The 123204-nt window shown below is 40.6% G+C and overlaps 3 protein-coding genes and 1 long non-coding RNA gene across 5 annotated transcripts; 2 read left to right on the forward strand and 2 right to left on the reverse strand.

Moving 5' to 3' along the window:
• Positions 1 to 3665: 3665 nt before the first annotated feature.
• On the reverse strand, positions 3666 to 19428 carry LOC311055953 (extracellular calcium-sensing receptor-like; the record flags this gene model as incomplete). Its single annotated transcript, XM_084072254.1, has 9 exons — positions 3666 to 4579; positions 4660 to 4783; positions 9124 to 9351; positions 15061 to 15336; positions 15789 to 15995; positions 16428 to 16697; positions 16784 to 16870; positions 18095 to 18389; positions 19187 to 19428. The coding sequence occupies 9 exons, from the start codon at positions 19426 to 19428 to the stop codon at positions 3666 to 3668; spliced, it is 2643 nt and encodes an 880-aa protein (XP_083928380.1).
• Positions 19429 to 56165: 36737 nt separating this feature from the next.
• Positions 56166 to 93931, forward strand: dctd (dCMP deaminase). Of its 2 annotated transcripts, none has more exons than XM_084081299.1 (6): positions 56166 to 56269; positions 61676 to 61772; positions 70363 to 70498; positions 79135 to 79251; positions 85140 to 85236; positions 90095 to 93931. In XM_084081299.1, exons 1-6 carry the CDS (start codon positions 56229 to 56231, stop codon positions 90378 to 90380), a joined length of 774 nt encoding a protein of 257 aa, XP_083937425.1. In that variant the 5' UTR covers positions 56166 to 56228; the 3' UTR covers positions 90381 to 93931. The 2 variants fall into 2 exon arrangements, with proteins under 2 accessions (XP_083937425.1, XP_083937426.1); XM_084081300.1 differs by having other exon boundaries at positions 90091 to 90382.
• Positions 64386 to 66281, reverse strand: LOC311065387 (thimet oligopeptidase-like; the record flags this gene model as incomplete). Its single annotated transcript, XM_084085712.1, has 1 exon — positions 64386 to 66281. One exon carries the CDS (start codon positions 66279 to 66281, stop codon positions 64386 to 64388), a length of 1896 nt encoding a protein of 631 aa, XP_083941838.1.
• Positions 93932 to 119700: 25769 nt separating the features above from the next.
• LOC311061600 lies at positions 119701 to 120930 on the forward strand. Its single transcript, XR_014602417.1, has 3 exons — positions 119701 to 119898; positions 120502 to 120606; positions 120844 to 120930. It is a non-coding gene; the product is annotated as an uncharacterized lncRNA (long non-coding RNA).
• The last annotated feature ends 2274 nt before the right edge of the window (positions 120931 to 123204 follow it).

Genomic DNA, 123204 nt, shown 5'->3' on the forward strand with positions numbered 1-123204 from the left:
AGTATTTGGCGTTTGGTGAACCTTCGTTATTAAAACTCTTAGAGTTGATCTGTTTTGACTTCAGTCAACTTGCATTTGTGTCCAACTTCTCACTCATATGACACTGGATTCCTTGGCTCATGACACAGGTCACCTTATGCCTGACCCAGCCATTTCTGCATTTTCTTTTGAACACATTTTTGCTGCTGCTACAACTAGTACTACTACAGATTTTAACATAGCATTTAGATTGTTTGTGATTTGCTTCCAAAGTTTGCATGAGGTGCCCCTTTGGAAAAACAAGCCACACATGATGAACACAGTGTCCCATCCAGTGGTGAGCTGTGGATTTTTGAACTATGGGTACTCTATTTTATGACGTCACGTGCGCGCGCGGGCACGTGCGTGCGCAAGCATGTGCACATAGCCACTCAGCTCAGTGCTAGTTGAAATACTGTATTCAACATGTGATTATTAATGTATTTATATTTCTTCTTTTGTTGCATTGTTAATTTGTTGTTTTTATTTTTGTTTCAATTAATTAATTATTTTATTTTCCTTTTGTTTTATATAAAAGCCCTTTACATAGATTCACCCACACATAAGTACTTAAAATAATCAGTCAACTTGTCTTTACTTTAATTACTTTTTTTAAAGACTTACATTGCTTTCAAAACAGTGTTTTTTAAAACAAGTTAAAAAAAAATACCCTTTTGCTACTCACCAAAACAAAGACGGTTTTATGGAGTTCAAAGCCTACTTTACTAAATGGGAACACTGTGAGCCCCCACCTCATGTCTAAAATACACTTTTTGGCCAGAAAAGAACCGTCTTTGTTTTGGTGAGTACCAAAAGCGTTTTTTTTTTTTTTTTACTACAGACGAGAGGCTGCGCTACCGCGGTACGAGGGGGAAGAATCTAAAGTACCATAGCGTTAAGGAGAACTCCCTTCTAACGCTATGGACCAGAGCTAGATAAGGATACCTTTGTGAGTGTCTGGTAGGCTACCAGCTCTTGTTATGCAAAGCAGCCAGGTCGTTGAGTCCATTGTTTAAGGTGTTAAAAACGGCTCGCCCCTGAAGGTGCGTTGTTGTATTAATGATTGACTTCTCGCGGGCGGCTGACGTGTGTGCTCGCGAGTGCATGTGGAGCTGCTCGTGCATGTGCACGCGCGAGTCCCCAGCCCCCACAGTGTCAGAACTAAGGGTACGCCGTACCCCCCCGTACCCCCTACAGCTCAACCCTGGTCCCATCTGTTCCCAATTTGAATCTCACATTTAAAGGCCTCAAACAACACAAAGCCAACAACTATTACACTTACACCCATAGAGGGCGCCACACATGGTACAAATGTCACTGTTTGGTGCTGAAACGTGAATTATTATTATTTATTTATTTTCCCAATCGAATGATAAAAAAATACACGAAAAAAGTAAATGAAAAAACACGGCCCCTCAAGCATTAGAAGGACAATATCAGTCACGGTTGTTTTCAATGAATCTAACATGGTTAAAATGGAGTTTGAAGTTACAATGGGTTTGTATAGGAAGGGGGCGTGTCTGAGAAAGTGTAAATACTGAATCAAGCAACTTAAAAACTGTGTGGGGTGCTCACAAAAGCCAGAGTAGACATTACAATGACCCCAAACATGTTTGAAAGTGAAATATCCCTTTATTATAACTGATTACCAATTATTGCTGCAACCCCACGCTGACAGGCGCCCTGCCAGTTAGCGACAAGGATGGCGCTGCCTGCCCAGCTTTCATTCAGTGGCGGGCACAGACATTTTGAGGGGCAGGTGCTCAAGTAAATTATACTTTTTTTTGTTTACTTGGTCTGCTCTTTTTTCCCTCTACACCTATACTTCTTTGCCAAAAATAGCCGATCTACAAGCCCACAACGCCTCGCAGCGCGAGGCGTTGTGAGCTTGTAGATCGGCTATTTTTGGCTAAAGTTCTCCTCAGAAAAGGGATGCTAGATTTCGAGTGGTTATGGTAAAAAATCATATCACACAAAGATTTGGCGGACCCCCTGTAGTAACTCTGAGGACCCCCTAGGGGTCCCGGACCCCCTGTTGAAGACCCCTGCTGTAAACTGGGAAAAAAACATTTTTTATTTTTTTTTCAAAAGGGCACTTCTGGTCAAGAGGGCAAAGGGCAGGTGCTCTAGTACCACTAGAGCAGTGATTGTCAACCGCGGTAGATGGTACAGTAAGTGTACCGCGGATACTTGCGAGGTGTACCGTGAGCTTTGAAGAACGTGTGAAACCAGCCCCTCGAGAACAATGGCGCGTCCGTCAATCGATACGGCCATCATCCGTTTCACACACAGCCACGGCCGAGTCCATTCAGTATAGGGACCATCACTCACAGGAATGCAAATATGTTGTCCTGTGCAGCCACTTCTAGGGTTGCCTGCAGCGTGCAGCCTGTGAGAGAGAGTGTGTGTGTGTGTGTGTGTGTGTGTGTGTGTGTGTGTGTGTGTGCGCGCATGCACGCACGCTTGTTGTGCCTCGTAAAAAAAAAAAAATCCAGCAAACAGCCCAAATAAAGTAGTCCATTGAAGTAGATAGGGACAACACTTATTGTCGAGGTAAGCACAACATTTTAGATCCATTTTAGAGAGTTTAAAACTATCAATTCCCGCGGAGTTTCATGCTAGCAGTTAGCGCATAGCAATGACATATGGTACTTTTTTTGCCTTGAATATTCATGAAAGGCAGAGTGACATGGTTTGTTTTTTGCCTTGAAAGCAATGAAAGGCATACAATGTTGCTATACTCAGTGTGCCAAAATAGTATGGCTTTCATTCAGACAGTATATATTTGTAGGCCAAAGATGTATATATTTGTAATGGTCAAGGTTTCTTTATACCTGCCCAATAATCTGTGTGTATATATATATATATATATATATATATATATATATATATATATATATATATATATATATATATATATATATATATATATATATATATATATATATAATATAATATAATATAATATTATATATATATATATATATATATATATATATATATATATATATATATATATATATATATATATTATATAATATATATATATTATATATATATATATATATATATATATATATAATATATATATTATATAATATATATATATACGCACCATATATAGGTGTACCCTGGGATATTTTGGCAAAGCCATGTGTACCTTGGCACCAAAAAGGTTGACAAACACTGCACTAGAGTCTATCTGTGCACGTCCCTGCTTTCATTAGGTCATAGAACACAGGGCACCGAAGAGGACTCAAGTCCTAGGGAGTAGGGACTAGGGGTGGACATGGATATATCCCTGCCCCACCCGAGCGCCACCGAGTTTATTTTTGTTTTATTCGTTTTCTCAAATCTTAATTTGAATAAATTAATGCCTACTTAGATCTCTTTTGAAAGACCACTGAGGGAGCTGATTGACAATGAAACAACTAAAACAGCCATTTTAAAGCTTTAGAATTTCTGATTTGGTAGAATTATGCCTCAAGCATGGTCCTGTACCACGCAGGTACACCAGATCTAACAGGTCAGTAACTGAAGAGTGAACATTTCTTTCTCTTCCTCGCACCCTGGTGCTAGTTTATCCTGTGCTGATAAAATATTTATTAAAATATAGCGTTTTTAAACAATTTATATTATTTCTGCTGCTATGTCTTGGTGGTGTCTCGACCCATCATGAACTTCTTAGTGTTTCTCTCAGGTTTCAGCAGGATGTTATAACACTTTGGGCCAAACAGCGGCACCAAAAGGCCAAAACTAGACGCTAAAATAGCAAATACCTCAACTACATCTGCATATTTGCCCGGAGAGCTGATGTATGCTGGGACGAAGGCTATCCACACGGCACAGAAGATCAACATGCTGAAAGTGATGAACTTGGCTTCATTGAAGTTGTCTGGAAGATTCCTGGCCATGAATGCTAGGAGGAAGCTGAGGAGTGCCAGTAAACCAATATAACCCAGTAACACTGCAAAACCAACTGTTGATCCAACCGCACACTCATAGACTATCTTATCACTTTGGTATTGTGTGTTTTTATGAGGAGTTGGTGAGGCAGACACAAGCCAGGCTGTGCAGATTATTGCCTGGATGAAAGTAAGAACCATAACTATTCCTCTCTGCTGCATGGCACCAAACCACTTCAGAATGTCTGCACCCCCAGGCTTGGAAGCCTTGAACACGGCCAACACCACCATAGTCTTTACCAGGATGCACGAGACACACAGCACAAAGCTGATCCCAAATATTGCATGCCTCAGCTGACAAGTCCAGAGTCTGGGACGACCGATGAACAGGAGTGAACACAAGAAACATAGTTTGAGTGACAACAAGAGAAGGAAGCTGAGTTCTGAGTTGTTGGCGCGCACCATGGGTGTGCTTCGATGATAGATGAAGATTCCCAGGACAAAGGCACAGGTAAATGTGCCGAACAATGAGATGGTGGTCAAGGAGATACCCAGGGCCTCGTGGTAGGAGAGGAACTCCATGCTCTTTGGGACACAGTGGTCACGCTGGGGACTGGACCAGAAGTCCTCTGGACAGCTGGTGCACTCTGTAGAGTCTAACAAAGAGGGAAATATTAAGGGCAGACAGAAGTGCAGTATCCTCCTAAAGATAACCTACTGTACATAGAATACCTACCTGTTTCATTGCTGATCTCTCCCTCAGAACAAGTGATGCAGTCAAAGCAGCAGACAGGTTCTCCTTTCCTTCTGGCCACTCGGGTTCCAGGGGAACAGCTCTCACTGCACACTGACCGAGGTGCCTACAGAGTGAAGTGACAATGATCACTTTCAAACTAGGCAAGTCAAATCCATTAATAAAGCATATTTAGAAACAACTCTAATTGGCCAAAGTGCTGTACACACTAAAAACTCTTGGGTTATTTAGTTAACCCAATTTCTGGGTTGTTTCTGTTGGGTCAAATGTATGGGTTATTTTTCAGATCGTTAACCATTTCCTGGGTTATATGGCTATTGTTTTAACCCAATTCCTGGGTTGTTCAAGTTGGGTAATATTTCTGGGTTACTTTATTGATAGTAACCCATTTTTTGGGTCATAGAGTTGAGTACTTTTATTTTATTTAGCCATGTTTATAAGTTCTTAGATGGGATTATTTTATCATTAATTATCATAACTATATTTTATTATATGGATCCCCCACTGGAATCTCTGCTCCTCTTTCGCTCAATTGAGTCACCACCGCTCGTGGTGTTTGCCATTTCATCTGCTTTTCTACTGCAGAGCTGGATCAAGATTATCTTTGTACATTCAAGGTAAAAGGGTATTTATTTTGTATTATGTTGTGTATAACTGTAACAGTGTTAACAAATACTTTGTTTATAGTTCAATTATGCTGAACTTGGGACACAGCCATGGCTATTTATATTTAATTTAATTTTTAATGTGATGCACTTTATTTTGAAGTTGATGTGTTGCATTGTGGGTAAGCTTCAGCCCAGAGGAATCATACACTGAGGGTAAGATGATCTCCTGTCTGCTGAGACACAAACTAATGAATTAAAATGATCTGTGCTTCATAAAACCCTGTTAGAGTGGTCAAATATCTACTTGTGTTTCATATTTCTTGTCTAGTAACACTCGTTTTTGTATTTCATTGTATGGAATTGCTTATTTCATGTTTAAAAAACGGTTAGCATGCTAAGCTAGCTGCTGTGTTACATAAGGGCCCACTAACATGTAGAAGCATGCTGCTGTCTTTGAACAGGAGGTGACCAAAGACTATTGTTTGTCTAATGAGCTGTGGTTGTGTCTCCAGGTAATGTCTTGTGTGTGTAATATTGTTTATGTGGTTTGCCCAGAGACCATTTTGCACAGTATGCACAATTATTCAGGCCTACCTGCAATTTTGCATTTATTCCAGCAGGGCGGCAGTAAAGTACATGTTTGTTCATTCTGTCAATTGTGATATATAAAAATGGAGCTTTAGAGGGGTTATTCTGCTATCATGTAATGTTGTGTAATGGATTGTCTTATTTGAAGTGACATTGAATTAATGTATTTTATATGGAAATGTTTTTATTTTGTTTCCAGAATAAACCACACGTGTCAGGCCTTGATGAGACAGCAGACAGGACAGAATAGGAGAGGTCACATAACCCAGGTACATAATTGTGATTAAAATGTGTTATATTACCCTTAACAATAAATAAAAGTTTAAAAAGTCCTCCAGTGACATATTTAATTCAGCCATAAAATGATTGAAGAGAGTATGCCTACTTTATTTTAGTGAGTATTATATCCCCTCACTACATGAAAAGCCCTGAAGTAAATTCATCCAATCATTTCATCATATCAACTTAATTGACAGCAAACATCTAGTCACCTAAACAGTTCTTATGTACTGACTTTAGTTTGACTTGCAAACTAGTGGCTAATGTTGTTTGAATGAAGACCCTGCACTGCTGGCAACTTTAAGATGTTTACTCAATGAAGAGCTGAGTTGCACTAAACAGTGAAACTGTCATTTATTTTATTTGTGAGATGTTAAAAACGTTTTGTTATTATTTTCCTTTGGTCAAGAGAATGTGTTCTCATTGTTATTCCACATTCTGATTGTAGTGTCTGTGCAGATCAGGATTTTTGTTGCTTCAATTTATTTGATTCAGGCCTGCTCTGATCAGCCAAGAATGATGCTAATGATCTAGCCATCTTAATTTTTATACACATTGCTTTCTTTTTTGTTGCAGGCCATTCTTAATGGACAGCTTTGTCACCAACAAACTATCAGAGTGGCAGCTGCCAAAACTCATCGACAAATTTAATGGTGAGTATTTTTACTATGTTGACCATGCCATCCAAAATGTGTCCATGCCGAAGCATTTTTGTAAGTGCCCTAAAGATTTTGTGAAAGCCACAACTCATTAGACAGTAGAGCATGCATATCTGTTTAACTTATATTTAAAAAAAATGTAATAGGCCAGATATTCATCTTTTGAATCATTTTCATTACAGCCGTAGATTCAAGATGGAAGTGGCAGACACAGATGCTGTATGGACCAGACTAAAGGAGGAGCTGATGAGAAGGAACAGGACCTCACAGGTGCTTATTGCTATTTTGGTCATGTTTTACTCTTCCATTGTAGATTGACCATACTGTATATATGGATATACTGTATTGGTGACTCCCATAATCTGCTGAATACAGACTGAAGGTGAAATGACCCAGGCCCGGAACAGGAGGCAGCTAGTGACCGTGATGAAGACTCATCTGATGAAGACTGTGCATCTGCTGCATTAGCAACACTGGTAAATATAGACACCTTGTTTTTCCTGCATCCTTTACAGAAGAAAAGTAACTTCTTTGTATCTACATTGATTGTCTTATTTTCTTTTTTCCTTTTCTTTTTTGTTCAGAAGCTGCGAAGGCTCTCACCCTTGAGGAGCTATTTGCTGTGGAGGACATGGAGGTTGTAGTTGGAACAACAGAGGACACGGTCAGCATTGGAGAGACGGTTCGCAAAGAGTCCAAGCTCTACAAAGCTCTACGATCTATCATGATCTCAGTGTGTTTAGTGACCTGGTGGTGCAACAAGAAGGACACTTTGCCTATGCTTTCTGACTTGGCAGCAAGGTATCTCTGTGTACAAGTATCATCCACACCCTCAGAAAAAGAGAAGTTATAAAATGTGAATCCCTTAGTATGCAACAGTGACTACTAATGTCTTCATTTTGCACTGAAAACCATTTGCACTAATTTTATTTTTTACATTATTTCATGTGTTGGTGCAGTTATACGAGTTGGCATAAGTAAAGCTAAATACTTAGGCTTTGTGCAGTAACTGTAAGTTAAAGCTGCTTTCCAAAAAATAAGACTGTATCACAATTTCAATGTGTAATGTAGTTTTCTTTTTAGAAATGGGAATACAAAAAAAAAGTTAAGGAAGCCCTATAATGAGGCATACTAAAACACAGACCAAGGTTTAAAGGTCCAGTGTATAGGATATAGAGCGCCTAGTTTTAAAAGGTTTTGAAATGCAAGGACTTGTTAAACTTGTTACTGTTCACATTCACATGAAAATATATTTTGTTCTTATTTGAAAGCTAATGTGACTTTTGGCCAATGTTTGGCAGATGTATATATCAAATGAATAAATAAATATTTGTCATAAGTTCCCTAGTAGTTTCTTTTTATAGATTTGAACCCATTTAGACCTGCAAAGCCTATGTTATACCTTTCAATCCAGGAAAGCATCGGTGTCATTTTAGATGGTGTTATGTATATAGGAGGTTTTCTGAAAACTTTGGTTAGGATTTAGAACACGTTTTTAAAACCGTCCTCAGGTCTAAATGGGTTAATGCAATGAATGAATTCTATCTAATTGTAATTGAATGACCACTTCACCTCTTTTCAACGTAGGTCTATGTTCAATATGCTTACTTTTATTTAAATTAATTATAGACATTAAAAACTCAGACCTAGGTTTAAAATTTGTGAAATTGTCCTTTAATATAACCTACCAAAGGTTGGGTTATATTGACTACAATGTTGGATTATTTTGACCCACACAAATCGGTTAATAATTTAACCCAAGATTATGCATCAAAAATAACTAAAGTGCTTTGGTTATTTTGACCCACAAAAATTGGTTATTAATTTAACCCAAGGTTATGTGTCAAAATAACCAACATGCTTTGGTTATTTTGACCCACAGAATTTGGTTATTAATTTAACCCAAGTTAATGGGTCAACTTGAATAACTCATTTTTGTGGGTCAAAATAACGCAAGTGCTAGTTAGTCCCTTTTTGACCCAGGAGTTGGGTCAAAAATAACCCAATTTGGGTTGTTTTTGACTCAGGAGTTTTTAGTGTGTATACAGACCAGGTCACCAGGAGGAAGCTAAAACGCATAAATGCCATTGATAGAAACAAAGATACATACAAATCAGAGGCACAAATAGACAATCAGCAATACACAATCAGCAATACAAACACAAATAAACAATCATCAATAAATACAAAATATACAACTAGCCATGTAGGACAAATTGAACTTAATATCATTCAGTTGTACAATGTCTTTTGGCAGTACATGCACATCATTAGCTCGACATGAGCTATTTAAGAAAGCCAAATTAAGTGACCTTTGTGAATGCAAAGTTCCAGAAGATTTTGTCCTCATCAAGGATGAGTTCTTCATCTCCGGAGGCTGACTTCTGGACCACACCCACATTTTGAACCTTTGTGCCTCCATCCGGGAGCCACGCCCAGTTCATGACATCATAGATTGGTATAGGATCACCATTCTCATCAAATGATACATGATCACCAATTGTTGTGGTGAAGTTGATCTTTTCCAGGTAATACATAAGCTACAGATGTACAGATGTAGAAATTATGATAAGCTGAATTATGAACAGTAAGAGACCTTAAAAAACTTAACAATTCCCTTGTGACAGAGCAGCCTCTTACAGATTAATTTTCTCTATGTTCAGCAGTATACATGCATATTGAAATGTATTGTTATGCTTGTAACATGTATTCCTAGTCCCACAGGAGGTGCAAATTCTGTTTGGACTGGAATCTCTAATATATTACGTTTATCTGCACAGTCAGGAAGATGCTGTTATGAGGGAGCGGCCTGTTGAAGCCAAGCTGTGTAGTTTGTGTGATTGGTGCCTTAAGATTGATTGAGGGGTTCCTATAGCTGATTGATTAGAACATGGAGAGCATCTTGGGTCGATTGCTAGTGTACTCTGGTTGGTTGATTAGAAATCCAAGGGTGGAGTCTGCAGAGTATATAAGGGGAACAACAGCTCAGGCCGTGCCGTGGGGAGAGGCTGACACTTTGCCTCTCCACTTTTGTTTGTTGTATTTTCTTGAGTTGTACATTTTTTCTCCACTTCACTTCACTTTCACTTCACTTTGCAGGTTTTTATTTTTGGTCATTTGAAACAATATGCTCAATTATTCTCAAAACATAGCACATAACACACAATAGTATATGGCATAGTTGTGACCAAAAAAAGGTATAGGCTGAAGCTATATAGCTTATATTGCCTACCCTTTCAACATAAAAATACATCCATGACAATCAAAGAAAAACAAATTAATTTTCACAAAAGTTAAATTAGAAGGAGAAGAAAAAAGAATACAGAAAAAAGAAAAACAGGACAAAGGTTATGGCTTCGTAATACAATACATGTTCACATATATGGTTATACATGTGAATACATGATTTGTTATTTTTACTTTCTCTTTGTATCTATTTTTATATCTTTTTTGTTTTATTCTCTGTTTTAATTTTCATTATTATACAATAATCTTATATAACAATCAAAATAATACATGATCACACTATCTCTTTATACTTGTTTATAATATTTTTTTTATACATTTTTTTAAAGACATAGATCGATCTACACCTCCTCAATTCATTATCGCAGCAGCTCCACAGACTTACTCCTTTTACTGATACACAGTGTTGTTTAGTATTTGTTCTTGCCCATGTTGTTTCAAACATGCCAGTATTTCTAAGTTCATAATGGGTGTTTTTGGTCTCGAACAGCCTCTGAAGACAGTCTGGAAGTAAGTTATTGTAGGCTTTGAACATAATTAACAGGGTTTGGAGAACAACCATATCCCAGAATTTTAATGTGTGTAAATTTATGAATAAGGCGTTGGTAGGCTCACGGTAAGCAGTCCTCTTAATTATTCGTATAACTCTTTTCTGTAGAATAAAAATTGGTTTAACGTTGGTTTTGTAAGTATTTCCCCATAGCTCCACACAGTATGTCATGTAGGGAACTATAAGGGAACAATACAGTAAGTATAATGATTTTTGGTTTAAGATTTCTTTTGATCTATATAATATAGCAATGGTTTTTGACATTTTCCTTTTGACATGATTTATATGAGATTTCCAGCTTAATTTATGATCAATTAACACACCAAGAAATTTATATTCATAAACTCTTTCTATAATAATATCATTAATCCTCAATGTGACTTCATTTTCGATTTTTTTGTTTCCAAATATCATAAGTTTTGTTTTACTTACATTCAAGGATAATTTGTTTATATCAAACCAGGTTTTTAGTATGTTTAGTTCCCTTTCCATTGTCTTCAGAAGCTCTTCCAGATTTTTCCCTTGGCAGAATAAATTTGTGTCGTCCGCGAATAGAACATAATTCAGAAGGTTAGACACACTACAAATATCATTAATAAATAAAATGAAGAGTTTGGGACCCAAAACGGATCCTTGTGGAACTCCGCATTTCACTTTCTGCATATTGGATTTATCGTTATTGATTTGTACATATTGGTGTCTATCTACAAGGTAGCTTTTTAGCCATGAATGTGCAACCCCTCTAATTCCATAATGTTCTAATTTCATAAGTAATATTTCATGGTCAATTGTGTCAAAAGCTTTCTTAAGGTCAATAAACACACCTGCTGTGAATTCCTTGTTGTCAATGGCAGTGGAAATCTGCTCTGTAAGATTCAACACTGCCATTGAGGTGGACCGATTTTCTCTGAAACCATACTGCTGTTCACACAAGAGGTTATATTTCTCAATAAAATTATCTAGTCGGTGCACAAATAATTTCTCTAGTATTTTGGAAAACTGCGGAAGCAGGGAAATGGGTCTGTAGTTGGCAAATAAGTGTCTATCTCCATTTTTAAAAATTGGAATAACTTTAGCTGTTTTCATGCTATTGGGGAATATACCTGTTTGAAAGGATTGATTACATATGAAAGTCAGTGGTTTCACAATACATTGTATGATATCCTTTACAAATGTCATGTCAATACCCATCCAGTCTTTGGACTTTTTGTTTTTGCATTTTTTCACAATGTCAATTATTTCTTTTTCCTCTACGCTACTAATGAAGATGGAGTGGAGATTGTTCTGCATGGTATCTCCAATTTTCATAGTTCCAGTCCCATTTTTCTGCTCCGCAATCTCATTTGCTAAATTGTTACCAACATTTACAAAATAGTCATTAAATTCGTTTACTATATCTATATTTTTATTTATAAGTATATTTTGATCTTTAACAAAATAGTTAGGTATCTCTACTTTACTAGCACCATTTCTTATTATGTTATTTAGTACTTTCCATATACCCTGGGTGTTACTCTTATTTTGCTCCAATAATTTATGGTAATAATCCTTTTTATTTAATCTCATAATACTTGTTAATTTATTTTTATATATCTTATATTTATTTTCAGCTTCCTTGGTTCTTAATTTTAGAAATCTTCTATATAGAACATTTTTCTTTTTGCATGCACTTTCTATACCTCTTGTAATCCATGGTTTGTCCACAGGGTGGTGCTTTCTAGTCTGTTTTTTTAATGGGCAGTGTTTATCATAGGACATCATCACTGTGGATAGAAATACTTCATAAGCTTGGTTGGGGTCACTAGTGTCATAAACCTCATTCCAATTTTGATTAATCAAGTCCAACTCAAGGGCTGCAATGGCTTCCGGCGTTCTATATCTAATAAAATGATAAGTGTTAGTATTTTTTCCCCTCTTTGTCTTAAGGACATTCTGGAATACAGCAAATACAGGAAGGTGGTCACTTATGTCATGTAAGAGTAGTCCTGCTTCAATGTTCATTTCAATTTTATTTGTAAATATATTATCAATCAGTGTGGCAGTTTCTGTTGTGATTCTACTAGGTTTTGTTATTACTGGGAATAGGTTATTGCTGTACATTGTATTAATGAAATCTGTTGTTCTCTTGTTTCCATGTGGATTTAGAAGGTCCACGTTGGTATCGCCACAGATAATTTTGACCTTACTCTCACTAACTGTGTCCCACATAATAGCTATCTGTTCATTAAAGATATCCACAGAGGTTCCTGGTGTTCTATATATGCAGCTAATAATGATATTTGATGTTTTTTCTAGGTTTATTTCAATTGTTATACAATCCAGAATGTTCTCAATAGTTTTTGACATAGATTTTACCTTACTGCATCTTAAAGCAGTGTCAATATATAATGCCACACCGCCTCCAGTTTTACCAACCCTATTTGTTGTGAACAATTCATATCCCTCCAGTTGCATATCTTTAGATTTTTCCTCATCAAGCCAGGTTTCTGATACAGCAATTACATTAAATTTTTTAAATTTAGACAAATAGCGCTTTATTTCTTTTAATTTTGTATATAAACTTCTACTATTTATATGTATTACTGATAAAGCATCATCCATGTCTACATGTTTGTTGAAACCTTCCTCTGTATAGTACTCACATTTTATATTTAAGTTATTGTAAAAATGGTTTTCAGGGTCAATGTCATTTGCTATATCTGATATGTTATACTCATTCATGTGCTCATCGTACCCATTGATCAGTCTCTGCGGGTGATCGTCCGTGCTGCCCCCAGCAGCCACGTCGGTAAAATCCTCTTCATCATCATCGCCTGACTCGTTTCCAAGTGGAAACAGAAAGTTCTCATTGTTTTTAGTCATTATAGTAGTCAATGTTTTGTTTGCCAGACAGATTCAACCCGCGTTTTCCTGCCAGGTAGACCTGACATCCTGAGTTTACCGCTGGAACACTGGTCCGTGTCCCAGGGGAGTCCCGTTCGCTTCGCCACAACGAGTGATCAGATTGTCCATAGTCCGATTCCGACAGTAGCAGAGAAACAAAAAACAAAAACAAAAAACAATAGCTCAATAAAGAGAAAAAACAAAACAAATAGTCCATACAACTCATCTGTATTGATCCAGATCCTTGAGTTCTCGTATCGTGATGATTTTGGCCTCCTCCGGTGTTCCATTTAGCCGTATCATCACTTTGCAGTTGCGTGTCCACGTTCCTTGAATCTTCTCTTGCTTCTTTAACAGGCGTGCATGTCTGGCAATCTCTCCATTCTTTTTGGTGAGATGCTCATTCATGTAGACTCCTGTTCCTTTCAACTTCTTTCCTTGTTTCATCAGCTCCACCTTGTGCTTCCGATTTACAAACCGAATGATTATCGCTGGTTTTGTGCTTTTGTCCCTCCTGGGAAGCGTATGGCAGGCCGCAACGTTGGTGCTCTGTATGGTTATACTCTTTGTTTCTAGAAACTTTATGACTTGCCGCTCCAGCGTTTCCAGCTCCACAGCCGGGGTGTCCTCCGCCGAGTCTCCCCCTCTGACTGTGGATGCATAGGAACGATGCGTTGTTTCCATTCCGGTTATAATCACGTCCTCCAATCTTGTGTATTGTTCCATGTCGTCAATTCTTCTCTCTAGGCCATCAATCTTTGCATCCTTCTCTTCCACCAGTGTCTTCAGTTGCTTTACTTCTTCCACCAGGGCAACCAGCTGGGTCTGCTGATTAGCAATCCTGCTAATCTCCCCTGACATGTGGCTCAGAGATTTTCTTATCTCCTCCAGCTCTACTTCCACTGCGTTACTGGTTTTGTTTTTTGATGCCATTTTTGCTTCTTCGTCTCCGCTTCCTTCCGTATTACTTCTTAATTTCCAAACTTTTGTTTGTCTTTGTTTTGACATGTTTTAATGTCCAGGGTGGCGTCTGCTCTCCACCTGCACTCCACCTGCAGCCGCCATCTTGGAGACCTACGTGGTCTGGTATCTTTTTGTTGTCCTGGCCTGAATCCAATTAACCTATTAAGACCTGAAGCTGATTCTACAAAATATTCTCTTCTAAATCCAAACAGTTTTCTAAAAAGTGTATGTTTCTATATCAGTGATTCTCAAACTTTTTCATAATTGTCAAGGACCCCCAAAATGATATTCAAAGATTTGCACACATTTTCACCATTTTTCAAAAATAGCAGATCTACAAGCTCATAGCGTGGCATTCGGTGCTGCACTATGAGCTTTTAAATCTGCTATTTTTGAATAGCCAAAGTATAAAATAATGCTTTTTAGCTCAAATGAAAAAATGACACCGATGCGTTCCAGGTCTGAATGGGTTAAAAACCCTAGTTTTTTTTTCTGCAAGCCTGCCTCCTTGTCCAATGTTTAACCTGTGCGGGTTTTCACTGACTTTGTGCCGATCTACACTTTGTAACACCCCTTTTAACACTAAAACTGTGAATTAATGTTACACCTGCCATGGCTGTATTGTCTGCAAACTGGCACATCTGTGCCCAGTGAAAGGCCCTCTTCCTGACACACACTGCAACATGTCATGGAGGGCATGGGCCAGAGCATACACAGCCTTGTACACATTATACTCTAGCCTGAGCTCAGACACATCCAACAGGGTAGTTTCTGCTGTTCCGAGGTCCTCTTGTCCGGTGCACACCCGTCCATTAGCATCCACCCACCCTGACGGAAGGGGTGCAAATTTACACCCAAATGTGTTCTCCCAAAACTGCCTCACCTGAAGAAACACAATAAAGACTTACGCATACAGTACATAGAATACCTTGTGAATATTTATCAGACATCAGTTTGAAATTACAGCTTAAGCAGAAGTGCAGACAATTTTTTCCCCCATAATTGGTGCTAGCGATTGATGATGATATGTCTACTATGCAGACATATGGGTCATCTGTTCTTATGTTTCTTAGATTTGTTAATTTCTCCACCATAAATGTTAAGAATTTAATTCAGACAAATGCTAGGTTCATTGTTTACCTAGTAGTTTCAAATGTACATAAGAGTTATTTAGATGTTGTTTGACAGACCCTGGGCTCATTGTTAACTGGTATCCTAGTTTATTTGAGGCACTTGCATGTTTGCTCATGTTTACTCTGCTTATTTTAATCTTGCTCTGCATAAGTGTCTCCTAAATGCCTGAATTGTAAATACTAATTTAAACAAAAGACTCACTATGGTATTCTCATGTCTGTCGTCAGGGTCGTTGTCAGGGTGTATTTTTAACAAGAAGTCCTTGAGACCTGCTATCTCTCCACGACGGACGGCAACACCCAGGGTGCCCGCCAGGTACGGCATGAAGTGAGGAGTCTGGAAATTGGTGTCTGTTGTCCAGCCAACATCCGAAATCCACTGAACACCTGTGACGTCCTGCTTCACCACCTAATCGATTAAAACAATTTGATCAAATTAATAATTGATTAATCAATTACCATTTGTAACTAAGCCCGAAATATGCCCATTTTCTCTGGACATTTTTGTGGGAACAAAAAGATAAATAACACTCTCTCAGCCTACGTAAATTGCGCAGCGTTTTCTCAGAAACAATTATTTATGCTTTCTCCCCATTCAAATAGGGCCAAGCACAGGTTCTCATTTGGATACTTGTATGCCATCAGCCATCAGATATCAGATATCAGGCCCACAACTAGTCCACAGTTTGGGTGGAATTATGGGATGCATGGGGATTTTTGAGTTCACTTCTGAACATAATATTTTTTAATCTATGGGGGAATGTAATCATTTCCATATAACCCATTTCAGATTCCTTATAATTATGAATCTGTAAATTAACATAAATATCACAACCCCGACCTCTTCCAGCAGATTAAACATATGGATCCCGTATACAACTGGAATGACCACGCGAGCCGTGGACGTCTTCATCACGGTGACGATCCTCTGCAGTTCAGCTGGGTCATTGTCCCAGGGCAGAACCTCCACGTAGGCCAGACAGCCCAGACCGGACCGGGCCAGCTCAGACTGGAATGACCTGGCTGCATCGCGGCCATAGGCGTCATCAGTGAACAGCATTCCTGTCCACGTCCATCCAAACCGCTTCATGATCTGGAGCATGGCGCGCACCTGATAATGAGAGGTAAAAGAGGAACATGTTCTCAAGTGTGTTGAAAATGTACGACTTGATACCAACCGTTGTTGTAGAAGTTTACCTGGAAAGCACCGCTTGGGATTGTTCTAAAGAAGGATGGAAACTTATTCCGGTCACTCAGACAAGAGCAGGTGGCGTAGTAACTAACCTGCAGAAAGCACAACACATTTTGTTCTGTCATATAATACTACCTTTCCCCCTGCAAGCAGAGCATGTGATGGAGCTGAGTGGGGAGAAATCCTCACGAGGCTACTTTCTGCTCAAACTGGGTCAAAAGTTATTTAGATTGTCCCCCACTCCACTCACCGCTAAGCAGACAATAATAATCATCAGTATTATGCTGCGTGCACACGCACGCACGCACGCACGCACACACACACACACACACACACACACACACACACAGTGGCAGCCTTTACCATTTGCAGGCCCGTTTCTGAAAACAGTTGGAACACAATGCATTGTTTTGACACGTGCATGTACCCTATAATCACAGTGTACTCTCCATAGACTACCCTATATATATTTATGTATATCCTTAAGCACCATGGACAGTGACACTGTCACCAGTGTTGCTATGCTCATTTGGGAAGTGCTTGCACTGTATTTTGATGACGTGACGCGCACGTCGCTTAACACCTACACTATAGGTCACACAATGGACAATTGATATGCATCTAGGCTAATTCCTATGTTAATGTACCTGAGCGTGAGTCAGGAGCCTTTGTAAACTTTGTTGAAGTGTGAATTTAAAGTAGTTTTAAATCTATGCGTGTGCCTGCGCGTGGTCCTGGTCAAATAGGTTCCGGCACGCCGTGCAAGGCCGTCCAGTGAGCATTGCACCCCTGACTGTCACACATCACTCACCATATAAGAGCTGTGTGACAGCGAAATATGTGAATGTGAATGTACAGTATGTTTACTTATTGTGCAGAGAAGTAATACGTTCAAAGGCAAAAGGAAAAGAAAGTAAAACGTGTAAACACCATTGCTGAACATTTAAGGTTATAGGTATAAGGTCATCAGAGATACTGCACGTAACATTCTGAATATCACATCAGCTTAATCTCAACCCCAATATAGAAATAAAAAGACGTTATATGTGACCATGGGGCCGGGCCAGACACGCGGCCGTAGGAAACCTACTCTCAGATTCAAGAAAAATACAAGTAAATATGTTTTCGCTTTAAAGCTGTAAAAGAAAATACATTATTACATAATACAACAATTATACTATAAACAAAACATTACACAATAAACAATACAATGCATTGTTTATCATATTTTACATTTGTAAATAGCAAAATAAATTATAAATTAAACATCATATCAAATTGGTGATGATAAAAGTGAGTTTATGAAGGAAACTTACCATGGGCACTCTGTACAGACCTAATATACTAGAGATGGCGATGGAATTTGTTGAGGAATCGTCACCCACAATCCCGAGCACTGGAGGAGACCCGACACAGCTCTCATCCAGTGTAAACTGCTCCTCTCTCCCACTGACCATGGACAACGCTGCACGGAACGCCACTCCCAGAGAGTAGCAGTTATCATGGAGACTATAGCCCAGAGTCACGTTGGGCAGCAGGCCGGGGTTTCTGTTGATCTCTGCAATGGCAAAAGCCATGGTCTGGGCCCATCTGAAGCCTTCAATGTTAAAACTAACACACAAAATGCACCTTTAATATGTATCATTGTAGAAATATACTGTATACCCACTCATCCTATGCTAGTACAGCACCGTTTCCCAAACAGTGGGTCAAGACCCATCTTTGGGTCGCGGACCAATTTGTATGGGTCGCAAGTAAATATCCCTTTGTTTTTTATTTCCTAAATTGTGTTATTAATTATTAATATTATTTATTATTATAAAAAACAATCAAATCGACATTTTCATGAGTTGAACATTTTTCAACATTAATTTCATAAATAAATATAAATATAATACAAATAAATTCCCTAAATTAGAAAACAAATAGAAGTAGTGAAAATAAGATCCGCAAGCTCACAAAGTGGAGCGAAGCGAGGCGTTGTGAGCTTGTAGATCTGCTATTTTCACTATAGTTTGGATCCCGGGGTAAACGTTTAGTTTCTCTTTTCGGTCTTGAGCTAAAAAGGTTTGGGAACCACTGTACTAACAGCAGCCTATCACGACGCGTTGTGAGCTTGTAGATCTGCTATTTTCAAATAGCCTATGTATAAAAGAGGGCTAAAGTGGTTAATGTATGTTTTATAATGTAATAATTTATACCTGCAAAGTAACTAGTAACTAAAGTTTTCAAATAATTGTTGTCGAGTAAAAGCACAATATTTGCCTCTGAGACGTAGTGGAGTAGAAGTAAAAGTACATAGACAATTGGAAATGCTCCAGCGAAGTAAAAGTACCTAAAAATGTTACTTAAGCACATTACTTGAGTACATGTACTGTGTTACTTTACACCACTTGACTGATACTCACGTATTGCACGTGGGGTCCAGTGGCTTGGAGGTGAAAGACAGCTCCGGGAACACAGAGGAGAAGTGGATGGTGAACAAGCCACCCAGAATAAAGTCACCGGCCTTGTAGATTCTGTTGAGATTAAACTGTGCCTGTAACTCACAAGAAGAGGAAGGTGAGGAAGACAAAGGAGAGAAGGAGGAGAACAATATCAAGTTCAAGTACATGTATGAAAGCAGGTGTATGTCTAGAGAAGCCCTCATCATGACTGTGTCCTCGTCTGTCCAACCCCCCCTCTCCCCAAGTTGTTTGTCCGGTTGGTAAGTTTTATACACAGTGATGTGTCGTCCCCCTAGTGTCAACAAACACCCATCTGGGCAGAGGAAAAAGTAGGGTAGGGCTTAACATTAATTAACAATCGTTTCATATCAAAAATAATGTTGTGTGTGTGTGTCCTGTAATAACGCGTCAACAACACTATCTCACCAAGGCTTCATTTGCAATACTTAAAGGGGTAGTCACCCCCAAAATGACTTTTTTTTCCTATTGATTAGTCACCCCATGGAGACTTGGATTCATGGATACTTTTTTTTGTTTTTGACGCATTCCTAAGACAATAATTTGATGACTGGCAGTGGTTCCGGTAGGAGACGATGGGCGTGTTCGTATATATGCACCGAGAATGTGCCCAGTTTTCTGAGCGCACTGGCGGTGACATCATAGAGCGCACTTAGTTCTTCTTATTTACGAACGACCAGTAAGGGGCAGCATTAGTAAGTTAGTAAGGGGCATTTCCTCCGCCATTTTTCACCGCCCGGGAGCGCTCAGTGTTCTGAGGGTGCAGCGCACTTGAATTTTCGAACGACACCGCACCAAGTGCACTCAATAAACGAACGCCCAGAGGGAAAACCAGTGCGCTCAGTGCATATATCCGAACGCGCCCAAAATATCTATTCATTCAAGTCTCCATGGGGTGACTAATCGATAGCTTTTTTTTGGGGGGGGGGGTGAACTATCCCTATCCCTACTCAAGAGTTGCGGGTGGGCTCACATGCCTTCCCCTGGCATAATGGAGTAATGTGTATAAATGAAAATCGCTTATTTTAGCACCTCCAAAGTTAGTTTTTTTCCCACTAATCCTCATTATGTGTCAGTACACTGCACAGGAAAACAAATAATTGATAGGCTACCCTTTTTTTGATAAAATACAAATGTTGTATTATTACAACAGCGGGTCTTGCAGGGTTAAATTGAATCAATATATATCTAGAATTGATAGAACAGCTTGTAATACTAGACAGGCCCTCCCTTTTTTCTTCTTTTTTCTGAAAAGTAACAGTTTTGGATACACAAGGTTTCCACCCGTCGGTGACGATATTGGAGCTGTGACATGGTTGGTCTACAAAGCAGTGGTGATATATAAAAGCTTTGTTACCTCCACTAGCTTGCATTCAGAAGTCCCCAGGTGCCAGTTGCACCATCTCATACTAAGTTCAAACTTAGCCTAGTTATAGCTTAACCCATTGAATCCGGGGACGCATCTGTGTCACTTTAGATTTATTTGGCTATTCAAACACCCAGTGCCGCGCTCAAATCTTTGCTTCTGGGGGTCCCTGGACAGAAAAAAAAGTATAAATATATATTTAAAGATTTGCACACATTTTCACGAATCTTCTAAAAATAGCAGATCTACAAGCTCATAGCGCGGCACCTTGTAGATCTGCTATTTTCGAATTGCCAAATACATCTAAAAATGACACAGATACTTTCCTGGTCTAAATGTTTTTTTTTTTTTAAAGCCATTTAAGCTATTCACCTGTTTCCTAGGCTGTGTGTTTTCCACTTCCTGTTGGATTTCATTGGATATCATTGGTCATCTGACCAGTTTCATTGGATTTCATTGGATCAAATCGACAGGAAGTGGAACACACACAGGAAGTGAAAAGCCTAGGAAACAGGTGAATAACTAGGCTAAGTTTGAACTTAGTGTGAGGTGGTGCAACTGGGTCCAGGTGTATTGGTCGTCTGGCAACACGACACTAATACCCAGGTGGGTGTGAATCCAACGTGAGCTGGGCAAGCAAAGGCAGGTACTGTATAGGCTACAGTATGTGTTTTCCCAGTGATGACATCGGCGCCCGGGGCTATGAAACAGCTGCGATGTTGGAAAATAATGAATGTTCAGGTCTAATGAGAGGGTTGAGTCACCGGAGATCGTTTCAAAAACATGCTAACATTAATTAGCAAGGACACAGGAGTGTCTATGTCTACATAGACACACAGCTATGACTATTACAGTACTTTATAACAGAGACAGGGAAACAATACACCAGTGTGGTTAAAGGGATAGTTTACCCAAAAATATATATATTTTTTATATTTTAGTCACCCCATGGAGACTTGAATTCTGGATTTTTTAAATTTTTTGCATTCCTATAAGCCAATTATTTGATGACCGGTAGGCAGTGGTTCCGGTAGGAGACACAAAGGACACTCTTTCTGTCTCCTACCGGAAGCGCTGTCGGTCATCACATTATTGGCTTAGGAATGCAAAAAAAAAACATGAATTCAAGTCTCCATGGGGTGACTAATCGATAGAAAAAACGTCATTTTGAGGGTGAACTATCCCAAAATACCCCAAAATGTGATACTGTATATCTTAATAAAGTACAGCATACAGTTCATTCATGTTGTACCATTTATTGAGGAGAGGTTTGCTGAGCACTAATGAATGCTCTTTTTCAGCAATAGAATAGCTTCACAATCACACAAGACACACAGATATGAAAACCTCAGACCTTGCTCAAGGGCATTTCAACAGTGTTGAGGGGGAGAGGGTGAGTCATTCACTTCCTTCCACCTTTTTTGCCAGTCCTGGGAATCGAACCGGGAACCCTTAAGGTCACCACTGCCCTGCTGTAATGACCAGAGGGTTTTAGATCGAAGGATTAGTCGCGCTGACTTTTTTATAGTATGAATATTTGTGACACAGCACGCCAAACACCAAAACAAGTCACGTGAGAAAATGGTAGTATGGGCAGTGGTGGAAAGTAACTAAGTACATGCACTTAATTAAGTACTGTACAATTATTAGTTACTTTTTTACTTTACTAGTGTATTTCCAATTTGCAGTACTTTTACTTCTACTCCACTACATCTCGGAGGCAAATATTGTACTTTCACTCCACTACAATTATTTGAAAACTTTAGTTACTAGTTACTTTGCAGATACAAATCATTCTATTATAAAACATACATTAACACTACCCTTCCTCTTTGCCTGACTTACTTGTTGTTAACTAGTTGTATGAATGCTTGTTTTATTGTTGTATTGTTTTATTGGATCTTGTTTAGTCAATACACTTATTTGTTTTAGCTCGTGCTCATTTGATTGAGCTATTTTGTCTCTGTTTAAGGAAATAGGTAGCTGATATATTGCACTTTTACCTTAGCGCTAGGTATACTCTTGGTTGCTTGTTTTTGCAGAAAATGCACTTAACTATATAGCTGCCAATGACGTATATATACGTATTTTAATAATCAGCTGTTGCCTGCCAATGACGTATATATACGTCTTTGAAAAAAATTCAAACAAAAAAAAAAAGAAATTCATTTTTTTTTTTTTTTTTTTTTTGTGATTTTTTTTTATAATTTCAACCCTTTTCGAATTTCGAACAGATTAGGAGCTAAAAATGTTCAAAGATTTGCTGCTCCATTCACTTCAATGTTAAAATTCAAACGGACAAACAATTTACATTGTTTTTTGGTTTAAAACTACTGGTTCTGAGCTATATTCAAACATCAAACAACACATGTTAACGAGGTCAAAATGACCTTGTTGACATTTGTGAAACCACACCTGAATCTCATCTGTGATTAGAAACCATCTGGGGAGCAATCATACTGGAGGAAAAAAATCTGTGGCTACGCGAACAGGTACCAAAATCATGGCAAATGGCAGAGGCTACAGACTGTTCTGAAAAAACTCTGGCAGTCAATGTGTTAAGACTTCTGGTGATTAGTAGTTTCGTTCCCTACCTATGTTGAATGCACTTATTGTAAGTCGCTTTGGATAAAAGCGTCTGCTAAATGACTGTAATGTAATGTAATGTAACCACTTTAGCCCTATTTTATACATAGGCTATTTGAAAATAGCAGATCTACAAGCTCACAACGTGACGCATTGCGACACGTTGTGAGCTTGTAGATCTGCTATTTTCAAAACACTAGTACTTTTACTTTTGGTACTTTAAGTATATTTTGATGTGTAAAATCAACCATTACGATGCCATCAAGGCACCGACAAAATGCATTTTAGTCAACTAAATCAACTGTAGATTTAGTCGACAAAACTAGACAAAAACTAAAACATTTCAGATGACTAAAATATGACTAAAGCTAGATGAACATGTATTCAAAGAACAATGACTAAAAACCAAACCTAAATTTGCTGTCAAAATCCACACTGCCCAGCATGATAATCTATAGAATCAGACCTCTATGATGTGTCTTAAAAAACATACAGTATTGTACTACACAGGCTTATGAAACTAGCTCATATTTGGCACTTCTTGTTTTTCTTCGCGCGAGGGCGCTGAAACCGCGCACGCGCGCGAAGCGCGTGCACGGGCTGGTTTTTTTTTTTTTCTTTTCCTTTTTACAATTAAAAAAAAAAAATGTTTTGCTTGGCTTGGCCGCGGCCCCAGACTGCGCGGCCGTTCTGGCATTTGCCAGAAGTGCCAGACCGTCCAATCCGGGCCTGATCTTGGCCCTTTTTGAGGGCACAAAGGTCAAATGCAAGGGCAGCAAAGGGCATCAAATAAAACAATGATTTTCAAGTCCACAGAAATAATAGCTGTAACTTAATGCAAAATCATCAAATATGTCAGAGATTTACTCAGCTCAACACATTGATAGAGGCTCTTCATTGGGTCTTCTTTGTGATGTCACACACTGTCACATGATTACCATCACCTTTCCAACATGAAATCCATAACATTGCTGGATACAAAAAAAGAGCCTCTGTGAATGGTTTTGAGTTAAACACGACGCAATCAATATGAGGCACTCTGGACAAATAATTGCACTTCCTCTTTCCTTCTCATTAGCTTAACCTTTGACCAGAACAGTCAGAGAACAGCACGAGTGCTGTTTAGACATACATGATGTCACACTTGAAGTGAATCAACGAGGAAAGACAAAGGACGCCAACAAGCCCATATACACAGTATGCAATCAATGCTTCAAAGCAGTGCCAACCAAGGCTGCTAACAACAGCAAGATGAGGAGAAAGTCCCAATTTCACAGCCCTGGACTAGACTCAGGGCCGTGTTAATGTCAAAATGCGCCCCAGGCAACGGACAGTTTTCGGACTAGTCTAGTCTAGTCACTGGATTAATTTAAAGACAATATTTGAGTTAAAATGTTGTTTAAATATATATATATATATATTCAAAGATTTGCACAAATGTTCAAGATTGTTTTAAAAACAATAGCAGATCTACAAGCTTGTAGCGCGGCACTCGGTGCAGCGCTACAGGCTTGTAGATCTGCAAAATATTTTAAAAATGGATACAGCTAAAATCTAGAATGACGCAGACGCGTCCACGGATTGAATGGGTCAAATGTGAGGGCAGAGCGTACACCACATAGTGAAAGAGGAAGAGGTTTGGAAATAAATACGAAAGAACACGCTTCTCTTTTCTTCAGTCTGTTCAGTCAAAATTTGGATCTTATTCAAATACCGGCAAGAAGAATTAAAGTCATAAAGATAGAAATGGCTGTGGCTGCTGCTGGGCATTCTGAAAACATTGAGATGCAAGAGGAAGATGATGTCCTAATCTATCAGAATGTTGAGACCAAGACTACAGCTCAGGAGAAAGATCCACAGAAGATACGGCAGTCTGGTAAGCAAGTGGTGGAAAGTAAATAAGTATGTTTACTTAAGCACTGTATTTAGGTAAAATTTGGAGGTATTTTTTAATTTGCTGGAGTATTTCCAATTTGCAATATCTTTACTTCTACTTCTACAATTATTTGAAAACTTTAGTTAATAGTTACTTTGCAGATGTAAATCATTATGTTATAAAACATACATGAACCGCTTTAGCCTTAATTTATATAGTATAGGCTATTTGAAAATAGACGATCTACAAGCTAGATCATCACTTGTTGCTAACTTCTTGCGTAATAATAATAATAATCCATGTTTTGCAGCATGAGATGTTCTCGCAGATTGTGTACTCGAGATTACTCTCTATGACTAAAATCAAAATCACAAACGAAAACGTTCCAACTGTTAACAGATCTCACTCTGTGTGTGTGTGTGTGTGTGTGTGTGTGTGTGTGTGTGTGTGTGTGTGTGTGTGTGTGTGTGTGTGTGTGCGTGTGCGTGCGTGCGTGCGTGCGCGTGCGTGCCTGCGTGTGTGCGTGCGTGTTTTCCAGTCAAAAGACTGTACAGGCTGGTTGGAGTCAGTTTTGGATTGCTTTGTGTCGTTCAAGCTGTTCTCAACATTGGTCTCCGACTCTCTCTATGTAAGTCAATATTCATAATTATTTTATTTTATTTTATTTTATTCTCTCCGCCAGGCCGAAAGGCATGGCGAGAGAGTATGTTTTAGCCCCTGTCCGTCCGTCCGTCCGTCCGTCCGTCCGTCCGTCCGTCCGTGTGTGTGTGTGTGTGTCCTGTCCGTGTGTTACCAGCTAATCTCCGGCACCGTTGGCCCGCTCGCTGCGAAACTGTGCACACACACTCCCTCGATGCCAATTCAGAACCTTTTCACATGGGCCTGTTATAGCGCCACCAGGAGGCCGATTTGTGCAAACCCATTTTTTTGCATTACTCCTGCAGATTTTATCCAAACGTCATTCAAATTGGTACAAAGTGTCTCTATAGTCATGTGATCAACCCGGATCTGTCCGATTTCCCATATTCCATCCTGATTGACTAAGGTTGGCTTCCAAGGTTTGCAGGATTGGTCTGTTTTGAACAAAATGCCTCAAATCATGAACGCAGCTTGCAATTTCCGTAAAATTTCACACGCACATTCCCACTAGGCCGAGGAGGAAATGCCACCCATTTCACATCGGCCTGTTATAGCGCCACCAGCAAGTCTAATTTAGCAAAACACATTTTTGGAACAAAATGCCTCAAATCATGAATGCAGTGTCCGATTGCTGTGAAATGCCTAAGAAGAAATGGCACCCTTTTCACATAGGCCTATTATAGTACCACCAGGAGGCAAAAATAACGTACCTGACCTGGCGGAGACCTGTGCTCCGAGGAGCACTTTTTCTTATTTTATTTTATTTTATTTTATTTTATTTTATTTTATTTTATTTTATTTTATTTTATTTTATTTTATTTTATTTTATTTTATTTTATTTTATATGTATTTTTTATTTATAGTGGCAACAGTAGCATAATTTGTATCTGGACAAACAAAGTACACAGTAGTAGCTGTAGTACAAGAAGTAAACGTTTTAAGCTGAACTCAGCAAGACCTGCCGTGAGGACCGTGAAATTAGAGAAGTGGACTCTGACCACAATCGGGAGCAGGGTTCAACCACATTCTAATCTCTGTCTCACGAGGAACCATAAACGATGACACTTCACATTAAAAGCAAGCCCTGTGACCACCGAATACAGTGGTCCATTCCTTTTTTTCCCCTTCTAAATTCAGAGTAGCCAATCACTATTTATCCACCAAGGTGGATTCAAACCCACAACCTGGTGTTCGGCAGGTACTTTACCAGGTACTACGCCACCCGAGCGCCCCTCACTCTCTCTGTGTGTGTGTGTGTGTGTGTGTGTGTGTGTGTGTGTGTGTGTGTGTGTGTGTGTGTGTGTGTGTGTGTGTGTGTGTGTGTGTGTGTGTGTGTGTGTGTGTGTGTGTGTGTGTGTGTGTGTGTGTGTGCGTGCGTGCGTGCGTGCGTGCGTGCGTGCGTGCGTGCGTGCGTGCGTTCCTTAGATGAAGTACATTGTATTGTATTCCAGTGCTGCTCAAAGTGGGGTCCATGGCTTCCTAGATGGGGATCCGTGGCCAAATACATCAATTTGGGGGTCCTTGACATGAAAACGTTTGAGAACCACTCAACCAATCAACTCTCATGGGTCACATGGTGATGGTGAGAGGAAGGTTGCCAGGTTGGGGGAGAACAGGGGCAAGGTGCATGATAGAGCTGTTATTTTTCCTTATCAACCATATATATAGATACTTTTGCATGGCAGAACATCACATCAGTATGTATATAAGTACCGGTAACTTTCAAAGGCGACAAAGAAAAAACCAGACTCAGGACACAGGCAGCCATTGGATGTAATGAAAGTCTATTATTCAGAGAGAGAGAGTAATGGAAGGTTACAGTATCAGCAGGTTCACGCATCATCGGTCGTCGCCTCTCTCCGCCTTAAACAGAGAAAGCACTGGACTTTAACAGCGTCCAGTAACATAAACATATGACATCATTGAAGATACATCGAGCGTCCATCCGTCAGAGGTGTCGTCCTACTATTGGTGGATAGTGATGATTACGTCGTCGTCAGATGAGGATGATGATGGTAGATGATGAAGATGATGAAGATGGTGTGACAGTTTATCTTTGAACAACAGCGTCCACATGTCTCGGACAACATGTTGGCCTCGGGTCTGACCTGTCACTGGTCAGTGATGACTTCAGTGGCGCTGAAGGAATTGTTAGCAGAGAAGAACATGGAGATACAGTGTTCTCAAAACAACTGATAGCCACAGAAAGGCCTGTAACTGTTTGACCTCGCATAGACAGAGACAGGAGAAAATAGGAGACATGACAGAATTAGGCCAATATGAGCAGCTATTATATTAATTTGACATTTCAAGCAGGTTAAGGGCACTAGACAAATTATGATCAATCAAAATAACTCCATCAGTGCAGAACACCATAGGGCCCTATTTTCGCCGGTGCCCTACCCATTATCCCTAAACTTCTTTGGCATTTTTTACCATTTTTTAAAACATTTTCAAATAGTTCAACTACCCGATCTACATCGACACGTTATGAGCTTGTCGATGAATCCACTGATTAATATGTACACTTTAATGAACACAACATATAACGTTTTATGTAAACGTTTATTTGGGAGGGACAGTACATATTAATGAACACCACACATGCGATGTAATGTAAATATGCCGGATTTACCAAGAATGCTAATTTCCATCCGTAGTCCCCATACACATATAAACGTTACTAAAAGAGTTCAAACAGAAGAGAAAAACGCAACAGTAAAAAAGGCCTAGTTTTGACCTAAAATACCACAGACCAGAGACTTTGTCCTCTATATTTCATCCAGCCTACATTCTATTAGGCGGCCACTGAGCAGCCTCCCAGAGCCAGATCCAGCATCCGAGGCCAGTGCCTTGCTCAAGGGCACAGGCAGGAACATGTCTCTAACATGCAAGTGTTTTGATGTGGGAGGAGAACCCCAATTGAACACAGGGAGGGAGAACACGTAAACTCCACTCAGAAAGGCTCCGGTCGGGTTTGAACCCATGGACCTTCTTGATGTGAGGCCAACAGTCTTAACCACTGATCTAAATGTTTTTTAAATGCAGTTTTCAAGATGATTTATTGTTTACGTATTTAGTTATGACTGATACATATGCTATGAAATATACTTAAAGCTGCACTGTGTAACTTTCCTCTTCTACCCTGGATTTGAAGCTCTACAAGCTCGAAACGCGGCGCGAGCTTGTAGATCTGCTACTTTTGATGCTTTTGAATTTGAATCCCGAAAAGCAACAGTTTTGGACATATGAGGTTTCCTCCAGACAGAGGCGATATAGCACCCTCTTCTTTACACCTGTAAACCTGTGACCTGAGAATAAAGATGATTCTGATCTCCCATTTTGGAAATATTGTTCCCATTTAGACCAGAGCCTGATTCAAGAGCGGGACAAGTTACAGACCAGTTACGACCAGTTGAAGACCAGCTATGACAACCTGACTGAGGAGCGGGACCAGTTGAAGACCAGTTTCACCTGGTTAAAGACCAGATATAACAATGTCACTGAAGACCCAGATTACCTGAAGAGGCTTCGTTGTGGTTCGTGAAACATGTTTTAGTTTTTCCTCATTGTTAAAACATGTTAGTCTCTGCAAATAAAAAAATGCAAATAAAAAACATCATTAATATTAATATTACCCTTATTATTATTATTATTATTATTATTATTATTATTATTATTATATCTTTGTTGTTGTTTTATTTCAGAACCTCATGGATTTACATTTGGTGGTGGTCTGTGTTATTACATATCTACCGAGAGGAAAACCTGGCAGGAGAGCAGACAAGACTGTAGAGACAAACAGTCAGACCTGATGGTCATAAAGAGCAAAGAAAAACAGGTATATGTCTTGTATCTAAAGTCTTTACATTGGTTCTGCAATGCAGTTATTTATTTATTTTTTATTTTTTATTTTATTTCATGAATAGTTTCCAGTTTCCACCTAGTTCAATGCATTTAGATATCACATTGTAATCTGATATGTCTGGCTACGCAGACTAGTACCGGGCCTCTCCATGGAGCACGACCTTGGATTTCTACTACATTACACTATACCACTACACTATACTGTATATTATTTTAACATTCGTATATTATACCATTATATACTGCATACACTTACACATTATTGCTGTACTATATTATATTATCATATACTATCTTACACTATTATATTTGCTACTATTGTTATTGCTACTCTAGTTTTTCGTTGCCACTGTCGCAAAATTGCTTGCTCATGGTGGGACTGTCGGGTCTCTTCTCTACATGTAAAGTGTCTTGAGACAACTTGTTGTGATTTGACACTTGAATAAAATTGAATTGAATTGAATTGAATTACTTCTGTTTTTCTGTCCAGGACTTTTCTGTCGGTTTAAACCTGAACGTGTGGCTGGGTCTGACTGACATAGACCAGGAAGGAATCTGGAAGTGGGTGGATGGAACGCCACTGACCACACCAACGTAAGACTTAATATCTTTTATCATATTACCTTAAAGGAATAGTTCACCCCCAAAATTACTTTTTTTTTCTTCGTCACTCCACGGAGACTTGAATTAATGGATTTTCTTTTGAGTTTGTCTCATTCCTAAGCTAATAATTTGATGAACGACAGCGGTTGTGGTAGGAGACACAAAGAGTCTCCTTTGTGTCTCCTACCGGAACCGCTGCCTACCTGTCCGCTGGTCATCAAATTATTTGCTTAGAAATGCGACAAAAAAAAATTCAAGTCTCCGTGGGGTGATTTTTTTGGGTTAAACTATCCCTTTAATACTTCTCCAGGTACTGGTACCACCCTCAGCCTGATAACGATGGTGCGTGGTACAACACTCTGAATACAGAAGAAGACTGTGCGGAGCTTATTAGTGCGTCTAGATGGAATGATGCACCATGTTCTTCAATTAACCGTTGGATTTGCGAAAGAGTTGTCTAGTGCAATGGTTCCCAGAGTGCATGGGGTCAGGATCCAAAGGGGGTCCCCAAATGATTTTGAGGGGTCCCCAGATGATTAGCTTAAAAATATTGTTTTCCCACAGTATAAGTGTGTACAGGGTATCTGCAAATTTCTAAAGTGAAAATGTATGGACTTTTAAGACCTTTTTAATACCTCTCAAATTAAAAAATGAATAAGAAGAATTATAAGACCATTACTACGTCAAAAGTAACCAACAATCTATACTATAGAAAAGTCAAACATTGGCAAATTGTTAAATACTAGAAGTTCGGGCCGCTACGCGGCCCGAACGTCTAGCGTGACGCGTCGTTCACTTTGCAGTGCCACCTTACAGGCACCTCACAGTGTGAGAGAGAGTTTTGTGCTCTCCTAAATCCACGGCAGGCTTTGAAAGTACCCACTTCAGAAAGAGGTGACGTGCACCACCTCTCCAATGACCAAAACCCACTATGGAAGCCGTCGAACTGGTGCGATCTGACGGCATCCTAGAATTTATAGGTAGGATGTGATGTCATGTGATGTCATGCTGTCGTGAGATTACGTCACACTGGCGTTGTCATCGTGATGTCAGATTACGTCACACCGTCACACTGGCGTCGCATACGGACAACCGACATGGCGCAGGATTCAAATTGTATATATAGATTACCTAAGAAAGAGGCAACATTTTGAAAATAGCCGATCTACAAGCTCACAACACCTTGCATTGCGAGGCGTTGTGAGCTTGTTTGGCTATTTTCCCAATATTTATATGTGGAACCGAGTCAAACTAAATGTAATGCCTCAACTCTTGTTGACCTGACAAGTGCTTGTCAGGGTTGGAGGGGTCCCCAGTTCAAATATGATTATTTTGGGGGGTCACTGGAAGTAATATGTAAAATAATATTATATTATATTTGACTCTTGATTCCAAGAATTAAGTAATATAATAGAGCACCGAAGTCTGACGTAATTTACACATCCTTCCTGGTTTGAGGTTTTCCACCCCCGTTCTGAATCCCCATAGACGTGTTTAATATTGCGTCAAATAAGAACTGTGTTCCAAAGATAAACAAATGATCCTGGTGGTTTGACTCATATGAATATGAAGCATCAACTGACGGTGAGAAAACGCTAATGTTACTTCCGCCGAATTTGTAAACTTTTCGCCAGAAAAGACTATCAAATATAAGTGACTGACTATCATAAACAATACGGAACCTCCTCTCCGACAATATCGCCGTGACAGTTTGTTTATTTTTGGACCACAATTCTTATATGAGACGATTCTAAGATGATGATTATTCTCCATAGAGAAATTACTTTACGAACCAGGGGATGAACGAGTGACGTCAGGACTTCTGTACTCTATATTACTGTTTTTTTAAGGAGTAATATGTAATAAGTAACATATTACTCTCCTGATTAATATTGCCCAACACTGTTTATATGTCTTGAATACATAAGACCAATATGGAAAGAAGCCCTCAGGGCTTGTTATGTTATCCTTTTAGCATTATTGTATAACTATACCTCTGTCCTTTGTTTTTTGCAAACTGTTAATAAAGCATTCAATCAAAACGAAAGGGCTTCTTATCTTAATCAGAGTTTGAACACAAACCCCATGCCACCAATAACTGAAGATCAGGGACGTGCACAGATAGACTCTAGGTGGTGCTAGAGCACCTGCCCTTTGCCCTCTTGACCAGAAGTGCCCTTTTGAGTTCCGTCTTCAACAGGGGGTCCGGGACCCCTAGGGGGTCCTCAGAGTTACTACAGGGGGTCCGCCAAATCTTTATGTGATATGATTTTTCTTTTTACCATAACCACTCGAAACCTAGCATCCCTTTTCTGAGGAGAACTTTGGCCAAAAATAGCCGATCTACAAGCTCACAACGCCTCGCGCTGCGAGGCGTTGTGGGCTTGTAGATCGGCTATTTTCGGCAAAGAGCTATAGGTGTAGAGGGAAAAAAGAGCAGACCAAGTAAACAAAAAAAAGTATAATTTACTTGAGCATCCTGCCCCTCAAAATGTCTGTGCACGCCACTGCTGAAGATGGGAGACCAGCTAATCCAGGTCTCTTATCCTAGTCAGGTGTGAATAACCAGTGGTGTGAAGTAGCTAAGTACAAGTACTGTACTAAAGTTCTGCGGTATTTCCAATTTTCAATACTTTTACTCTACTACTCTCTGAGGAAAATATTGTACTTTTACTCCACTACAATTATTTGAAAACTTTAGTTACTAGTTACTTTTTACATTTAGCTTTGTGTTACTAAACGGCATTAACCACTTAAGGTCAATATATATTTTGTCTATTTGAAAATAGCCAATGAGCTTGTAGATCTGCCATTTCAAAAGATTTATATACATTTTCAAAACCTTTCTGCATAATGAGTACTTTTACTTTTGGTAATTTAAGTACATTTTAATGCCAGTAAAATGTACTTTTACTCAAGTAAATTTTGAATATTTAACTTTTACTTTTGAGTATTTCTACATTGCAGTATTGATACTTTTGCTTAAGTAAAAACATATTACACCACTGTGAATAACATGAATCTAACATGCATGTTACATTTTGATACCATGTTTCATATATTGTGTGTGTTGTATTCTTAAAAAACTGTGTATGAGGTTATTATGTATCTATTCATCACCACTTGTATATGTCATGATCTCACAACGTATAGCTTGTAGATCTGCCATTTCAAAAGATTTATATACATTTTCAAAACCTTTCTGCATAATGAGTACTTTTACTTTTGGTAATTTAAGTACATTTTAATGCCAGTAAAATGTACTTTTACTCAAGTAAATTTTGAATATTTAACTTTTACTTTTGAGTATTTCTACATTGCAGTATTGATACTTTTTCTTAAGTAAAAACATATTACACCACTGAATAACATGAATCTAACATGCATGTTACATTTTGATACCATGTTTCATATATTGTGTGTGTTGTATTCTTAAAAAACTGTGTATGAGGTTATTATGTATCTATTCATCACCACTTGTATATGTCATGATCTCACAACGTATAGCCATTTTATTTCATGTTATTGTCCATTAAACTGAATTATTAATTGATTAATAATAATGTAGTCCTGTGAAGTTCAGCAAATGTTGATGACTTGTGCAACTACGCCACCTACTGGAGACAGCTATAAGCATTCACTCATTCAGCCATGCGACCAGAGCACTCTGTATGAGCAAGCTCAGTAATAAAGCCCATTGAACGTATGCCTGGCGTATGATCACATAATATAAACATTACACGTCCTTTGGGGTGTGTGTTGGGCTTTGTCCATGGCGTGTGCATGTCCTCACTGCAGTGTAACTTCCACAAACAAAGCTGGCCTGTTGGGCTTCAGTTTTGTTTGTTTGTCCACCATGCATCAACGCAGTCTTGTGCAACTGTGGGGGGAGTGTCTGTCTCTCCACGAGAGCTCTCAAAAGGTGGGGGGGATGGACGTTCGGTGGACTATACCCCTTATTTTACACTTTGGCTATTCAAAAATAGCAGATATTCAAGCTCATAGCGCGGCACCGAAAAAAGCCAATCTACGTGTAGTGAGCTTGTAGATTGGCTGTTTTGAGCCAATTAATGTTCCCCCAAGAAAAGGGATTGCTAAGGTTCAAGTGGTTAATAAAAAAGAAAGAGTTCCTATCACACAAATATTTGTGTGAGGACCCCCTGTTGAAGACCCATGTCATAGAGGCAACGATGACGTATGGTTGACATTATGACATTGGCGTAACGGTGACGTTATGATGTGGCGTAACGTAACGATACGTCATAAGCATGACGTATCGTTATGCTGTCGGGTGGAAACCTCATAACTGTTACTTTTAAGGATTCAAATTCAGAAATAGTGAAGGTAGCAGATCTACAAGCTCAAAACGTGAGCTAGTGGATCTGCCACTTTTGATGCTTTTGTTTGACGCTGTAGTATGATCAATTTACAACATTTACAACAACCCCCCCACAGTTAAACATGTTCACTTTATCAAAGATTTGCACACATTTTCACAATTTTTCAGATCTACAAGCACATAGGGCTTCTATATCTGCTACTTTTTGAATAGCCAAAGAAATCTAAAACGATACAGATGCGTTCCTGGTCTTAATGGGTTAGTTGTTTGTTGATTGAAAACTTTATTAACAGTTTGCAAACAGTACAGAAGTACAATTGAGCAAGCAATGCTAAAAGGATAAGACAGAAAAGCCTTGATGGCATTGTGGTCCCATGTCTTCAATTCATAAAAGACATACAAGAAACCAATACAATACAAATCATCAATACCAGGAGCAATAAAAGGTATAGGAATACTCTCTGGTGGCAAGCTAGAAGACTTATCTAGGTCCTGTTGTGAATTGCTCTTATTCATGGTGGTTTTGAATGAAAATAGTGTCTAATGATTCAATTTGTGGAATACTCCTTTCGCAGCTTTGGTGAGTGAATGTATTGGCATAGAATTTTCTTTCTCTTTTCAACAAAAACCTTATGTTGAGAAGCATTCAGTTACAAGCAAGAGTTTGTTCATATCAGCATCACGTTGAACCGTTTAGATCTCTGCCGGATGTTTACTCAGAGTTACTTGAATTCGCTGCCAACAACGTCTTTGGACGTTTGTAAATCCAAAGCCCAGACAGCCAACAACGTCTTTTACATTCCTAGGTTTTTTTTGTTTCCACTAGATGGCACTCTTCACTAACACATGAGTGACCATTTCATCCCCAGATACACACAGAACCAGGAGATCACGTGATCCCATGATTTACTCCTGCATTCACTTCGTGGTTAACGTATTTGGTATCTCGCCTCCTGTGTTTTGCTATGCATTTTTGGCGAGACATGCTATTTCCATCGGCCTATAACAAGCGAACGGGGGGTCGTTTTTTTTGTCTATCCCAGAAGCACAGTGAAACCCCCCGTGATTAGCAACGATCAGGGGATCGATCATACTGGAGATAAATATTCTGTGACTACTTGAAAAGGTAAGAAAATCGAATTTATTTATTTATTTACTCTGGCAGTGAATGAGTTAAATTAATGCGAAGAAGGAAAGACTTCATTCCACCATCATAGGCTGCCCAGACGTCCAACATTTTGATTGTGCTACATCTGTGTTACGTCACACACAACGCATATATAACAACATCCAGTATGGACCCAGGCAGTATTATAGCGTTTGACAGCAGCAGTTAGAATTATGTACTGTAAGACACTCCTCAATAAATTAACGACTAAACACTAATAGTTAACTAGCTATGCTGATCTGCCTATGTATGTCAGATACACAATAGAGAAATATGGAGGTACACCCGACAGCCCGTGCAAGAGCCACATCTCGGGTGATGAAAGACATGGTGGAAGACAACAGCCACATACCAGTTTCGGGCAATGAGAGAGATGAACGTTTCACAGAACTAAATATGTCTAGGGAAAACCAGATCTTGATGGAACATTTAGAGAGCCGCAGGGAAAAGATCTCTGCAGAAGCTGGAGAAAAGGAGGCTTTGGCAAAGAGGTTCTTCTTAGAACTCCAGAACCAACTGTACCTCATTCAAAGAGAGCTGAGAATAAAAGAGATTGCATTTCGTGAACTTTCAAAATCAGTGCGGCGCCTTATTGGCACCAAGGATAACCAGATCAAGCAACTTCACACTGAAAAGGAAGCGATGCTGGCTGAGCTTTATGATAGAGAAAATGCAGAGCAGGCCAGTCTCAAGAAAGACACTGGAGGTCGAAATACTGTTGTGGAGAAACTACAGAGTCAAATGTGTATAGCCATGCGAGAGATGGAAAATAAGGACAGGATTATACAACAGCAACAGTTCAAGTTCCAGGTAAAGGACGAGACCCTACTCAAAGTCCAAACGCTGTTGGATGAGAAAGAGGAAGAGATCACCGCCCTCAAAGAGAGTCTCTGCATTCAGGTGGAGGCCTGCAAGAGGAGTCTGTCTAAGAAAGAAAAAGCCTGGAAACAGGCTAGCAGGAGAGGAGAGCAGTTGGATGACCTGTGGAAAATCAGGGAACAGATGTATCAGGAGGAGCACATGAAGATGATAAGTGAAAATAGACAACTCCAGTACAAGCTGGAACAAACCCAGGAAGAACTGAGAACCAAAAATATGATGTTTGATGAACATTCAAAGACGATGAGTCTCAAGGCTCAGGACCTGCAGCACCTTATTGCCACCAGGGATAGCCAGATCGAGCAACTTCAGACTGAAAGGGAAGTGAGCTTCATGAGCAAAGGGGGACAACAGGCAGGTCCTACGAAGGAAGACAACAAGCTGGAAAGCCCAGGTGTAGAAAAGAAGGCTATGGCCAAGAATGAGCAAATCCAGAACGAACTGGACCTCATTGAGGAAAAACTGAAATCCAAGACAAAGGACGAGACCATCCTTCGACTCCAAAAACACTTGGAGGAGAAGGAGGAAGAGATCACTGCCCTTAAAGAAAATCTCTGCATTCAAATAGAGAACTACAAGAGGAGTCTCTCTGAGAAAGACAAAGCCTCACAAGAGGAAATTGAGCAGTTAGAAGAACAGTGGAAAATGTATGAACAGATGTATCAGGAGGAGTACGAGAAGAGTGACAGCTCTCAGAAGGAATCACTTATCACAGAGAAGGTGGAGAAGGAGAAATGGCGGTTGGAAATACAGGGGCTAGCTAGAGAAAATGAGGCTTTGGCTAAGAAAAATGAGCAACTCCAGAATGAACTGGACCTAATCCAGGAAGATTTGAGAACCAAAGCAGATAAGTTCCATACAAAGGACGAAACACTCCTACAAGTCCAAAAGGTGTTGGGGGAGAAGGAGGAAGAGATCACCACCCTTAAAGAGAGTCTCTGCATTCAAATAGACGACAAGAGGAGCCTGTCTGAGAAAGTCAAAGCCCGGAAAAAGGAAATTGAGCAGTTAGAAGGCGAGTGGAAAATGAAGGAACAGGTGTATCAGCAAGAACATAAGAAGATGATCCGAGAAACACTAATAATCATCACAGAGGAGAATAGACAAAACACCCAGGAGGAACTGAACACCAAAGAGACTCTTTGCTTAATGGAGGAGGAGAAGTGGGTGAAGGAGAGAGATGCAATAGCTGGAGAAAGAGATTCTACTGCAAAGAAGAATGACGAACTCCAGAACGAAGTGGACCTCCTCCAGGATGAACTGATAACCAGAGAAGATGAGTTCCATACAACACTTCTACAAAATAAGGCTTTGGCTCAGAAGAATGTGCAACTCCGGAATGAACTGGACCTCACCCAGGACGAACTGAGAACCAAAATAGATGAATGTCATACTAAAGACCAGAACCTGCTACAAAATGAGGCTTTGGCTCACAAGAATGAGCATCTCCAGAATGAACTGGACCTAATCCAGGACGAACTGAGAACCAAAGCAGATGAATTCAACAAAAATAATGAGACACTCCTCTTACATGTCCAACGGGTGTTGGGGGAGAAGGAGGAAGAGATCACCACCCTTAAAGAGAGTATATCCATTCAAATGGAAGACTACAATGGGAGACTGTCTGAGAAAGACAAAGCCTGTAAAGCGGAAATTGAGCAGTTAAAAGACCGGTGGAAAATTAGGGAACAGATGTATCAGGAGGAACACAAGATGAACAGTGACAGTTCTCAGAAAGAAACACTCGCCCCAGAAGAGAACATCCAGGAAGATGTGATAACCAAAGCCAATACATTCCAGACAAAGGACAAGAACCTCCTAAAAGTAAAAAAACTGTTGGAGGAGAAGGAGGAAGAGATGGCCGCCCTCAAAGAGAACCTCTGCATTCAATTGGAGGACTACAATAGGAGACTGTCTGAGAAAGACAAAGCCTTGCAAGATGAAATTGAGCATTTAGAGGGCCAGTTGAAAATTAGGGAACAGATCTATCAGGAGGAGCACAAGATGATCAGTGACAACTCTCAGAAAGAAGCACTCATTGCAGGGAAGAATTATAATAACACTGAGAAGGGAAAATGGGTACAGGAGATGAGACAGGGACTAGCTAGAGAAAAGAAGGCTTTGGCGAAGACGAATGAGTTACTCCTGAATAAACTGGACCTCATCCAAGAAGAACTGAGAACCACGAAAAAGGATGATACCCTTCTACAAGTCCAAAATCTGTTGGATGAGAAAGAGGAAGAGATCACCGCCCTTAAAAATAATATCTGCATTCAAATGGAGGACAAGAGGAGTCTGTCAAAGAAAGATAAAGCCCACAAAAGGGAAATTGAGCAGTTAAAAGGCCAGTGGAAACGTAAGGAACATATGTACCAGGAGAAGCACAAGAAGATAATCAGTGACAGCTTTCAGAAAGAAACAGAGGAGGAGAATAAGCATAACATGGAGAAGGAGAAATGTAAGGAGGAGAAACTGGGACTAGCTAGAGAAAATGAGGCTTTGGCTGAGAGGAATGAGCAACTCCACAACAAACTGGACCTCATCGAGCAAGAATTTAGAAGCACTGAAGATGAGTTCCAAAGAAAAGATGAGACACTCATACAAGTCCAAGAATTGTTGAAGGACAAAAATGAAGAGATCACTGCCCTTAAACAGAAACTCTACACTCAAATGGTGGCGTACAAGAGGACTCTGTCTGAGAAAGACAAATCCTCGCACGAGGAATTTGAGAAGTTAGAAGACCAGTGGGACATTAGGGAAAAGATGTTTCAGGACGAGCATGAGAAAATTATCAGTGACAGCTCTGACAAAGAAACCGTTATCAGAGAGGAGGCTAGACAACTCAAGTACAAACTGGACCTCATCCAGAAGGAACTGAGAACCAAAGAGGAGAAGTTCCAAACAAACTACAAGTCTCTCATACAAGTCCAAAAACTGTTGGAGGAGAAGGAGGAAGAGATCACCGCCCTTAATAGGAGACAGTCCGAGAAAGACACAGCCTCGGAAGAAGAAATTGCGCAGTTAGAACGCCAGTGGAAAACTAAGGAACAGATGTATCAAGAAGTGCACAAGAAGATGATCAGTGACAATAATGCTCAGAAGGAAACACTCATCACAACGGAGAATAACCTTAACATGGAGAAGGAGAAATGTGAGGCTCTTAATAGGAGACAGTCCGAGAAAGACACAGCCTCGGAAGAAGAAATTGAGCAGTTGGAACGCCAGTGGAAAATAAAGGAACAGATGTATCAAGAAGTGCACAAGAAGATGATCAGTGACAACAATGCTCAGAAGGAAACACTCATCACAATGGAGAATAACCGTAACATGGAGAAGGAGAAATGGGAGGCAGAGAGACAGGGACTAGATAGAGAGAAGGAGGTTTTGTCCAATATGAATGAGCAACTAGAGAACCAACTGGACATCCTCCAGGGAGAACTGAGGACCAATGAGTCTCTTTGCTTAATGGACAAGGAGAAATGGGAAGAGGAGAGACAGGAACAAGCTAGCGAAAAGGATGCTGCGGCTAAGAAGAATGAGCAATTTCAGAACCAACTGGACCTAATCCAGGAAGAACTGAGAGCTAAAGAACACACATTCCAGATAAAGGATGAGACGCTCTTAAAAGTCCAAAAGCTGGTGGAGGAGAAGGTGGTAGAGATCACCACCCTTAAAGAGGACTATAAGAAGAATTTGTCTGAGAAAGACAAAGGCTGGAAAGAGGCAATTGAGAAGTTAAAAGGCCAGTGGAAAATTAGGGAACAGGTGTATCAAGAGGAGCACAAGAAGATGATCAGTGACAGCTCTCAGAAAGAATCACTCATCAGACAGGAGACTAGACAGCTCAAGTACAAACTGAACCTCATCCAGGAAGAACTGAAAACCAAAGAGAATAATTCCTTGATGGAGAAGGGTAAATGGGTGAGGGAGAGACAGGGACTAGCTGGAGAAAAGGAGGCGTTGGCTAAGAAGAACGTACAACTCCAGAACAAACTGGACCTCATCCAGGATGAACTGAGGACCAAGACAAAAGACGAGATCCTCCTACATGTCCAAAAGCTGTTGGAGGAAGAGATCACCACCCTTAAAGAGAATCTCCACTTTCAAATGGAGGACTACAAGAGGAGTCTGTCGGAGAAAGACAAAGTCTCACAAGAGGAAATTGAGCATTTAGAAGGCCAGTGGAAGATTAGGGAAAAGATGTATCAGGATGAGCACGCACAGTGGATCACTGACAGCTCTCAGAAAGAAACACTCCTCGCAGAGGATAATAGACAGCTCACCTACAAACTGGATCACATCCATGAAGAACTGAGAACCAAAGAGACTCTTTACTTACTGGAGGAGGAGAAATGGGGGACGGATAGACAGGGACTTATCGGAGAAAAGGAGTCTTTGTCCAAAAAGAACGAGCAACTCCAGGGAGAACTGAGAACCAAAGAACATAGTGTCCGGACAAAGGACGAGACCCTCCTACAAGTCCAAAAACGGTTGGAGGAGAAGGAAGAAGACATTACTGCCCTTAAAGAAAACCTCCACATTCAAACAAAGGACTACAAGAGGAGTCATTCTGAGAAAGACAAATCCTCACAAGAAAGAATTGAGCAGCTTGAAGAACAGTGGAAACATAGGGAACAGATGTATCAGGAGGAACACAAAAAGATGATCAGGGACAGCTCTCAGAAAGAAAAACTCATGAGAGAAGAGGCTAGACAGTTCAAGTACAAGCTGGATCTAATCAAGGAAGAACTGAGAACCAAAGAGACTATTTGCTTAATGGACAAGGAGAAATGGGGGAGGGAAAGACATGGACTAGTTGGAGAAAAGGAAGCTTTGGCTAAGAAGAATGAGAAACTCAAGAACAAACTGGACCTCATCCAGGAAGAACTAAGAAGCAGTACAACGGACGAGACTCTCATACATCTCCAAAAGCTGTTGAATAAGAAGGAGGAAGAGATCGCCACCCTTGAAGAGAAACTCCTCGCCTGGAAAGTGGAAATTGAGCAGTTAGAAGGCCAGTGGAAAATGAAGGAACAATTGTATCAGGACCAGCACAAGTTGATTAGTGACAGCTCTCAGAAAGAAACGCTCATCGCAGAGGAGAATAACATAGCGAAGGAGAGATGGGAGGAGGAGAGACAGAGACAAGCTGAAGAAAAGGAGGCATTGACAATGAAGAATGACCAACTTCAGTCTGAAGAATTAAGAGCCAAAAAAGATGAGATCCATACAAAGGATGAAACCCTCCTACAGGTTCAAAAACTGTTGGAGGGGAGGGAGAAAGAGATCACCCTCCTTAAAGAGAATATTGGCATTCTAACTGGGGGCTACAAGAGGACTCTGTCTGAGAAAGACAAAGCCTTGCATAATAAAATTGAGCAGTTAGAAGGCCAGTGGGAGGTTAAGGAACAGATGTATCAAGAGCAGCACAAGAAGATGATCAGTGACAACTCTAAGAGAGAATCAGACATTAGAGAGGAGGCTAGACAGCTCAAGTACAAAATGGACCTCATCCAGGAAGAACTAAGAACTAAAGAGACTGTTAGCTTAATGGAGAAGGGGAAATGGGGGAGAGATAAACAGGGACTAGTTCGAGAAAAGGAGGCTTTGGCTAAGAAGAATGAGCAAATCCAGAACAAACTGGACCTCATCCAGGAAGAGCTGAGAATCAAGACAAAGGATGAGACCCTGCTACATGTCCAAAAGATGTTGGAGGAAGAGATCTCCACCCTTAATGACAATCTCCGCATTCAAATGGAGGACTACAAGAGGAGTATGTCTGAGAAAGAAGAGGAAATTGAGCAGTTGAAAGGCCAGTGGAAGAGTAGGGAACAGATGTATCAGGATGAGCACACAAAGTGGATCACTGACAGCTCTCAGAATGAAACACTCCTCACAGAGGAGAATAGACAGCTCAAGTATAAACTGGATAACATCCAGGGAGAACTGAGAACCAAAGAGACCAATTGCTTAATGAAGGAGGAGGAATGGGGGAAGGAGAGACAGGAACTACTTGGAGAAGAGGAGTCTCTGGTTAAGAAGAATGAGCAACTCCAGAACCAAGTAGACCTCATCCAGGAGGAATTCAGAACCAAAGAACACGAGTTCCAGACAAAGGGTGAAACCCTCCTACACGTTCAAAAACTGTTTGAGGAGAAGGAGAAAGAGATCGCTATCCTTAAACAGAATCTCTCCATTCTAACTAAGGGCTATAAGAGGACTTTGTCTGAGAAAGACAAAGCCATGCAAAAGACAATTGAGCAGTTAGAAGGCGAGTGGGAAATGAAGGAACAGATGTATCAGGAGGACCACATGAAAATGATCAGTGACAGCTCTGACAAAGAAACCGTTATCAGAGAGGAGGCTAGACAACTCGAGTACAAACTGGACCTCATCCAGAAGGAACTGAGAACCAAAGAGGAGAAGTTCCAAACAAACTACAAGTCTCTCCTACAGGTCCAAAAACTGTTGGAGGAGAAGGAGGAAGAGATCACCGCCCTTAATAGGAGACAGGGAGACCACAAGAAAATGATCAGTGACAATAGCTCTCAGAAAGATGTATTCGCAGAGGAGAATACCCATAACATGGAGGAATGGGAGAAGGAGAGACAGGGACTAGAAAGTACATTTCAAGAATTAAAAACCACGACAAATAACGATACCCTCCGAGTCAAAAAGCTGTTGGAGGAGAAGGAGGAAGAGATCATCACCCTCAAAGAGAATCTCTTCATTCAAATGGAGCAGTACAAAAGGAGTCTCACTGAGAAAGACAAAGAGTACTCGCAAGAGGAAATTGTGCAGTTAGAAGGCCAGTGGAAACTTAGGGAACAAATGTATAAGGAGAACCACGAGAAGGTGATCAGTGACATCACTCAGAAAGAAACACTCATCAGGGAGGAAGCTGGACAGCTCAAATGCGAACTTGACCTCGTCCAGAAAGAACTGAGAACCAAAGAGACTGTTTACTTGAGGGAGAAGGCAAAATGGGAAAAGGATAGACAGGGACTAGCTGGGGAAAGGGAGGCTTTGGCTAAGAAATATGAGCGACTCCAGAATCAGCTGGACCTCCTCCAGGAAGAATTGAAAACCGAGACAGATAGCGAGAGCCCCCAAATTCAAGAACTGTTGGAGGAGAAGGAGGAGGAAATCACTTCCCTCAAAGAGAATCTCTGCATTCAAATGGAGAACTACCAGAGGAGTTTGTCTGAGAAAGACAAATCCTCACAAGAGGAGATTGAGCAGTTGAAAGGCCAGTGGAATGTTGGGGAACAGATGTATCAGGAGGACCACAAGAAGGTGATCAGTGACAGCGCTCAGAAAGAAACAGCCATCAGGGAGGAGGCTAGACAGCTCAAATATGATCTTGACCTCGTCCAGAAAGAAGTGACGACCAAAGAGACTATTTACTTCAAGGAGAAGAACAAATGGGAGAAGGTGAGAATGGGACTAGCTGTAGAAAATGAGGCTTTGGCCAAGAAGAATGAACAACTCCAGCACCACCTGGACCTAATCCAAGAAGAACTGCGAACCAACACAAAGGACGAGACCCTCCTACGTGTCCAAAAGCTGTTGGGGGAAGAGGTCATCACCCTTAGAGAGAATCTCCGCATTCAAATGGAGGACTACAAGAGGAGTCTGTCTGAGAAAGCAGAGGAAATTGAGCAGTTAGAAGGGCAGTGGGAGATTACAGAACAGATGTATCAGGATGAGCACAAGAAAGTTATCAGTGACAGCTCTCAGAACGAAACACTCATCACAGAGGAGAATAGACAGCTCAACTACAAACTGGGTCACATCCAGGAAGAACTGAGAAAGAAAGAGTCTCTTTACGTAATGGAGCAGGAGAAATGGGGGAAGGAGAGACAGCGACTGGCTGGAGAAAAGGAGGCTCTGGTTAAGAAGAATGAGCAACTCCAGAACCATTTGGAATTTATCCAGGAAGAACTGAGGACCAAAGATGCTAAGTTCCAGAAAAAGTATGAGACCCTCCTACAAGCCCAAGATCTGTTGGAGGAGAAGGAGGAAGAGATCGACACCTTTAAAGAGAGTATCTCCGTTCAAACGGAGGACTACAATAGGAAAATGTCTGAAAAAGACAAAGCCTGGAAAGTGGAAATTGGGCAATTAGAAGACAAGTGGAAAATTAGGGAACTGATGTATCAGGAGGAACACAAGAAGATGATCAGTGACAACACTCAGAAAGAAACACAAAATAGACGGATCATGTATAAACTGGATCATATCCAGGAAGAACTGAGATCCAAAGAGAATCTTCGCTTAATAGAGGAGGAGAAATGGGGGAAGGAGAGACAGGGACTAGTTGGAGAAAAGGAGACTTTGGCTTATAGGAACGATCAACTCCAGAACCAACTGGACCTAATCCAGGAAGATCTGAGAACCAAGGAGACTCGTTGGTCCCTGTCATTTAGCTTGGAGCGGGAGAAATGGAGCAAGGAGAGATTGGAACTCGTTGAAGATAAAGAGTCTTTGGATACAATGACTGGGCAGCTCCAGAACCAACTGCACCTCGTCCAGGAAGAGCTGAGAGACAAAGATACTCATCAGTTAATGGAGAAGGAGAAATGGGATGAGGAGATACAGGGACTAGCAGGAGAAAAGGAGGCTTTGGCTAAGAAGAATGAGAAGAATGAGCAACTTCAGAACCAGCTGGACCTCGTCCGGGAAGAGCTGAAGACCAAAGAGACTAGTCAGTACGTGGATAAGGAGAAATGGGATGAGGAGAGACAGGGGCTAGCTGGTGAAAAAGAGGCTTTGGCCATTAAGACTGAGCAACTCCAGAAGCAACTGGACGTCATCCAGGAAGAACTGAGAAGCAAAGAGTCTCGTTGGTCCCTGGCATTTAGCTTGGAGCGGGAGAAATGGATGAAAGAGAGAAAGGAACTTGTTGGAAACAAAGATACTGTTGCTACATTGAATGAACAACTCCATAACCAACTACGCCTCATCCAGGAGGAACTGAGAACCAAAGATGCTCATCAGAAAATAGAGAAGGAGAAATGGTGGGAGGAGAGACTGGGCCTAGCTAGAGAAAAGGAGGCTTTGGCTAGGAAGAACGAGCAAATGCAGAAGCAAATGGACCTTGTCCAGAGAGAACAGAGAACCAAAGAGACTCGTCTGCACGTAGAGAAGGAGAAATGGTTGGAGGAGAGACAGGGCGAAAAGGAGGCTATGGCTTATAGTAATGAGCAACTCCAAAACCAACTGCACCTCATAAAGGAGGAACTGAAAACCACAGACAGTCGCTGGTTTTTCACATTCAGCTCGGAGCGGGAGAAATGGCAGAAGGAGAGGCAAGTGCTGGCCGGAGAAAAGGAGGCTTTGGCTGGGAAGAATCTGCAACTCAAGTCCCAACTGAACTACATCAGCAATGAGCTGGAAATCAAACAGAAAGAGTTGAGTCAACTGTCCCATTCGACCAGCCTCCATGCTGAGGACCTGTGCCAGAACATCAGAAAAATCTATCCGCAACACTGTTGTGAACAGACGCGAGGGTAAAATGGGTATGTCCGGTGGAATATTTAAAATAATTACATGATTACAACAAAAAAAACGTTCTGCTAAAGCAATCTTTTAAAAAGGCTTTTTTTTATCATTAGATTAGATAGTAATGTTGCCAGGATAACGTAGCCAGTTACCCTCGCCTGGCTAAGTTTATCCATGACTCGGTTTCAGGAAATAGTGACACATTAGTTACCGTGAAGATTTATTCTGTGAAGCTAAACTGACCAGTTTAACACCCAGGCTTAATTCATCATTCTGCCTTATCAGCCAGCTGTCAGACTGATCAGAAACCAATGAGTTTGTCCCACAGTTATTCCATGTTCTTATGTGTATGTTGCCTTATTTTATCAGCGTGTATTAAAATACCAAAGGTTTGCCATTCAGTTGACTGCTTAAGCGGCTAACCCTATGTTATACAATGGCTATTAGAAAATAGCCAATCTACAAGCTCACAAGGTTTGCATCATGATGACTTGTGAGCTTGCGGCTATTTTCAAAAGATTTGGGGAAAGTAGTCAAGTAGGCTACAATCTATGTTATTGTCCGCCTATATTTTTTTATTATTATTTTTTTAGATTATCAATAAAATCTTAATGATTTACCAATTATTTGGGGGCCCACTTATAAGATCCCCATGGCCCACCATGTTTTAATAGATACTATTAAATACTTTTTTCGGAGTGCCCGGATCTTGCTCTTTTTTTTCTTTATTGTGCTTATTGCCTTGATCCAGGAGCACCACCAACACTTACAGCCTACTTTAATCTCTGTGTTTCTTTCCTTTAAATGTAGGGTAAGTGATAAGTTTTGGTTTAAACAAAACTTTTTTTGTTAAAAGGTTAAAGCTCCATAGTTTGGTAATAAATCATTACTACAGTGTTGAAGTCTCCTACTCTTCGCTAAACAGAAAATACATGTTCAGGCATGTTGGCAACTTCAGCCAATCAAGAGAGAGTATACCCATTTATCAGCTTCAATATTATAGTGTTCCAGTCACAATTGTGTCTGCTCACGCCTTTGTCTCATCACTTCCAATTTCACTTGTTCAGCCTGTTTAAGTTCTCTGTCCTGACTGGATAAAATGTGTATCCTGATATTCTGTTTTCTCCAGAGCTGGAGAGACAGGGAGACCACTGTTATTGAACAAACGCTCTATAGCCTGGATATTCAACAGGTGGCCCCCACTGGCCAAATACGGCCCCCGGGGAACTTTCCTGTGGCCCCTGGAACACGTTCAATATTTCAATGTAACAATAAATTAGAAAATCAATATTATTTGATGTTTAGTGTACAAAAACGATGGCATAGGTATGACCAATTTGAATGGATTTTCAATTGTAATGTTAGGCAAACACAGTAACTAAATACATTCACTCAAGTACTGTACTTACGTACAGTTTTGAGGTACTTTTACTTTAATGGAGTATTTCCGATTGTCTATACTTTTACTTCTACTCCACTTACTTCTACTCCACTACATCACTGCAAATCAACATCCTCCAGAACTGTATTTTTATGTCACAGTCAGACTTTGCCTGTCTTGTCTAGGTCTCTTGTATTTTTATATGTGTTATGTTCATGTTCTAGTTGTCATGGTTCTATGTTCCTGTCTCCCCCAGCTGTATCTCATGTGTAATCAGTCCTCATGTGTATATTAGTCTTGTTCCCCAGTCTGTCTTTGTCGAGTGATTGTTTGGTGCCACTGCATAAATTAGTTAGTTAGTATTTGTGATGTCTGTGCTGTATATTAAAACACCCAGCAAGGGTTTGTGATCACTACCTGCCTGGGTCACATTATACAGTCGAGAAACTGCTACAGGAACCCAGTATAAACAAATGAGGGTATTTGACAATTCTCACTTCACAATCACCAAATAAACTCCTCAGTAGGACACTAGGCTCTATGCACAGCAGCCACATTGGAAAGAAATCGGGCCTCTTCTTACTTCCTTCTCAGGTGTTACCAATGATACTAATGAAGGCTCTGTTCCATTCTGGTCAAACAGAGTCAGGGTGATGATATTATGCATGTTGGCTCACTGGAAACACTCTGCTACACCAGTGGGTCTCAAAGTGTGGTCTCATGGTGGTTATAAAAGGCCTCTTATGGGTGTGTAACTCTGAGAGCGTACAAATGGAACCAAATGGACCCTGTAAGGGTCCATTTGGTTCCATTTGTAATCTCTCAGAGTTATAGGAGTCCTTGAAATTAAAAGGTTTGAGAACCACTGTGGTACACTAAATGGAACAGAGCCTTCATTAGAATCATTGGTAAAACCTGTGAAGGAAGTAAGGAAGAGGCCCAGCTTCTTTCCAATATGGCTGCTGTGCATAGAGCCTATTCCTCGTTGCTAAGTTGTGACGTCATTTTGTAGTCCGACGTCCAGTGATGAGCTGTGGATTTTTGAGCTAGGGGGGCTCTATTTTCTGACGTCAGATGCACGCGCATGTGCACGCATGTGCACATAGCCGATCAGCTCAGCGCTAGTTGAAATACTGTATTCAACATGTGATATTTAATGTAACTTATTATTTAGTTGCATTGTGAATTTTTTGTTTTTATTTTTGTTTCAATGAATGAATTATTTTATTTTCCTTTTAGTTTTATATAAAAGCCAATGACAATGTGACAAGACAATGTTTAATAACTCAATCCCCATAAATTACAGGCATGGTTTAACGCATTAAATCTGTAACGATATGATATGAAAATGTATATAAATGAGACGTTTCGGTTAACATAAACGTGGTGGTAACAAGCTACTAAGTTGGTAATGTTACCAGGGCTTAAATGATAGAGTACCATGGGCACGTGGGAACATACAAATCATCATTAGAATTTGCCACCAGGTTCTGGCCCATGGTCTAGAGCGAGAGAGAGAGAGACTGAAGTTCACCCAGCAGTCACACCTCATTATCACCTTTTTATAAGACTTTTCACCAAATCCTTCTGGTTCTGGAGGCATGAGCCCTTTTGACCAGTGGTGGGAAAAGTACTCGGTAAACAGCCTATGTATAAAATAGGGCTAAAGTGTTTAATGTTTGTTTTATAATGTAATCATTTATATCTGCAAAGTAACTGGTAACTAAAGTTTTCAAATAATTGTAGTGGAGTAAAGTTGCCTATAATATTTGCCTCTGAGATGTAGTGGAGTAGAAGTAAAAGTATAGACACTTGGAAATACTCCAGTGAAGTGAAAATACCTCAAAACTGTACTTTAGTAAATGTACTTCGTTACTTCACACCACTGCTTTTCACATTAGTCTTTTTACCAACATGTTCACCCGGAATAACAAGACAATTACCTACAAGCTGAGAGAAAGGACTTTTATTTGAGGCTGACACACACATCCTCACACAACCAAATGATGAAGAAACATGGTCGTGTGATTCATATTATTAAAGACAGAGATGATACTGTAGTCTGGGTGTTCCTCTGGGTGTCTTCCTCCTCATGGAGCTGTGGAAGAAGAACACAAACACGTCCATACAGAACAAACGGCAAATTATATGCTGACTCACACCTTTTATGTCAACGATTCAGTTGCTGTTGCTATGATTCAAGAGCGCATGCTGATACAGTATTTGTTGACATCACTCATAGCATTATACATTATTATTTAACATTGTTTTTTTTTGTTTGCTGCTCTAACAAATTGGCTGTATAAACTGATGAATGCTGTTACAAAGACTTCTGGACTGCTTTAGTCCTGGCATTTTCATCTACTATAACTCCATGAACTGTTTCAGTCCCTGTTGACTATAATACATTTAGGTTGTATTTAGCAGGTTTTCTGTCCTCACCTTCACCTGTAAAAGATTAACTACGGATTGGATCACCACCACCATGGATCACCCCCGTGGTGTCCCCCGTGCATTGGATCAGCCATTTCATCATCTCCACTCTCCTCTACAGCAACATAACAATTACAAACAGAGTTGTGTGTCAGTTTACAGTATAGGATATAGTCATTATCTACAGCTATACACTATCAACGTGATTTCGGCCATTACAGCCGCTTCTGCCACAAAACACTGACTGACTGCTGCAAGCTTTAGCTTTCAAACACGCCATGGCTTGTCAGTCAATTCCCTTATGTTAATGAAAAGTATAAAGGCACCTATAGGCATTATATATATATATAGGCCTACATGACACAACTTGACGTGACAGTGACATCAAATGATATCATATGAAATAGGTTTACCTGCATTATCCTCAGCGTTCACATTTTGCACCGCTGCCATTTCATCATCTCCACTCTCCTCTACAGCAACATAACAATTACAAACAGAGTTGTGTGTCAGTTTACAGTATAGGATATAGTCATCATCTACAGCTATACACTATCAACATGATTTCGGCCATTACAGCCGCTTCTGCCACAAAACACTGACTGACTGCTGCAAGCTTTAGCTTTCAAACACGCCATGGCTTGTCAGTCAATTCCCTTATGTTAATGAACAGTAAAAAGGCACCTATAGGCATGATATATATATAGGCCTACATGACACAACTTGACGTGACAGTGACATCAAATGATATCATATGAAATAGGTTTACCTGCGTTATCCTCAGCTTTCACATTTTGCACCGCTGCCATTTCATCATCTCCACTCTCCTCTACAGCAACATAACAATTACAAACAGAGTTGTGTGTCAGTTTACAGTATAGGATATAGTCATTATCTACAGCTATACACTATCAACATGATTTCGGCCATTACAGCCGCTTCTGCCACAAAACACTGACTGACTGCTGCAAGCTTTAGCTTTCAAACACGCCATGGCTTGTCAGTCAATTCCCTTATGTCAGGGTCTTCAACGTTTTCAGGCCAGCAGGGACCCCCTCTATATTGTATAAAATTGTGTTTCATACTCAACTTTTTTTGTTTACGTGGTCTGCTCTTTTTTTAACCTGACGCTACCAGATCCAAACAGCTTGCTCCACACATTGTTTCACAGCTTGAGGAACCTGGTTACTCAATACCGCCACCTCTGGCAGGGTTAGGTTACTCTTTTTTTCCCTCTACACCGATAGCTCTTTACCAAAAATAGCCGATCTACAAGCTCAGATCAGATGAGCTTGTAGATCGGCTATTTTTGGCTAAAGTTCTCATCAGAAAAGGGATGTTAGGGTTCAAGTGGTTAAGGTAAAAAAAAAAAACATATCGCACAAAGATGTCCCGGACCCCCTGTTGAAGACCCCCGCCTTATGTCATGAACAGTATAAAGGCACCTATAGGCATGGTATATACACATGACACAACTTGAAGTGACAGTGACAGTGACATCAAATGACATCATATGAAATGAGTTTACCTGCGTTGTCCTCAGCGTTCACATTTTGCACCGTTGCGCCATTAACAATGACCAACAGAGCAAAGAGCAGGAACACAATGTGGGTCTTCATTGTCTATAAGAATGTAAAACAATCTTTAAAAAAAGCGTCTGTTATAGACAGTGTACGAAACCAATTAATTATAAGAACATTGAACATAATATAACGTCATTTTCATAAGCAATCATTGCATTCTAGCAAGCCAATATTGAGCTCACCCTCAGTAGTTTGTGGAAGTTCTTTGTCCTTGGAGGGTGTCTTCACCTTCTCTGAGGTTCTGGATACCTGACCTACTGTAGCTACTGGAATATATAGGACTCTTCAACGGTTGCAAATAGCCCTGAGCAACGATCAACAGGGTTGCAAATAGCCCTGAGCAACGATCAACAGGGTTGCAAATAGCCCTGAGCAACGATCAACAGGGTTGCAAATAGCCCTGAGCAACGATCAACTGCCATTCCATGTATTCATATCTTTGTTTACATTAATGTTGTGTAAATGCCTTGAAGAAGATGCGTTGAATAAAAAACTAGAAGAAGTGCTCTACAGCAGTGGTTCTTAACCTGTGGTTCGGGACACCCAGGGGGGTCCCAACATATTTTTTTGGGGGGGTCCCCAGATGACAGTCAAGAGACAATTTAAGGACTTTTAAGACCTTTTTGATACCTCAAACCAAACGGAAAGAAAAGAAAAGAAAAAGACCATTGCTGCATCAAGAATAATTAACAAAAAACAGTCAAACAAATTCTCAAATAATATAAGAACGTATAAAACACATGTCAGATGAGCCGTTGAGAGTCAAATAGCCCGGAACATTGTTCAAGGCTATTTGCAACCCTTTCACCTATATGAACACGTATATAAGTTGAAACACAAATAAACCATTAACAAAAACACACAATCTGGGCTGTCACATGAGCATTAGAATAAATACAGCCTTACACAAACATGACCATTTATTTTGTTGGACGATATTAACTCAACAAAACACTGTAGGATCAAACCTAATAATAATTTCCCGCCCTCAGTGAATGTAGTGGATAGATAAACTACAGCACATGTTCAAGTCACGTTTCTGCTCCTACAGTAAGTATTCTATACCATTCTTTAGAATGTTTTATTTTATCATAGGATGATGTCACATGGTAAAAATGTCTTCCCTATTTTGCAGTGGTGTAAAGTAACTAAGTACATTTACTCAAGTACTGTACTTATTGTACACTTTTGAGGATTTTTCACTTTACTGGAGTATTTCCAAAGTTCAGTACTTTTACTTCTACTCCACTACATCTCAGAGAGGCAAATATTGTACTTTTACTCCACTACAATTATTTAAAAATGTTAGTTACTAATTACTTTGCAGATATAAATGATTATATTATAAAACACACATTAACCACTTTAGCCCTATTTTATACATAGGCTATTTGAAAATAGCCGATCTACAAGCTTGTAGATCTGCTATTTTCAAACATTTTAGTACTTTTACTTTTGGTACTTTAGGTATATTTTGATGCCAATACTTTTTTACTTTTACTCAAGTAACATTGTGAACACAGGCCTTTTACTTGTAACAGAGTACTTCTACATTGTGGTATTGATACATTTACTTAAGTAACAAATGTCAGTACTTTTTCCACCACTGCTATTTTGTCACCTATTTAGTCCCCCGTGCGTGGACCGCTGTCCGTGTTGGTGCCAACACAACTCTTATAGTCTCCATAGCCTCCATAGTTCACTGGCCAACAGTGGGGTCGGCGCCAACAGGGAAAGCAGCATGCATGGGGAATTGACTGTGATTTGTGTGCCAGGAAATCAAGTATCTGGGCCACATTTTTACTGACAATCTCCAAGATGATAGAGATATCTCTAGGCAGTGCTGCATACTTTATGCCCAGGCCAATATGCTGCTTCGCAGGTTCAGTATGTGTTCTGATCCTGTCAAGTGTGCACTTTTGAAAGCATTCTGCACTCCCATGTATACAGCCTTCTTTTGGTGCTCATACAAGAAGGGTAGTATGTGGAGGCTTAAGGTGGCATACAATGATGCCCGGAATTCCATGAATTCAATGCTTCATGGGGTGTGTAATTGATAGAAAATAAGTCATTTTTTGGGTGAACTACTCCTTTAAGGTCCCTAGATGGCATAGTGCCAGCCACTTATTTCTGACATGTGGTATCCACACTTGTGAGGCTCTCTTAAGACACTCCATGGCTTCATGTCTCGCCTGGATGAGTCCCAGAACAACATTATTGAGGATATAGTCAATCCTGGGAGGAGCTGTCTCGGGTACTCGTCCAGGCTGCGGAAACACTGGAGAGTCAGCCTCTATAGGGCATAGCAGTGGCGGACATTTTCTGGTTCCACTTCAAAATAGTCAATGCATTTTTCCCATTGACATTTCCAAAAATATTTATATCAATGCATTTAAGCCTAGAATCAAGCCACCATATGATATTAATGATTATGATATACTATATTTAATGAATACCCTTTGTTTTGCCGTTTTCAAAAAAGTTTTTTTTCACAGAATCAAACGTTTTATGGTCATGATTCACCAGGACCCTGGATGGCTTGATTCTAGGCTTAAAATAATTGATATAAATATTTTTTGGAAATGTCAATGGGAAAAATGCATTGACTATTTTGAAGTGGAACCAGAAAATGGCCGCCACTGCTATGCCCTATATGTATGATTTTATGTTTTTGTATTGTTTTGTTGTTTATTGCGTGTTGGTTTTATTTATTTTGTGATGTTTTCATTTGTGTGCTCTATGGACCCCCTGTGTGTCTGGAATAAAATTGAATTGAATTGACTATAATTGGGAGACAATGGGGCAAAAACTGAAAGCTAGAAAAAAGAAGATCCCCAAACACAGCCATGGTACCTAAGTTTGAACGTTAAGCATTTTGTTGAGGCGATTTCAATCATCCAACAAAATACGAGGGTCATCATTTGTGTAGTTTGATGGCTTTATGTATTCATTCTAATGGCCATGTGACTGGCCAGAGTAGGTTTATTTGCTCATGTTTGTGCATATTTGTGTTTAAGCTAAAATGTATGTTTATTGAGGAAAGGTTTTCAAACAGCCCTGAGCAATGGTTTGACACACGTCACTGCTGCTTATCTGAGCTGAAATCAAACAGGTTCTTACGTAAAGGCTTCTATTCACTGCCTTTATTCAGTGTATATCGATTTGACTTAAAAGTGCTATAAGTGATTACTCGATTTAAACTAAATGTTTATTGTTAAAGGATCTACACCATGAATTACATTTTTTCTTTTAATAATATTTAATATCATATTGTTTATGTCCCTCAAACGTTTTTCAAAAGGTTTGAGCCTAAATCAAGCCTCAGATACATACTGTACACAGATGTATACTCATTCCAACTAACTTCTCTCTGGCTTATAAAGCACTTTCAGCTGCAATACCACATTGTCCTGTGCATGTTATCTCCTGGTTCTGTGTGGAAAAAGTAAAAAAATAAAAAATAAAAAATAAAATACATAAAAAAAAGATTTAAAAAAGAAAAATGGTTGGAACTGAAAAACGGGAGGTATTGTACCCTGACGTGACGTGACGTCACGTCACAAATCAGTTTGGCCTGTTTTGAGACCAATTTACATAAAACCCCAGATCTGCTGTGAAAGCCTGAGTGTTCAAACCGGGGTATTTTGGGGGATAGAAGAGAGAGGTAGGGGAGACAAAAAACACACAAAAAAAGAAGAAAAAGTTCAAATTCATGGTGTAGTCCCTTTAAAATGTTAAAGCTCTATATTCCAATAGTAATCATTGCTATTACTGCAATCAGGAGAAAGAACCCTGTAGAGCTCATGTATCAGCTTGTGTTCCAGTTTGAATTGTGTTGAATTGCTCATTTATGTTTCATTGCTTCCAGTGGCATGTGTTTATCCTGTATCCTGTATGAGTTCTCTCTCCTGGATTAAATTGGTATCCTGAACAGAACATTTATTTTCTGTTTATTAAAGAGCTGGAGAGACAGCTGGACCTCTGTTACCGAACAAAGACTCTGTAACAATGATTGCAATGGGAATATAGAGATATTTGACACTTATTGTAACGGAAACATTATAACTTACAGTACCTTTTGAGCACCGATCCGGAGTAAACCATTACTTAATTGAATCTGCATGGTGACCGCCCACCCTAGAGTCTGCCTGATGTTTTAATACAATTAAGTCCTTACATCAAATGTGTTCAATATGGGGTCCCTGGCATCAAATGTGTTCAATTAGGGGTCCCTGACATGAAAATGTGTTCAATATGGGGTCCCTGGCATCAAATGTGTTCAATAAGGGGTCCCTGGCATCAAATGTGTTCAATAAGGAGTCCCTGGCATCAAATGTGTTCAATATGGGGGTCCCTGGCATCAAATGTGTTCAATAAGGGGTCCCTGGCATCAAATGTGTTCAATATATGGGGGTCCCTGGCATAAAATGTGTTCAATATGAGGGTCCCTGGCATCAAATGTGTTCAATATGGGGTCCCTGGCATCAAATGTGTTCAATAAGGGGTCCCTGGCATGAAAATGTTTGAGAAACACTTGATGCAACAGGCTGCACTCTGCACTGTGATGCTGTTAGAATCCACTAGATGGCATCAAGGCAACGCCATGAACCCGTGGTAAAAAATAAAAGAAAAATTACAACAAAAGGAGGAGGAGGGAACCATATGATGACAGCTTCCTGTTTCCTGCTTGAAGCGCGCGATATTTACATCACATCCTGCCTGGTGTGTAACTTGACTTCACAACAAACAAGCTGCTGCAGCATGGAGACACACACACAACTACACACTGTGACCATGGACAGGTAACGTCATGTTTATGTCATTCACTCAGTGTGAATGTTTGTAGCCTTTAGATGAAGACTGTCGTAGATGTGTTTTATCGAGTCTGTCTTGACTTTTACTACGAGAGTCTTAGCGACCACCCATTCCAGTTTGCCCTGGAATGTCACCAGTAAAGCCCGTATCTCTCCGAACATGTACACATGCAACATGTAAGGTGCTTTACCCGCTTGCCCCAAATGTTAACTAGGTGTCCGGCGTGTTTGTGTAATGTATTAGTCCATATTATTCAGATAAAGAAGTGTTTTAATCCCGTCTGTGGCCGAACGCCATTTCCCCCACACTTTTACTTCCTGTTTACATTGAGTGTAATTCCGGCTTTCACCTGATGCGCCCCGTCACTACGGTCCATTGTGAACTTCCGATAGAATCGGCCACAGACGGCATTAAAACACTTCTTTATTGTGAAATATGGACTAAAACATTATACAAACACGCCGGACACCTAGTTAACATTTGGGGCAACCGGGTAAGCAGACTCGTAGATTATAAAAACGTCAAAATCTATAAAATACTAATATGATAGTCTCGATCTAAGGCTAGTGTTGTTGCTGTGTTATTATTTGCGTTGTGTGCGTTCGTCTGTTAACGTTGCCTGTCTGTACAGACGGCGTGTTGACGTTGTTTCATGTGTGTGTTGTGATACACACGCACACGCACACGCACACGCACACACACACCCAGTGTGCACAAGCAGTGATGTAAAGTAACTAAGTACATTTACTCAAGTACTGTACTTCAGCACAAATCTGAGGTATTTTTTACTTTACTGGAGTAGGCTATTTCCAATTTTCAATCCTTTTACTTCTACTCCATTACATCTCAGAGGCAAATATGGTACTTTTACTCCACTACAATTATTTGAAAACTTTAGTCACTTTGCAGTTATAAATGATTATATTAACCACGTTAGCCCTATTTTATACCTATAGGCTATTTGAAAATAGCAGATCTACAAGCTCACAACGCATCACATCGCGACGCATTGTAAGCTTGTAGATCGGCTATTTTCAAACATTTTAGTACTTGCACTCTTGGTGTGTGTGTGGCTGTCTCCATTACATATTTAAGTTGACGATCAATTGTCACTCATATAATTGCGATTAAGAATTTCATTGTGTGTTTGGCCATTGAAATATGAATACAAAAAAGCCTTTTTAGGTTTACTAATAAAAAAATGCACAGGGCAGATATGACATAACTTAGATATACAGAGACATTATTGACATATTTATATGCTTTATGTACAGTAAAAATAAATAGATTATCTACAAGTTTAAAGACATGATGCCAATTCTACAAATGTCTTCTAAATCCCATCAGTTTTCTGAAACACGTATGTTGCTATATCAGTGGTTGTCAAACGTTTTCATGTCAAGGACCCCCAAAACGATAGGAATTTGGCCACCGACCACCATCTCAAAATATTTTGTTCCAGGGACCCCCCCCAGAAGCAAAGATTTGAGTTAAGAATGTTCGCTTTAAAACAATATATATTCAAAGATTTGCACACATTTTGAAGATTTTTCAAAAATAGCAGATCTACAAGCTCATAGCGCGGCACTCGGTGCCGCGCTATGAGCTTGTATATCTGCTATTTTTGAATAGCCAAAGTGTAAAATAATGTTTTTTAGCTCAAATCAAAAAATGACACAGATGCGTCCCAGGTCTTAATGGGTTAAAAGGCGTTGCAAGCTTGTAGATCAGCTATTTCTGCCTTTTTTTAATATTTGGAAAATGTGTGAACATTTTCCAACATGGAAACGATTATGCAAAGAAATAATTACGACTATCTCAAATAATTGCGAGTTTAGACAAAAAAAAACGATTGTAAAACGATTGTAGGTCTGCAATAGCAGACCTACAAGCTCACAACGCCTCACAACTTATATTATTTGGCAATTTGGCCAATGTTGACCAGTATTTATAGTGTAGTTTGTTGATTACGTTTTATGCAGTAATACATTTTTTTTAAAGGTCTTTAAAAGTCCTTAAATTGTCTTTAATTTTACTGTCATCTGGGAACCAACCCCCCAAAATCATGCGTGGATCCCCCTTCAGGTCCCGTCCCACAGGTTGAGAACCACTAGGCTATAAGGGCATGCAGATATAAGTTTGTGTGTGTGTGTGTGTGTTCTGAGTTGAGACTGGAGAGCACTTGATGCAGAACACCTCCATAACACCTGACCTCCAGGCCCCCTCATCTTCTCCTCATCCCACCAGCAGAGTGCTGCTCAGGGATGGCCTTTGGCAATGTTCTGCCCCTCTCCTCTCCTCTCCTCTCCTCTCCTCTCTTCTCCAGCACCACCTCTGCCATCCTTTATGACGGTGGTTTTCAACCTTTTTCATGCCAAGGACCCATAAAATTGATATACATTTGGCCGCGGACCCCCATTTGAAAATGCCAGTGCCAGGGGACCCCCAGAAGCAAAGATATCAGTTAATATTTGCTTTAAAAAATATAAATATTCAAAGATATGCACACTTTTTCAAGGTTTTTCAAAAATAGCAGATCTACAAGCTCATAGCGCGGCACTCGGTGCCGCGCTATGAGCTTGTATATCTGCTATTTTTGAATAGCTAAAGCTAAGTGGTTAGAAAATATTGTGACGCTATGTTAACTAATTTTGCTGGGGACCCCCTGGTACTCCCTCAAGGACCACTGGTTGAAAACCACTGCTTTATGAGACTTACACACGCACACACATACATCAGAGGTCGGTAGTGTAGCTAAAAACTACTCAAGTAAAAGTATTGTTACTTTAACCCTTTTAAGACCTGAGGCCAATTCTGCCGAAGGTCTTATAAATCATTAGTTATTTGTCAAACAATTTCAAGATTTTTCAAAAATAGCCACAACACTAAAGTCTAAAATGAGACCGACGCTTTCCCGGTTTTAATGGGTTATACTAATGACTTAAGAAGAAGTAATGGTAGTCATCCAAATAACTTAAATAAGAAAGTATTTAGTGAAAAGATGATTCTTCAAGTATTGAGTTATAGTACTTCAATACCATCTGATTTATTGTTTAATTGATCAGAATGTAATTAAAATGTGTGACACAATGATTGAGTGCTTGTCGAATAGAGATAAACACAATTAAACAGTCTCTTGGAGAGAATGAAACGCATAGAATGTGCATTCAATACAAAAAACAAATATCGTAATCATTGTAGCCAAATAATTAGATTTTTTTTTACTCCTTTAACCCATTAAGACCTGGAACTGTCTCATTTTTAGATTTGAGCTAAAAAGCATTATTTTACACTTTGGGCTATTCAAAAATAGCAGATATACAAGCTCATAGCGCGGCACCGAGTGCCGCGCTACGAGCTTGTAGATCTGCTATTTTTGAAAAATCGTGAAAATGTGTGCAAATCTTTGAATATATATATATTTTTTTTTTAAAGCGAACATTTTTTAACTCAAATCTTTGCTTCTGGGGGGTCCCTCACTGGAACACCATATTTTGATGGGGGTCCGTGGCCAAATACATATCATTTTGGGGGTCCTTGACATGAAAAAGATTGCGCACCACTGATATAGAAACAAACGTTTTTCAGAATACTGTTGAGATTTAGGAGACATGTAGAATTGGCTTCAGGTCTCAATGGTCTCAACATTTAGCCCAAATGCATCTTTGTTTTTTCATATACAGTATTATACTTGAGTTAAATTGAAAGTATGTTGCATACAAGTACAATATATTTTAAAAAAAGTAACTTGTTTGGGTAACTGTAACTAACCTCTGCACATAGAGTCCACGGCGCGCCCACACATGCACTCATATGTCATGATAAGTGCACCTCCCTCCTCTCTGTCTCACACGCTGTCAGAGGTCAAGTGTGGGGGGTGTAAAGTGTAGAACAAGGGTCGTTGTTCAGGCCAAGGACCCCTTAGCTGAGAGAGGGATGAAGCAGGGACCCCCCCCCTCCCCCAGACCCCCTACATGTTGTATAAAACTATGTTTCCGATTAAACATTCTCATATATTTCATAGATGGCTTCATACAGACTTGTTTGACAGCACTATCATCAGAGTTGTGTAAATTCATGCTTTGTTGTTGGTTTGTCTACACATTATTCTTATTATTTTCTATTACGGTAATATATTGGATTCATGTTAATCAGTCTTGTCAGTCATTTAACCACTTAAACCATGAGCTCTGTACTTGGTGTGCTTTTTTTTTCTCCTCTTCTTCCCTACACCACATCTCTGCTGCAAATAGCCGATCTACAAGCTCACTACGCCAGTGGTTCTCAAAATTTTTCATGTCAAGGACCCCCAAATTGACACTTATTAGCCTACGGACCCCCATTTGAAAAGATATGCCATGCCCCCCCCCCCCCCCAGAAGAGATGATTTTTTACAGCTCTAGCAGTCAATTCTCAACCATTTTAATTGAAGGACCCCCAGTTTGGCATGCATAAGGCTACGGACCCCTATTTTATGGCATTTCTATCTCTGAGACTCCAATTCATATTGTAAAATCAATGTTCGTTTAACTCTGAGAGTGTACAAATGGAACCAAATGGACCCTAACGGGTCCATTTGGTTCCATTTGTACACTCTCAGAGTTACAGACCCATAAGGGTCCAGTTGGTTCCTAACTATCCATCATTTAGCTGGGGACCCCCTGGAACTCCCTCAAGTACCCCTGGAGGTCCCCGGACCCCACTTTGAGAACCAAATGCACTACGCGGCACGTTCTGAGCTTGTAGATAGGCTGCTTTCAGCGAATGTTTCCCCCAGAATATGGATGCTATCCACAAGTTTCCTAGGGCGTTGTGGGCATCCACTTCCTGTCGATTTTGATATTGGAATCAGGGATCAAGTCGACAGGAAGTCATGCCCACCACAACGCCCTCGGAAACGTGTGGATAGTGTTATTATAATAATTATCACACAAAGATTTGGTGGCCCCCCTTGTAGTAACTCTAAAGACCCCCTGGGTCTACAGGGTGGGACTTCCCGTTGTGCGTGTCTTTTTTGACCGATCGTAAGGCATCAGTTTGCCTCTTCAAGCCACTGGAAATGTAGTCTGGAAATGAGTATGTTGCTGCTATAGTGTGAACCCAGCATAAAATGAAACCTCTACAGCAAAGACATTTCATGTTTCCCCGTGACCCAGACTAGTGAAAATAGTCGATCTACAAGCTCACAACACATTTTCTTTTTTTTCATGGAATTCTTTGGAAAAAACGTTTGAATTTGTTTTTAACTTGTGAAAGAATTTGACGTTTTGGGGATCTTTTTTGCATGGACCATAAAAATTGGTCCGTTACTCACCTATGGGTCCCGACCCACTGTTTGGGAAACGGTGATCTACAGTATCTCTTATGTCCTCTTTGATTGTGTCTCTAACCAGTGTCACCAGGAAGAGGGACGACTACCTGGAATGGCCCGAGTATTTCATGGCCGTGGCCTTCCTGTCCGCCCAGAGAAGCAAGGACCCAAGCTCCCAGGTACACACACACACACACACACACACACACACACACACACACACATTGTAATCCGCCCTCCCTGTTTGTGTAAAGAATGTAGCGCACAGAATGACACACGAAGTGCCACACTACAAGCTTGTAGATCTGCTGTTTTTGAAACATCGTGAGAACTTCTTTGAATATATATTTTTTTTAAGCGAACATTTGTAGATTATGTTGTTCCAGAGACCCCCCCCCCCCCCCAGAAGCAAAGATTTGAGTAACAAATGTTCACTTTAAAAATATATATATTCAAATATTTGCACAAGTTTTTCACGATTTTTCAAAAAGATCATGAGCTTGTAGATCTGATTTTTTTTAATAGCCAAAGAAATCTAAAATGACAGTGATGCGTTCCCGGCTTGAATGGGTTAATCACAGCAGGTGGTTGAGGAGTTAAAGGGTTACCCCACCGCGCCAAATGGAGGCGGGGTACGGTGCAACGCAGGAGCGGGAAGTTGAAGACACAGATGCTCCAGTGTCTGTCTTCTCTGCCATAATGTTAATCAGGTTATTATATAGCTTCTTACTAATGCGATACATTAGTAAAAACACAAACATGTAGAATATGGAGATACAAGGTTTCTGCCTGCCATGGTTCCAAGACCAGGGTTTCTCAAAACCCCAGCCCGGCCCTGGCCCGTGGTGTTCAGGGCTCTCTCTCAGTGGTTCTCAAACTTTTTCATGTCAAGGACCCCCAAAATTATGTCTTTGGCCGCGGACCCTCATCTCAAATATTTAGTTCCAGGGACCCCCCCAGAAGCAAAGATTTGAGTTACAAATGTTCGCTTAAAAATATATATATTCAAAGGTTTGAACATTTGTGCAAACCTTTGAATATATATATTTTTAAGCGAACATTTGTAACTCAAATCTTTGCTTCTGGGGGGTCCCTGGAACTAAATATTTGAGATGAGGGTCAAAAATAGCAGATCTACAAGCTCATAGCGTGGCACCGAGTGCCGCGCTATGAGCTTGTAGATCTGCTATTTTTGAATAGCCAAAGTGTAAAAGGTTCAAATTATTGTGACGCTATATTACCACATTTTGCTGGAGACCCCCTGGAACCCCCCCCCCCCCAAGGACCCCTGGGGGTCCCGGAACCCACTTTGAGGACCAATGGCCTAGGGTGCCATGACGCAGGTCCTGGGTTGCCGTAGCATATTTGATAATATTTGGAATTTACCATGTCAATAGTGTATAGTTATTGTAAAGTGCTACCAAATATTGCAAGCGAAAGTATGCTTTAAACTTAATGCGTTCATTTGAATGTAGTAGTCACCATCTTTTATCTAATAATAATACAAATAAGAAAATAATAATAGATAATTATAATAATAAATAAGAAAATAACAGAAGGAAGAAAAATAATCATTATAATGAGACAAATAATTAGCAGGGCCTGTCATTATACTGTAATGTAAAATGTCAAAGTAGAAATCATATGCCATGAATATAATGTGCTAGAGTTGCAAGCAAAAAATGTAAATTAGGGCTGAAAAAAATCTCAAAAGGTTTGAGAACCACTGCGTTAAACCTGACCTATTAGGAAGGCGCCTTTAGATAAATGGTTAGGAAAATAAAATCGACTTGACTTTCAGCAGGAGAAACACTGCCTCTGGTCCGTCTATGATGGTAGAACTGCGATTCCCAGAATTCAGCTTGAAACAAAACTACAAAAGTGCCCTCTCAAAAAAGAGTGGTGCAGGACCCTAGCGCCCAAATGACATTTTGGAAAGAATAACAACAGCGTCACATTTCCGGCACATTTTCCTTGCCCGTGTCATTTTGGCGTGAGTGTCGGGACACTCGAAACTAAAGATTGTGCTTTAGAGAAGTTCAGAAGTTGAATCTGTAGAAGACTCAGATTCAAGTATCCTCAAACCCTCATCAGCAGAACAAAAACAGAACTGCTCAATATACAAACGTAGTAAACAAATAACAAAAGCAACACATTTGACATATCTTAATGAATCAAAATATACAATTAATTGTATAAAATAATCCACGTGCAGCACCTGCTGGAAACAACATTAAGTATAACACTATAGAAAAGGCACCAGCCAGAACATTCAGTGAAAATTAATAACACGTTTGCCATGTACATAAAACATACCTGTAGAAGACGAATGTTACACAATTAGCCTTGGAATTACCACTGCATATCTCAAACTCAGTGCAAAATTAAAAAGTACATGCTTTCATTTCAAAGTCACATTCCAAAGAAAAGCAATTTATAATTCAATCCTCACTATAGTTCCAATGTGGTCAAACAAAATATATGTACAAAATGATGATTCGCAATCAAATTGACACCAACGTCATGAACCAACATAATAAAATCATTCTGCATTGTGTTTCACGTTACTACTGAAATGAGCTATTCTTAATAGCAAAACCATAAAATAAAAGCACAGTGTTTTCAGAGCGCAACTTACCCTCAGAAGACCAAGAACCGAACTGCTGAGGCAGCTACGGCAACACAACTAGGACATACATTGTGGTATGCAGTGGACCAAAATTATACAGACTAGTGTTAAAACGCTGGCACTGCTCAATACAGGAACAATTAAATCAAATTAAACTAAATACTTAAAATTCTGAATTTTCATTTCTTTTTCTTTTCTTCATCTGACACTCCTGAGGTTTTCTTGTCCTTTTTCTCGAAGCGGTTAGTCCTTTGCTCAGGAGGAACGCTTCCTGATTGGGTTCACGACCCAAGAAGTTCTTCAGCATCTCTTTGGCATCCTTGGAACCACCAGGCTTCAGGATGCAGTTTCTGTAGTCCAAACCCACCTTGGGGTTCATGATTCCTTCCTCTTTGAAGCGGCTGTAGAACATGTCCATGGCCAACACCTCGCTCCACAGGTAGCGATAGTGCTTGGCTTGGTTGCCATCTGCCGGGTCGCCAAAGGTAGCCGATATGTTGTTCTCTTGGGAAGCAGGGACCCCAAGAACCTCCTTTCTGAGCCTGGCGTATTCCTTACCCGGGTCCAGTCCCTTCTGGGTGTGAAGAGCCTGGTCCAATTTGGCCTGGACTATCTCCTTCAGGTAGTCCATGCCGATGTTGGCGAGGCGCGACTTGACGAGTTTGTCCAACAGGTCGTCAGGAATTGGAGCTCCCGTCTTGTAGTGTTTAGACATTCTCTGTAGTGGCTCCTTCTCCCAAACCCAGTTCTCCAACATCTGGGACGGAGCCTCCATGAAGTCCCTCTCCACCTGGGATGCGCTGAACACAGCGTAGTCGACCTGAGCACAGAGGTAGTGCATGACGTGACCAAACTCATGGAAGTACGTCTCCACCTCGTCGTGATGCAGGAGGGAGGGGGTGATCTTGGGTTTGCTGAAGTTGGTCACTATGGCAGCGACGGACATCTGTCGGCTCCCATCGGACAGCAGACAGCTGGGCTGCAGGGGGAAGCACGCTGCTTCTCTGTACTTTCCCTTTCTGGTGAACAGGTCGAGGTAGAACTGTCCGACCGTCTGTCGAGAGGAGTGGTCGGTGACACAGTACAGGGTGACGTCGGGATGCCACACGGGGGCGCCGTGCACCAGGCTGAACGACAGACCCAGCAGGTCCTGGTAGATGCCCAGCAGACCCTGGGTCACGACCTCCAAGGGAAAATACTCCTTCAACTGGTCGTGATCCACTCCATACTGGTTCTTAATCACCTGGGCCATGTAGTACGGCAGGTCCCATTCGTACAGCTTTCCGTTGAACGGCAGACCTCTCTTCTGACACCTCTCCTTTTTCAGTTTGAGGAGGATTTCTCTCTCCTCGTCCCCCAGCGGCTTCAGCTTATGGGCCAGCTCCTCCAGAAAGATGGAGACCTTCTCTGCAGACTTTGCCATGTTCATCCCCAGGACAAAGTCGGCGTAGCTTTTGAAACCCAGCAAAGCGCTCCTCCGAGCATGTAGCTTCACCAGCTTCTTCAAGGTGGCCGAGTTCTGCTTCTTACAGCCGATGCATAGATTTATTAACTGTTTGTTAATGTCCTTTATTTCGTCTTGTTTGTTCTCGGGGAGATGCAGTCCGTTGCTTCTGCCCAGTTTAACCTGTCTCTCCATGTATCTCATATCCTCCGTCGTAAGACTGTCTTTATCCACCTTCGTGCTCAGAGCTTCAACCCTCTGGTAGACATCTTTCCTCATGCTCATGTCCACGTTGAACTCGGACAGCTTCTTATATGCGTGTGTGCTGGCCGTCTTCACCTTCTTACTGGGAGACACGTGTGGGATGAAGTACAACATGTTCCACAGGACGGTGTACTCGACCTCCGCGTCGGCCAGGGCCTTCAGGGTGTTGCCGAAGGTGACGCTGTCCAGGTCCAGGGAGCCCACGGCGTCGTATACCTCCTTTGTCTTGGCGATGAGCTCGTCGGACACCTGCCGGATCTGCTTAGGGCTCAGATCCCAGCGCAGGCGGGTCTCCGTGCACACCCTGTGAGTAGGACTGCTGGTGAAAACCGCCTCTCCAGTAGCTCCCATCTGAAAGAGTGAAATTCAATCACAGCGTTGTTTTGGGCTCCATGAAAATCTGTTTTCTCAGGTGGGTTTGTTTGTGAAGCAGAGGACCGCAGGTACATGTATTCAGCCTAAGGACTGGTGCTATGCCTGTGATGTCAGGGACATGATCTTGAGGGTCATGTTAGGGTTCAAGTGAGAGCCCTAACCTGAGGTTTTCCTGTTCCTTTTATATGATGTTGCTGTTGTAATGTTGTCATGACGTAGACGTCTATATACGGTGCTGCAGATGGTAACCGGAAAACCGGTCTCTGTGTGAGGTGTCAGTCCCGTGCCTGTTGGTTGGTAAACCCCTGAATTATTAAGCACCCTGTCAAGGACCCCTGCCTTTTTCCAGCCAGGCATCTGCACGGACACCTCAGTAGGTCGTGGCAGTTCTTTTGAGGTTGTTTGAGCTGATGCCATGCATACGTACGCACACACACACACACATAAACTCACACAGTGTGTGTGTATGCAGTTTTCTACCAGGTGGCGTCTTGATAGAGTACAGTTCACCTGCAAAGATGCACAGAAACTAACTCTGAAACCTGTACTGTGCTGTTGACATTGACTGACACAAGACACACACATACACAGTAGTAAATAATTTGATGCAATCTCTCCTGTTAATAGTTATAAATTGCTATAAGGCATAGTATGTACCCTTTGTTTGGGTAATTTATTTATTTTTACCCATCATTTCCTTCTATACCAGCAGTTATCACCCACTGGAGTCGTGCGGTGGTGTTTACCTGCAGAAACACATTGTCCTCTGGCTTTCTGGCCTTCTGGCTGTATTTTGGTGTTTTCACCGTTTTCATTGCCAAAAAACGCCCCCGATTGTCTACCAAAACTAATATCTCAAGATGGATTCTGCTAACGGTGGAATCTGTCAAAAACAAATAATCTTTTTTTTTTTTTACCAAATTGGTTCCCAGATTGAACAAAGCAAATGGTGAAAATACCAAAATAAGAGAGGGCAGTGGCAGACGCCACCATACTGTCAGTGGCTGATGACTGCAGGTATAGAGGGAAAGAACCTGACAGCGACAATAGGTAATAACCTACACGTTGCTATTTACCAAATTCCTGGGATATTGTATTGCCACCGATACACAAATTGATAGTAGTTGATGATGGTGGATGGCCCTTGCTTGTGTCCCATCTCTCCCTCATGTATTCTGTAAAGTGAGAGAGAGATGAAGGCAGGGGGAGGTTTAACCCATTGAGACCTGAAGCCGATTCTACATGTCTCCTAAATCCCAACAGTTATCTGAAAAACGTATGTTTCTATATCAGTGGTGCTCAATATTTTTAATGTCAAGGACCCCCAAAATGATATGTATTTGGCCGCGGACCCCATCAAAATATTTTGTTCCAGGGACCACCCAGAAGCAACGATTTGAGTTAAAAATGTTTGCTTTAAAAATATGTATATTCAAAGATTTGCACACATTTTCACGATTTAAAAAAAATAGCAGATCTACAAGCTCGTAGCGTGGCACTCGGTGCCGCGCTATGAGCTTGTATATCTGCTATTTTTGAATAGCCCAAAGTGTAAAATAATGCTTTTTAGCTCAAATCTAAAAATGACACAGTTCCAGGTCTTAATGGGTTAAAGGGATTATAAAGCTGACTTCATCCTAAATAGTAAGGATGAAATGAGCTCCTTCAGCCTTTTTCTTTTTGATTTACCTCCCTCCTCCTCACCTCTCTGTTCCTCTATCTTCTCTCTCCCCGTCTCTCTCTCAGTCCCTCTCCCCCTCTCATCTCTCTTTCTTTGCCGTATCTATTATTCCTGCAGTATTCTCTAATCTCTCTCTTGCTTTGCTGTATCTTTCACTCACAGTATTCCCATCTCTGTGCTGCGGCCGTCTCTATCGATAGATGGTAGGAGGGTCTGAAAGGATGAGGTGAAAGGGAGGGTTGATGGATGGACAGAACGGACAGATGAGGGGGGTATGAGAGGAGAGGGAGAGCCGGAGACGGAGAGCCAGAGAGAGAGAGAGAGAGAGGAGGTGGAGGGGAGAGCCTGGCGGGGAGTCGAGGGTGTTTGAAGCGCTGAGAGCTTTCCTAGCACTCCTCTACCACTTGATCAAAGACCGTTAGCCTGGGGAAACGTGGCGGGGGGTACGGGGAGAGTGTTGTGTGTGTGTGTGTGTGTGTGTGTGTGTGTGTGTGTGTGTGTGTGTGTGTGTGTGTGTGTGTGTGTGTGTGTGTGTGTGTGTGTGTGTGTGTGTGTGTGTGTGTGTGTGTGTGTGTGTGTGTGTGTGTGTGTGTGTGTGTGTGTGTGTGTGTGTGTGTGTGTGTGTGTGTGTGTGTGAGAGAGAGAGAGATGGTGAAGGGCACAAAGGAAGGTGAATGTTCAGATCTTAGTTTGTAAGCAGAGTTTTGAACACAGTTGGCCAAAGGCCACAGGTAGTTACTTGACTTCTGAGAGCGAGACAATGGAACGCGCACACACACACACACACACACACACACCACACCACACCACACCACACTCACACTCACACTCACACTCACACTCACACACGCACTGCGCACCCACACTCACACTCACACACACACTTTCATTTCTAATATTTTGTTTGTGTGTGGGCCAGGGCAAAGAAAAGCTTGTTGATTAAAAAATAGCATTTTTTTCACGGGCTAGTGGCGGGTACTATAGGCTAAACAAAATCTTCAATAGTACAGTATATAGCAACTACTTTCATCAGCAGCCATTGGGACAGGCATTAGCCAGAAAACATAATGTGTAACACAAGTTAACACTCAAAATAACTCTACTAACATAGCAAGGTAACTATCAGAAAATATATAACCCTATATACTGCATTGACCTGGGGTCCCCCAGGGGTCTGTACTTGGTCCCCTCCTTATTTCCCTCTACACCAAAAGAAAAGTGGTTGACTGACAAAACAAGACGAAACTCGAACATAAATGCTGACTACCACCAATAATTGTGATTGATTGATTGATGATTGAATACTCAATTAACAGTTTGCAAAAAAGTACAGAGGTACAGTTATACACTAAAACAGTGGGCCTCAGCCAGTGGTCCGGGGAGTTCAATTATTGTTAAACATCTGCATTACTTGTAGAAGAATTCTTTATCCCACGATTTTGTAACCCATATTTTTTCACCCAGTGCCAATTGCCTATGTAATCCTGGGCGCTACTCTCCCTCTGGCAGCCTAGGGAGGGCCCAAGCTGAAGCTCATGCCTCCTTCAATGCATGAGGAGCAAGCAGGCCGCTTCTTGTAACCTGACAGGGGGGAGGTTCCCTGGTTTAGACGTAGCACGTGGAAGGAACACATTATTCCAACCAGTTCCTTTCCCCTCCATCAGGCGCCCTGGCTGACCAGGGGGAGGCAGTATAGTGACCAGGATTACTGCATGTTTTTGTGAGGGTACCTACCCTAGGAGACACGGGTAGAACATGCAAACTCCACACAGAAAGGCCCTTTCGAAGAATTGTTATTTTGATCAATGTTGGCCTGTTATCTCTCCTATTGGTACCAACATCAACACAGCATGGAATTGTGATAAAAAATATTCTTGGGTCTTGAGAGGCTAAATCCCATCAAACGGTGGTTACTTGCAGGGACGTGCACAGATAGACTTTAGGTGGTGCTAGAGCACCTGCCCTTTGCCCTCTTGACCAGAAGTGCCCTTTTTTTCTTTTCAGTTTACAGCAGGGGTCTTCAACAGGGGGTCCGGGACCCCTAGGGGGTCCTCATAGTTACTACAGGGGGTCCGCCAAATCTTTATGTGATATGATTTTTCTTTTTACCATAACCACTCGAACCCTAGCATCCCTTTTCTGAGGAGAACTTTAGCCAAAAATAGCAGATCTACAAGCCCACAACGCCTCGCTTGTGGGCTTGTAGATCGGCTATTTTTGGCAAAGAGGTATAGGTGTAGAGGGAAAAAAGAGCAGACCAAGTAAACAAAAAAAGTATAATTTACTTGAGCACCTGCCCCTCAAAATGTCTGTGCACGCCACTGCTTGTTTCCATCGTGGTGCTTATCAATCCGTTGTGACTGTGTGTTTTTCCAGGTGGGGGCGTGCATCGTGAACCAGGAGAATAAGATCGTGGGCATCGGCTACAACGGCATGCCCAACGGCTGTGACGACGACCTCATGCCCTGGTCCCGTTCTGCAGACAACCGCCTGGACACCAAGTACCCTTATGGTGAGAGGACACACACACACACACACACACACACACACACACACACACACACACACACACACACACACACACACACGTGTTGATTTTGACAGTAGATTTAGTTTTAATCATAGTCTTTTGAATAAAATTCCATTTAGTTTTAGTCATATTTGAGTCATCTGAAATGTTTTACTGTTTTAGTCGACTAAATATCCTAAGATTATAGTCGACTAAATCTGCAGTTGATTTAGTCGACTAAAATGTATTTTGGCGTTGCCTTGATGGTGTCGTAAAATGGCTGATTTTACACTTGGTTGCATGCTGAAAATAGCCGATCTCAGAGCGTAACACCCGAGCACAACCAAACATAAAATTACTTGTCTTTTAGTTCCACTGGATCTCTTCTCCACTAGTGTATAAATATTCCATTCTAGTTTCGTTTTTTATTTTGTTGCCAAAATTGTCAATATATTTAGTTTTAGTCATCATAGCTTAGTTTTTATTGTTTTCATCAGTGAAAAAAAGGTAGTCGACGGACATTTTTTGTCATAGTTTTAGTCGACAAAATCAACACTGAGAGCACACACACACACACACACACACACACACACACACACACACACACACACACACACACACACACACACACACACACACTAGACAGTTTGCAAGATCTCACAAGATCTTGTAGATGTGCTGTTTTTGTCGACTGTTTGTCTCCAGAATATGAACGCTAGGGTTCGTGTAAGTGATGTTAAAACAACGTTTTTTTGTTAAAAGGTTAAAGCTCTGTATTGTGCTAGTAATCATTGCTAGAGTGTTAGTTCAGTAACGGGAGTCTCCCTGTTTCTCCAGCTCTTTAATAAATGCATAATAATAGGATACATATTCGGGTAAGGGTACCCATTTATCAGCTTATTTTCTTTTAGTGTTCCAGTTCCAATTTTGTCTGCTCATTTCTTTGTGTCATCACTTCCAATTTCACGTGTTTAATCTGTATCCTGTATTATTACGATTATGCAAAAATATTATATCATATATAACATAAATATCATATGTTTAGCACTGTTATGTTTCTCTCCCAATCCCCAAATGTGAGACAGTTCACATTTTGACCTGTAGGGGGAGCTATTGGCTAAATAATGGCCACATAAAGACATCTTATTTGTACTCCCTCCCTCTCTGGCTTTCATAGTAATGGCTTAATTAGGATGGGCTGCCATCACCATATGGCATTATATACCAGAGCAGTCACTGCACTTTAACATTATCATTTATAAAATTGTATTCAATTCCTAAAAATGGCATTTATAAAACCCCAGTATTTTGGTATCCTCACAGGTGTGTGTGTGTGTGTGTGTGTGTGTGTGTGTGTGTGTGTGTGTGTGTGTGTGTGTGTGTGTGTGTGTGTGTGTGTGTGTGTGTGTGTGTGTGTGTGTGTGTGTGTGTGTGTGTGTGTGTGTGTGTGTGTGTGTGTGTGTGTGTGTGTGTGTGTGTGTGTGTGTGAGAGAGAGAGAGACTGGAGTGTGTTGTTGTTTGTCATCAATTTAAACGATCATTGGGCATAACGTGAAGCAGCTGGTGAGCAGCTGTTTGCTGGCTGTGTGTGTTATTGATCACAATGTTTCACCCAATTTTTTTATATAGAAATGGACTGGACTCAATACACACACAGGGCTCAATTGTATTAGGGCTGCAACATATCGCAAAACTGTGTGTGTACATAAATGTTGTGTTATGCGCCATGTTGTGCACTCGGGTGGCGTAGTGGTAAAGTCCCTGCCCACCACCACAGAGGTTGTGGGTTCGAATCCACTGTGTCCGGCTTTGTCGGGCATTTATGCGAACACAATTGGCCCGTGAGGGGCGGCACCTGTCAGCAGGGAGTGTTGGGCGGGAGGAGTAGGACGAAGACCCTACGTCATACATGGGCAACTGGCGGCCCCGGGGGCCACATGCGGCCCACACCTTCACTTAATGCGGCCCTTAGGTTAATATGGGAATACTGATATATATTGACTTCAGCTGTTACAACTCCAAACATACAAACATGACCTGCTTTAATTACTTCAGTCTATAGTAGTAGCTTAATGACTAGTATTAACATTATATTGTCTTTTTTATGTCCAATGTATTTGTATTGAAGTTAGTATAACTAAATGCATTTGAAATTAAATAAAAATGTTACTTTTCAGGATTCCAATTCAAAAATAGCAAAAAGAAAAACAGGATTCCAATTCAAAAATAGCTGAGTTTTCTACTGAGCAGATCTTTTTGAGTTTTGAGCTTGTAGGTCGCCTATTTTTGCTACTTTTGTGTGACAAAGAATGGCGAAGTATACGGCATTAATTTGTGAAAAAAAGTTGAAATTCGGAGATAAGAGGTGTCTGCCAGACAGTGTAATGTGGCCCTCTGGAGTGAGTGTGGAAATATAGTGGCCCTCTCCATCATCAAAGTTGCATCACCCCTGCCCTAGGTCCTCCCGGTGGGGGCTCCTCACTGGCAGGTGAGTCAATAGGATACAACAGCAGTGACAACACAGAAATGTGTGTGGGGAGGAATTAATTGGCATAACGACTACATTTGGGAGACCAAGGGGGTAACACATTATTGGCTACTCTAAATGTATAAAATATACCATTTTTTTTTTAGAGGTATGTTAGGATTAGACATTTAGAGGTTAGGTTTTGTTAGAGTTTAGAATTGCGTTTGAGCTTTTAGATCTGCTATTCTTCGGCTCTAGGGTTAGTTATTTTGTATTTATTTTGTTTGTATAGGAATGGGGTTGTGTCTGATAAAATTAATATCAAATATCTAAATTCTGAACCAAGCTACTTGTAGTTAGAACGGTTTATGTTAAACAGTGATGACCGAGAAGAAAAAACTACAAGGGAGAAAAAGCAGTTTTAGTGTGCGCTTTAGAATGGAGGCCGACGGGAAACGAAAAACCGGATCGCAAATCGTTCCGTTCCGGTGGTGTTACACTGAAAATGGTCCGTGTCGAAAATTGGAAGAAAAAAAAAAATAGAAAAAAAGGAAAAAGCACCCGGACCGTAGCACTACGGTCTCGGCGCCTAACAGTTGGATTTAATGGACCGTAGGACTACGTTCTTCGCGTTTAATGTGTTAAAATGTCCAAAAATCGCTGGCAAGTATCTAGCATAAAAAATCATATAGTTTGACATCCATACAGGTTGATGCCTTAATTTGCGGTGAAAAATCGACCAAATTTTGAATCAAAACTGTCGATTTATATTTGCTTTTTGATTTACTCATGACACAGTTTAAAAAATATATACTTTCAGGCAAATTAAGCGCACAAATAAGGTCGCACGTGTAAAGTCCTTAAAGGTTATTTAAATGCAAAATAAAATAAATGCAAACGTTTTTCAAGGCTTGTTTGCACTGACTGTTTTTGTTAAATAGATACTAGAAATTGTTCACAATCAGCTGCAGTAGAATTTGTTCATAAAGTGACAAAACTTGCTCGAAAGTGAAATATCCCTTTAATCGTCCCCAGACTCTTTTAATTAAGCTTCTCGATTTATTCCATTAATCGTAAAATGTGATCGATAGAATAATCAACTAGGAAAATAAATAATCACTTGTTGCAGCCGTAAAAAAAAAAACACATATTACTCCTTGTTTAATTTATATCATAAGCGCCATCACTCATTATTATGATTGTCAGCAACCTTCCCAGGGTGGTGGCATTTAGTGTAGCTTTTCTAATCGTCCCCTAGACGCCAGACTTCTTTTTATTGTGACATTCTCAGATGAGAGATGAAACGGCACAGAGTTCAAGCCTATAATCTTTATTTCTTTATTTTTTTCCCCCCCAGTCCCACGCAGAGGGGCTTTGTGGTGACATTTAACCCATTAAGACCGGGAACGCATCTGTGTCATTTTTAGATTTTAGCTATAACCATTTTTTTAAATACTTTTGGCTATTCAAAAATAGCAGATATACAAGCTCATAGCGCGGCACCGAGTGCCACGCTATGAGCTTGTAGATCTGCTATTTTTTTTTTTTTTAATCTTGAACATTTCTGCACATTTTTGAATACATAAATATTATTTTAAAATTTTTTTTTTAACTCAAATCTTTGCTTCTGGGAAGGTCCCTGGAACAAAACCTTTTCATGTCAAGGATCCCCAAAATTATGCAGATCTACAAGCTTGTAGCGTGACACTCTGTAACGCGCTACAAGCTTTTATATCTGCTATTTATAAAAAAATAGAAAATAAAAAAAATCTAGAAAAATAGCCAAAGTATAAAATAATGGCTAAAATCTAAAATGACACAGTATGCGTGCCCAGATTGAATGGGTTAACTGTCAGAACAACCTCTTAAAACACTCAGTGATTATTCCCTGCATGTGCCCAGGAAACAAAGACAATGTCGTCGACTGGTGGAAACCTGGTATGTCCAAAAAACATTCCTTTTTTAATTATTATTATAAAACAAAAAACAAATTGTAAATAGCCCCCACGAGCTCACAGCGCGTCGTGTGAGCTTGTAGATCTTCTATTTTCACGTGTATTGTATGATGACAATAGAGCATTCATTTATGAAAAAAAACATAACAAGTTGAAATATGGAGATACGCGGTTTCTGCCCGGCAACAAAAGGCTGGCTGCTGTTGGAATTGTCACTCGTCGTGACACACACAGCTGGAGCTCCATCTGTCTTATCTTGTTGTGTCAACAATGACACGCAACACGTCATTGTTAAGATAACATAGACGTTTTATTTATCCCTCTGGGGAAATCTGATAATATAATTAATTCAACCGCAGTAGCAAGTGATATACTGTATGTACCAACAGAAAGACCAAATTATCAATTAACTATTGATTATTTTCCTAGTGATTCTTCTATCAATTTACTTTTTCGACTAATCGAAATGGCGAGAAGCAGGATCTTTTTTAAATACTGTATGTGTTTAGTCATGGCCTATAAAGACATCCTGGTGCCAATATAGAGTTATAGTCAAAGGGCCACCTATCGCTGCCTTGAAGTTATTGTCCCTATACTACTTACAAACTACTCCTACTGTACATTTGGTCACTAACCTTTTACAGTGGTCACTAACCTTGGTGTCAAATTGGACAATGATTTTAAGTTTGACAAACAGATTAACTCTGTTGTTAAATCCAGCTTTTATCAGCTGAGGCTCTTAGCCAAAGTCAAGTCTGCTGTAACCCTCTCTGACTTTGAACGTCTTATCCATGCTTTTATCTCAACCCGACTCGACTACTGTAATGCACTTTATGTTGGCATTAGCCAAGCCTGCTTGTCACGACTACAGTTAGTCCAAAACGCGGCTGCTCGCCTCATAACAGGGGCACGGAAATATGATCACATCTCCCCTATTCTTGCCTCCCTACACTGGCTCCCTGTTCGTTACAGGATTCAGTTTAAGACTTTAATGTTTGTCTTTAAGTCTTTAAATGGGCTGGCACCATTATACATATCCGAACTTCTACCTCCCAATAATGGTACAAGGGTCTTGAGGTCTACTGACCAGTCACTCCTTAAGGTCCCAGCAACAAAGTTGACACGGGGAGATAGATAATTTTCCTCCATAGCGCCTACACTGTGGAACGAGCTGCCACCCCATGTTAGAGTGTCTCAAACCTTGCCTGTGTTTAAATCACGTTTGAAAACTCACTTGTTCTCCTTGGCATTTGAAAATTCAGATTGAGAAGCTGCTGCGTCCCCCAGGCATTGTGTCAATCGTTGTCTTGTTCATTGTGTGTGTTTCTCTTGTTTATTTTACTGAGTGTACAGCACTTTGGTTCAACACTGTTGTTTTTAAATGTGCTCTATAAATAAAGTGGATTGGATTGGATTTGTACTCATGTTGCTTTGGTGGCCCGTGGCTACCGCACGTCCCCACATGGAAGTGTGAAGGCCTGGTCCTCACTGCTTGCTGCTATAATAATAATGAACAATAATAATTATTGTTGTATTTATACTTTTTTTTTTTTTACAAGAGAATATCACAAATCTTGATGACAGATCTCAACTGAACACAGCGCGATGCGTAGTCAGCTTTGTGTATTTCTGCCATGAATACAGGTGTGTGTGCCTTGAGATTCTGACTTGCCCATTGGTGCGCTTTGGGCACAAAAGTGTGTGTGTGTGTGTGTGTGTGTATGTGTGTGGTATTGCGTGTGTGGTATCCATGCAGCTGTATATGCCTCTCCTGGCCTGCAGGGATATGCTAATCTACTGCTGACAGGGACTATTCATAACCTCATAATTAGTGCTGCAAAGAACCATACCCCCCCCCCCCCACACACACACACACACACACACACACACACACACACACACACACACACACACACACACACACACACACACACACACACACACACACACACACACAGACACACCTTAGGGATGCACGATTTAGACATTTTGGCCCTTATCTGATAATAACCCATTAATTGCATGGTCTAATGACTCAATCAATAACCATACCAATATAGCAGCGCTAAGTTTCCAAGAGTGGGGGGGGGGGGGGGGGGGGGGGGGGGTGTGTGTGTATGTGTGTGTGTTTTTCTAGGTACAGATGCAGACTTTTAGAAAAACTGTGCTTTCTTATTTCCTGGTTTATTAGGCCTGCTGAGCGGTCTGTTTAAAAAATGTATATCGTCACTATCAGGCAAAAACTTCTTATATCTCTAACTTTTTGTGTGTTTTTATTTTTCCGTAAATGAATGCCCTACTTCAGTGGTTCTCAAAGTGGGGTCCGGGGACCCCCAGGGGTCCTTGAGGGGGTTCCAGGGGTCCCCAGCCAAGTTAATAATTATTAACCAAATTGACCCTTATGTGTCTGTAACTCTGAGAGTGTACAAATGGAACCAAATGGACCCGTTAAATTAAATTAACACTGATGATGATACTACAGTGTAGATTGGGACCCCCAAGAAATTAAAATGGTTGAGTCCCTGGCATTTCTTTTCAAATGGGGGTCCGTGTGTGGGCTAATGTGTGTCAATTTGGGGGTCCTCAACGCGAAACCCCAACTAGCTGGAGGAAATTCATAAATTACCTATCCTCCCCTAAGAGCACAAGGGTTTAAGTCAAGTAAGTCAACGCGGAAAAGTTTGAGAACCAATACCCTACTTGATCATACTACAGGGTCACGCAAAAATAATTGCGATTAACGATATTATCGTGATAATCAAAATATGCTTAAAATGCCACTTATGTTAACCACTTGAACCCCCAGCATCCCTATTCTGGGGGGAACGTGCACGAAAAAATAGCAGATCTACAAGCCGCGTTTCGAGCTTGCAGATCTGTTACTTTTGATGCTTTTGAAATTGAATCCTGAGAAGTAACAGTTTTGGACTTCCACCCGACAGAGATGAGCACATACTAGCTCAAACGACAGATCTGTCAAGATGAAAACATTTTTCCAACTTGTTGCTTTTATTTTTTTTCTACAAGTAGACTCTTTTGAAAGCTTCCCCAGAAAACACTGATTGAATCCTCAGCCTTCAATCATCACAATAGGCTTTTTTTTTTTCAGCTTCACAGTCAACATTATAAAACACCATTTTTAAAGGGTAGGGTGAGTGATTTTCCTTTATTAAAATGAGTGGTAAATGGCTCTATTGTCTGATAGTAATCATTGCTATAGAGTGTTTGTTCCGTAACAGGGGGTCTCTCTGTCTCTCCAGCTCTTCAGTAAACAGGAAAAAAAATAAAAAATTCAGACCCGGGCTACCAAATGATGACACAGAGAAATGAGCAGACAAAATTGGAACTGGAACACTATAAAAAATGAACCTGATAAATGGGTGCTCTCTCCTGGGGATGGGACAATAATCATGATAATCGTTTATCGTGATAAAAAGCGCTCACAATAATCGAATTGCAGAGATTTTAAGTTATCCTGAAATTGTCTCCATCATACACTAGGATGAATTAGCCTTTGTTGAGTTACGACTTCCAAAAAATAGCAGATCTACATAGGCTAACAGAGGTCTTCAACAGGGGGTCCGGGACCCGTAGGGGGTCCTCAGAGTTACTACAGGGGGTCCGCCAAATCTTTGTGTGATATATTATTTTTTTCCTTAACTTGAACCTATAGCATCCCTATTCTGAAGATTTTTTGCCAAAAATAGTGGCAAAAAATCACTCTCAGAGTGATTTGTCAATGTATATCGTACAAGTTTTTCAGGTGGATATGAACATAAACATGTTTTAGCTGTGCTTTTTAAAGGTGTGTATTTTTGTTGGCGTTTCTTTTTTATTACACAATATTTTTTTCGGACTTTTTTTAAATCTCACCACTGACAAATACCACATAATGCAAAAATAAATAAATAAAACTAACATTAAAACCTTAAAAAAAAATGCAATGAAAAAACTAGCATACCCACTAAAAAAAAACTAATTGACATCCTGGCATGCCAAAATAGGAATGCCAGTATGAAAGTGGTCGAGGGCTCAAATTAAACCAGTGATCACAGCATGTTTTAGTCTGGCTAAAAGCTGTGAAAGTAATGTTTTTGTGGGGGCGTTGCATTGACTCCTCTCTCTCTCTCTCTGTCTGTTTCTCTCTTTCTCTGTGTGTATTTCTCTCTGTGCGTGTCTCTCTCTCTGTCTCTCTCTCTCTGTGTCTCTCTCTCTAGTGTGTCATGCTGAGCTGAATGCCATCATGAATAAGAACAGTGCCGATGTGAAGGGCTGTTCCATGTACGTGGCCCTGTTCCCCTGCAACGAGTGTGCCAAGCTGGTCATTCAGGCTGGTAAGTGGCAACGCGTGTGGCACGCACGTTTGAATTACTATGCTTGTGTGAGAGCATCCACATTTTTTTTAACCCTAAAACCCGAGTTATACTAAAGTTGCACTCCGGTGTCATGCACCAGATCAAAATTGGATATTATCGTCAAAATATTGATCTATCTAGTTTTTTGGCCATAATTGAATAACTCAAATTATTATAATATCTGTGAACGTAGATTGTTTGTCTTTTATTTATTATTGATAGTATATAGATGATTGTGTTGATAGCAGTGCAGTCAAGAGTAAGACTCTATCGTTGGTTATCAAAGTACTTTTTCCCCTTGTTTTATTTTTTCTTCAAAATAGTCGCTTAAGTAGTAAATTCAATTCATTGTTTTTATTGCGATTTACAATGAAAGACTTTGGCTCAATTGCCTCTTCTATTTAGTTCTTCACATCGGTGGTGTTATTTTATTTTTATTACAATTTAGGCATTTAGCGGACGCTCTTATCCAGTGCGACTTAAAGTAAGGAAGGTAATCCAAGAACGAAGCATCAGTCTAAACAATTTACTATCTAAATAATACTCTTTACATTGAAACTAATAGGATACCAGGCAAACTGTTCAAGAAAAACAAGCCTAAGTAATAAGAGGCACGAGAGAAATTGACCACGGTATGTCTACATGGTCGTCTTTTTGTTGTTTATAATTAAACTATATTATTTTAGGGCTTGGTGATATTGGACATGGATTTAATTGCTGTGGCTGTTCTGGTTTGACAATAATTGGGGTTGAGCAAAATGTCAAAATGTTGTGTTTCATGGCTCTATAGCAAGCAAGCAACATTATTGTGTTTTTCACCATTCGCTCTAGATCAGTGGTTCTTAAACCTTTTGATAATATTAATATCTAAAAAATGCATAGCGCTAAGTACCCAAAGATGCTGTACATGGGGTGTGTGGGGGGGGAGGGGGAGAAGAAAACCACAAAAGAACAACTTTACTAGGAAATAAACACTGAGAAAAGGTTAACCCATTAACACATTGACCGCCAGAGGTTAATCTCATAATGTACTCACCAGTGCCAATGTGTTATTGTTGTTTTTAGTTTTTTTTCACGTCGCCATAGACCTTGTTAAAATCCTTAAAATTAAGCTGTGCACTGTTTGTAAACATCGCGGAGATCTGCCTGGTTCGATCAGTGAAAACCATGTGTCAAACGGGGCATCCATGTTGTAGTTAGAACGGTTTATGTTAAACAGTGATCACCGAGGAGAAAAAACTACAAGGAGAAAATGGAGTTTCAGTTTCGTCATTACAACGAGGGCCGACGGGATCGGCAAAACCGGATCCCGAATAATTCTGTTTCCGGTGGTGTTACAATGAAATGTGCCGTATCGAGAATTGAAAAAATCGAAAAAAAGGAAAAAGCACCACAGCTCGGGGATCGGCGGTGGTAGTGTTAAGACTGGGGAACCATCTGTCATTTTTAGATTTGAGCTAAAAAGCATTATTTTACACTTTGGCTATTCAAAAATAGCAGATATACAAGCTCATTGCGCGGCACCGAGTGCCGCACTATGAGCTTGTAGATCTGCTATTTTTGAGAAATCGTGAAAATTTGTGCAAATCTTTGAATATATATATTTTTAAAGCAAACATTTGTAACTCCAATCTTTGCTTCTGGGGGTCCCTGGAACCAAATATTTTGAGCTGCGGGTCCGCGGCCAAATACATATCGTTTTGGGGTCCTTGACATGAAAAAGATTGAGAACCACTGACATAGTAACATATGTTTAAAAACTGTGGAATGATTTTCATTTCAAGAACCTCCATAACTCTAAGAGGGTTCCATTTGGTTCAATGTGTACTCAATTCTAACCATCATGCAAAAATAATTATGATGTGGTCAAACTTTTTATGGAATAATTGTGACAGGACTAGTTCCTTGTTATGGGGGTCCTTGGAATAGAATAAAATAAAACAGTTTGAGAACCACTGGAGTAGACATTCCTGTCTGTGTCAACAGGGGGTGCTGTGGCTTTACTGTTGAGACTGAACACTTAAGCTGGAATTATTATTTTGTGTCTCTCTTTCTCTCCATCACTTCTACATTTTTACCTGGTTCTTTTTCTCATCATTTTGCCACCATTTTTCCAGATTCACTTTTATCAAACATTAACCCATTAAAACCGTGAACCATTATTTTATACTTTGCTATTTTAGAAAAATCATGAACATTTTTCGCAAATCTTTGAATATATGTATTTTTTTAAAGCGTATATTTTGAACTCAAATCTTTGCTTCTGTAGGGGTCCCTGGAACAACATATTTTCAGATGGGGGTCCGCGACCAAATGCATATAATTTTGGGTGGTCCTTGACATGAAAAAGTTTGAGCAACATACGTTTTTTCAAAAAACTGTTAGGATTTAGAAGACATTTGTAGAATCCCAAGCAAAGATTTGAGTTACAAATGTTCATTTAAAAAAAAATATATATATATGCATTTAAAGATTTGCACACATTTTCAAGATTTTTCAAAAAATAGCCCAAAGAAATCTAAAATGACGCAGATGCTTTCCTGGTCTGAATGGATTAAATAGGAGCATTGAAATGTAGTCGGCGTCCTTCTAGCTCAACCTCTTTAGATCTTGTAGCCCAGAGGTCTTCAACGTTTTCAGGCCAAGGACCCCTTGGCTGAGAGAGAGAGAAAGCAGGGACCCCCATTATATATTGTATAAAGTATTTTTTAATTTCATAGATTTCATAGGCAGCTTCATAGACTTGTTTCACAGCACTATCATGTTGGATTCATTTTAATGTGTATTTCCAGACATTTAACCATGCTCTAAAAACAATACTTAGTAAACCTGACCTTTCACTCTGTACTTTCTGTACTTTCACTCTTTTTTCCCCCCTATACCGAACCACTTTGCCGAAAATAGTAGATCTACAAGCACACAAACTATTTTTGGCTAAAGTTCTCCTCAGAATAAGGATGCTTGGTTGAAGTGGTTAATGTAAAAATCACAAAGATTTGGCGGACCCCCTGTAGTAACTCTGAGGACCCCCTAGGGGTCCCGGACCCCCTGTTGAAGACCTCTGTTGTAGCCGATGGATGGAGTTAGAGCAGAGGGGTCAGGGGTCATGAGGAGTGGGCAGCGTTCTTTACCAGAGGGCCGTCACTGACTTCAATAAAGTGAGACACTTTGGACCAGTGTTGATTTTGACAGCAAATTCCATTCATATTTGAGTCATCTGAAATGTTTTACCGTTAGTCTAGTTTTAGTCGACTAAAATATCATAAGATTATAGTCGACAAAATCTACAGTTGATTTAGTCGACTGAAATGTAGTTTGGTTGGTGCCTTGATGGCGTCGTAATGGCTGATCTTACACTTGGTTGCGCGCTGAATAGCCGGTTTCCTGTCATTCCGTACCCTTTGGACCATAACAAAAAGTCACATACAAGTGCATCCGCATTACAACTAAATTGTATTTTAACTACAGTGTAATATCACTAGTCTGTGTCGGCGGTGTGTAACCGCTCATGTGTGCTTTGAAAAAAATAAAAAATAAAAACATTCAGCCCTTTTTTTTCTCATGCATGCACACTGCATCACTGTTATATGTATTTACAGTTCAATACATTCTATCATGTTGTTCAAATGGCAGTGTGTATCCAAATGTAACCAGGTGGGGAGAAAAAGGTCTCTACAAAAAATGCAAATAAACTAAAACAGGCTTTTAGAATGAGACCAAACAGAGAGGAATTCCTTGCACGTTCTACTGAGAAATAATCCATCTGCCCGGTAACACATACTGTGTCATTTTAGATGTATTTTGCGGTAACCATTATTTTATACTTTGGGCTATTCAGAAATAGCTTGTAGATCTGCATTTAGTTTTTTGCTATACTCATCTTTGAATATATATGTTTTTTTTAAAGCAAACATTTTTTAACTCAAATACTTGCTTCTGGGGATTCAAGAAATGTCTTCTAAATCATGTTTTCTTCATTTATTTTTTTACTTATGTTGCTATAATATATATCAGTGGTTCTCAAACTTTTTAGATGTCAAGGACCATTGTCTTGAGATGCAGAAGTAAAGATTTGAGTTAAAAATGGATATATTATATTCAAAGATTTGCACACATTTTCACTTTTTTTTTCTTTTCTTCAAAAATAGCAGATGTACAAGCTCATAGCGCGGCACTCGGCGCTATCTGCTATTTTTGAATAGCCAAAGAAATCTAAAGTGACACAGATGTGTTCCCGGATTGAATGGGTTAATTTCAAACTTGTCTATTTTTATTTAAAATAGTGTATGCTGTAGAACTTCATATAAAGGCCATAGAAAATCCATACATTTTTTTCCATGGAGATTTCAGGAAATATCAATTATTTTAAGCCTGGAACTGGAAGCCATCCAGGCTCATGGTGAATCGTGACCATAAAACATTTGATTCTGTGTCAATTTATTTTTGAATATTTAATTATATTATATAATATATTTAATACCCTTTTTTTTGGGTGGTTTTCATTTTTTTTTTGACACCGAATCAAATGTTTTATGGTCATGATGATTCACCAGGAGCCTATACAATAATTTATATAAATATTTTCGAAAATCTCTGTGTGAAAAATGTATGGGTGTTCTACCTGTGGCACCACAAAATGGCCGCCACTGCTATGCCATATAGGAAGCTATAGATGGGAAATAGATAGGTTTGAAACATAGTTTCTAACCTATTCATTATTTATATAAAATATTGTATGGCATAAATATTTGATTAAATACTGCAGATCTCTCTCTCACTCTCACTCTCACTCTCACTCTCTCTCTCTCTCTCACACACACACTCTCACACACACTCTCACACACACACACACTCTCACACACACACACACACACACACACACACACACACACACACACACACACACACACACACACACACACACACACACACACACACACACACACACACACACACACACACACACACACACACACACACCCAACCAACCAACCATATTTGCTGCTGAGAAACGCACTCTTATGCAAGATCAAATGAACGATTCCTACTTTACATCTATACTCTGTATCCTCATTTTAATAAGGTTAGGTCATGTAATGGTTTAAATAAAAGCCCAGGATATTAATTGAAGTTTTATGGAGAGCAGACGTAAACGCTCTGAGCAATGTGCAGTGATAAAACAGGAACAATCCATTCCTTCACATGTACTCTGTATAACCTATATTTTTGTAATGTGTTTTTTTTGTTTAAAGGTGTTGTAAGCGATGAAAGAAACAAATGAGCAGACAAAACACTATAAAATGTAAGCTGAGGATTTTGCGAGAGAAATAAGCAACTAGGTCTATGAAAACGAGCCCAAAAGAAGTGACTATAGCCCACATGAGCACTTCAAACCTATATACTTTGAATATAGCCAATCTACAAGCTCACAACGCGTCGCATCGCAAGCTTGTAGATCTGCTATATTCAAAACCATCTTGAGGGGGAAAAAATGCAAAATGTGGAATATTTCTTTTTAACACAAATCTGGTACAAGGGTCCCTGGCACAAATTATAATTTCAGATGGGGGTGGGGGGGGGACAAGCCTGAACTCGCTTATAATAAGCAGACCTGGCAACACAGGTTATTTCTCCTGATGAATGCCGGCTGTGTGTCCATTTGGCTTGCGTTGCATCACTTCACTGACATTTCATGACAGCATTTAAATTGATGCCGTCGTCATTCTGAAATAACCGGGATTTACCGGATTACCGGCGTAGCCTACCACCCGCCCGCCCGTAATCTATCTTCACTGACGATGTCGTTCTCCTCTTCCCTCTGTCCCCTAACACATTGTGTGTGTGTGTGTGTGTGTGTGTGTGTGCAGGTATCAAGGAGGTTATCTACCTGTCTGATAAGTACCATGACAGCCCAGAGATGACTGCCTCCAGGAGAATGCTCGGCATGGCTGGCGTGGAATGCAGGTGTGTAACACACACACATTACCTCTTAACTCAATAGGTGCCAGAGGTTTATTAAAACAGGGTACATCTAGTGCCAGCGATCTCGCCGTTTACGCTGTGCTGTTTAGAGCTGTAGAATCGACGAGGAGCACCCAGATGTAAACAATGGATGCGTGTATGACAATGGATGGTCCTGGCTAACGCCTGGAACAATAACATCTCTCACACGAGTCACCATTGCGGAGTGATCGCGCATCGAAAATGACTAGTTTTCCCCCATGTAAAAAGTTAAGGAGATGTGGAGGTTTTTATCAAGGAGATAGAATGGGAGCGGATGGAAGGGAGTTTTTTTTTGGCACGGTGATCCATCTGTCCCTTCCATTTAAGAGGCACTGTGGGTGATTCCAAAGTTGCGCTAGCCCCGCCCCTTGTGGAACAATTTCACAGAGATCTCCGGTTATGGCACTCAACGTGCGTCTTTGCAAAACCGGAGATTCACGGTTTTGGCACCCAAGGAGTTAACTATTTAGCTGCCAAAGACGTATATATACGTCTTTTAATAATCAGCTGTTGTCCGCCAAAGACGTATATATACGTCTTTGAAAAAAAGGAAAAATTTTTATTTATTTTTTGTGAATTTTTTTATAATTTCAACCCTTGTCGAATTACGAACAGATTAGGAGCTAAAAATGTTCGAAGATTTGCTGCTCCATTCATTTCAATGTTAAAATTCAAACGGACAAACAATTCACTTTGTTTTTTGGTTTAAAACTACTGGTTTTGAGCTATATTGAAACATCAAACAACACATGTCAACGAGGTCAAAATGACCTCGTTGACATTTGTGAAACCACACCTGAATCTCATCTGTGATTAGAAACCATCTGGGGATCAATCATACTGGAGGAAAAAAATCTGTGGCTACGCGAACAGGTACCAAAATCATGGCAAAACCCTGGCAGAGGCTACAGACTGTTCTGAAAAAACTCTGGCAGTCAATGTGTTAATTAGGGCTGTCACGATTATGACATTTTACTTGACGATTAATTCAAATAATTACGAATAACGATTTAATCGTGTTTTTATCGTTGAACACTAGAACAGGGGTCTTCAACAGGGGGTCCGGGACCCCTAGGGGGTCCTCAGAGTTACTACAGGGGGTCCACCAAATCTTTGTGTGATTTGATTTTTTTTTTACCTTAACCACTTAACCCTAGCATCCCTTTTATGAGGAGAATTTTAGCCAAAAATAGCCGATCTACAAGCCCACAACGCCTCGCGCTGCGAGGCGTTGTGAGCTTGTAGATTGGCTATTTTTGGCAAAGAGCTATCGGTGTAGAGGGAAAAAAGAGCAGACCACATAAACAAAAAAAAGTCGAATCCGAAACACAATTTTATACAAAATAGAGGGGGTCCCTGCTTCATCTCTCTCTCAGCTAGGGGGTCCTTGGGCTGAAAACATTGAAGACCCCTGCACTAGAACATGTGAATAAAAATGTACATGGGCAAAGCTTGAAGTGTGCAAGACACTGAGGCTCTAATGTCTCCCTGTGAGCAGGCTGGTGCCATGCATGGTTTCATTTCTGTGAGAGTGAATGTCGTGCACATTGTAAAGTGCTTTTGTATGAAGGCGCTGTACAAAGGCATCATTCTTACCATTATGAAGGCCTCGTCTACTTGTACAATTACAATGTCAGTTTAGTCTTATCCAGAGGTACTTAATGTATACTTATTCGTATGCCAGTATCACATGCCAAAAAACTCTGCTTATTCCAATCGCACACTTATTAACACATTGGCTGTCAAGATATTAAGCATAGTTTTCTATCCCCATGCCAGCGTAATTACCTTAAATCAACGATCGTTGAAACGCCGTGGAAGATACATTGTGTACAAAAAAAACACGAAAAAAAGAGTTCCTGTGGGAAGGCGGAGGGATCTGTGAATCCACAGGGACAATAACGTTCCAACCACGATCGGCCATTTTGGGGCTTTGGTCCGCTGAAAACGGGTGGTTTTCAATGCAAAAAAAAAGGAAACTGAGTTACAGCGGCAGTGGCTCGGGGGTAGAGTGGTCGGGTAGAGTGAACTGGAAAACCGCAAGGTTCCCAGTTCGATCCCGGGCTGGGGCGCTCCCCTAGAGTTAGTGTGGAAGTGTCCTTGAGCAAGACGCTGAACCCCTAATTGCTCCCAATGAGCAGGTTGGTGCCTTGCATGGTTTCCTCCGCCATCGGTGTATGAATGTGTGTTTGAATGGGTTAATGGCACAATCAATGTAAAGCGCTTTGGATAAAAGCGCTATATAAATGCACCATTTACCATTTACAGCTGTTTTTCTGAAAATCCCATCGTTGGGGCGGATGGCTTCCTTCTTTTTTGGAAGGACGTCACATCCGACTACTTCTTCTCTGAGTGACGATCGATCATTCCAAAGCTGTGTTAGGTCGCCCCTTGTGGAATTTTCAAAAAAGATATATGTTTTTTTGGAAAGAACGCATCAACTCGATCTTGGCCATCAAGTGATGCATTTGAAAGAACGAGTATATGCGATCTTGGTAATCAATGTGTTAAAGGGATAGTTCACCCCCAAAATGACTTTTTTTTTCCCCTATCGATTAGTCACCCCATGGAGACTTTTATGTATATATTTTTTTGTTTTTGTCTCATTCCTAAGCCAATCATTTGATGACCGGCAGCGGTTCCGGTAGGGATAAACAATTGAAAAAGGTGACGAGGGATGAACAAGCATCTCTGGGGGGGAAAATGGTGACAAGAAGAGATTGAAGGAGCAAGGAGTGTAGTTTAAAGAGGAACATGAAGTCAACAGAGATGGATTAGACTTTAGAGGGTTGAGGGAGATGGAGAGAAAGAGGAGAGACTAGCAGAAGGAGAGGGAGCGATAGAGGAGAGGATGAGAGGGGAGCATACATACATCAATGTATTTACAGTAGCCTCCCCAGGGTCTGTCTGGTACATTTCACCCAAACATGATGGATATTAACTTCTCTTTCCTGGACTGTCTCTCTGTCTGTCTCTCTTGGAGTTCTCTCTAACTGGGCCCTACTGGGCAGACCTGGGGCTCGGCTCGGCCCGAACAATTACCATACTTTGAGGCCCAAAAAAACAGAAAACCAGAAAAGGTCTCATTATCTGCTTAATATCATCAAAGTCACGCATCCAACAAGCTTTGAACTGAGCAGATTGGACTTTCCGTTCCAGAGATAATGGCCAAGACATCTTGAAAACGACCACTTTTGCCGATTTTCGATTGAGTTTTAGCCATTGTCGCCGTTTTTCTTTAAAATAAATAAAAATGTTTTATAATATATGAGATAACGCGATCCAAAGATTTGCTGCTCCATTCACTTCAATGTTAAAAAATACATTTTCCTGTGTTTTACCATGTATTTTTGAGTGAAACATGCTATTATCAAACAACAAATGGTCGCGATGACCTCGTTGATATTTGTGAAACCACACCTGAAAACCCTCAGTGATTAGTAATCATCAGGGGATCAATCATACTGGGGATAAATAGTCTGTGACTACTTGAAAAGGTAAGAGAATCGCAAAATCCTGGCACTGGGACCACACAGCCAGAAATATGTCTGGCACTGAATGAGTTAATAACACGGGCTAGGAACGTAAATGTTTACCTGAGTAACGTTCACTTTGAGCTGCTTCCAACACATCCACTGCCATTCCAGACGGCCTTACCGTTAGGCCGCTAGAGGCAGTTGAAAGTCATTTTTTGGGGGTAATAGATTATTTTTCGCGTATGGTCGGGTACGGGCAGAATTTGAGAACTCTAGTCTCTCTCATAGAGGTGCAACAGTTACTCAAACTAACCAATTGAATCGATTAATCAGTTCTTAAAAAGCATACATTTTGTGGAGAAAACACATGTTCTATTCCTGTTTTGTATAGGTGACAAATATCATTTTTTACGATTACATAGTATAAGACGGGGCTCATGTGGTTAATCCGACTAAGCAATTTAGTCTGTTATAAAAAACAAGAATGAATCTATTGGAATCTTTCCACAGTGGTTCTTTGACATTACTAATACCAAAACACGTGTCTCCATTATTTGATTGATTTCTGAAAAAAAGTAATCAACGGTATAATTACTTTATTATCTTCAGTCAATATTTGCAGCCTTACTCTCTCTCATTTCTTCTGTTCAATATGACCAGAACCTGGACGAGCAGGTACTGTAGATTTAGTAGTGGTGTGTGTTTAACTCATTCAGATCGGGAACGCATCTGTGTCATTTTTAGATTTCTTTGGGCAATTCAAAAATAGCAGATATACAAGCTCATAGTGTGGCACTGAGTGCCGCACTATGAGCTTGTAGATCTGCTATTTTTTGTTTGTTTTTAATCGTGGAGTGTGTGTGTGTGTGTGTGTGTGTGTGTGTGTGTGTGTGTGTGTGTGTAAAAAAAACGTGTTGCTATAATATCAGTGGTTCTCAAACTTTTTCCATGTCAAGAACCCCCCAAAATGATATGAATTTGGCCGTGGACCCCCCATCTCAAAGTATTTTCTTCCAGGGACCCCCACCAGAAGCAAAGATTTGAGTTAAAAATGTTCCCTTTTAAAAATATATAAATTCAAAGATTTGCACAAAGTTTAATGATTTTTCAAAAAAAATAGCAGATCTACAAGCTCATAGCGCTATGAGCTTGTAGATCTGCTGTTTTTGAATAGCCAAAGAAATCTAAAATGACATGCCTCCCCGATCTTAAAGGGCTAAAATTCATATAATGAATGTTTGTGCTTGTCTCTTCACCTGTGTGTGTGTGTGTGTGTGTGTGTGTGTGTGTGTGTGTGTGTGTGTGTGTATGTGCGCGTGTGTGTGTGTGTGCGCTGCAGGCAGTTCAAGCCCAGGAGGACGCAGATCGTCATTGATTTTGACTCCATCAACCAGGCTGGATCGTCGGAGGCTCAACCAGCATGCAGCCAGGCTGGAACGGCTGCGCTCGCGTCAGGGAGCGAGGGAGCACCAAAGACTGTGTGAAAAGGAGAGAGAGAGAGAGAGAGAGAGAGAGAGAGAGGAGAGGGCCATGGTGGCTCTTGTATTTTTTTTTCCCCCTTTCTCTTCCTTATTTGCTTTGTACCAAAGGCAGAATACTCAAGGATATCTTGACTTTCTATGTCTCTGATCAGCCAGACAGATATTCTCAAAGTTAAAGAAAGAAAGAAGAAAAAATATATGTTTTCATGCTTCGCCTTTCATGGCTGCTCGGCATGACTGAACATTTTCATTTTATTCCTTTTATTAGATTTTTTATATTTTAATCCATTCAATCCGGGAATGCAGCTGTGTCATTTTGGATCTCTTTTGGCTATTCAAAAATAGCAGATATACAAGCTTGTAGATCTGCTGTTTTTTTTTTTTTTTGTGAAAATGTGTGCAAATCTTTAAATACTGTATATATATTTTTAAAGGGAACATTTGTCAAATATTTTTGTTCCAGGGACTCCCCAGAAGCAAGTATTTGAGTTACAAATGTTCGCCGCCCTATGAGCTTGTATATCTGCTGTTTTTGAATAGCCAAAAGAAATCTAAAATGACAGACATGCGTTCCCGGATTCAATGTTTTAAATGTTCTCTTTTATTGTATTTAATTTTTTGAGTGGATGTCTCACTCCTATAAACACCCTTCAAAACAAGGGAGGAGTTGGGGCCTTATAAGGCAGTAAAGGGGGGGGGGGGTGGTAAGGGGCGTGCACTCACGTTCATATTTGTACCCCTTCTTTTACTTCTGAGATGTTTGCTGCATGTTCTGGGTTCTGAGGCTTTTAGCCGCTCAAGGCCAATGGATTACTTGTCTTACCAATATAACAGTTTAATTTTGACAGTCGTGGGAAGGACTGATTTATTCAGAAAAGGGTGACCAAGGGTTGGTAAAAAAATAAAAATTGGGTCAGGTACTATGTTACATTTGCGGTCAAGTTACAGAACTACAAACTATATATAAATATAGCAGGGTCAACTAAAACTTAATTTATATTGTGTTGTATGACGGTGTCACACTTTGAATAAGTATATACAGTATTAAAGGGATAGTTCACGCCCAAAATGACTTTCTTTCTATCGATTAGTCACCCCATGGACACTTTTTGTTTTTGTCACATTCCCAAGCCAATAATTTGATGACCGGTAGGAGACACAGTGAGTATCCTTTGTGTCTCCTACCGGTCCACTTTGTGTCTCCTACCGGTCCACCGGTCATCACATTTATTGGTTTAGGAATGCGACAAAAACGGTAAAAAAAATGTCCATGAATTCAAGTCTCCATGGGGTGACTATTTGCTAGAATAGGGTGAACTATCCCTTTAAACATAATTTATTTTAAACTCTGTAGACCCCAGTTCTCCTCAGCTGGCTTAACGTTTACATTAACCGTGAAGTCAAGAAGCAATCGGTTAAAGTACACAGTATTCCTCTGGTAGAGAGTTCTCATGTTCTCTGACCATGTGAGAGTATAGTGAACCATGTCCTGAACCACAGGTTCAGAGTGTGGACCTTCTCAGAGCCTCTCCACTGAGCAAAGATTGACTGTTACACTCTTCTGCTCCACTGACTATAAAGTTTTATTTTTTTGGCAGATGGACGGTGTTCTCATGCCCTACTAGTGTTAGTTCTCATGGATTAAAGTTCTCAGTCGCCACGACTGATTTCAGTCATTTGGATTCCATAGAAGCCAGCAGCATGTTTTCTATGGATGTTGCGCAGCAAAAATAGCCTATCTACAAGCTCTCAATGCGTCTACGACGCATTGAGAGCTTGTAGATAGGCTATTTTCGGTTATCATTAAGATTAGAGCATTTGAAGTAGTCAAACTAGCCATATGTTAAGAAGCATCTTCCATAAAATCTTAGTAATAGTGTCTGATAAATTCATATTAAAGCAAATGTTAAAGCCTCAATCTGTGATTTATTCACCTGGTTGACAGCAAGGAATTTGCATCATCATTTAGCATATTGTGTTAATGATTTAGGAATCAGCTCTAGTGTGTGTGTGTGTGTGTGTGTGTGTGTGTGTGTGTGTGTGTGTGTGTGTGTGTGTGTGTGTGTGTGTGTGTGTGTGTGTGTGTGTGTGTGTGTGTGTGTGTGTCGCATGTTAGGACACATTAGGTCATACAAACATTTTCAGTTGTGAGATTTTATCTTGCTTTAATCCATGAGTTCTAGAGCCTGACGATGCCGTGTGTTTATGTCCCATACCGAGTAGGGCTGACACGATTAACACATTTAAGTTGACGATTAATTTTCCCACAAATAATTAACCATGTAATTGTGTTTTTGCCATTGAACATTGGAACATAATATGAATACAATTTTAATTTCTGAAACGTTTGGGAACCCTTTGGCATATAGACCACCGATTGCTGATATGTTTTGACCGATTAATTTTAAGTTAACAAACAAATAAAAATATCCACAAAACGTATTCCAAAATAAATTAAAAAAATAGCTGATCTGCAATCTCACGCCTAGATACTCATGGATTAAAGTCGCCACGCCTGATTTCAGTCATTTAGATTCCATTGAAGCCAGCATATATGGAACAATACTTTTTTTCCGGTTATTTTAAAATTAGAGCGTTTGAAGTGGTCAAACTAACAATATGTTCCAGAAGCATCTTTCATAAAATCTTACTAGTCTCGGATATAGAGTATCATTATAAAAGCCAGGTTAAAACCTAAAACATATCTGTTTGTGTGCCTGGAGACCCATCTTTTTACATATTGTGTTCATTGTTTAGGAAACGGAGCATTAGAACTTCAGTCCTGAGATTTTATTTATAGCTTACATCCATGGATGCTGTTTTTGAAAATGCTTGAAAATGTTCCCCTCTGCATAATTACAGAAGTCGTCAAAAAAGTGAGATGATGGCCAATGGGCCCTAGTTAGATCAACTGTGTTAGATCAACTCTGTGTTAGAGGTCTATTTCTACACTTAGGATTGATTGTAAAGTGTGTCTGTCCACCAGTTCTCAGCCAAGAGGAGAGAGTGAGAAAACCCCATTTTACCCACAGCTTTATTAGGGTAATTTATCTCTGCAAAGTGTTTTCTTGTAGTCGTTCCACTTGATGTAATAGTTCCTTTCTGAGGGTCGTTTAGCCAGCAGGGGAGCATTTATTCTCATTTAGAAGACTAAGTTGTTTTAAAGTCACATTTTATTTATTTTTTGGGGGGGCGGAAATGTTCTCGCTGCAGCGGTTTTAGTCCAAATTAAGTATATTTATAGGTGTTTCCCAATACATGCTGTGGCACGGTGATTCTCAACATGCACGGATACTGCAAGCCCACCTCCAAATAATTGGCAAAACATTACAATTTTAATGATAACATTCAAATTAAAACAATTTATGGAGGAAACAAATGCCATGGTAGTTTCTTCTTTAAAACTTTTGAACATTATTTTCATTATTACACCAATTAATAGGTATTGATCCAAGCCGACCACAGAATCTATTGATTGATAATTATTAAAATAAACATGCTAATTAAAATGCACAAGGCACAGCCGCGTTAAATAGTCAGATGGGTGGGCCACGAATGCTTTAAAATTACATTTTTTTTTTTAAGTGGGCCACTATCCAGAAAAGAGAACAACACTGCTGTAGCACACTGAAAATAACTTGTTTTATTTCATCGTTTTATTCTGTATTTAACCCATTGATACCTGGAACGCATCTGTGTCACTTTAGATTTCATTGGCTATTCAAAAATAGCAGATATACAAGCTCATAGCGCGGCACCGAGTGCCGCGCTATGAGCTTGTAGATCTGCTATTTTTGAAAAATATTGAAAACAAATTTTTAGATTTTTTTCAAAAAACTATCGCCTCAGGTCTTAATGGGTTAAATAACTGTGCACCACTGTATAGATAGGACAGAGGTGTGGGTGTGTGTGTGCATTCGTTTATGTTTTCCATCTGTCCGTTGTGTATACGTACAGTACATACCGGGGTCCGCAGGGTGTACTAATGGACTAATTACTTATAGCATCGCCTACTCTTAATGTTTGGCTGTGTGCTTAACATTTTGGGTGCAATGTGGAATCAATAAACCCTGCACAACTCCGCGAGCTCTCGTCTTGTCCTGGTGATTCTTTGCACACTTACGACTTCACAGCTGTTATGCTGTCAAGGACCCCCAAAATGATATGTATTTGGTGTCCCCATGTCAAAATATTTTGTTCCAGGCACCCCCAGAAGCAAAGATTTGAGTTACAAATGTTCCTTCTAAAACCTATTGTATTCAAAGATTTGCACAAATATTCACGATTTTTGAATAGCCAAAATATAAAAGGTTAAAGTGGTTAAAGTTATTGTGATGCTATATTAACACATTTTGCTGGGGACCCCCTGGAACCCCCCCCCCCCCCCCCCCCCCCCCCCCAAGCACCCCCGGTGGGTCCCCAGACCCCACTTTGAGAACCAACGGCTTAGAGTAGCGGTCATTCAGTGCAAACGTTGAAGCCTTGTGTTAATTGAATTGTTACATTTTATGTTGCAGATGCTTGTCTAATTTTCAAGGCTTTAAATGGGCTTCCTCCACTGAAACAGTTAATCGAGCGAAGGGAAAGTGGTGACAGAGCAACAAGGGCAACTACCAGAGGGGACTGTGATGTACCATTCAGACGGGAGTGTGTTTGGTGAAACAGTCTTCTCTGTTAGTCTCCCATCACTGGAATAGTCTCCCTATACCAGGGGTCCTCAACAGGCGGACCGCGGTCCGTTTCCGGACCGCGGGGCACCTCTCTGTGGACCCTGGGAAAATTATAATAATAAAAAAATAAATAACTATAACCCTAACCCTAAAACCGAATTAAAGTAAGAAAAAACGGGGGGAAAAGTACCCGGATCCGCCCAAATCCGCGCCCAAACCCGCGCGCGCTTCGCGCGCGCGGGTTTGCATGTGCGGACCCTAGCCTTATTCAAAAACGGATTTGTGGACCTTCAAGATTTGTTGTTGAGGACCCCTGCCCTATACCGAAGTAAGAGAGACCACCAACTATTTTACCTTTACCTAATTCAACCCTACCCATTAAGACCTGGAACGCATCTGTGTCACTTTATGACTTGAACTAAAAAAAAGCATTATTTTACACTTTGGCTATTCAAAAATAGCAGATATACAAGCTCATAGCGCGGCACCGAGTGCCGCGCTACGAGCTTGTAGATCTGCTATTTTTGAAAAATCGTGAAAATCTTTGAATATATGTTAATTAAAAGCGAACATTTTTAACTCAAATCTTTGCTTCTGGGGGTCCCTGGAACAAAATATTTTGAGATGGGGATCAGCGGCCAAATACATATCATTTTGGGGGTCTTTGACATGAAAAAGTTTGAGCACCACTGATATAGAAACATACGTTTTTTTCCCCTGCTGGGATTTAGAAGACATTTGTAGAATCAGCTTCAGGTCTTTTAAGAGATGGCTTAAAGCTAATCTGAGTTCCCAGAAGTTTTCGCCGGCTCGGCGAGGAACTTCTGGGCCAAACCCCCTGTATTTGTGGGCGGGATGTACGTCACGCTCTGAATCTGAGCGGACACGCCTCTTACCGGTTGCAACTCGTCTAAAAAGTCCGACGAGAGGCAAACAGCAGTACACAACAATGGCGGTCGAAATTTCTCAAGGGGAAATTGCTTCCCGTCGATCCTATAGACGGATTTCCGCGCGACGTCATCACAGAGCAGAATGCGCAATCTGCGCATGCCTGGGGGTCAGTGGGGGAAAGGCGCGTTCGAAAATACAGCCCTGAGCGGCAGTGAGCGCACTGGCCAATACAAACTAATAGGCGAGTGTGCTCCGGTGCGTAATTTCCAAACGCACCCATAGGCTTCCCCCCGCAGCTGCGCGGTCATATTCCTCTCATGTTTACTAACAGGAAACCTCCCTATTTAGATGCAACACCCACTGCATGTGGATCCCGCCCCCTATTCTTCATTGGCTGTTGATTTGAATCACAACGCAGTGGCCGCGCCCCCGCTGTCCAAACTCCGAGGCAATGCCTCCCAGACTAGCTTAAAGCTAACCAAATTTGTAATCATGGGCAATTATCAGCTCCGTTTGGCACTGGTGTCATTTCTCATATTCTACAGTAATTGTTCAGTCTCCTGTACTACTCCTGTCTACTGTCTTGTATTGATGTCTGTTTTTGTATGGATAGTTTTATCATCACTTTTTAACAGCCTGCTCAGGGACTACAGATGAAAATTAGCTTTTGGCTAACTGGCTCATTTACGTGGATGTGAAAACTGACATGTTGATTAATGTGCACTGTCTCTGATATAAAAAAAATGGAATTAGCTTTGAACAAACGCACAACGATCTGAAGACGTGTCAAAGCGGAGTTAGGATTCATAAGTATTGTTTCACACAGCATGCCTACTGTGTGTGTGTGTGTGTGTGTGTGTGTGTGTGTGTGTGTGTGTGTGTGTGTGTGTGTGTGTGTGTGTGTGTGTGTGTGTGTGTGTGTGTGTGTGTGTGTGCATACATACATATGCACACACACATATTCAAAGCCTATAAACATGTCCAAAATTGTGAAGTCGGAACCATTCTTTCTGTAAGGGCGGAGGCAGAGATGGCACTTTCCCCCCTCCCCTTTTGTATTGTTTTAATTGTTATTTATTCCCCCAGACCAAAAGTGCACATGCAAAAGTAACCTCAAAACAAATGGACTAAATAGTGAGAATGGGACCTCTCAGTGGACAAAGACTGTTTTATTCTGTTTAATTCAGTTGAGGACAATGTTTTTGGGCCTTCCACTGGCATGAACAGTACTGGAGTCTTAAAAATATAAGACCACATAAACCTTTATTGATCCCCGGAGGTCAATTTGCTTATATGGTGCATTTATATAGCGCTTCTCTCCAAAGCGCTTTACATAGATTGTGCATTACATTCACACACATTCATACACCGATGGCGGAGGAAACCATGCAAGGCACCAACCTGCTCATCGGGAGCAATTAGGGGTTCAGCGTCTTGCTCAAGGACACTTCGATACTAACTCTTCGAGTCATTGCAGCAACAAAATTGCTTTTTATTTTATTTTATGCCGCACACCACCTACAAGGCCCTCAGCAGCAACCCCATTGCTGTTAGAACTGTACTCACTCCCAATCTTCTGCCGTAATCTAAAGACTCACCTCTTCGGACTCCACCTTAGCCCGTAGCAGTGGTGTAAAGCCACTAAGTACATGTACTCAAGTACTGTACTCAAGTACAATTTTGAGGTATTTTTTACTTCAATATTTACAATTTTCAATACTGTTACTTCTACTCCACTGCATCTCGGATCCAAATATTGTACTTTTACTCCACTACAATTATATGAAAACTTTAGTTACTAGTTACTTTGTAGATTTTGATAATTATTACAAAATATACATTAACCACTTCAGCCCTACATATATTTCGGCCATTTGAAAATAGCCGATCTATAAGCTCACAATGCATCGTGATGCGACGCATTGTGAGCTTGTAGATCTGCAATTTTCAAAATATGTGTATACATTTCATACATTTTGAAAACTTGTGAAATGGGACATTTGCATAATGAGCACTTTCTACTTTTGGTACATTAAGTGCATTTTGATACCAATACTTTTGCACTTTTACTCAAGTAAATGTTTAATTACGAACATTTACTTGTAACAAAGTTTCTACATTGCAGTATTGATACTTTTAAGTAAAACATTTGGAAAAAAACTGCTGAAGACTCACCTCTTCAGACTCTACCTCAGCCTGTATCTCTTGCCCTATAGCCTTGATGACCTTGCAATCTTATGCAAAGGTTAATTTGTAATTTAGATAGCATGTTATTAGACAGATGCCAGGTTCATTTGTTGACCTGGCATCCTTTAGTTTGTATAGTTTCAATGTACAGATCATTTATTTTGTTATAATATACTGTTTAGAATGATGACAAATTCTTGGTTTACCTATGATCCTAGATTACTATTTTTATGCATTTGATGTATTACCTCGTGTTTAATCCCTCAAGACATAATGATAATGATAAAAAAAGGAGAACTGAATGGGTTCCCAGATTGCCTCGTGTTTTCCTTGCTTACTGTAAATCACTCTGGATTAAGAGTGTCTGCTAAATGCCTGAATAGGCTCTATGCACAGCAGCCATATTGGAAGGAAATTGGGCCTCTTCCTTACTTCCTTCACAGGTGTTACCAATGATACTAATGTGAAGGCTCTGTTCCATTCTGGTCAAACAGAGTCAGGGTGCTGATATTGTGCATGTTGGCTCACTGGAAACACTCTGCTACACCAGTGGGTCTCAAAGTGTGGTCCAGGTACCCTCATGCTGGTGCCTTGAGGGGGTTCCAAATGGCCCCTTACGGGTGTGTAACTCTGAGAGCGTACAAATGGGACCAAATGGACCCGTAAGGGTCCATTTGGTTCCATTTGTACACTCTCAGAGTTATGGGGGTCCTTGAAATTAAAATGTTTGAGAACCACTGTGCTACACTAAATGGAACAGAGACTTCATTGGAATCATTGGTAACACCTGTGAAGGAAGTAAGGGAGAGGCCCAATTTCTTTCCAATATGGCTGCTGTGCATAGAGCCTATTGTAACTGTCACAGCACCTACAGTACCGGTAATATCCTTGTATGAAACCTCATCCTTATTAAACCGTCACCTGCACGTTCCTCTGGATAAGAGCATCAGCTCTCTACAGGCAGAGTGATAAAGAGGAGGATCTTATCAGGCTCAGTGATACGAGGTTTTCGCTGAATGCTCACCCCGGCATAGAGACGCTAAGGTCCATGTGATTAAAGGGAAATGATTGAATATAATATGCAAATATTTCACAGCGCTCGGTGTTAGTGTTTCAGTAAATTAAAGCATCACTGTTTATCAATGATGACAGTGATATTGGAGCGTGTGTTACAACCTGACGCGCACACCTAGATTTCCATTTAATCTCTCAATTTATTTAACCTATTTTAGATTTCTTTGAGCTATTAAAAAATAGCAGATCTACAAGCTCATAGTGCCGCGCAACGAGCTTGTAGATCTGCTATTTTTTGGAAAAATCATGAACATTTGTGCAAATATTAGATTATTTCATTTTTCAAGGGGACATTTGTAACTCAAATATTTGCTTCCGGCGGTCCCTGGAACTAAATGTTTTACAAATGTTTGCTTTGAGAAATATATATCCAAAGATTTTCAAGATTTTTCAAAAATAGCAGATCTACAAGCTCATATAGCGTGGCACTCGGTGCCGTGCTATGAGCTTGTAGATCTGCTATTTTTGAATAGCCCAAAGAAATCTAAAAATGACAGAGATGCGTTCCCCCCGGTTTGAATGGGTTAAGCATATCCTGGTCATATTTCTAGGTGTAGCTCTTTTATATTGTGTGGATCTTTTCTTTCTTTCTTTCAGACGCTCGAGGCTTACGGTGTCCCTCCTCCCAACCTACCCCTGAGTCCTGACCATATGGAGTCACAATCAGCTTTATTGTCTCATCACAGGTTTACAGAAGTAAAAATGTGTTGTCGTGCATAGTTCCCATCGTAACGTCATTTCCATAGAACAAAAAGAAAGTGAAGAAGAATAAAGGGGGGGGGGTCAAACAAGAGAAAAAAGTGAGCATGGCAGCAGACATATACTGTGCATGATATACTTATGGACGCTAGTTAAAGTGCTAGAAAAACACTATAAAAAAGACAAAAGTCAGTGCTTTGTTACCTTTGTACATGGGATTAAGGTGCAAAATGTCAGTGGGTGTCGACCGCATAATCCACATAAAGTAGACTGACACTGGCATAATCCACAAGTAAGTCCACACAGGTACCAGAGCCATGGTGATGAACCCAGACAGCAACATCCTGACAAGAGGTGTTGCAGGGGGACACCGTCTCTTGCATGGAGGGCTCTGAATGGCAGGGTCAGTGTGTGGAAGACCAACCTCCCCCCCACTATATCTAGCTATAAGCTTCTTCTCAGTCCTGAAGTATCAATACTGCGATGTAGAAATACTGTTTAAAGTAAAAGTACAGAATAAAAAAATGACTTGAGTAAAAGTACAAAAGTACTGGTATCAAAATGTACTTAAAATACCAAGAGTACATAGTACTCACTATGCAAGTTTTCAAATGTATACAAATATTTTGAAAATAGCTGATCTACTAGCTCACAGTGCGTCGCACCGCAATGCATTGTGAGCTTGTAGATCGACTATTTTCAAATGGACGGAATGTACAGTATATAGGGCTGAAGTGGTTAATGCATGTTTTGTAATAATCAAAATCTAAAAACTAACTAGTAACTAAAGTTTTCAAAAAATTGTAGTGGAAAAAAAGTAGCCTACAACGCGTCGCGCTGCGATGCGTTGTGAGCTTTTAGATCTGCTATTTTCAGCATGCAACCAAGTGTAAAATCATCCATTACGATGCCATCAAGGCACCGCCAAAATACATTTTAGTCGACCAAATCAACTGCAGTTTTAGTCGACTGTAATCTTATGATATTTAGTCTACTAAAACTAGACTAACAGTAAAACATTTCAGATGACTAAAATATGACTAAAACTAAATGGAATTTTATTCAAAAGACTGACTAAAACTAAATCAAAATGTTGCTGTCAAAATCAACACTGGCCAGATGTAGGCCTACAGTATGGAGGATGGAGATGACTGGAGACATCGCTGGAGGACTCATCTGAGGATGAACTAGAGAGAGGAGGGGGCTCTATCTCTATCCATGGGTTCTAAAGGTTGACCCTGACATCACTTACACAACTGATGTCAAGTAGAAGACGGCTCAAGGTAGGAACCTTTTCGTTTCATTTTGCTGGTGCTGCTGCTTGTGTTGTATGCTGTGTGTTTACTAATGTTATTCAAGCTGTTGTCTACTATTGTCTTTTAGAGACCCAATGACTGGGTGGCAATGGAACATGTTCAGTGTCTGTTTCTGGCTCTTGATTTGAAGACTGATGTGAATCTAGAGAGTATGTGTGTTGTGTTGTGTTGTGTCTGCCGTTGAAGGTAGTGAGTTGTAACTGGTAACAGAAGATGTGTATGTGTGGCTCGAGGTTTTGGGCTTTGACATAACAGCTGCAAACTTCTTCATTTGGAATTGAAGACTGATGTGGATTTTGTCTCTGCTGTGCAATGTCAATGTAGGCCTATTTCTCATGGACTATTCTTTCTTTCTCTCTTTGTCTCTTTCTCTCTTACTCACTCACTCACTTCTTCACTTCTTTCTTTCTCCAGATTATGTTGCTTTGCTGATCTGTTGCTTTGTGCTGTATGATAGGCTGTGTATACAGTACAAATGTAATTCAAGCTGTTGCTCTATTGCAGTAATTCTGTGTTTTACTGATGTGATTCAAGCCGTTGCTTTTCAGTCAGTGATAACTGAAAGATGATGGGTATTGTTTATGATCATTGAAAAAACCTTGGACATAGTTGTGTGTATCCCCAGATATGGACTGGTAACATTAATGTGATCGTGGGCTCAATAGACCCCTTAACAGATGACGTCACACTGATAAGAACCAGTATGCGTGCAACCAGTATGCACGCAATGAAACCCATTCTATCAGGTCTCGCTAGGACGCGCCTCACTAGCCAACACACAAGAGGGGGTTGGGGTGTGCTGAAACCAGCGCACCCCAAAACAACAGGTTGGGAATTGATTGCGTGAAACAATCACCTGTGCGTCTAGTCTCAATGTTAGTAAACAAATAATTGGTCTATACTGTGTGTTTTGTATAGCCTATTGTGAAATTACTGTGACGCCTCAATGGTGTACTTAATCGAATTGAGCTTTGCCAAAGTGAAAGGAGTTGAATATTTTTTTCGCAAACTGCATATTCAAATACAAATTTTCTTAAAACATATTTTGTGTTGTAAAAGGTAACTCATGTTACTTACTAGTAGCTAATTGAAAGTATTATTTTTGTAAAATAGATATCATTAAAAAAGATGTATTAATTGCTATCCACTGGCTCAGGGGCTGATCCTGGTTCTTTTGAGAGATGTAATTCACTAGAATGGGCTCTCTGTGTACGCAACAAAAGATAACTGAAGAGCTCACACACGCACGCACGCACGCACGCACGCACGCACGCACGCGCGCGCGCAAATGTCCAAATACTGATAAGTGGCCTGTATTGACACAGATGGATGTGGTGTAGGTGGTTATCAGTTCTCACTCACTCACTCACTCACTCACTCACTCACTCACTCACTCACACTCTCTCACTCACACTCTCACACTCACACTCTCTCACTTCTCCACTGATTCCAGGATAAACATGTCTATTAATTTCAACTCACACACACATAGGGCCTATTTCCTCATTTATGCGACCGTGTCACGCGTGCTGCAAATAGCAGATCTACAAGCTCTACAAGTTTGTGGTTTCAGTTCACAATGCCATGTGTTGTGAGCTTGTTATCAGCTATTTTGGGCATGTGACACCGCCCGTACGACGAAGTATAAATCAGGCCGCCAGACATATCTCTATTATCACACCTTGACATTCAGCCGTTTGCCTTCTGTGTGGGTTTTTTTCCAGTGGTGGAATGGAACTAAGTACATTTACTCAAGTAAAATGTTGAGGTATTTTATGCTTTAGTGGAGTATTTTCAACACTTTTACTAAAACAAAAATATTGTTCACTCCACTACAATTATTTGAAATATGTATATTTCTGCTATTTGAAAATAGCCGATCTACAAGCTACAACGCGTCGTGAGCTTGTAGATCTGCTATTTCCTACAGTAGGTGACCAGTGACTTTGACCAGTTTCACTTTCAGAACCTTTGCATCATGCATGTCACACTAACAGTATGCGGCACAAACACAACACCAATGGTTTTGATAATGTGGATTGTGGAAGTTAAACGGTGGATTTGTGGATAGGACTCTTTGGATATTTTGACATTTCTATATTTGTTATTGTTATTATTGTTATTATTGTTATTATTATTATTGTTTTAGATATATTCTAGTACAGGGGTCTTCAACGTTTTCAGGCCAAGGACCCCCTAGCTGAGAGAGAAATGAAGCAGCGACCCCCCTCTAAATTGTATAAAATTGTGTTTCAGATTAAACTTTTTTGTTTACTTGATCTGCTCTTTTTTCCCTCTACACCTGTACGTCTTTGCCAAAAATAGCAGATCTACAAGCTCACAACGCCTCGCAGCGAGGCGTTGTGAGCTTGTAGATCTGCTATTTTTGGCTCAAGTTCCCCTCAGAAAAGGGATGTTAGGGTTCAAGTTAATGTAAAAATCATACCACACAAAGATTTGGCGGACCCCCTGTAGTAACTCTGAGGATCCCCTAGGGGTCCCGGACCCCCTGTTGAAGACCCCTGTTCTAGTACATATCTATATATTCTAAGCTTTAAAGACAGCTTTTAGGAAGGCCACTCGACAAGCCTATCTGGGTTTTTTGTTTGTTTTGATTTAGATTTTTTTTTTCCTTTTCATATAAAAATTATAGTTTTTTTTCCATTTTGTTTTGTTTTTATCATATGTCTTTTTTAAATGTGCAATAAACTCAACTAAAAACTAATAAGACTATATGAAAAAAACTTGTTATATCAACAAAACGCATCGCATTCTGTTTGCGTGACATGCATGATGCAAAGGTTTTGAAAGTGAAACTGGTCAAAGTCACTGTGGCCACCTACTGTATTTCCACATTGTGGTATTGATACTTTTACTCAAGTATAACACAAATGTGAGTACTTCTTCCACCACTGCTATTATCACACCTTGACATTCAAGCCGTTTGCCTTTCTGTGTGTGTTTTTTTCCTTATACTCCCCAAACACAAAGAAAAAGGGAAGAGGTGTAAATTGCTGTCAGTGTGGCTTCTCCTTCTCCTCCTCCTCCCCCTGTTGGATTCAAACCCTTTAGAACAGCAGAGAGCCCGTCTGGGAGCAGGAGGAGGAGGAGGAGAAGAGAAAGAGGAGAAAAACAACCTTGGAGGGAAATGGAAGTGAATAGAAATGAGGATGAGGAGGAAGAGAAACAATGTTGCTGAATTGTATCTTAGAGTTTAATGTAATTAGACATAAAGGAGACGTGCAGAACATACTGCTGGCAGAATGCAACGTTTTGTTACTTTGTATTCATCTGCAGTATATCCGATATACAGCATTGGTTCTCAAAGCGGTCCGGGGGGGTCCCCACAGGGGTCCTTGGTGGGGGGGGGGGGGGGGGGGACTGCTATTTTTGAAAAATCTTGAAAATGTATGCAAATCATTTTTTAAAAGGCAACGTTTTTTAACACAAATCTTTGCTTCTGGGGGTCCCTGGCACAACATGTTTTCAGATGGGGGTCCGCGGCCACATACAGGATCTACAGTTGTTTGTAGGTCTCTTCAGTATCTAGTTGATCATAAAATATTGTTGCTGTCGGGCAGAAAACATATATCTCCATAAATACTTAATCTTTATAGTTTGTTTGTTTTCCCCCTTGAATTAATGCTCAATTTTTTATTTCATCGACAGTGGCAGTATAGGGGAAATAACCGCTCTACAAGCTTACACAACACGTTGTGAGCTTATAGATCTGTTATTTATAGTCTATACATTTTAGTCTATATTGATAACAGGACCACAATGGATACAAGACATGTTTTTCATTTCCTGAAAAGTAACGGTTTCCGCCGACAGCGATGGTGCGTGCGTGTGTGTGTGCGTGTGCGTGTGCGTGTGCGTGTGTGTGTGTGGGGTGTGTGCGCGAGTATAGATCCATAGAGCATTACAGCAGTGTGTATACTTGTGTGGGCCTGTACAAGTGTGTGTGTGTGTGTGTATATAAATCCATAGGAGCATTAATACAGTGTGTCTACAGTGTGTGTGTGTGTGTGTGTGTGTGTGTGTGTGTGTGTGTGTGTGTGTGTGTGTGTGTGTGTGTGTGTGTGTGTGTGTGTGTGTGTGTGTGTGTGTGTGTGTGTGTGTCTCTCTCTCTCTCTGCATGCCTGTCAAACAGCAGAATGGTGAACACAGCATCACCCAGAGTTCCCATGAACATCAATCAAGTTGTCATAACAACACTGACCTTCACTTTAATACTGTATGTGTTACTGTACTCTCCCGTGGTTATACATTTAATTTGGGTTTTAGCACAATGACAGGTAGCAGTGGTGTAAAGTAACTAAGTGCATGTACTCAAGTACTGTACTTGAGTACAATTTTGTGGTGTTTTTGCATTATTGTATTTTCAATTTTCAGTACTTTTACTTCTACTCAACTACTCAACTACATCTCAGAGACAAATATTGTACTTTTACTCAACTACAATTATTTGAAAACTTTAGTTACTTTGTAGATTTTGATTATTATTACAAAACATACATTACTCACTTCAGCCCTATATACCTTTCAGCCATTTGAAAATAGCAGACCTACAAGCTCACAATGCGTCGCGATGCGACGCATTGTGGGCTTGTAGGTCTGCTATTTTCAAAAGATTTGTATACATTTTATACATTTGAAAACTTGTGAAATGGGACACTCTGCATAATGACTACTTTCTACTTTTGTACTTTAAGTACATTTTGATAACAATACTTTTGTACTTTTACTGAGGTAAATGTAACAGTGTGTTTCTACTGTATGTTGCAGTATTGATACTTTTACTTGGGTAAAAAAATGTAGTACTTTTTCCTCCACTGGTGGACTCTTGTCATTATAATTATTGGCAAATATAGTATGTAACTTTGCCCATGTGTACAATTAGAGCTGTCACGATTAATTGTCACACAAATAATTGCGATTAATGATTTAATTGTGTGTTTTGCCTTGGAACATATGAATACCATTTAAATTTAACAATTTAAATGTTTGTTTTTTTAGGCTTCGTAATCAGAAATTGCACAGGACGGATATGACAAATAACTTAAACTTACAACGAAATTACTGACACATTTAATAATTTATACTTAAGGGATGGTTCACCCAAAACACACACACACACACACACACACACACACACACACACACACACACACACACACACACACACACACACACACACACACACACACACACACACACACATTCTATGAATGATCCTCTGACTGAATCACCCTACTGTGTACAGTTACCCCCACCTAATCATCAATGGCCTTCCAGTAAGTCAATGTAATCCTTTAAAAAGGTTATGTTGCCACTGACCTAAAAAACTGAGAAAACATACAACAAAGAGGGGGGAGAGGGGATACAGTACGAAGGTGGATTACTAAAGCTTACGTAGGAAAGTGTTGAAGGAGTTACTCAAGGTGAAAGAAAGCCTTCAACTCAAACACAACGGTATACGCTTGAACATGTGCCGTCTTGTTTCGCCCCATAAAACCGTCTCAATGCATTGGTACAATGTAACATCAGGCATTTAAAATAATGATAATAATAATAAAGTCTGCACAATAGCTGTGGCTTAAAGATCTTCCAGTAAAAGTTGTATTTGTTAATGGTTGGGACTAAAACGGTCTTCTTCAGAATGAAGCATGGACCAAACTGTAAGTCGCTCTGGATTAAGAGCGTCTGCTAAATGCCTAAACTGTAAACTGTGAATCAACACTCCTCATGTAGTAACAAATAGGCATTAGACCCTTAGCAAACATTGATACGGGACTTGGAAATAGAATGTCTTTGAACACACCCATACGCTGTTATTTGCTGGAAGTGATCAAAAGGTATAACGGCCAAAAAAGTGCCCGTCTACCAAAGCAATGGTGAAAAGAAAAGCAGGTAAACACCACCACACTACTCCAATAGCTGATGAATGCTGGTATAGAGGGACATTATGGGTAAAACATATTATATATTGTTCATAGGCCTGTCACAATTATTGCATAATCGCCTTATTGCCTGCATAATCGTCATAATCGTTTCATGTTGAAAAATCATTTTCATCATCACGTCAAAATTATGACGTGATGTAAGCTTGTAGATCAGCAAGTTCCGCTATTTTTACTTATTTTGTTAAAGGATGTCTTTTCTCTGCAATCTGTTGCTAGGTTTTTGAAGGTTGCACCAATGTTGGGCTAAAGTGCTAACGTGAGCGGGCTAAAGTGCTAACGTGAGCAGCAACATCAGGCTAGCTGCTAGCATGCTAATGTGAGCTTACAGCCTACATCATAAAACGTCAATTGAAAATTATTCTGGCCTACTGTAGTGGAATCATTTCTTAACTTCATTTTACATTGGGCTCCAGTGTTACGCATATATCCTGAACCAAGACGACCTATCACCAATGATGAGCTAAGATGCTAATGTGAGCTTTCTTTGTCTACTTAATGTTGCTGAGCTTTAATTGCCATAGCATCATGAGCTGAGTGCTAAAGCGTCTAAGCTTTGATTGGGGAAGCAGTTTCATCTGAGCTGCGTAGTTTAATGATTGGTCTACTTTTGTGGGGACTGTGACTGTAGCAGCCTCAGCTGAGCTGCTTAGTTTTCTCTGATTGGTCTACTTTTGTCTGGATATTTTTGGGCACTGTAATCAACTTCCCCCAGAGGTTGGAGAGGGTGCCTCAACTCTGGAAAACCTCCTGCATTGTCTCAGTACCTGAAGTGCGACATCCCTGGGATCTCAACAACTACAGACCAGTGGCTCTGACATCACAAGTCATGAAGATCTTCAAGTGATTGTTTCTGCAGCACCTGAAACCGCCGGTGAGTGACCACGTTGACATTCTGCAGTTTGCTTACCAGGCAAACATTGAGGTAGAAGACGCTATTATCTACCTGCTAAACCGAGACTATAACAACTAGAGCAACACCGTAAGGAGCATGTTCTTTGACTTTTCCAGGGCCTTCAACACCATCCAACCACACCGGCTAGGCAAGGAGCTCTCTGTGATGCAGGTGGACCATGGCTTGGTGGCCTGGATTGCGGTCTACCTTACCGGTAGACCACAATACATCAAACATTACCAGTAACACATTTTAGGCGTTGCCCACCTTGTTGTCTATGGTAGTAGCTGTTGGGTGGTTAAATTCTGCATTTTAGAATGCTATTATGACCTACATATGCAGGCAAGCTATTATTTAAGCAATTTTGCGACATTCCCGTCCAGCTGCATTATCGATGAGAGTGCCTGTATATGGACTTTAAAACGTAATACGCAGTACACGTGTTACCTGAGTGATGAGGGGACACTCCAGAAAAAAACGCTAATGCATTTGGACTATCCTGACAAGTTGAATTCATTATACAACAAGTCTGTAAGGTTGTCACCATGTTTCTGGGACCAGACTCCATCAAACCACTGAGTGCAGAGCCTGTGAAGTGAATGATCTTATCAACTTCTACCAAACACACAGTATACCACAATGCTTGGGAGCAAAATGACTCCGCACTCATCTAGCACTGTCCCGAACACCTCCATTCGAGCTTTGTATAATTCTGTTTGGATGCTAATATTAATTAGCCAATAAATCAAATCAAGACTCTTTGTGATGTGTAGAGATACTTTGGTTGAAGGAGGTTCTGGCGCCCCTAAAGTCTGGACCTACCACTGCTGCTGTCTCCTCTGCCCCTCCCTCCTCCATCTGGACCTGCTGCTGCTCCCGCCACTGCTGTTCGTCCCCACAGGACTGTTGGATGATTAGCCAGCCCTCCCGGTGCATTTTCCGCTGCTCTTGCTTGTCCCGGCAGGACTGTCACACGAAACAGCCAGATGCCTTGTATCATATATTCCTGCCAAAATGAGAGGAGAGTGAGCCAGAGTGCGAGAAGGATGGATGGCATGCAAGAGATGACCTGGATGAAGGCTTGGACAGGAATGTCATGAATATACCATTTAGTTTCCATCAGAGGGTAGGGCTGGGTTCTGTCTATAGGCAAAAGTGGCGAGTGAAACTCGATCTCGTGAAATTGTCGCACTGGTTGCGAGACGCACAAACACACTGGCCAGCTGTGAGTTTCGGAATAGTTGAAAACGGTTCAACTTCAACAAAGTCTGGTCCAACCAGTCAGTAGGAGGCTATACTGATCAACCAATGAAGATTCAACTTCAGTTGTATTGTTTTTTATTGTGAATCAGGTCAATCTCATTGTGGAGGAGAAGCCGATTTGGCCGTCACTGATTTCCCACAGCTATTTGAAATAACATCAAAATTCATACAGGGACATAAATAAGAAAGCCACAGCATGGGAGCTTTGTGGCTGCCAGATAACAGATGGAAATACTGACAAACCAACTTGCACTTGTCTTGATTTGCTGCCATTTTTTGGGAAACTTCCATGGAAAGCATGCCGAACAGCTTGATACAGGCCTATCACTGAGATAATGAATAAAAAAGAGAAGAAAATACCGCTACTTTTCTTTACAGCCTGCAATATTTACTCCAAAAACCCAAGAAGATATTCTAGCATCCCGGGGTGTTTATTGGACGAGAAAGGGATTTCCCAGCATGCCTCGGGGTGCACACACATGTTATCGTGTTAATATCTGCCATGGGAATGTGCTCAGAGGGATTCTTGTGTCGTTTGTGATTGATGTTGTTGGTTTATGTTCATTTCACCATTTGTTTCATTGTATGTGTTAATTTGGGGGGAAAGCGTGATGGATAGGGGGTGCCTGCAGGGGGCACTCTCCCTCCCTTTCCTGCTCAAGTTTGAACGAGTTTGTTTGGTGTTTGTGTGCTTCACACAGTCACATTAAAAAAGAGCGTTCCTATAGCGAGAATTTGCCAGCGTGCTGCGCTTCCATCATTCATTAAATTGTTGATGGAAGTAGGGTGTCATCAATCAAGAAAGTCACCGCTGCCCTCCGGTGTCTTGGAACAGCATCTCAGGGAAGAGGCCAAGAGAGAGCGAGTTGGATGCCAAAAAGCAGTCACTCACCGCCGGGTGACGGTACCTGATTATATAGCAGAATATTGGGAATCACACTGCGGACCCGCAAGTTCTATGGCCGCCACTGTCTAAGCCTTGCTGCCGGGGAAACAATAAAAACAATAAAAACGTATTCCTGGGCTTCACTGCTCAGCTTCACAGATGGAGGCACCACTGCCACGGGTGGCTCCAGGGGTCCCTGATGGCCACCACTCCCTGCTGCTTAGCCCCGCCCAGCAGTGCACCACCTAGAGGAAATGCCAAGTTACCTGGGTGCAATAGAGATGGGGTCCGTCGGTGTCTACCACATCTGGGTTGAATTAGTGGCTCTCTTGTGTTGGCATTGGACGGAGCAGCGCCAGAGGCATCGACTATCCTCAGACAAAAGGACCGGATTAGCTACAGCATACCATTCTTATGGACACTCTAGAACAGTGATGCCTTCATGGAGCCTGGGAACAACTGTCCACCAGATAGTAGAAAAGGAGAGCATAGAAGCCTATGCAGCCAAGCTGCTTCGACTAATCCAATGCATCTATCCTGCTTTCCTGCGTCATATCCAGGAGCAGTTGGCACGACAAGTGTTCAAGGAATCCGTCCTAATCATCTTCAAGACCGCAGCGGCGTGTCCGGACATCCTGCAATGCCCTCAAAGACGCAGAGCATGTAGAGCCCATACTGCATTTTACCAGTCGGGCTTTGACTGACCCTGCTCTTTATCGGATAAGCCGAGTGGGTGGACGGTGACACAGACGGCAAGGAGCCAGTCCAGCTGGTGTCTCCAGTCTCTCTCCACCAATCACATGAGACGCCAGAAACACAGAGGAAAGACCAGCGCTACCGTTCCAGCTGCTACCACTTACCAAACATTGACTCGTTAGATAGGCCAGGCTGAAGGACTGCATGTGGATTGTGGTCTTAACAACACTCTGTGCTAATCTGTGATGGACATGGGAGCCTCCCTGTTTTTGGTCCACCTCGGGACCCTGCTAAACGCATACAACTCACTGTCCCCCGTGTGGTCAACTACCAACATTGCAGATACAGACAATAACTGGGGAGAGAACACTGTGTCACAGAACAGTGGCGAATAAAAGTGGGCAGAGATACAGGACGTGGTTGTCAAGTGCATCATTGGACAGGACGTACTGAGGCATTATGGAGTCGTGGTGGACATTCCAAAGGCCTGTGTTCACCCTGTGAAGGTGAACCACACAGGTATAGTATATCCTGCATGTTCAAGTATGGCCACTGTAGGACAAGACACCATGACACGAGATCTATCAACCGTCCTGAAAGTTATATCGGACCACAGGAGGGACATGCAGCTTGGTTTGACTGTGCAACCAATTGTCCAACCTCTGGTACCAGGCCAATCAGAGGAGACACGCATATTATGTGGGTGAGCTTTGTCAGCCACACCGAGCCACCAGTTACTGGACCTGCTGAAAGAAAGAGGTTCTCAACAACTTCACTGCCAGCGATGAGGACTGTACGCAGTTGGTCCGGTATGAGATTGACATCGGAGATGATCCCCTGATCTTTCTCCACCCACACCAATTGCCTACCTAAAATGCCAGCTGCAGAGCAGAAAGTAGAGGACATGACGACAGCGGGGATAAATGAATCCTCCAAACAATTCCAACAATTGGAGGTTCTGCGCAGATTACAGACACACTAACCAATAAAGATGAATACCTTTTGCTCTGCATCGACTATTCCCATGACCACATATAAGGCTCCAGCTGGGTTCAGCTCACTGGACCTGCCAAGTCGAGCTATCCCATGATGCTTGGCCCAAGACTGCCCTTCTGTTGAACAAGGGTTATGGCAATTCCAAGTCATGTCTTTCGGATAATGCAAGCACACCCCTATGTTTGAGCGGCCGATGGAGATTGTCCCGGGCAAGGCTTCTCAGACTGCTGTGTCAGACGATCAGAGATCGCTGTCTACTGATTACGTCTGGAGCTTTCTAAATGAGATTACCCATGGCTGTTTCTCCCTCTTACATTTCCCGTGTTTTTAGTTTATTGAAATAATGTCATGCACATTTTCCAGTGCATAGCCTACTGCAGCAGGCCTTGTTGACTAGATTTAGAAGAGATTTTGTAGATCTTGCTCCAGAAATGATTTATATGGGGAATATTTGTCATTTAACATGCAAGTCAATGGGTGACAAGCAGCGATTGCCAAACCTTGGTCTGACAGTGGAGTGGGTGGGGCTTAGCGAAGGGTCCATTGCAATGTTCAAGCTACAACTGGCCTACTAGCGTTTTGGTGTATATTGTATGTCTGTGCCGTAAAGACTTTCTAAATACCGTAGATTACAAGCTGTACTCACTGAGTTTGAGGTGAAATGGGGACTTTTGAGAAGATCTGGATCTTCAATGCCCACTGTGAAACAACACCATGTTAACAGGTGGGTCACATTACATCAATCAAATATCACCTTCGGAAACCTCTCATATTCTCTTTTCTCTTTCAGTTCTCTGCCATGTTTCTCATTTCCATCTCTTCTCTCTCTTTCTCACACACACACACACACACACACACACACACACACACCTCCATCTGTCACTACTGTCAAAACATAATTTTCAAGGCAAGGTTCTGTCCACTCAACTTTTCAAGTAAAGGTAAAGAATATTGAAGTTGTACGTACTGTGCTTGAGTTACGCAACTCCCCACGAGACTATATGTCTAGCCTGTCTCATCTAGGGATGTGCACAGCTGGTCGACTGCTCCATTAAACGCTGCTGTTGCCACAGGTTCTTGTTTCCATTTCATGAAAAATATCAGTTTTGGACATAGATTTCCAATAGTAATTATTAACTTTGATTTGATAATGTTACCCACTCATTGTCTTGACTGTTTTAAGATACCTTTTTTAATTGCTTCAGTACATGCCTATATGACCTGTGAGTATGTAAAAAGATCTTGAACAACATCCAAGATTCCGTGTACTGATGTGGATAACTGCCGAAAACGATTGAAAAGGTAGCACCTCTCAGATTTCCCCATGGTGCAGGGAGGGACTGAGAACACGGATGCTATCAACGCATTGAATGGGACATTATCACGTTTAATCAGACCATTGAATGGGCGAAGTAGGCGACATACCGACCTACCCACGATTTATCAGAACATTCATTGGGTGTTATCAGGATATACTGACCTACCGACGGAGATGACTTACCACCGAGGGAGCTAAAGCTAGCGAGTTGCCATGCTGAACGTTGCGACGTTCGCTTGCGCCTACTCCGCCGTCCAAGTTATGTTTGGTGTGGGGACTGCTCTGCCTCCAGTAGGTCTGTATCTCCTGATTACACCCAATGAATGGTCTGATAAATCGCGGGTAGGTCAGTATGTCGCCCTACTCGCCCATTCAATGGTCTGATAAAACGTGATAATGTCCCATTCAGTGCACTGGTAGCATTCGAAGCCGGTGCCCAGATTGAGCATGTGGTAACAGTTTAGCTTGGGCTGATTGGTCAGCAGGGGACATACATACATGAGTGTGTGTGCCAGGGAGTGACTCCATGCCAGGCTCCCCTCGGTAAAGCAAGATTATTACAGTTTTGTATTCGTCATCGTCTCCGCCAGGCCGGGCAGCCCAAAGACTATGGGGACTATGCTTTCGCCCCCTGTGTCCGCCCATCATTCCCCACTAGACTAGACACTAGAAATGTGCTGTGTGTGTGTGTGTGTGTGTGTGTGTGTGTGTGTGTGTGTGTGTGTGTGTGTGTGTGTGTGTGTGTGTGTGTGTGTGTGTGTGTGTGTGTGTGTGTGTGTGTGTGTGTGTGTGTGTGTGTGTGTGTGTGTGTCACAAAACAGCACCATTTTTCTTTTCTACTGCATGTGGCCTACCTGACGAGAGGGAGAAAATTAGAGAGAGATAGCGAAAGGAAAGGAAGCTATTTCACATTGTTATACGATATGAGCATAAATGCAACAGGTTGAAGTGCTATCGAAACAATGGAACAGAGATGCTCCTCATGTCTGTCACTGTCTGTCACTGTCCAGTTTAGTTGATTAACACATATTGCTGTGGAAACTGCAATCGGTCGCAGCTCTGCGTATGTGGACAGTCCAGTTATGGTTTTGCTGCAAGTTGCAGCTAGTTGTGTTTCCATCGATTGGTGTGGACTGGGCTTAAAATAAAATAAAATATTTTTTTGATAAAATATCTGAAGAGCATGAGATGATGCACTTTGCCCACACACATGCTCTCAGTGTAAGCTTACAGTAGTGAGTACCCACCACCCACCCACTCGTGTGTGTGTGTGTGTGTGTGTGTGTGTGTGTGTGTGTGTGTGTGTGTGTGTGTGTGTGTGTGTGTGTGTGTGTGTGTGTGTGTGTGTGTGTGTGTGTGTGTGTGTGTGTGTGTTTATTAATAAATAATTCATAAATAATTGCCCTATTTTATGCTTCAACGTATCAGTATACTGTAACTCTGATTGGAACCATTATATTTATTTATTTTTACAAAAAACAAGATGCATTTAAAAACATTCAGCAAGATCATTTTTACCTTGTTTTTCAAGTCTGTCAACGGATGGTGTGTGTGAATCACGTAAATGCACTGATGGTCAAATTACATTCAGGTAAGCGTCCAATGTGTAGAAATGTCAATTTGTCTGCCAAGGATGTTAAGAACTTAAAGAATGACCTTCACTGGATGTAATGTGAAGATCATTCTTTTAAGTTCCGTGAATGCTAATTTATCCTTGGCAGAAAAATGGTCATTTCTCCACATCATTGTTATGGGACAGATTGAAGCACAGGTTTGGAACACAGAGCGTATATCTGCCAAGAGAGACCGAACCATTCAAAACTCAGCTCTTAACACATTGACTACCATGGACGTAATATCATGTCACTATAAGGTCCATGTATTTTTTTTTTACATTTCAGTTTATCGTATGTAAAGCAAATAAAACATACACGCATTCCTAGAACTTGAATGGTGCTCTCTGTCTTTTAACTAGATAGCGGTTTGATGCATCCAGGCTATTGGAAAGCAAAGTATTTTTATCCACAGCGGGGGACATTTTGATTTAACCCATTGGCTGGGAGCGTATCTGTGTAATTTTTTTTATTTCTTTGGCTATTCAAAAATATCAGATCTACAAGCTCAAATGAGCTTGTAGAGCTGCTATTTATTTTGTTTTATCGTGAAAATTTGAATCTTTGAATATATGTATTTTCCCCCCCGCTATTTCCATCCTACCAACATGAATGTGGACAAGAGGTCCTGCCGTCTCATGTCCTGTTCGTCGTCCATGGTTGGATCGTGTCTTTTCATTAAAACAAAGTGTTTGTTTTGTATGTTCTGTCTGGTTGAGTTTTCAATCCTTTCTTAAACAGAGCCTAGTGAGAGTATATGAATAATAGCCTGTCAGAAGGAGATAGACGGCACTTGGTTTGATCTGGTGTTCATCTCGAGTTGACGGAGCTGCTTATCGGCTGCTTAACGGCTTTAAATCATCTCATCTCCATGACAGTCTCAAGCTGACGTCCTGACGGCAGAACTGTCAATATGATTGATTTTCAAGGCATTTTGTTTGTTTTTTTGTTTGCGGAGGAGGTTTGGGGATTAGCGTTTCAGTTTTGTCGGGACTCAAGTTGAATAGAGCGTACAGTATTTGTTATGATGGTAAAACTGGCTGAAGATGTTGCTATAATGTCTCCTCCTTAGTGAATAGAGCAGTGGTGGAACATGTACTCAAATGTTTTACTTAAGTAAAAGTATCAATACTGCAATGTAGAAATACTAATACTAAATTCCGTAATTCAAAATTGACTTGAGTAAAAGTACAAAAGTATTGGTGTCAAAATGTACTTAAAGTAACAAAAGTAGAAAGTACTCATTATGCAGAATGTCCTGTTTCAAATGTATACAAATATTTTGAAAATAGCAGATCTACAAGCTCACAATGCGTCGCTCTGTGACACATTGTGAGCTTGTAGATCTGCTATTTTCAAATGGACGAAATGTATATAGGGCTGAAGTGGTTACTGTATGTTTTGTGATAATAATCTAAATCTGCAAAGTAACTAGTAACTAAAGTGTTCAAATATTGTAGTGGAGTAAAAGTACAATATTTGCCTCTGAGATGTAGTGGAGTAGAATTGAAAGTATTGAAAATTGGAAATACTCCAGTTAAGTAAAAAATACCTCAAAATTGAACTTACGTGCAATACTTGAGTAAATGTACTTAGTTACTTTACCCCATTGGTATGTACGTGTGTGATAGCATTTGCATGCTTAGAGGATAGGGGTGGATGATAATATGAACCGTTATGTACACACACTCCACACACACACGCATAATGAGACCCTCATTATGACTACAAACATCGAGGGGCATGGGATGAATGGTGATGAGAAACACACACGTATACACGCACACGCACACACACGCACGCACACACACACACACAACTGCACGCACGCACGTGCGAGCTCATCACTGTGCTGACAAATCTGTCAAAGGACCAATTTGTTCAGCCCCCACCTAGACAGATGTAATTGAGTCGTTGCTCTCATATCCGCACGCTTACACGCACGCACACGCACACGCACACGCACACACACACACACACACACACACACACACACACACACACACACACACACACACACACACACACACACACACACACACACTGTGTCAGCACAGGTGATGTGCCATGTGTCTGACTATCTCTGAATCACATCCCTCAGTGCGCTCGCGCCAGAAACCAATATTGATTTAGAAGACTCCCGTGGATATACTGTGCGTGCGTGCGTGCGACGTGTGTGTGTGTGTGTGTGTGTGTGTGTGTGTGTGTGTGTGTGTGTGTGTGTGTGTGTGTGTGTGTGTGTATGTGTGTGTGTGTGTGTGTGTGTGTGTGTGTGTGTGTGTGTGTGTGTGTGGGTGTGTGTACAAAGAGATATGTTTGTGTAGCGAACATCATCAGTGCTGAGAAGTGATGATGTGTGCTAAGCAAACATACTCTTTGCACACACACACACACACACACACACACACACACACACACACACACACACACACACACACACACACACACACACACACACACACACCCCGTACCGTTAGAGAAGTGCAGTCTAAACCATTTTGAAATAATGTTAATCTAACTTAAAACATTTCAAAATTACGCACGCAGGCAGGCAGGCAGGCAGGCAGGCAGGCAGGCAGGCAGGCAGCCATCACCTTAGTTAGTTTAGAGAAATAACATTTAATTGTTTTCATTTCGAGGCGTTGTGAGCTTGTAGATCTGCTATTTCAATGTAAACAGTATTCAGTATATAGGTGTAAGGTGGTCATAATGGCCTAGTGCCCTAGTTGCTTCTTTTGGAAGCGCTGTAAGCTTTTACATGTGCAATTTTTGGAATTGCCAACATTTAATGGATAAATTCATTAAAATGTATTACATTATTACTTAATTAAACCTCTTCGTCCCAAGTGGGACATACAGTAAGGCTTCGACGATCTGCCTCCATCGGGACCTGTCTTGTGCTGCATGTTGTGCCTCGCCCCATGTAAGGTTCATCTCCTTAAGCTCAGAGGTCACGGTTCGTCACCAGGTGGTTTTGGGTCGACCTTGACTCCTTTTCCCTGCTGGGGTTCATCTCAGTGCAACCTTTGGGATTCGATCCTTAGCACTGGGCAAATGGTGGCTTCGTTCTTACATGCATGGCAGCCATCAACGGTCCCAACCACCACGCTCGATGCTGGACCTCCTGCCAGCTGCCTGATGCCAGAACCAATTTATTTAAAGGGATATTTAGTCACAACAAAAAAAAAAAAAGATTCCCTGACCCCAACATGGGTCCGAGCCCACTGTTTAGGGAAACACTCTCATGCATGTCAAGTACGTGAATTGAAAATGGTTGACAATCTATGCTCTGACCTATACAGTAACAGTATAACTGCAGGGTCTGTCCTCATAGACTATCATACGAATACCAGGAACGATAAATAAATCACCACAGTTTGAAACTGTGACAAGACACTTCTACAGAACGGCCAGGCGGTCAATGAACTTTCTGGTTGAAGCCACACACACACACACAACCAAACAAACAGAGGAATCACAACTGAGGACTGAGGTTTGACGAGCTATAAAACAACATATGTTCCTCTGAAGAAGGTCTACACTACAATACATTCTCCTCTGAAGAAGGTCTACACTTCTCCTCTGAAGAAGGTGATTATGGTTTATGTTATTTATTTTATTTCCTTTTGACTTCAAGTTTTCAATTTCGGTTAGTTTAAAAAAAATAATAATAATCAAAGTGGGTTTGCCAGTTTAGTTTTAATTTTATGAAAAAGGCTTAGTTTTAGTAGAGTTTTTATTAGTTTTAGTGTTTTTTGTGTTTTAGTTTTTAGATTGTAATATGGGGCAGTTAGGGGCCAGATTTAAAAAGCTCAAAAAAACTGCGAAAATATTAGATCTTGTTGATCTTGTGGATCTGCTAGTTTCACTATTTTTAAAGAATAATATTGAACTCTTACAAAACTAGAGGACATTTTCTCTATGGTTTAAGTTAGTTTAGTTGGTTTTGTGAACACAGAATACAGTTTCAGTTAACTTTTTCGTTTTTTTTTAAAGCCTAGTTTTTGTTTTTATTTCAGTTAACTAAAGTATTTTGTCAATTGTAGTTTCCTTTATTTGGATGTTTGTGTTAACTGTAATAACTCTGCTCCAGTGGTGGAAAGTACATTTACTCAAGTACTGTACTTAAGTAAAATGTTGAGGTATTTGTACTTTACTTGAGTATTTCCAATTTCCAATACTTTTACTTCTACTCCACTACATCTCAGAGGCAAATATTGTACTTTTACTCCACTACATTTACTTGAAAACTTTAGTTACTAGTTACTTTTCAGATATGAATTATGATATAATGAAAGACACATTAACCACTTTAGCCCTATTTTATACACAGGCTATTTGAAAATAGCCGATCTACAAGCTCACAACGCGTCGCATCGCGGCGCGTTGTGAGCTTGTAGATCTGCTATTTTCAAATATTTAGTACTTTTACTTTTGGTACTTTAAGTACATTTTGATGCCAATAATTTTGTACTTTTACTCAAGTAAATGTTTTATTCTGGACTTTAACTTGTAACAGAGTCATTTTATATTAGCCTGGGATCCAGCCTGCTTCGCTTCGTTCGGCGGACTTTTATTTCTCTCTTCGCTACTCAGTCTGGAATGCGTCCTATCTCCAAGGGAGGCGGGACATGCCAAACGTTTCGAATCGTGCCGTGGCTTCTGATTGGTCTGTGGTGCGGGGCGGGACAAAAAAAAACGTGTGATCGTTGTGATTCGTCATTCGTTTGAACAACATCCAATCAGCAACGACGTTGCTAACGTAACATATGTAGTTCCAGTGTAGTTCTGCAAAACGAGTCAATGGGGTGCATTCCAGACTGAGTAGCGAAGAGAGAAATAAAAGTCCGCCGAACGTAGCGAAGCAGGCTGGATCCCAGGCTAATTTTATATTGCAGTATTGATACTTTTACTTAAGTAAAGAATTTGAGTACTTTTTCCACCACTGCAGTCTGCTCTGGAGGTCTAACCAACACTATATTCTCCTGTTCAGGATCCATCCTGCAGAAGATGAAGAGACTCACTGTGTGCTTGTTGTTCCTGAGCTGTGTGTTCTGCCTGGCGACAGGACAGACACACACCAGCTACAGCCAGATGGAACCTCGCCTGAAGACCTTTGTTGATCTGGCTCTGAAAAAAGCTAATCAACAACTTGATTTTGGACATCTGAACTTCTTTGCAATCGGTGAAGTAGCAACGGTAATATACTCCTATTAATGTCCTCATCGTGTTTTGAATCATTATTTTTGCATGGTGTACGTTTTGTTACACTTAATGTAGCTTTACGTTAAGAGAGTAAGTGTGCTCTCTTGTGAAACACATATCAGAACTGTTACAATGTATCTGCTGGTAACTTAAAGCAGCACTATGTAACTTTCCTCTTCTACCCCGGATTTTAACCTGGTTTCCTGCACATTAGTACCATTGAACTAATAGAGCCGGCCTGCTTGCTCAGGGGATACATTGAATATTGACCATCAGGTCAAAATTTGTGTCAGATCCTGTGTCTAGGTGAGACATGACCTTTGACACGATCTAATTGTCTCAGAGCAGGGAGACAAAATACAACCATACATTTTTGAAATCTTGTTTGAAATGACCAAACCTGCCTACCGATGATGTCACTGGTAGGCAGGTTTCTGAACGGTCCACACCCCACCAATGAGACGCAGAGTGAGCAGACAGAAGTGATGTCATCTTATCATGAGCATCAGGACCAACTATATGAAGATAAGGTTGAAAATTAAGTGAAGTGGGACTTGGCACTTGAATTGAATTTGGTCTTGTCTTGTTCTCTTGTAGCTCACACCCGGGGTGAGACTCGACGTGCGTTTGAAGAACACAGTCTGCAGAAAGGCTTCGGGTGCAAATGACCACACACATCGCCCTGAGTGTCCATTCAAACAGGTTGGTGAAATAGGCTACATCACATTCATTATGAAACTCTGATCAATGAAGGCTCAGTGATGTCTAAAGACGTAACAAAACTATCATTATTATTATCCTTCTGATGACATCACTGGAGGGATCTCCCATTTTTTCTAATCATGTATAAATGATGTGCAGATTAAGCCAGCATAATTTGAAGTTGTCTGTTATTCTTTCTGTGTTTCATCTCTGTCTGTCTGTCTGTCTGTCTGTCAGCTCCTGGTTCGTTGTTTTGTGTGTAGCTACGATCCAAACACCAGCGATCCTTTCATCGACTGTGTTCGCCATAAAGATCAGAGGACGGTAAATATGTCTCTATGTTTCTAATGTCTGTCCTTACCAGTCTATCTCATTTGTGCTTTTCACAAGAAATCTTTCTTTTTTTTATGTAGTGCAATAGCACATCAAAAGCTCACAATGTGCTGCGATGTGATGCATTGTGAACTTGTAGATCTGCTAACGCTTTTTAAAATAGTAAAAAAAAAAGTGATTTAACACCCCAACCTTTTTTATTAGCTTACTTTACTATTATTATTATTATTATATTTGCATCTTATACTCCAAACTTAACATACATGTGTTGTTTTCTTTCAGCGATTTGCTGTATGGGACCAGCACTGTTCCTTCAGACTGCCTGGGGAAAATGCGCCAAACTCTAAATTAATATAGAATGAGTTTAGACATGACCACTGATCTGGAGCATGTGAACTAATGTCTCTGATTCTGAATTCATTCATGACTAAGATGGATACGCCATTGCAAATATTTCATGTGTCTGAAAATGAATACATATGTTGAAGCTAAAGATCTGAAAATGAATACATATGTTGAAGCTAAAGATCTGAAAATGAATACATATGTTGAAGCTAAAGATCTGAAAATAAATACATGTGTTGAACTACCTTCATCAAAAATAAAGGTAAACCGCTTGAATGCTTTGTAATATAACATTTTCTTCTATCTTTATTAAAGGTAGGGTAAGTGATTTATTTTTGTAAAAATAAGTGTTGAATAAAACTATATTCTGGATAGTACTCAAGGGCAAGACCACTTTGGTAGAGGTTAGTGTATTTACCTTGCCACGATGTAACTCTAAAGATGGAAATAACAAATAATTGCTCCATTAATTAGAAATGGTTAATTCTAAATATACTCCTCATTGACTTACACTGTACAGTAAAACAGCTCTTAAAGTCACTCTTTTAGGCCATAAACGAACACAAACAAAGCTGATTCTGACAGTATAGAACATCACCAAACCCAGTACTGTTTATTTTTTTAATGAAAATGTTAACTTCATTTTGATTTCCCTATTTTTATTAGGAAGATCCGCATCTTCAAATAGTAAAATCAACAGGAAGTCGACATTTTTATTTAATAAACAAACAGTACTGGGTTTGGTGATCTATATTATCACACTTTCCCTACCTTTAAGTTGATTACATACGAATCAAGTAACGTTTTGTGTAACAAGTGATGAGATCAATGTAAGTATGGAACAGTATGATGTGTTGCAACAGTAAGTAGAGGAATTATTCCTCTGGACACCATGAAGACCCATCATCTTATTCAGAGTTTGAACACAATCACCATAGTCCAATGATTGTCTTAAAAAAAAGGAAAGTCTCTATTGAAACGGCTATAGCCCCTCTGAAATTAATTAAATTAGTGATTGATTGATTGATTGAATATTTTATTAGGCAAAAATGTAAAACAGCACAGTTACATTTAAAATACTTTGTCTAACAGGTCTGTTCATGAAAGTCCTTGCGGTCTTGTTTCCAATGAGGCCTTAGTATTAAATTCATAGACATATATAGTGGCACCACAGTTAAAATATCATTACAAAAAAACAGGTAAAAGATAACATTATGTACATCCCAAAAAAAGGGGGGGGGGAATAAAATAAAAGACTATGTACAAGAACAGGAGGCGGGGGGGGGGGGGGGGGGTCGTCTGTCTAAGGTTAAAATAGCACTACCTCCTTTCTTGGCCTCCTGAAAGGTGAATTTTAGTGTAAGTCACAAACCCACGGTGAGGCCTTTAAGGAGGGCCTTTCAGGCAAGCCGCAAGTGGAGCCTGTAGGACCACCACGGCCCAAGACACCATCACACCGGAGTGGAATGTTTGGAGCGGGGAAGTCTTTTGCAACGCTCAGGTCCTGGACCTGGTGAGACGAAGGAGGAGCCCGGCCAGGAGGCCACCCACAGAGCCTAGAGTCCCTCCACGTGCCAGAGCCTCCCCCGGTCCCGGCAGAGTATGGACTCACTCCCCACCTTCAAATCCCACCTCAAAACTCACCTTTTCAAACAGGCCTATGCTCACCTTGAGTAAAGGTCTGCTGCAGGCCGTATGTGTATTTTGTGTGTATTTTAAACTTGCTTTATTGTTTGTATTTCTTTTCTGTTTTGTTAGGCGACCTTGGGTGACCTGAAAGGCGCCATATAAATAAAATGTATTATTATTATTATTATTATAGAGTAGTTCCGGAGAAGCGGACTGAGTGGCCCTGTCTTTCCCTAAGAGGACTGACCGTGGGTAGATACTGGGTCACCTGGGCGAGGGTGTATGTTGTTG

The sequence above is a fragment of the Gymnoscopelus microlampas genome (assembly GCF_963454915.1).
Source record: "Gymnoscopelus microlampas genome assembly, chromosome: 2".
In the NCBI taxonomy this organism is placed as follows: domain Eukaryota; kingdom Metazoa; phylum Chordata; class Actinopteri; order Myctophiformes; family Myctophidae; genus Gymnoscopelus; species Gymnoscopelus microlampas.

Excerpts from the sequence above, each read along its gene's own strand:
- dctd (XM_084081299.1), top strand. The coding sequence starts at position 56,229 with ATGGAGACACACACACAACTACACACTGTGACCATGGACAG. Across the intron at positions 61,773-70,362 it reads GCAAGGACCCAAGCTCCCAG|GTGGGGGCGTGCATCGTGAA; the intron begins GTACACACACAC and ends GTGTTTTTCCAG. Across the intron at positions 85,237-90,094 it reads ATGGCTGGCGTGGAATGCAG|TTCAAGCCCAGGAGGACGCA; the intron begins GTGTGTAACACA and ends CGCTGCAGGCAG.